Here is a 121,896-nt window from a genome sequence, read left to right as displayed (position 1 = left end):
CAAGGAATACGATCCTTCGTTGGCGAACGACGGGATGACGTTCGGCTGTCCGATGAGCACACTGAGGCCCACCTCGTTCGATGATCACCTGCACAAAGAGGTGTCTTACGAGAGGTGAGCGTATTCAAAATTGATCGTATTTTCACGCTCGTGTTAACGTTTAACGATTTCCAACATTTCCCCCCCTCGAAAGGATTTTATTTACTTCGAGCGAGTACGCTAAGAATTGGCCCGGAACGATAGACGGCGCGATCCAAGCGGGTGAAAGGACAGCTTTCGAGGTTTTACTGCGTATTAGACCGCAAGTGCTTTCCTTCCGCGATATGACCACTCTAGGGTAAATGCGAGATAAGTGACGATACAGATTAAATTGCCAGATTAAAATTCTGCCTCTCTGTTTCTTTAATTTTTTTTCCTTCTCTTTCCCTTTTTTTTTCTTTTTTTTTTCCTTTTTCTTTTTAGCGAGATGATTAACATGAAAACAATAACAAGACATCGGACTTATTCCTGGAAACTGTACACCGTACAATACCTTGGGATAATACTTCACGTTGCCATTTTCTTATCATTTTTAAGAGTAGCTTATGACTGAAATAATAATAATAATAATAATAATAATAATAATAATAATAATAATAATAATAATAATACACAAGATTAATTATTAAGTTGTAAGAGAGAGAATTTAAAATAAATTTAATAATAAAATCAAAGTTTTTCATGAATTGGCCGAAAATCGATCTCGAGAATTATTTTTTTACGAATTTATTAAAAAAAGATTCGTTTAAATTCGAAAATTTAAGTAATAAGAAATCTCGAATATGAGAAATGGAATTTTGATAAGCGCTTACTAAACAGAAACACATATGTATATGTGTTATAAATATACGTTAAATATGACCCCTAACGAGAAAACGATAATAATAATAATTCGATATATCAAACAGTTCCATGCTCTTCCTCCTTTCGTTAACATCTCGGATTCAAACTACAACGTATCGTATCCCGAATGAACAATTTATTAATTATGTATCGTGTGTAAAAACAAACTAATCTATCCTCATCTATTTAGTAATTAGGACCGTATACATACATTTACCATCGAAAATGTTTGATGACACGAGCGAGGATGAAACGGGATTGAAGACGCCAGTAGTGCTGAGGAAAGGATCGCGATGCAGTCGTGATTCAGGTAATTTGATATATCGACATTTGATTTCTTTGTTATGATTAAACGAAAAAAGAGGCCCTCATCACTTTATTATCGTTAATTGTTAAAGAAATATATATTTATACGTAACAATGTAATATAAATATATTTAATCGAATATATTTAATCTTTGTTTTTCTTTTTTTTTCTTTTCGAATATATTTAATTTTCACGAGTTCGTGGCCAATAATATACTTTATGAGTCTTTTGCTTGACATTTATTCGATACGATATAGTAACTCCATCATCTATCACGAGTTCAATAATACTCGGCCAAATCCCAGAAGAGGTGCTCCGTGTTTGGAGTCAACTACCAGAGGCGATACGTTTGGATCCTAGTTTGGCAGTTTTTCAAAGAGAATACGATCGAGTCCATCACACCGTGGGAGGAAGGTCCGTACTTCTTAACGTCTTCTCTGTAAACAGTATATGTAACGTGGAAAATTCGATGTCGCGTCATTTCGTCTCGTCTTATATTTACGATATAAAATAGGGCGATAATTTATTCTTACTATTTCGAATAATTTTTAACAGATTCACGGATGGAGCGAAGAAAGACTGCCTGGTGGTAAATATGTCTCTGGAGAAACCATTGCCGTTGAGGTAAATTTTTTTTTTCTCCCCTTTGATATTTGAAATAAATTATAAAATGTTTTAGATTGAAAAATAAGGAGAACGATGAGGATGTTAATATACAAGAGGCTCAAGAAATGAAACAGAAGCCTTTTTACCGATATGCCAAGCTGACTATATTGAGTCTCTGTTGGTTAATATTCAGCGTAAGTTTATTCCCCGATAAATTGTGATTAAATTTCCGTTATTATATCGTATTTCTTCCTTCGTTTCAGTTAATATTGGTAATCAAAAGCGAGAAGATCGAATCGTTGCATCAAATCTCTATACCCAGTGGGCAAATAAAAAGTAAATCCTTCCAATCGTTTCGATGACACACATGTAAGAATAATTCGATTGAATTGTTAAATTAATTTTTCAGGTTATAAAATGTACGGTGAAATCCCTAGGAAATATATCAGTATAATGCTGGAAGGATCGTTACTTCCTCCTGCAAAACCAATAGAATACGCAAATATATCGGATAGGTATTTAATGATATGGTTGGAATTATTGTTCAACGAGGATAACAATCAATTTTTCAACGGATACGAAGAAATCAAGGTATCAATCATTGCAATATGTTAAGAAGGGATTTCTATTTTCGATATTTATATATAAAAATTAATCCATCAATGTAGAACGTAAGCGATATATGGGTTTTACCAATACTTCCCGAAAATCTAATGGACATTTTTCCCGGACAAAGGCATCAGAAGATATTTAATTTGAGAAATATGGATAAGAAGTAGGGGCAAAAATTATTCAACCAATTTTTATATATATATATGTATATCTTTCTTCGAAAAATTATTATTTTATTTTACAGTATGTTAGAGCATGGAGAGATATCGATCAAATTGAAAACTAATCTAGAATCGAGTTTTGCTATTTCCATCAGTTATGATTTATCACCTATAGACAAAGATGATGGGATAATTTATGCTGCGTTAATTTTATTGGGATTATATGTGCTTATAATATTCGAGGTAATTTGAGTAATAATTTAAACAGTCTCTCATCTTTTTTATAATTTTAATTTCGTTATTATATAGATCGTACATAGAACTTTAGCAGCCATGCTAGCTTCGACCATGTCTATCGCTGTATTGGCAACTTTAAACGAGGTGATAAAATCTTTTTAAAAAGAAGATTCGTGAAATTTCTCTGAATATTTTTATACCATATGTATAATCATTTTCCAGAGGCCAACTATGAATGAATTAATATCTTGGATAGACGTGGACACGTTGTTATTGTTATTCTCGATGATGATACTTGTTGCCGTGATCGCCGAAACGGGTATATTCGACTGGTTGGCAGTTTACGCTTACAAGGTAATTTAATTTCTAAATAAATAATATTTATATATCGTTAAACAATAATTACACACTAAATTAATTTTATTTAATTATAAATTAAAGAAGAAAATATGTTACTGAGTAAAACTCACAATTTTTAATTTTATTATTATCAAAACAAAATATTCCCTCCAATTTTTGTTTAGATTACTGGAGGAAAGTTATGGCCGCTCGTAGGTACACTATGTTTCTTTACAACGTTAATTTCATCATTCCTAGATAACGTTACGACAGTATTGTTAATGACACCGGTGACCATCAGATTATGCGAAGTAATGGAGATAAATCCTGTGCCGATATTGACAGCGATGGTGGTTTATTCTAATATCGGGGGTGCTATGACGCCAATAGGCGATCCACCCAACGTAATTATTACATCGAATCACGATGTTATCAATAATGTAAGGGACTATACTTCGAGTATTGATTTCTACAAATATTTCATTAAGGATTAAATTAAATCAGTATTACTATAGTGAAATAAAAATGTTTAATTTAATTTAACGATATTATCGCTTGATCGTTAACATTCCTTAATCTATTATTAATATATATACATATCTTATGTGTTACATTATCATTATTGTTATTTAGGGCATCGATTTCAGTACGTTCACAATACACATGAGCATAGGTGTGATATTAGTAGTGATTGTAGTATACGCTCAACTAAGATTCGTCTTTCGAGATATGGCTGCTCTTAAATTCGCCGAGCCCCCAGATGTGCAGGTGTATAAACATATCTTTCTTTATAATCGTTTATTTCGACGAAGTTAAAAAAAAAAGAAAGAAAGAAAAAATTACTTAAATCTTTCGTTTCAGGAATTAAGGCATGAAATTGCTATTTGGCAAAGGGCCGCGGCAAGTTTGTCGAGTTATAGTAAAGATGAAAATTTAGTGAGAGAAACTTTGTTGAAAAAAGTTCAACGATTGCTCTCCCAGTTAAAAAAGAAGCTAATGACAGGCAGCGGGACACTTGAGAGGTATAAAACTACGCTTGAGGAACTTCAGGAAAAGGTAAAATATTAAATATATATTTATTATCATATCTTAATTGTACATATATATTCGATTTTTATTTTATTACAGTATCCTATCAGGGACAAATGGCTGTTGGTAAAATCCGGATTTACATTGATCTTCGTGATCACGTTATTCTTTGTGCACAGTGTGCCAAATCTGCATTTATCATTGGGCTGGACCGCTCTGTTAGGTGTCCTATTACTGTTGATTTTAGCGGATAGCGAGGATTTGGATGGTCTGATGGCGCGCGTGGAATGGAGCACTTTATTATTCTTCGCGTCTTTATTCGTTCTTATGGAGGTAGGAGGAAAACATACGTTAAATAAATAAAATCTCGATCATTATATCTCGATTAATCTCAAAGTTTTGTGATTTTTCAGGCTTTGTCGCGATTGGGTTTGATCGCTTGGATAGGAAAGCAAACGGAAAAGATAATTCTATCCGTGAACGAGGAATCACGATTGGCGGTAGCTATACTGCTATTGCTTTGGGTGTCGGCATTCGCGAGCACGTTCGTGGACAACGTGCCTCTTTCAACTATGATGATAAGGATCGTCACTACCTTGGCCCAAAATAACGAATTGAAATTGCCCCTGCAACCATTGGTGTGGGCATTAGCTTTTGGCGCCTGTATGGGAGGTAATCAAACTTGACAGACAATTCGAATGTTAACATTCGTTTGAAAAATATTTATTCATTACAATTAATGCACGCTGTACGATTCGTTGTGCAAAGGTGAGGGTTTGATAAAGGCCAATTTTAATGTGATTTATTTAGTTGAATGGATAGGAATATTTGCAGGAAATGGAACTTTGATTGGAGCTACTGCTAATGTAGTTTGCGCAGGAGTTGCGGAACAACATGGGTACAAATTCTCTTTTATTCAATTTTTCAAGTAAGTAAATTAAAATTTTAAGGAATGATCGAGGAGGGGCGAAAAATTACACAAATTTTTCGTACAAAGTATTCTTTATTCAGAAGATACATATACAAAATAATAAATTAATAATTGATACATTTTGAAATTATTCGTTCGTATTTACATTGAATGAGTTAAAGATTTTTAACAATATTTAATTAAAATTAATCTTATTGATTAAACATCGTGGCATTCGAATCGCAATTCGAATAATTGTCAAAAATTTTCCAATCGATTTTAACCTAAACCTTTATATATGTATTTCCATTTACGCGAGGTAATAATAAATCGTGTATGATTATATGAAATAACTTCTAACTAATCTAATCTATTGTATCGGATAGCTCGGTATATCGAGTGAAATTTCCAATTCAAATCGAATAATAAATCGCGAATAAATTAAGCTTATTTTCACAAGAGCTTGTCGCTAATTCATTCTTCGCGTAATAATAATTTAATTAATTCGACAAATAATTTTCAATGCGTTCGTTTCAGAGTGGGCTTTCCAATTATGCTGACAAGTGCTATGACAATAACCATGTACTTAATGATCGCTCACGTCATTTTCCATTGGAACGGATAATGTAATTATAACGACCTATGTTTAACATTCTTAAAAATAAAGTAATGATTGTTACATTTCGATGTAACGCAACGCACCGTATAGATTTACTTCGAATTAAATTGTTTTAATAATTCTGGTTATATGAATTTTTCATATAATTCCAATTCCTCTAATTGCGAGAATTTTTGCATCAATGTTAAGTTTTATTCGTGTATTTATTTTAATTGAAATGGAATCATCTTAATTGTATAAATCAAATTAAATAAATAAATTCTACATTATCGTATGATTTAATAATTAATCGTATTAGTGAATAAAATATTTTAAAACTTTTATGAGAAAATGTTTATTGATTGATTAATTCGTTACACTAAATTGAAAAATAAATTATGTAATATTTATGAATACATTTATTTCATATTTAACCATAATCTACTTATTTTTATCGACTTTTAACCATTTCAAGCGATAACATCGATCTTTTCCATAATTTTTTCCTATACGAAAATATCATATCTTTGATCTTATAATTTCCTTTAATTCAATCAATTTATAAAAGGGAAAGTGTTTCACAACCTCGCTATATAAATTAATCAGACTAATTAATACATTAATCAATACAAATGTATACATATATTATCCATCATCCATGTATGATTTATGATTCTCATTTTGATCTATTTATTTTATTGTTCTTTTATGTATATAGAAATATTAAACTCTTCCGATTTGAACGATAAAAATCTAACAAATTGCAAAAAATTACATAACGATCGATTTCCTATAAAATTAAAAATTAATTCTAAATAAATCATAATTAAATAGATTACATGTAATAAACTATCGTTCTCGTTATTCTTCAATTTTTCTTCTATATAAATATAAATAAGAAATTCATAAAAGAAGTATCATACTTTGACGCAAATAATTTAACTTATATCTTGTAAATACCAAAACGATTGATTAACATTATCAAATTGCTAATCTTTTTCGTAAGGTACTATTTTTATTTTTTTGATATATTGCTCAAGCGAGGTAAAAATATATAAAAAAAAAAAAAAAAAAAAAAAAAAAAAAAGGAAAAAAAATTACAAACAATAAAGAATTTATATACAAAAATTTTGAATTTTAGAATGTAATATGTAGAACGTAAAATACTTCATTTATGAATATCGTTCTACGTCATATAGGAAAATAAAATGATTATAAAAATGGGATGCATGTATAAAAATTAATGCATAGATGTAAATACTTAATTAATTTAAATTGAATGATTAATTAATTTAAATTTTACTCAAATAATATGGAATCTTTAGGTTTTTGTTCAAGTTCCGCAAATTCATCTATTGATTTCTTAAAATTATGTTTACTATCAAAATTAAAATATTTTACATAACCGCTAATATATCATAAATAAAACATAAATACATTATCTTAAATATGACTATATATATATATATATATATGAAATGAATTACATACATGATTATTATTTATCCTTACATAATATACTTACAATATTCTTACACTAATTAAATATGATATTTCTTACGCAATCTAACTTAAATTTAAAAGATCAAATAGATTTAATTTATAATAATTATATATATTGATAATAATGTTAAATTCATTGATTTGTTTTTTTTTTCAAACATTTTTCTTTTCAAATACAATGGACGTATAACATTTTTGTAATATATTCTTCTTTCATTTTTTATTTACTTATTATTACAGTATTACATATAAAACTGTTTGTGGCATTTTTTCAATGCTATTTCAATTATTTTACATGTGAAAATTTCATTTTTATGAATATTACTTTAAATTTAAAAAATTCATTAATTTATCCAGGAAATATAATTTTAAAACCTAAAATACATTATATATATATATATGTATGTATACATGTGTATATATTTCTATAATATTATAGAATAAAATATTGATTAATTAATTAAATATGTAATTAAAAATGGTGTTTTTGAAACAAGATTAATTTTAAATTTATTTTAATTTGTTTAAATTAACTTCATTATTTTATCATTTATAATTTTAATCAGTAAATAAAATATATGTGAAATAGAAATATTTCAAAAACACCATTTCAGTAGAATAAGTATAATATAATATAATATTATATTATAATATAATTTAACTTTAAAGAAATTTAAAATTTGTTCAAAAATATTACGATTTGTTCAGGTAATCATATTCTTAAAAAAATTTAAATTGATATATATATATCATCTAATATTAATATAAGAATCATAAAAAAAAATTATATTATACTTAATATATATTTATAATGAATTACAACTTTTTAAACGCACGCATACATATTAAGTAAAATAATTAGTCGTATAGAACGTCTAATTATTATTTTGTTGCACAAATAAAGATTTACAAAAATAATAACGTGCAACATTTACTGCTTATAGAATTAACTATACTTTTAGTTATTATTTTATAATTTTAAATTTTTTTTTCAAATATAAACTAATTATTTCTAATCATTAAAATAATTCAATATCATAATTCATCAAATGTATAATCATATGTATAATTAATTCTATTCATCTTTTGTTACAATAATGAAATTATAATGCATTCATTATTTTATAAATATATTTCAACATTATACTATATAAATCTACGACGGCCACAAATATTTCAAATTCATTATGACATATAGAAGAATGCTATACTTTTTACATTCTTAGTACTAATGATCATTTTAATTTTTTATTTAATTTTTTTTTTTTTTTTTTTTTTTTTTTTTTTTTTTTTTTTTTTTAGATTTATCTAATCTGGTATATATCACTCTAAATCACAAAAAATATTTACATGTGTAATTTAAAAAAATTAATGAATCACAGCAACAAATGGGACATATTTATTATGTATATAGTTTTGCATTTCTCTATGGATAAGTATTTTTTATATGAACAGATATTATTAAATAACATGTCATTTTAAAGTAAAATATACTGAACGAAATTAAATTTATCTGTACGATTTTTAAATTCATTATTGCATTAAATAATTAAAATATCAGAGTAATAAATATCATGATATTTAAAAAATATCAATTTATACTGGTTGAATTTGTATGAAGGCATTATATCTTTTATATAATGAAATATTTTGAATTTTCATTTTTATCGAGAAATTTAAATACTTGTGCCCTTCTACTGTATAATTTATTAATTATAATTTTTACAGTAGATATAAAAGCACTGAGCGATTATTTTGGTATGATCGATTTGGTAAATCTCGGAATGCCTGAAGCAGCATGCAAACTTCACACGAATATATTTTTGTTCAACATACATTACTTCGTCAATACGTAACGCAATCGAAAGTATATATATATATAAATTCTTATAAAATATTTATATATATATATTATGCTTAACATTTGTAACAAAATATATAACTTACCTAAATTATTGAATATTAATAAATTTTGTATGAACTACCGTTTATAACGACCTTTTATTAATTGTAATGCTTTCGCCATGAGTGGTGCTTTTGTTTTCTTCACTATATCAATCAAGCAATGAAAATAAATAATTTAATATTAATATATTAAAATATTCAAAGTTAAGCCAATATTTTATATCGTATATCAAAATACATACATGTTTTTGTGTTACGAGATATAGGTGGTGCCGGAACAGATATATTTGTAGCAGCTGTAGGTCCTCCGCCGCTGATTAATTTTTTCTTTAAATTAGATGCAGTGGTAGGTACAGAATTAGCAGTACCATATTTAGCTTGTTTTTTAAGAATATTTCTCGGAGGTTTAACAACGTTGTCTACATATGCAAGTTTAGTAGATCTTACAGGAACAGATTTATCTATTGATTGTTTTATATTAGCTGTAAGTGTTTTCAATTTTGCTTCTCTTTCATCTAAACATCGCTGTTAATGAATAAAAAGTACAAAATAATCAATATGAAATAAGATAAATAAAAAAATAATTTAAATAATGCAAATCTATTTACTTACCATATATGTCTCACGCCATGTCTCCATTTCTTCTCTTTGTTTATTTCTAAATTCACGATTACAGTGATATTGCCACAATTCATCTGTATCTTCAACTAAATAGGGATTGTAGTGTTCCAACATAAAAAGTTGATCAGCTGTTGCACGTTCCAGAACAGGTTTTATTATATCAAAAGGCACGCCACCCGTAAATTCAAGTGCTATTTACAAAAAATAAAAAATATATATATATATACATATATATAACATTTTAAAAATATAATTATATAATTTATAGATAACTTACCATCAATATTTTCTATCAATACTCTTGTACATAGCTCAAATAAAGTTGGTACACTCGTATAACCAGATTTATTTCCTGAATATACTTTTGTTCTATAAAATTAAAATTACAATTATAATTACGCATCAATACAATTATTGTCATATATATATATATATATTTTATTTACAGTATATACCTTTGATTTTTAACATAGATTACATCTGTAAGAAGTTTATCTTCTTCCTTACGCTGAACTGGATTAATATATGGCAGTGGTTTATAATTTGGACTAATTTCAGGTAATGTAGATGCTAAATCTACATTTAATGGCTCTAATTTTACATTTGATGTTAAAAGGGATGGAGTCTACAATAAAAAAAGAATGAAAATTTCTTTATTAATAATTATTTATAATAATTGTTTTTTAATTTATTTTAGTTAAAAAGTTCTTTAAATAATGTAAAATAATAAAATATAAATTACTTGTAAATTGCTACTTGTTGGTTCCATTTTCGCTGTGACTTTCTTATTATTTATAGTAGTTGCTTGTTCTGTTTTCATCACTTTAGATGTACTTGTATTTGGAGAATTATTATTACGTTTTTTTGATAAATTTTGATGTGTCATTGTACACATACCTAATGCTTCTGCAAAGCTAGCACCTATAGACAAATAAACAATATTCATAATTTTTTAAATTTAGAAAAATAATAATAAAATATAATATTATAATAATTATAATATATATATACATTATCTTATAAAAATAAAAATAATAAAATTCATTGAAATTTAATAACTAAATATAAAAATTTTAAAGATTATATTCCATAAAAAATAATTTAAAATTATAAAATATTAAAATATAATTATACTTTCTATTTTAGTTTATTTTCATTTTCATAAAAAATAAAGTAAAATATAAAATCGAATAATATATATTCATATATAGAGTATATTAAATAATTTGATAGAAGCATAATAATGTTATAAAAAATATAATTTATTCAAAATATAATTTATTCTTAATGAAGAAAAGAAAACAAATATCGCATATCTACTTTGATATAAAATACAAATACACAATTATATTTAACTAAAATAAATATAACTAACCAGAGTGGCAATCAATGCCTTCATCACCATTAATTTCTTGTTTTATTTTTATCAAATCCTTAGGTTCTTTTGATCCATGTTTCATACATTTTGAATCTTTATTGCTTTTATTTTCATGTCTATTTTTTTCTCCTTTATGATCCTTTTTTTTAGTCCTATCTTTACTTTTATCATGATGCTTATCACTAGAGGAACTACTGTGATGTTTTTCTGAAGATTCCTTAGAATGATCACTTCGTCTAGTTTCATCTTTATTATGATTTGTATGTATCTCAATTTTATGTTTATGTTTCTCATTATTATCTTTTAATTTGCTATTAGATGAGTCAGTTCGAGATTTGCTATAACTGCTTTTTGATTTTTCATGAGAATCTTTTTTTTCATATTTAATTTCACTTTTAGCTAATACATCTTTATCCTTGGGCTCTTCTTTTATTTTAATTGTATTTAATGCGATACTATTATTATGCTTTTCAATACTAGAAGATATTTGAAATTTAACTTCATCATTTTCACTATCTGAATATTTCCTTCGTTTACTTTCTTTTTTAAGAATATTTGAATCATAATTTTTTCGTTTTTTATGATTTTCTTCATTAATTCTAGATAAGCTATTACTATCCATAGATTTATTAGAGTGTTTTTCAATATTATCAGATTTATTATGGCTATGATGTTTAGCACTTTGTATTTCATCTTTTTTATAGGCACTTTTATCTTTTGAAGATTTCTTGTCACTTCTTGATTCATGTTTATGACTATGTTTAGTTTTATCATATTTTTTTTGTTTTTCTAAATCATTATTTGAATTTTTAGCAACATCATTACTTATACTTGGTTGAGATTCATTCATTTTTAATTTGGATTCGTATTTTGAATTATATTTATTATTATGTGACATATTTTGTGACATATTATGTGACATATTATGTGACATTTCAGACTTTTCTGACTTGTGTTTATAGGTATCTTTTTGATTTTCTTCACTTTTATGTCTAAAAAATCAATTATATTTATTTATCTATTATATTTATTATAATATATATATATATATATATATATATATATTTATTAAAGAGAAAAAAATATTATTATATTAATATATATATATATATATTATATTAATAATTCTGCATTAAAATAAATAGAATATAAAATAATAATTATATATAAAATGTTATCATACCTTAAAGAACTCTCTTCAGATTTTGGGGATTCACGATTATTTATATTATAGCTGTCAAGTGCATCAGGAACACATGCTTCATCTTCATATTCAACTTCACCTTCACTAGTTTCTTCACTAGCAACCATTGCTTTCCATTTTGCTACAAGTGCTTTAGCAGCATTTCCTACACCACCATCATATTTTCTTAAACCATTTACAGTACGTCCTACACCAGTATCTTGAAGATGTTGCACCGTTACTGGCAAATTAGATAGTTTTGAAATACAATAAATAACCTGTAATATTTAAAATAACATATATTAGTTAATATATTAATTATATAAATATAATGTATCAAATAATTAAAAAAAAAATATATATATATCAAAATAAAAAAGCAATAAGACTATAATACAAAAGATATAATTTTTTATTTTAAGAATAAATAATATAAAATTAAATATAAAACTAATATATAAATGTTAAAATTTATAAAAGTAAAAATAATATGCAAAAATTATATATTTTTTTAAAAGGATTGATTTTATATGAGGAAAAAAGCAAAATAAAAATACAATAGAATAGATGTTACAAAAATTTATTTTCACTTAAGAATAAATATATATATGTGTATATATACATATATACATATATACATATATATATATATATATATATATATTCATATATATGTATATATATATATATTTATTTATTTATTTTTATAATATACATGTTATATTTATATCGGATTTATAAATATTTATAGAATTTAAATATTGTCATAATTGTATTTAAATTTCATTATAAGGTTATATCCAACTATATCAATAAAACTGCATCATTGTATACGTTGCTAAAATTTTGTAGAATACTAAAATTAGTGCAACAATACATACTCTATCTTCATTGTCATCACATTTTTCAATATTTCGCTGATAATGCTTAATTTTATCCACTACAGACATTATTGTAGCTGCCAGCTGCTAACTGCTGTTTGTCCCGAATTTATGAACAGATGGACACAAATGATAGAAAAAGTTACTTTCAATAGAATATTAGTTTTATTAGCCACGCAATAAATTCCATTGACTAAATTGCATTCATAGATTCACATTTATTTAGAAAATGCTATTGCATATAATGTAAATTAAAGAGTATATATATGAAGTTCATTTTTATATAATTGAATAGGATACATAAAAGTAAATAAAATTTAATAACCCGAAAATGAAATCGTATTTTATAAATAAAAAAAGCTCGATAATAATAATAAAGAATATAAGAAACATATATAATATAAAATTAGATAGCAAAAATTTTAATTACTTCATATGTATGACATGACAATTCGCAATGCTTTAAACTTAATGAAAATATATGTATAGAATGTGGTAAGATTCGTAATATGATGTGAATCACGTCATTTACTATGGATTTTATAGATTTTTATGATATTATAGAGAAAGAAATAAATAGAATAGTTTAGAATAAAAATTATTAAATCATTTATAATAAAAAACTATTTAATTTAAAAGATATTTAATTATTATTTTTTAAAGTAAAATTTTTTTTGTTTTCATAGTTCAATATCCTTTTTCATGAAGAATATCGAGCTGTATTTATAAATGCTTCATAAATGATACAATATAAAAACAAATTGTTTTTATTTTAAGAGATAAATATGCAAATAAATAAGTATATAAGTATTCATATAAAAATATAAAATCTGTTTATAAATTATATTTTCCTAGCATAAAATCCAAAATTTAGATAGAATATTTCTGATTCTAAAGTTGTGGAAAAATTTCTCGTATCACTTCCTGTCCACATGTAAAAAATAAATTTAAATAGAAGATATATATGTACATGATATAAAGAGATAAAAAAAAAAACTGTCAAATATATATTTATGAGATATCAAAATTCCATGGAATAATCAGTAGATTTGAGAAGAATAGATAATAAAACTAATCAAAAATTGGCGCCGTATCACGAACACATGGATACGTAAAACAAATATAGACAAAGAGAAAAAATAGTGGGATAAAGACAGAGATAGAATAAAAATATTGAAATCAGCGCCATCTTCAGAGTGCCGTAAATGAAACTCATAAAGAAAGGATAAAAAATAAAAGAAGAAAGATAGAGATAAGATAAAAATTAACTGTCAACGCCATCTCTCGAGTATCTTCTGAAACACATATCTAAATATATCACGAGATGTCGCTGGATCTCAATTCTTACTCTACTTTATCCTATTTTAGAAAGATATAATGTCTAAATTCAAAAGATGGCGTTGGTGATCAATTCTCGCCTTATCTCTATCCTTCTCTTATTATTTTCTGTCCTTCCTTTACGAGTTTCATTTGCGGCACTCTAGAGATGGCGCTGATTTCAATATTTTTACTGTATCTTTGTCCTTTTCTCACTATTTTCTTTCCTTGTCTATATTTGTATTACGCTTGACGCGTAACTACACGAAGTACAAAACGTATTTGAATCGAACAAACGTCAACTTCATTTTTCTTTCAAAATTATAATCTGTATAATATTATAATCTGAATATTACATTTTTGATTTTACAATATAATATTAAAAACAATGAAATGCGTAAACTATCATTTCAGTTGCGTGTTTCACGATAATTATATTTTATATACAAATATAATCTAGTATAAATTCATTTACGTTTATAAGAATTCTATTTTTCATTTTATTCTATCTCTTATTTGTTATTTATTTATCATTATTTAGCAATCCTATTATACAAGCATTAATAACGTTGCTATCTTATTTTAAAATCGAATTAATTTAAAATTATAAGAACGTCCTAATTTCTCTAAGAGATAAAAAATAAATTGACCAATGAGATTCTGGGATATATAACAAGCATTTTTCTATTGAATTTAAATCAAAATATTGCTTTGAAAATATATCAGTTCAAGGATTTACGATAAGTTTATTAATAATATCAAAGATCATTTAAAATACGAAGATCTAGTACAAGTCATTATTCATTCATATGCTTAATCTTATCGTATCGTATTATTTCGTTAATTATAATAATTATAATATAATATCGTAAAAATATACAAACAATTTTTTTTTATTTATAATAGTAATAATTAATTTTTTATGCAATATTTTTTTCACACGTCGGGTGTGAGTATTATAAATCATGAAATTATTACATAAATTATTATCGAACATTAATTATTATTTTGAATTATTTATATATTTTTACGCATATTATAATAATTTTAATAAAAAAAAAAAAAGTACTTTATATATATATATATATATATATAAAATAAAAAAAAAATTAAATATCTCGCATTATTCAAATATTTCTATCATTCATTCTTCGAATATTTATGATTTTAATTATAATGCAATTAATGTTTTATAACTCAATTTATAATAAAATATAAAAAATTTAGAGAGAGAATTTTTCTTTTATATCATTTAATTAAAAATCTTACGAATTTAATTATAGAATTTACAACGTATATCTCTAATCACATCTTTCTAATTATGATAATAAAGATTTAAATATCGAGAACACGAAACAAGATTCACGAATTAATATTTCATCAGATGGATGGAATATTAATAATTTTCAGCAAAATAGTAAGATATGAAACAAATATTTTTTTGAATATTTAGATTTAAATATCGAGAACACGAAACAAGATTCACGAAATTAATATTTATTAATTTATCAGATGAATTGAATATTACGAATTATACGAATTTATCAGATGGATTGAATATTAATAATTTTCAGCAAAATAGTAAAATAAATAAATAAATATGAAACAAATTTTGAATAAGAACGAACGATATTCCTTTCAAGTATACAATATATATATATATATATATTTTATTTTTTTTTTTTTTTTTTACAAAAAGAAATCGCGATGCACAAGTAAATTTAAGTAATCCTTAAGTTTAATTGGTTACTTAATGTGAAGCGTGCGAAACGAGAAAGTCATAGGGTTAACCAATTTGTTGTTTCTGTTGCTTGAAAAATATCGTCCGTTTCGCAATTTTGCATTGTTTCACATTTATTTCTCATTTATCATTCCTGAATAATTTTTTATTATAGAAAATTGAATATAATGTAAAAAAAAAAAAAAAAAAAAAGAAACTTGAAAAAAATATCAAACTGCATTTTCACACGTGCAAAAAAATACGTATATAATTCAGAATTTATTATAAAAATAATTATTATTGACACACACATATATATATATATATATATATCGTTTAATCTAATAAGCTCGTGTTTATTTCCTACATTATTCTAATGATCTCAATAATTCATTTAATTTCCTGCTGACGTTATCGCGAAAAAGTATCACATCGGCGACATCGATTTTTAAGTTTCTTTTTTTTTTTTCAACGAAGGAGTTGATGATCTTAATATCGGGCACCTTTGACATATAACATTATTATTGACCAGATAATATGTCTTCGATTTAAGTTTACAATATATATATATATATATACATATTTTTTTTTCAGAATCCCAAATAACGAAATAATCACAAATATTCGATATTATTCCAATTTTACGAATAATATTGATCGAAGAATGAAGAGAAGAAAGAAAAATTTTGTAAAGCAAGTGCAACGAAATAATTACAAATATATTGTTCCAATTTTGCGAATAATATTATTGAAAAATGGAGAGAAGAAAAATTTTGATTCAATGATACTCGAACAAGAAAGAAATAAAAATAAAATATTAATTTTCAATTTTGGAATAAATAAATATTTTACTCTCTTATTAACTCTTTTCTCAATATTATTCGTAATGTATAATATAATTATTGATAATATTTCCAATGTTTGTTTGTTTTAATCTCACAATATATATATATACAATTATTACTTACTCAATATCGAATCCCCTTGATCGTCACGAACGCTCGAATCCCGTCGCGGTGAAGAACTTCTTGCAAACTTCTTCAACGCTTCGCACAATTCAAAATTCACTGACAAAACTCGTGAGTTCACGGACAGAGTTTAACTCTTGTCGAAAGTTCACTCAGAACTGACATTGAACACGGACCGACTTGTGCCTGTGCACGGAAAATTCGAAGACTAAGGGGATGGGTTTGACCAATCGCGTTAAGGGTATCGGTCGAAATGGTCAAAATTTCGGCTTGGATTCAGGTAGCCGGTGGACGATTGGTGGACCGGCAATTAAGGGAGCGACCTGCCCCCGGCGCTACCCCTATCTACCTGCCCTATTGTCCTCAGGTAAACCAGGAGTAAACAACCGTAATAAAACGATAAAGTAAACAGTAAAGCTCGGTGACTTGTCATAAAAGTATGTCAAACTTTAAGCTTGTATTATTATAATTACAATAATTCTGAAAAATTCTCTTAAATCTGGATTATTACGGGATTTGACTGGTAACAGTTAGAATATCTTTGACAAATGAGGGTAAGAAAAAAGAAGAAATAGAAACATTTCGATTGGAATTAAAGATAATAAATAAATGGACGATTTATTTTTCTTCGAAAGTGTAATTATACTTGACGGGTATTTCGATAAACAATTTGACAAATGATTCGTCGTATATTATTATTGACAGATTTTTTTCGACTTTGGTCTCTCATTGTAAACATAGTTAAATTGTCGCACTCGTTGCGCAATCTTTCCTCCTTCTTTTTTTTTTCTTTTTTTCTTTTTTTGCGTATTTTACGACAATAAACGACGAAACTTTCCGCTCCTCGTTATCCTATCCTTGTTCCACTCGCGGCTCCAATTTCACGTGGAAACAAATATACTGATCTTGCATCTCTATGAATATGTAACTGTACGTGTATGCACGGACGAGACATTGGTAAGTGAAATAAAAAAATTTCACCGGCAGTTGGATACACTGTTCTTTATACACACGTGTGTATATATATATATACCTTTCATAACCTTGTCTCGCAACTTTCTAAGGTTCTAATCTAAAAAAATGCACGGATGAAGCTTTACAGTTATTCAAACCTTAAAAAACATTCAGTTCCGTGTGATGCGAATAACTTTCCATAATTCTAAATAAGCAATAAAGAAGGATATCGAAGAAGACTGAGTATGAATATGACTATGAAAGAAATTCTAGCAATTCGAAACGTGTCTCGTGTGAATAATTATTCTCGCTAAAATAATAAATAAATATCTCCATCTCCATGGTCGGATGGAAAAAACGGAACGGAAGAACAGGCTCTCCCTTTTTCCTCTCCCAACCCCAATCAGATTTTAAAGATCGCGCCTCGTCTCATTTACCCTTCGCGTACATAAAACAGCATAAATATATATAATATAATACTCGAATCAGAATCAGGGGGAAAAAATCGAGAAAAAAACCATCGATTCGTTTGATCGATATTTAATTCGCAAAAAAATTTCACTCTCACCACACGTATCATCCATCGGATACGTGATACGTATTGGTCGGTCGTTGGTCGGGGAAAGGTTGCCTCCTCGACCTTCGAAGGGAGGAGGAGATTAGAAACGGAGGCGAGGAAAGTAAAGCGATCGGATGGAAGGAGGCGAGGCGCGGGACAAGGCAGAAGGGAGGAGGAGGAGGAGGAGGAGGATTTTCACTCAGGCGTCGGTCAAAGTATACTTAGCCACCGGAGTCGAACGAAAGAGCCGGATCATTCAATTCGCGACAAGAGGGGGCGAGAGAGGAGCGTATCCACGTACACTCCGGTGTCCCTACCACTTTCTTTGCCCACCAAGTGGGCATCGCGTTCTCGTTACCGTGGTCCACGCTGCACTACTGTTCCACTATCTCCTCATTCACTTCGCGATTCGACAGAGGGAACACGCGCTTACCTGGCCGACACGCGCTCATCCTTCTTCGGGAATCGATCGATCATCGAGTCGATCTCCTCTTTCTCCTTCCCATCTCTAATTTTTCTTTTCTTCTTATCCCTTCGTCGCAAAGAAGAAGAAGTATTGGAAGGATCTCTTCATAATTTTCTCCTTATAATTTCGCGAAAGTGATGGAACCGGGCCATTTGAGAGTTTGATCCTCCCGTTCGAATCTTTAAATATTCTCGCGAAATTCTCGAGAAAGTGCGAGGAAAAGAAAGAGAGAAAGGGAGAATACAAAAATTCTCTCTCCCTGTATACATATATATATATATCTCGTTTGAATTTTCATCTGTCTCGTCATTCGATCGATCTTCGACCGATCTTCATCTTTTCATCGAATCGTTCATTTTCGTAAAAAATAATCTCTCTCTCTCTCTCCCTCTGAACAAAAAGGAAAAAAAAAGAAAAAGAAAAGAAATCATCGGCCATAGAAGAGGAAGGATACGAGGAACGAGGGATCGATGACGGGGGTCGAGAGTTGGTGCGCGATCGTCGATCAGTGGACGAAGAAGCGGAACGGTGAGATAAATAAGGCCGCTCGCGCCTCGCTCTCTAGGCGAAAAGTAGACGAGGAGGAAATCCCTGCGGATATATCGAACGAGATCCAGGATAGAGCGGCGGATAGAGCGTGTTGAACGTTTGCCGTACAGAGAAAACCCGTCTCCGATGGTTTTTCTTCCTTCCATCCGCTCACTTCCACTGTTCCACGTTCTTACATAAAGGGGGATTTTACCGACCGACAGTTAATGAACCCGGCTGTGCGCGCGTATATAGGGAACATCCGTCGCCGAGTTTACGTAAGTAGTAAATACGAATAAATTTTTATCTTATCTTATGCGAGCTTTTTGTGTGCGTGTTCGTGAGAGAAAGAGAGAGAGAGAGAGTGGAGGGACAAGAATTCGCGCGAATCAGAGTTTTTGATCCCTTCTTGGCCCTTGCGTGCCTTCCCCTTCGATTTTTTCACCTTCCCTCGATTCGTGCGATCGAACTCCGTTTACTTTGGAGGAATTGGAGGAACGGTTTTATTTCTAACTTTTTGGCAATCTTTTGGAATTCTTGAAAATTGATTATCTCCAAAATTATTGAGATTGGAAATAAATATATAATCGTATAGAGTAACTTGTTTCGAATTTTTTAAATAAATTGATGTAATTGATTGACGATTTTTGGCTTGAATTATTCTAGTAAATTCGTACGTATGTGTATAGTAATAGAAAAAGGAACATTTAAAGATAAAATTTCTTTCTCGGATTCAAGAAACGTTTCGTTTAATTTTTGTAATGGCGATAAATAGGATTGGAATTATTTCCAATTTTTAAAATAAATGTAATTGATTGCAGTGACAATTATTGGCTTGAATTATTCTTGTAAATTCGTACGTATGTGTACAATAATAGGAAAAGGAACATTTAAAGATAAAATTTCTTTCTCGTTCAAGAAACATTTCGTTCAATTTTTGTAATGGCGATATAGAGTTCAATTTTTAAAATAAATTAATGTAATCGATTGCAGTGACGATTCTGGCTTGAATTATTCTCGTAAATTCGTATGGGATAGGTGCCATAGGGATTCCTATACCGTAGGTATACGGTAATAGGAAAAGAAGTACCGTTCGAACAAAATTTCTTTCTCGGGTTGGACAAGTTTCGTTTAATTTTTGGAATGGCAATAAAGCATTATTAGGATTAAGATCGTAAATGCTCCAACTTTTAAGTAATTTGTAAGCTTTGAAAAATTTTTGGATCAGCTTATTAATTGCACCGATTTTATTTAGAAAAATTATTTAGAAATTAATTTAATTAATTTAAGTTAGACTTAAAGAGATTATAGACTAGATTTTCTTTTACGCCAATTTTTATCGTTGGAAGATATTAGTTGATCAGAGAATGTAAATTAAAAATTTATATCATTATATTTGTAAAATTTTTGCATCAGCTTATTTCGTATTTTATCGATTTTATTTAGAAAAATTATTTAGCGATTAATTTAATTAATTTAAGTTAGACTTAAAGAGATTATAGATTAAACTTTCTTTTATCGTTGGAAGATATAAGTTGATCAGAGAATATAAATTAAAAATTACAAATATTTGTAAAATCTTCTTTTTTTCTTTTTTTTTTTTTTTTTTTGTAAATGTACGTTTCGAATTTACGTTTTTTCCCACGATGATAATCGATAAACTTTACGTAAATCCATCAACGTGAAACTTTTCTTGCCATTGTTTCACTTCACAGTCGAGTTTTGCCCCATTATTACACGGTACGTTGACTTGAACTACTGGAAACTTATTATTTAATATTTAGGACAAGTTCACTTGCCTCGCAACGTTGATCAGTCACTGTCAAAACGTTTAAATTTCATTATAAACATACAGTCATTGACATTAAGGCATTAGCCTTGACTTCCCTTTTCAAATGACTTATGTACGTGAAATATGTAAGATATGTTATATAATATTTTTTTTAAACTCATTTTCCTTCCCCCCCCCCCCTTTTCCATATTTTAAATATCGAATGTACGCGTATGGTGAAAGTATCGAGAAACTTTTGTAAAGATATAAGTAAAAAGGATTTTTTTGAAAAGAATTATTTCACTCGAATTACACTCTATTACAAATTTCTATTATAAAAGTGCAAATTTGAATGCAATAAACGTAATTACGCGGCTCGTTGTGAACAACTCGTTTCGCAAAAATATTCGCTTTCTCTTTATGAACCCAAGTTTTTTTCACTATAAATATTCCCTATAATTCGCAATAAATATATCGAGGATGTCAAAATTCTTCTAATTTGCTTATCTTCTTTTTAACACAAGTTACAAGAATTTCGGCTTTGCCAAGGCAAACTCGAGAGGCGAATCTTTGATCACTTGTTCAAATAATAGTTAATAATATTATGTGATAATATTAACACAAGAGATTTCTAAATGTTTAATGTCCAAGCGATATTTCAATAAATCAAAAAATCCTTCCCCTGTTGATTTAACATTAAAACAAGGTAAATTCGATTTTCTCTTTATTCCCTCGATCGTATCATTTCTCTTTCTTTGTCGAAACACGTGTCGAACGATTTTTCATATATATATATATATATATATATATATATATATATAATTGAAAATTGGATAATTGATTTAATTGGATAAATGAATTTAATGAATTAGAAGTTTATTTATTTAATTCCATTTAATTAACCGATTATTATTATTAATTGCGTATAAAAAAAAGAACTTTGATCTAACTGATCTGATTAATAATTAATATAATCAAAATATCAATAATTTGATAATGCTCATTAAAAGAGATAAAATTTAAATTGGATCGAAAAAAAAAATTATTTGCGATGAACACAAGTCAATACGTTAAATGTGAAGATTTTTCACGAGGAAAATTTAACTTATAAACCGAGACGATGAATCTTCGAATCTGAATCTCCCTCCCTCCCCTAGATACACTAGATAGTTTTTGTTCAAGTCTTACAAGTCATGGTCACGATATAATGGAGATCGTTTAAATAAAATTGTTTGCAATATTAAATAATCTTAAATAAAATAATTTTTTCTTAAATAAAAATAGAACTTGAGAATGGAATAAAAAGTAATCATTATTTAAATAATAATTCAATTTGATCGATAATTAAAATTCGAAGCGGGAATGTTTTTCGATCGATGATCGGGATTGAGATAAATTTGGAATTCGGTAAATTTATTATCAAAATTTCTTACAGAAAAAAGGAGAAAAAAAAAAAAAAAGAAGAAAAAAAAACAGGAATAACGAATGCGATGATTTTGCAGGTTTTGAAACGAGAGATTAGTGAACTTGAATATTTCGAATTACTACTGGCTAACGGCATGTCCACGATTCCAATAGTAGTCAATTTCGATTTTTTTCTTTTTTTGCAGTTGTGTAACGATTCTTTGCGTAATACGAAAAAAAAAAAAAAAATGGTTAGTCTTGTTTACGATATATAATAATATCTGTCTAATCATTCGATAAAACCGCGCTTTTTTTTCCTCTCTCTCTCTCTTTTTTTTTTTTTTTTTTTAATTGTCTAATAAGTTACAGATGTAAAATGCAACTTGAGTATAATAACGTTTCGATCTTGTCTTTTTTTTTTTCTCTCTTTTTTGAATAAATGTTGCAAGACTATTAGATGTATTCGTATAACATATCTCGAATAAAAATTCTAGTATCTTTGGAACGGATTTAAGGTAAAAGAATTCAGGTAAAAGGATTAAAGGATAAAAGGAAGAAGAAGAGAGAAAGGGGCGAGGGAGAGGGGAGGAGGAAATTCTTCTCGTTCTTGCGATTAAAATTGTAATATTATTATTATGGAAATATAGAAAAAAAGATGTACGTGTTGAAATTCGACGCAGGACGATGAACGAAACGTGAACAATGTTAGTATGGCACGGATGGTTATAGTGTATCTCGTTTATTCATAATAATATAAAATTATTGCGAATGCGGTTTTGTATCAAAACCACAAACTCGAGATAAATACTTCCTGTATTCATCCTTATATTCACCGCTGCTGGCATTGTCTGGAATGCTTTACCTCAAAATTTTTATCTCCTTGCTTCCTGAGATTGCTGTGCAACAGAGACATCATTTTCTATATATATACAAAACAAAAAAAAAAAAAAGAGAGAGAGAGAAAAAAAATTGTCTTCATCTCTCAATTCTCGAATCGAATTTATCACGATTCGATTCGATCGAAAAAAAAAAGAGAAAAAAAAATTTTTTTAAATTTTTCAATAAATTTTGAAATTTCTTCATCCGAATCATATTTCTCCTCAATTTCTTTCCCGATCCAATCCAATCCATTTTGCAACTTGTTCGTGATAATATTAAAATTAATTTCGCAATGTTGAATTTGTAATAAAAGGAACAGTGTTGTTAAACTTTCATTTTTGAAACCGCCGTACCGGCGTGAACACGTACGCAGATCTTTTCATAATTGAGTAGTAGAAGAATTTACTCCCGCGAAAAAGAATATCCGATTAATCACAATCTCTTAAGTACGGCAAATGGAATAATTGCCAACATAATTGCTAAATCAACTCGATTAATCATTATTTCAAGGTTCGGTAACTGTTAGAAATAATGAATATATATTGCAAATGAATATTTATCATCGTTTCTGAAATGCTCTCTCGAGATGCCTTGTTTATCAATTAATAACAATTTACAATCCCCACTATTTTAACTTAATACGAGCCATTTTCACGATATATTTTTCTTTTTTTTTCTTTTTTTTTATTTGCATCAAATTAACTGCAACATAATTTACGATTTAATCGGTAAGATAATAATCGATACGAATGAAATGGATGATCTCTGCCCTCAGACAGACAGACAGACTTTTTCTAGATATCCGAATAGGAAAACGGGTAATCCTCGGCAGAAATTGTTGGAAAAATTAAGAGATCGAGAAATAAAAAAACGAAAGCACGATGACTTGAAATTTTGGAAACGCGATTAGTAATTGCGACTTTTTTCGAAAATTTCCTTTCAAAAATATTTACGTGACACAAAATTAATTAAACAAAGAAAAAAGTGTGTGGAAAAAGGGATAAAACGAGATGAAATATCCTCGATTTTCCTCGTTTTGGAAATGTGGAAAGGTTGTGAAATCTGTTTTAAGTTCTCGGCTCGATCTGTTTTAAGTTTTAAGGTGCAACAGAACCGTAGAAAATGTGCGTCATGCTTGTTTCTATCCCTCCCCGTGGACGCAAATTGGAAAGTCTGGAATCACGGTTCTCTCCTCGTGAATAGACGGCATATGAACTTTGTTTTGAGCGGCACCTCGTTCGTCCTTGCACATATTATACAGACTTCCGCATAATTGAACGTGTACAAAATAAGATTGAGCAGTCGAGATCGATTCGTTTATGATTTATTTTTTTCGTTTATGATTTCTCTTACGAATTCTTTACGAAATTTTATTTTACATTTTAGAGAAATTGAATTTTTCAATAACCTTTTCCATGAATAATTTCAGAGAAAATATCTCATATTTTCAATATATTATCGACGTATAAAATGATATATATATATATAAATATGTGTGTATGTGTATGTTAAAAAATATAAATGTAGTCAGGGGGAAAAAAAATTAATTAATTGTACAAGCTTGAAATTCTCTTGATAAATTAAATGGAAGAAATTTACTGAATGTTAACATATTTACGAGTAATATATTAACACTTAATCTATCAAATTAATCATTTTTTATTATTTTCCTGCATTTAAACGGAAAAGTGTATATACATATATATATATGTATTATTAAAGATATATCTATTAATATATATTAATATCTTTCATACTACGATGATATATCACGATGATATAACGAAATGATAAGTTAATTTCTTAATAACTTTTACTTTTATTTACTCGTATCGCTATTATAGTAAATCTAAACAGATAATTTGAAATAGATATCTTTGAAAAAGTTATTGTCCTGTCACAGGATAGGAACTTGTTTTCCCATAAAGTTTATTATTATCTTTTATTATAATCATTTCATCTAACGCGATAATGATAATTCAAGACCAACTACGTTTCAGATTAAATCTTTCTACGCAATCCTGTTTTCCTTTTCTTTTCTTTTTCTTTTCTTTTTAACGAATTGAAAGTAAATCTCTCGAGAGTAATAAATGTATGACTTAAAATCACCCAATCTACCTATACGCACCTTACATACCGTATCTATCAAAATCATATATTGCCAAATTTCAGATACGCTCTAAATACGTGAAAAAAAAAAAAAAGAAAAAAAGAAAAATATCAGAAATCAAACGCGACCATGCATTAACCGCTTTCTCTAAACTGTCGAGCTAATATCAACTGCACTTGTGATACCTGACCTCGAATACATTCTATTCTGACTGTAAAAAAGGAAAAAAGTAGCCATCCTTAAATATTATTATTAATTTTTACCGTGGAAAAATTAAATTTCCGAAAAATTCCTTCTAGAAAACAATGTTTCTTTTCTTCTAAAGAAGGAAAGAAAATAAAGAAAGAAAAAGAAAAAAGTAGCTATCCTTAAATATTATTAATTTTTATTATTAATTTTTACCGTCGAGAAATTAAATTTCCGAAAAATTCCCTCTAGAAAACAATGTTTCTTTTCTTCTAAAGAAGGAAAGAAAATAAAGAAAGAAAAAGAAAAAAAGTAGCTATCCTTAAATATTATTAATTTTTATTATTAATTTTTACCGTTGAAAAATTAAATTTCCGAAAAATTCCCTCTAGAAAATAATGTTTCTTTTCTTCTAAAGAAGGAAAGAAAATAAAGAAAGAAAAAGAAAAAAAGTAGCTATCCTTAAATATTATTAATTTTTATTATTAATTTTTACCGTCGAGAAATTAAATTTCCGAAAAATTCCCTCTAGAAAACAATGTTTCTTTTTTCTAAAGAAGGAGAAGGAAAAAAGGAAAGTATGGTTTTTCATCATCAATCGATCAAAGAAGAAAGAAAGAAAAAAAGTAGCCCTTAAATATTATTATTAATTTTTACCGTGGAAAAATTAAATTTCGGAAAAATTCCCTCTAGAAAACAATGTTTCTTCTTTCTAAAGAAGGAAAGAAAATAAAGAAAGAAAAAGAAAAAAAGTGGTTATCCTTAAATATTATTAATTTTTATTATTAATTTTTACCCTTGAGAAATTAAATTTCCGAAAAATTCCCTCTAGAAAACAATGTTTCTTTTTTCTAAAGAAGGAAAAGGAAAAAAGCAAAGTATGGTTTTTCATCATCGATTGATCAAAGAAGAGAGAAAGAAAAAAAATGGCCATTCTTAAATATTATTATTAATTTTTAATGTAGAAAAATTAAATTTCGAAAAAATTCCGTTTAAAAACAATGTTTCTTTTTTCTAAAGAAGGAAAAGGAAAAAAGGAAAGTATGGTTTTTCATTATCAATCAAAGTATCAAAGAAGAGAAAAAGAAAAAAAATGGCCACCCTTAAATATTATTAATTTTTATTATTAATTTTTACCGTGGAAAAATTAAATTTCGGAAAAATTCTCTTTAAAAACAATGTTTCTTTTTTCTAAAGAAGGAAAGAAAATAAAGAAGGAAAAAAGGAAAGTATGGTTTTTCATCATCGATCGATCAAAGTATCAAAGAAGAGAGTAAGAATGATAGTAAAAGGCGATACAAGCTCGATTGCGATACGAGGATTGAAAATTTCGAATGCGTGTATACACGTGTATACACTCGCATACACATGTACGCAAGTGCATACAGATGTACGTATTTGAAACGGACGTGTGTGCGTACAGATTCGTGGCCATTAAACATTTCTAAAGGCCTTGTAGCAATCTAACGTAACTCTCCCTTAATTTATCGAGTTTTGCAAACTTCGCCGCAATAACATTCGCAGTGTAACGTTCGTGTTTACTAAACTTCGGTTTAGAATTGTGCCGCGGGATATTCTTGCCATCTTTTTTCTTTCTTCTTCTTCTTTTGCGAAGATACGAAAGCAATTGATTTTTGATATCACGTGTATAACATGGAAGATAATAAAAGAAGATAAAAATCGAATGGTTTTCCTTTTTTCTCTCTCTCTCTGCGATTTAATTCTTGAATCTTTGACCTACATTTGTAGAATTGTATTTTAAATATATAAATTAAAAAAAAGGGGGGAAAAAAAACGTTTAATTGGTATTTCTTGGTTTATCTTCCATTATTCTCTATGTCTTGATTATTTATCTTCTTATTAGAGGTAATTTATAAACACACCTTAATCCGCATATTACGTGTTAGATGTAAATTAAAGATTCGAGGCTTGGACAATTTCAAGAAACTCCAGATGTATCAAAGTAGATCAATAAGTGATAATTACATCACACACAAGTATCTATTTGAGCTTAATTCTTTTTCCTCTCTCTCTTTCTCTCTTTAAATTGTATCCTTATATCCAAGATAGTAAATATGTAATTGTATCGCGATTATTTGCATTGCATAAATTTTCATTTAATTGGATAAGATACAATATTGGAATTATGATGGAAGGAAAAAAAATATTATGTTAAACGGGGGAAATTATTTTGAGAAAAATGTTATCAAGAATGTTCTTGACAGATTTTGCCGTGCCATTAAATCATAATATCCTTGATGCAAATGAAATCACGACCGTTCGTTAATTATATTTCTATCTATTCATTATTAAATCTAAATTGTTCGTATAATTAATACGCATAAAGGAACAAGGTTATTTCTTTTATTCCGTGGAAATTTACGTAAAATTGCGGAAATGTTATAATTCAGTTTATAAATAATTAAGTAGTAATAATTAAGTAATATTATTTGCATATCCCATTTTTTTAAACGGTATAAATTTTTTATAATCAAAATAGATTTATCTACATTAAATCAAGATAAATAATTCAAAAATTTAAATATTTATATGATTATATGATGTAACGGTATTAAATTTATTATCTGTTTCAATATTTTTTTCAATTTTGCGCAACGATCAGATCAGATTGCGTTTAACAATTAACATTTCGATTTTGTTCGATATCCTTACATCTTATAATCGAATTATATAGAGAATGAGTTTTCCAACGAATTTTATCATTTTTATTTCTCCTCTCCTTATTTTTCTAAATTAATTAATCAAATCGAAAATTTGAAATAATTTTCACTGATGAAATTGTTCCATCACGAAATATGACTCTTTTCAAAAAGTTCAATGTACAATTTTTATGCCTTAGTGTTTTTAGATCGATAAGAATAATCTAAATAATCGAAATATTATTATTCATATATAAAAATATCTCGGAATTATTTATATTCCATTTAAATATGAATGAACAAGAATATGATTTAAAAAAAAAAAGAAACTAATTCGTTGCAATTAATTTATTTTTAAATTAAACAAAAAAAAAAAGATAAATAAATATCGATTGCCAGACAATTTTATTATTATTATATTTAAAGTTTAGAAAGATCTACGAGATATAAAATTTTGCTCGCTCAACGATTAATTAAGTTTAACGATCGATTCGAATGATTTGTCAAACATCTCGTAGCGGAGAAAATTCACGTTTCTCAAGGATGGTTCTATGGAATTATCTTGTCTCTTCGGGGATGTAACGGTACTGTTGCATGTCTGTACAATGGAATAGTTCGTCGTGCTCTTTTCGTCATGCATAACGATTCTAGTTATTTGACATTCCTCCATACCGGACAGTTTCCTTTATTTCCAAGATACTTTACAGGCACGGTAAAATGGAATAAGAATTATCGCCGACCCGAATAACTTATCCAATCCGAATTAAGTATACCTTAAGTTAACGACGATCTGTTCGTCAAAATTTTAATTTTGAATTTAGAGAAATTTTTTTACTCGATTATTGGAAGATGTATAAGATAAATCATTGCAAACCGTTGGCAATTTTTTAATTTTAATATCGATAAACTCAACGTCGTGATATTCGTTTCTATTTCGTACGATTGTTCGCTGCATTAAATTGCATAATATTACGATAAATTCATATTACGAATGCAAATGAAACTGGATAAAATTGGATAAATTAAACATGATATGCAGATGGAAAAGAAAAAATAAATATATATATATACGTGTATAAAATACAGAGAATTTGGAAATCGTTTATAAATAACAAATGCAATGCAAATTATTGAACAGGTATAATGCAAAATTGCAATAAAAAAATAAATCAAACATCAATAGGAAACCTCTTTGAAAATTCATGTATGTAGAACGGATTAACGGATCATTCCTTTTCAATTAATACTTTCTACTATTTTTTCGCACGTACGCATCAATAAAAAATAAGAAAGGAAAGAAAGAAATAATAGTCATATTCTTTAACGAAGCATGCATAACTTTTTCTTTCTTCTTTCTTTCTTTTCTTTTCTTTTCTTTTTTTTTTTTTTCGTCGATCAATTTTACGCTATTTTCCCCAAAACGTAATTTAATTTACGTAACATAATTGGACGTTATATTATAATGAGTGAAATATCCATTACTATTTACTTTCTCAACTATATATATATATATAACCATTGTATATAACACGTGAGCAAATACTAAGTATTTGCGCTAATGACCGGTGAAAGTGTAAGTGCTACCAGAGAGATTTCGTCGCGTGCTTTTTTTCTTCTTCTTTTTCTTTTTCTTTCTTTTTTTTTTTTTTCAAATCCCCGCGTTTTTAGATTTCCCGCGTTATTCGAAATTTCGTTTCTCTCGACGTTTCTCTTCTCTCTTCCGTTTCGATTCTGTTGTTATTATTACATAAGTAAACGTAAACTAATTTTCAATGTTTCGTTAAATAATTTTCTACTCTCGTTTAACATTCAAATTATAACATTGTAAATTGTAATACAAATATAACAACCGCGGTTCATTCAATCGAAATTCATCTCGATAAAATACTTACTTAAAAGAGATTGGATTATATTTCACACGCGCGTGGAGAATTTTCTTTTTTTCTTTCTTTTTTTTTTATCGTGATTTTACGGTGATTCTTATTTGAGGTTATATCCAGCAAGAATTGCTCGTTAGATAACTCTTCAACGATGACGACGACGATGATGAAGACGTATAAGGCGAATCGATGGATCGCAAAGATAATTACGCAAAATAAAGGATAGACTTTTTCACAATGAAAATTGCGTGGACGTAAGTTAACGCTCATAAATAATTGCGGTGCCGTATTGTTGTGGTTAACACTTTTAACCATCAATTACCACTTTTTTTCTAACAACTCAACTGGCGGACGGAAAATTGTTAAATATCGAAATAGCGTTGCTAATCTGTATTCTCGGATTTTATCTTTCGAATAAAATCGCGCGTTGAGAAAAATCTTTTTTTTTTCCCCCGATAAAAATAAAAATTTTTACTTCGCAATTTTATTTTATCTTATTAATTCGAATAAATACTTTGGAGAGATCGGCTAATGTTGTTTTTTTTTCTTTTTTCCTATTTCCAGATAGAGCAACGATTATCCAGCAAATAAATAATCACGCGACGTAAATGAGCGAAAACTCATCGGAGTGGAAGATCATCGAGAACGAAATCCTGATAATCGGCCTTAACCGATCGAGAAAGTTAATAATTTCCATCCCGTGGTAGAAAATAAGAGGAAACGATCGATGAGAGAAAAAAAATAGATCGAGAAAGGGGGAATCGATTTCAACTCAGCAAGAGGGGGAGAGGAGAGGAGAGGGAGGGGGGGAGAAAAAGAAGAAAAAGAAGAAAGAGAGGAAAACGATGCCGGTTCTAACCATGTTCTAGGAAACGAAAAAACATTTGTGTTGCATACTCGGGAACAATGTTCGGCCAAGTGACGTGAAAAAGATACAATACACTTTCAAATATATATACACGTCTTAGCACACATCGTGGATTAACTGTAACAAAGATTTCTAAGTGGCGATAAACAGAGCACGAATTATCCAATTATCCTTAATTGACGTGAATTTTAACAGTGAAACACACGGGAGGGGGAAGCGATTTCAGCAACATGCGTTATCTCCTCGTGTGATCTCCAACGTGATGTTCGTTATAATATTAACTCGTGTAACTCTCTGATATTGAATATACATGCGTGTTGGGAAATCTTGAAAGGAAGGAGGAAAAAAAAGAAGAAGAACGAAGAAACAAGGAAAGAAAGAAGAAGAAGAAGAAAGAAAAAAGAAAGAAGTCACGTTCACAACGTGGTTGATCACAATTGTTACGAAATTAAAAGTGGACGGACCGTTCGTAAAGGATCAGGTTGTTGTTGATTGACGGGCAAATTGTGCGAACACGATGAAATTCATAGGATCGTTGTTGGGGATCAGCTCGCCCAAGAGGATGGGCAAGGAGTACATGAAGGTGGGGAGGAACGCCCTGTTCGGCGTAAGGACGAGCCAACACGACGGCCTCTACACGGACAAGGTCCCTAGACCTTTGTCCTTCCTCGTTTCTAAGAATGGGAAACTGAAACACGGTAAGCGACGGTATTATCTCATTTTGATTTATGTTAAGTTGCACGTGCCCGTTACACGTTACAGTGACGAAATAACGCGTGTGTGCTCTACCGCGAAAGTAAATTAATTAGAATTTCAATTCCGCGAGATTAAAAAAAAAAAAAAAAGGAAGAAAAAAAAAGAAGAACGCTCAGGTAGTTTTTGTTGAAATTAATTATAGGATTGGAATAATTGGAGATTGGAAATTCCCGATTAATAACAAGAGGAATAAATTTAATTAATTACGATTTAAAGTTGATATTGAAACGCACGCGTTTCGTTTCTTTTCCCTTATTACAGTTAAAATGATATGCAATATATAATTGCGATATTTTAAAAATAGTGGAACGGAGATATCAAAGATTGCTGCACGATTCCACAATCGTGAATTATCGTTGAAATCTACTTGAAATATTTTCTTAATTTATTAGAATCGGATTTCTTATTCTGCCTTAATGTATTTCTTCACGAGAGATTTTTTTTTTGTTTCTTTTCTTTTCCAAAATCTACGCGTGCAAAATTTCCCTACTTGAAAGATGCGTAAGAAAAATAGAGAGTTTCCACTTGTTTCCACCTTGAATCAGGAAGAAATTCTTCACTTCAGAGAAACTTGAATTATCATAAGAGGTTTTCGTTTTCTCCGTTCCCCAGGAATGCGTTCACTATCTGATTTCAATTCAATTTCGATCCAACGATTCGGCTGCATAACAACACTGTTTCAATGAACTTGAAAAAGAAAAAGAGAGAGAAAGAGAGAGAAACAACTACCATTTCACTCTATAATAAAAAAAAACAATTTCTAATCCTCTAATAAATCCGGATTTCACGTATTAGATTGCACGAACTTGAAAATTAACATTTTATATAATCTAATCTAAAGAGAAAAAAGACTTGCCGCGCGTTAAAAAATCACGATATCCCCTCGAGTCGCGATTATTATTTACGATTATTATTATTATTATTAATTTCTAAAACGAAACATCCTTCGAGTTGGAGAGGAACGTTGGAAGAGGAACGTCGATGCGTGCTCGCGAGAAAAAGAAAAAAATAAAAAGAAAAAGAAAAAGAGATCGATGATAAAAAGCAATCTCTTCAAGTTCACTTGAATTTTTTTAATTTTTCATACATTCCATACGATCGGTCACGGCTATTGCGGCTAGTTTCTCCCGTTTCGATTGAAAAGTTCGAGGTGAGCGGCACCGGCCGAACAGCACGGGTTGCAAGCAACGCTTTATAAACCTGTTACCTACCTGCAAAGTGTGTTGACGATGATCAAACGTAATCAGAATGATAGTGGGGCAGGCGACCAATTCCTTTCGACGATCTCTGGCGCTATTTGGCCTACTTGCACCCGTTATACGATATCATCTCTCTCTCTCTCTCTCTGTCGCGAATATTTCTTTTCTTCCTCTGAGAAAAGGAAGAATATGGAATGCCGCCCTATTTCCTTCCTTCCTTCCTGAAAAATTATCTGGAATCTCGTTCTCTCGAACCTCTTACGAGACTCGAATCTTGTTTTCAAACTGGTGTAACTGTTTCCTAGAAGATGCGGGCCTTTCGTCGGGATCGTGTTTCCTGTTTTACCACTCGGGCAACGTGAAAGGAGCGACTCTTGTCACGAGTAGTTTCTCGCCTCATTCTGACCTTTGCGATTTGAAGTTGAATATAAGATCTTGATCTTGATGGGTCCTTGATTTCGAGGATAAGAGATGATCGATTCTTTTTTCAAACCTTTCGTATCTGCAAGGATATCTTCGATCTTTTTTTCTTTTTTTCGTTTCTCGAAGGACGAAATCATCGATTTAAATATATAATTTTCGTAAATAGAAATTGATTTTTAAAGCGTGTACATATCGAATATATTGTAACGTTTTTCTTTTATTAAAAAAAAAATGTTAATCTTATCAAGTTCTTAAATCGTTTTCCAATTTAGATCGAATAAATAATCCGCTGGTAAAACTTGTACTTCCTTCAATGATCTTGACTCACTGGTCAAGCGAAGTTTATTCGAAAGTATTCAAGGTAATTTCATTTGAGGGGAAACGATTCCGTGTTCCTTTAAGAAAGTAGTCTAGCTATCCAACGTTAAATCCTCGCTTAATTCAGCTCAATCGTTACCTGCTCGACGTTTTCTTTTTCTTCCTCTTCTTTTTTTAATACTTTGGTCTTAAAAAAAGAAACGTTCACACTCCTTTCCGTTCGAGTTGTGAAAATTGAACACACTTAAAGTAAAGTCAGAAATGCGAGAACCAACCAATATGCATACGAATATAAAAAACTTTAATAGATGTAATTAATAAGAATATTATTAATTAGACTTGCAAAATACTTTATTACAAGGCTGTGCTAACCCGTATATTGTTTAATATTCATATATCTTTTTCCTTCATAAATTTATCCACTTCTGATTCAATCTCTTGCCTGTTATATACATATATAATTATTATATTTTTAATTATTCAATATTCGTTGATAACCAATGGGTTAAACAACACATAACAATTTTGCAATGTTGCTTCTGATGATTAAATTCTCTCAAAGGTGGATATAATATAATATCCGAATAAGTCGGCCATCGATACGGTCTATATCTTTCTCGATTCGTAAAAAATAGAATTAATTAAAATTAATATACAAGGAAGCATAAGCTTCCCTTTATTAACAGAAATCACACTCACATAGTGTTACACAAAATTACAAATTTTACAGAATCGCTCCCTTTTCCGTTCAACTTAACGCCAAACATAAATAGCCATTTAAACGATTAAAAATTACTATCGAATAATAAATAAATATTTCGAGTCAGAATTTATTACAATTTATATAACGTAATTTTTCCAAATCATAAATACACTCGTCTCTCCTAAAAAAAAAAAAAAAAAAAAAACATTCGCAACAAACGCATGCAAACAACGTATGAAAATCTCTCGTGGCCGATCACGCGAAGAATGATTCCCCCGTTATTCCAAGACCGCTATATCGTGAAAAATCTCTCGAACGTTGCGGTTAAAATCGTTCCCTCTCTTTTCTTTCTTTCCGTCCCGTCGGAACGGAACGCATTGGATTAGCGACGAACGCTTTCTTAAAAATCGCGATCCATGGAATGCAGTTAAGATTGCAAAATCGAGCGTCCAAATATTTTTATATTGGAGCGGATTGCAAAACGGTGGACAGGACAAGACCGTGGCGCGGTCCACGGTGCCTGTTCATAAAGGCGGGGAGAGAGATGTAAAGCAAGAGGTGCTCGTACGCTCGCCGATTTTGAGATCACTTTCACTCTCGGCTGTTCGGAGAAACTTTGGAAGGAGGGAGGGGTCCAGTGTAACGAACAGGCATATTTTTAGTCCCGTCTTCCATATTACGTGTTTCAATGGCCATTAAGTAACTCGTGTAACTCCTGATGAGATAACACTGAGTGGCGTGTAATCGTCGACGGCCATTTGCACAGCAACGGCCTGTTAAAAAAAAAAAAAAAAATGTAGCTGCGCTACGGGATTAATTAATCGGTCGAATGTTGCCAAAGTAAAATTAGAAAATTTCTAATTTCTAATTTCATCATTAATTATCATTCGTGTATATATACAAATATATAAAATTTTAACATAAATTTAATTAAATTATTAAATTTATAAGTATTTTAAAATTTCCTACTGATTTTATTAAATAAAAGTAGTATAATAAATATATATATATAATATTGTTTTTTTTTGTTATATTTATTAATATTATAAATAAAATATATATATACGATGGTCAAATGGACGAATTTATTTCATGTAATGAGATAAAAATGGTTGATTACAACTCGATTCTTTTTTTTTTTGTAATTTCAAGTTTGATCACTTTTCCAATTCGGTCGATTCGAAGCAAAACTTTTTATTTTCGATTCGATAAGAAACGTTAACGTTTCCTTTTCCTGCGAAATCATTAACATTTTCACTTCCTTTATTCCTCGATCGTTCTCGCCCCTGTTTTTCGAAAATAAAAACCGTATCAACTGTTGACAATGGAACGGTTTTCGTCCATCCAGGGAAAATATCGAACTAATAGAATTAACATTTACTTGGTTTATTCCTATTCAAACATTAACCACTAGTTCCAATGTTTTAAAATTCAACGCGTTAAATCCATCCTCTGTTATGGTTAAGAGCATATTTCACAAGTGTATGTCGTTTAGATTTATGGCGTAGGAAATGTAAAACGATTTAGAACGGATTTAGCGTGCATAATAAAAGAAATACGAGTGAATTTACTGTGGAAGAATTCCTGTTGTTTGAGCTCAATTATTCCTACACTTTCTATGCTTGTTAGTTTCCCAATCTTTTTTTCTTCCTCTTCTTCCTCCTTTTTGCGGTAAATCAAATTAATTTTTAAATAAGAACGGTAAATGGAAGAAGATAAATATGCCTCGCCAGTCTGAGCCTTACGAAAATTTCTCTAGCTATTTAATTTGCTAATTAATTTGAGAGCGTGTGCATATGTATATTTGGAATATTTCAGTTTAAAAAAAAAATCGAGTTGCAAAATCTCCCCACTTTCTTTGCCCTTAATCCGCGAAAATAAAACAAGATAAAATGAAACAAAAAAGGAAGGAAAGAAAGAAAGAAAAGAAAAACATTTTTCCAAAGTTTCTCCATCCAAGAAAATGCATATTATAATAATAATTTCTGCGTGAATAATTTTACGATCGTGTTTCCCTCAAAAGCTATACTTGTGTATAACTGTATTTGTACTTATGATGAACAGGAAGTGACACACTACCGTATCGAGGATATTCCCCATTAAATTTATTTTTATGGAGAGTATCCTAATATCAAATATCAAAGTTGACAAGAAAATGTCAAAGTAGTCACTTTATGATTACACCCTGTGTTAATCCTCTGTATCCTTCTGTAAATTTCCGTTTCGTATGTATACCCATTTCCATGTAAACGACGAATATATTTACCTTTACACTCGTAAATTAATATTGATAATAAACAAATAAAATAATTGACGTCATTACAGGTCGAAATACCTGTAATTTCCTTGAATTGATTGGATGGAGAAAAAAAAAAAACTAATTGAGAGGAATAATATCGTGTCATTATTTCATCTCCGTTTAACGAGAATTAGAAAAAAAAAAAAAAAAAAAAAGAAAAAAGTAGCATCAGCTATTTAATTATTACGATCTCTGAACCCCATAAATTATAAATCATTCATCGTACGTTTATTTTTTTCTTCTTTTTTCGTAACGTATGACGATTTATGACGGCAATAATTGTTATAAAATGACAAAAACTGGATACGTTCGTTTAATAAATTTTTCTATATTTATTCCTTTTATTTCATCAATTCTTCGCAATATTATGGGAATAAAAGAGAGGCGAATTATCATTAAAGTTTACGATCAATAGTCTTGCATTAGCAACTCATTCTGAATAGTAATTGAACGTCTTTAACTTTCAGTAACAAGCGTTTAACTGGTGATCTCCTTTATCTGAATGAGACGTGCAACACGTAAAACAGACATAAAAAGCTCGAGCGGAAAACAAGTCAAGTTTTATCGATATCGCATATTTTATATATAATCGACGAAACGAGAGGAATCGATTCTTCTTTTTCTTTTTTTTTTTTTTTTAATGTATCAACATTTGAATTGGAAAATTGAAACGGATGAATAGGATGATAAGGATTGAACAGGATCATGGATGATAAGAAAGAGAAAAAAAGAAAAAAAAGAAAAAAAATGGCACCCATATGTAATCCGTTTTACCAATTACGTTCTAAAATCCTTTCACATAGTTTCTTAATAATTAATTGTCGCAACATTCAACATAAAATAAACTCGAGACCTTCGTCTTTGCACATGTCTTATGTATTACGGTTAAACCTTTCTTTTTTTTTTCCTTTTTTTTTTTTTTTTTCGTTTCTTTCGAAACCTTGCGCAAGCTAGAAAAGTGGTTCTAGTTCTACCGGAAGACGATTGGGATCATAGATAATAAGCAACGAGTGAAAACATATTCATTATCAAAATTAATTAAGAAAAATTTTTACGCATCTTTTGTACGCCTTTATTTTACACAGATTTCACTTAACACTTAGTTCATTTTTTATTGGGCGAATTATTAATATAATCATCTTGATTAAATTAATCTCGTAATTTAAATCTTAATTATTTATCGAATGAATAATTAATTTCAAAAGAAAAAAAAAAATTTATTTATTTTAATCATCACGCGAATAGTTAAATCGAAACGAAGTGGAAAAACAATGAATGAACGACCGTAAATTTCATACCTGAGAGATCGTTGCGCTTGTAAAATGTAGCAGCAAGAAATGGCTGTTAAAATAGTTCCCGTTCAACGATCTCCCCAAAGCACGTAACTTTTTCATCGGGCCGTGATTATATCGTCGATTAGGGATCGACATTTAAGTCATTCTGTGACTAAGTTTCTAAGAAAAAAAAAAAAAAAAGAAAAAAAAAAAACGTTACTCAACCCATGATAATTATGACCGACCATCTTTGCAAAAATATATACGATCAATAAATTAGACGAAATTTTGTTTCGCAAACGATTAATTCGACAATATGGGGGATATGTATATGTAAATTAAAAAAAAAAGAGAGAAAAAAAGAAGATTAAATAAAAAAAAAAATAAGGAGATAAACAGATGACTACGATACTTTGATCACGAACAAAGAGCAGGAGAAGAAGGTCGCAGAAGCAGCAGCAGCAGCAGCTCGATCAATAGATGTAAAATCAAATCTTCGTTCGACAAATATTACGCACAACCGATTAAGCAAGATGGATGGAGGCAGACGCGGGCAAGAAACACGTCTGTCGAGGTGCTCACAACCGTTCAATAGATTTTCATTTTCCATCTTTTCGAGGACACGTGAAGAAAGCGAACTTTAACGGAGGCGATCGACAACGGAGTTCTCGAGAAAGGAGAGATCGTAAAATTATGCAATGACTTTGGTAATTTATATTGCTCATGGTTAACGAACGTTTCACGAACCTCCTCAACAGGCAGGCTATTTTGCATTCTCTATCAACAGCGAGCAAGAGGATCAATTTACACCTGTGCCCCCTTCAATCGTTAAACGTTTTCGAGCTTGTTTATTAAAACGAGCTTTTTTCTTTTCCTCTTTCTTTTTTTTCTTTTTTTTTTTTTTTTTTTTTTTTTACGCGGAAATTAATCCGTTTCTTGGATATACTTTCGAGCGAATGATTCCCAGAATTAAAAAATTTTCAGACGGATCGAAATTGAATATTCGAAATTGTCAATAATCGACGATGTATTAATGATGTGACGATTCTGTTGAATTCGTGTTACATCATATATATCGTTTATCGAATATTATGAAGATTTTTATTAGATATATAGGGTGAGAAGGATCGAAAGAACGAAAGAAGAGAAAATTGTATCGCGTGATTAAGCAGTTTTTATTACGGGATTCTGTTACTTGTCCTTGAAATTTTTCGAAGCCGAATCCAGCATCCCAAGACGAAATCACGTAATCGTGTTTCGTGAGTGTGGAAACGTCACAGACACTTCTATATTTAGGCTAATGTTTAAAAATGTAGAATGTAATTTTTAATTATTCATAGAAATTTAACTGCATATTAAAAATGTATCTTACATATAAATGAATTTCAATTATCTCTGGATAATCATTACAAGTAACACGTTGCCTTCTTAATTCGTTTTATAATTGGTATTTTTATTAACTTATTTATTAATGACGTGTAGGATTCACAATCAATGTCAAGAGCAGTTATTTATATAAATCGATGTTGAGAAAAAAAAGAGAAAAGAAAAATAATAGGATTTTTTTTTTATAAAATTATAAACGAGCACAGTAGGCCGAGAAAATTATATTGAAAGAAATTGATTGCATGCTTTTACTATCCTACTTTTCTAATGATGCACATCAATTTTAAGCCACCAGAGGGAAATATTTTGTTTCCTAGTTCTTATTTAACCTTTCACCTTAGCCAGAAATATTACAGCTTTCCCCTTAGATAACCCAAGGTTTAACCGTGAAGCATTATTCGATATTTTATTATAAATCAGTTATTTATATAATCTTCCTATTAGAAATCAGGATGTTGTCAGTGAGAAAGAGAGAACTTCCGCTCCAAAAATATATTTATTTATATATTTAATTGTAATTGAAATAAGAATGAGAGAAATTTATATTTGTGCCGAGTAACGAACTTTGAATTATACAATTTTATTTTTGATCAGCGATAATTATCAAATTATATAAAAAAAATTAATTTTATCTTGAAAAAGAAGAAGAAGACTACGAACGAATAAATATATAGGTCAAGATGAATCAAATGTCTAGGTGGGATTTTCCCAAGGCTAAAAAAATTACCCATGAATTTAAATATATATATGTGTGTATATTTAAACGGGTGGAGGGAAAAAGTGAAGGGTAACGCGTTTCCTGAAAAACGTGACTAAAAATTTCTAAAAACTAAGATATGAATAGTCTCAAGTCCAGAATCATCAAGGTTTTTAAGTGCAACATTAACGACACGATGATCGTTTAGAAGAACTTTCGAGGAGATATGAGGCAAGCCCTTTTTTTTCGATTTTCAGTAGTAATTTCATAATAATCGGCCAAGGATTGCCAGAATAAAAGTGTTGAAAATATGAAAGCAACAGTTTTACAATAAAATACCATTGAATACCAGAAGGAATTAGCTTGATTTTATTTTTGAAGTAAGAAAAAAAAATAAATAAATGAATAAAGCAAAAAATCGGTAACACGAAATAATCGTTGAAAATACGCAATTTTTAATTGCAGCTGTAAAATTGCGAAATTATTGCTCGTAAAAAAAAAAAAGATGTGTTACTTTTTTTTTTTTCTCTCTCGAGCAATTTGTTCGCGATTTCAACATTATTTCGACGTTGTTAACGATATTTTAATGCTTTATTAAGCTTTATAAAAACCACGAGGGAACGAAATAATTATCTAATAGATCCGTGCATCCGAGATGAGACAAATGACATAATGTATCTTGTGAAAACTTGACATCTTCCTTTCATATTTCTTCGAATACACATCGCAAAACATGTCAAAATATTGATTTGTTGAAGAAAGAAAGTATATCTATATGTACAATACTTCATTATTAAATAATTATTTAATTTTCTTCACAAGTTGAAATATTATGACACAGAACCTTCAATGTATATTAATCAAATACGATTATCTCATATAGTACATAACGTTGATGGGATACTTATGATGATTCACAGAACGTTATGTCATTGAAATTTCTTGGAAGAAGGAAGTTGGCCTTATTCCTTTCAATAAGTCGAATAATTTTGGAAAATGATGGGCAGACAAGTGAAGGAGGAATAAAATTCCATGCGATTGGAATAATAATAAATATGATAAAACAAAGATTAGAAATTTATCTATTATAATATTTATCGTATCTATTTATGCTTTGTAGGTAGAGTGTCAGCAATTTTCATAGGAATTCTGACGCTCGTGATTGGCATTATTTTAAGCAGTATACCTTGGGTGGATTACATTATATTAAAGGTACGTAAAATAATTTAAAATTAGTTTTTTTTTTTTTTTTTTTAGTAAAAGATTCTCCTACGATTATTCTTATTATTTATCCTTGATTGCCAAACAGAAATTATCTCTAGAAAAATTTAAATTTTCATAAATCCAATTATGCTTATATTAATTTTTACGTGTAAATATAATATACATATTATACATATTAACATATTGAATGTATATCTATTACATAAAACTGTTTTACTGGCAGCTATTTAGCAAACCTAATTATATTCCATCGATTAAACTGGATGGAATTAACAATAATATAAGCATTTTTAGCTTATTGAATTAAATGCACGGTTTAACATTCATTAATATTTACATTGATAATAAACTCGGATTATTATTAATATGTTTTATTCATGTGACGATAATGTCAGGGCTTAGAATCTGAATCATTCGATATATTCTTCAATGATATTCAATTTTATAATAAGTTTATTTCAAATAATTATTTAATAACATATTTAATAACACTGTATATAATAAGCAATATTTTTTCATTATTACGATTTCTTTGAAAATGACTTTTCAATTATTATTATTATTATTATTTTTTCTCTTTCCTTATTCGTATAGATCAATGTATAAAATCACACTAATTCTTCATCATTAATTTCTTGTTTTACAATACAGTGAACAAAAATATCATTTATATTAATTATTATCGGTATTATTATATAAGCATCATTGATATATAAAATAAACTTGATCAATCGTCGAAACAATCTTTCTCGAATTAATCTCTAATAATATAATTGGAACGAATATATTAATTAATTAATTAATTAATTAATATATTTATTTATATATATTAATATATTAATTAATTAATTAATTAACAAAAATCGAAAGTTATTTTCACTATTTTCGGTGTTCTTTTTGATCATGAATCGAGATAAATTTTGAAATCAAGATTACTCTTCTTTTCTTTTTCGCTTAATCATCAAAATTTATTTTCGTTTTTATCGCTTCCTGTAAATGATTAACAATTATATGAGGAGGCACGTTTTCCTGTTTCAAATTATCAAACATTCTTTTTTATCCAATCGTTTTACCTGCCTTGCATTATATAAAAATAAGTTTATATTCCAAAAAAAAAAAAAAAAAAAATAAACAAAATGCAATTCTTTATTTTTCTTATATAATATTCTTCTCTTCAGCAACTTCGATTGTGGAATGGGTCCCTTTCTTTTCAATACTGGCAGAAACCAGGGGTAGTTAGATTGACCAAAGTTTACATATTTAACATGACTAACGTAGAAAACTTCTTGCAATACAACGAAAAGCCAAAATTACAAGAAATTGGCCCGTTCGTGTACAAGTGAGTATTCGTTTCGCCCAATAAAAAACAATAAATTATCGAATATTTCTTTAATTTCGTATAATAATAACACAGAGAGGATATGGAAAAAGTGAATATCGTTTTCCACAACAATGGTACCGTGAGTTATCAACACAAGAAAATATTAAACTTTGTACCAGAGTTGTCGAAGGATAAAGATCTCAAAGTAATAGTGCCAAACATTCCGCTATTGGTAAGTTTTCACGATTTTCGACGAAAAAGATTTCGTGGACAAAGATTTTTTGCACACGAAATTTGCAAAATTTGTGATTCGAATTACGTTTTTTTTTTTCTCTTTTCTTTTCTTTTCTTTCTTTCCAGACACTGTCGACGCAAAGCAAGAGTCTACCTCGATTCATCACATTAGGATTATCCATGTTTCTGAGCGGAATGAGCATGAAATCGTTCGTCCCAGTAACCGCTCAAGAACTCGTTTTCGGATACGACGATCCATTAGTCAGCATCGCCCATCGATTCTTTCCAAAAACGAGACGTCCCATGAGCCAAATGGGACTTCTTCTCGGGGTAATATACGGAAAGGATAAATAAATATATTATTGTAGCAATATACGTTAGTTTTAGAAAAATTTAAGTAAGGATAATTAAGTAAGGATAAAGGGATCAACATGATTCTTATACACAACATCGTTGACGATGAGAATTTTAATTTGCAGAGGAATGGCACGTTGGAGGAAGTGTCTACCATCTTTACGGGACACACGGATATGAGGGAGTTTGGATTAATAAATCGTTTGAATGGAATGGACCGTCTACCGTATTGGCCAAACGCGCCTTGCAATTCTATTCGCGCTTCAGAGGGTGGATATAATTAGATTAAATATTTTTTGCGATTCAAAAAAAAAAAAAAATATTATTAAAGGATATTTTTATCCGTAGGATCCTTTTTTCCACCCCGTGACAAAACTGGCGCCGACATCGTGCACATTTGGGACAAAGATCTTTGTCGAACGTTGCCTTTAAAATATCATGGCTCAACCGATAAATCAGGAATCAAGGCGGATTTGTATATACCCCCTGAATCTGTGTTTGGACGCCCGAACGAGAGCGCCCCGGAAAACGAATGTTTTTGCCGGGACGACATGTCCCTGTGTCCCTCGAACGGTTTGCAAAATATCAGTCCTTGCCAGTATAGTAAGTCCTTATTTTTTTTTTAAATAATATTACTTTTTAAAATATTACTTATCCTTCTTCCAATTTCCTTAGCCGCACCGGTTTATCTCTCCTTCCCTCACTTCTACAAAGCGGATCCTAATTTATTGGATGCGGTCGAAGGATTAAATCCAAGCCGAGAAGTGCACGAAACTTATTTTAAAATTCAACCGGTAAGCGATTTAAAATAAACAGAGATGGGGATAATTGTGGATCGTGATGGATTTGTTTGTTGCATGCAGAAAATTGGCGTGCCTTTGGAAGGGAAGATCCGGGTACAATTGAACTTAAAGATCGAACACCAGCCGTTGATCAATGTTGTGTCGAATTTTCCCGACATCGTATTTCCTATCATGTGGCTGGAGGAAGGTATCGAAGAGCTGACGCCCTCTATACGTAGATGGGTCTATTTGGCAACAACATTTAGCGACGTTGCCGCGCCTTGTACCTCGTACGGATTAATTCTAGTCGGTATAGTAATCATATTCGTCGTGTTCATAAAGGCTTACAACAACGTGGTGCTCACGCACGAAGCGATCGAGTTAGGAAAACGAACCATAAGAAGAGGTTCCACGTTGTTAATGAATGGACAGCACAAATTATTAATGACTCGAGAACAGTATGTTTTGCTCACGGATAAGGAGGATAATGACGAGAAATCAGGGATAATAGAGATCTAGTTATAATAGCATAGATTTTTTTTTTCTTTCTTCTTTTTTTTTTTTTCTCTTTCTCCTTAAATAGATGTATATTACAAAGTGTAATAATCTAAGAATCTTGTCTTGTAATGTAGGATTTGTAATCGTTTGATACTATAGACCAAAGTTTTTTTTTCTAATTACCTGAAGAAAATATCGATATATAGTATATATATATATATATCGATATCGATATAGTTTGGCAAATATTCAACGATTACCTGTATGTTTCTTTTTTTTTTTTTTTTGTTTTGTTTTCTTTGTCTACAACTGTGATTTCATCTGTTTTATTTATAACGATGTGTATAACGAAACAGATCGTGCTTGGACGAACGAAAATGTATAACGAAAGAATAAAGGAACGAAACACCTGAGAAGCAAGTGAATAAATTTATTATTTTGATTAGTATTTTATATGGGCTATTATGGGAATTTGTTGTGTAACTTGGTTCATGCACGATCAAAATTCGGTGCAATATTACAAGTATTGTATCTTAGAAGATATTAATTACCAAAACTCAGAGGAAGCATTAGTTAGAATAAGATCTTTTAATTAATTTTTATCTTTTAGGGTTTTAATATTTTAATTTCTAAAAAATAAAATTAAGAAAAGTTTGTAAAAATTTTAAACATCTATTCGTTAGTTCGAATGAAATAAAATAATGTGTGAAAAGCATATAATAATATACGTAATGCGTTACATTTTATAACTTGTGACTAATAAAATTTATATACTCATAAAATATAATTTTATAAAATTTTAAATATACTTGAAAACTACTTAAATAATGATCAAAATTTCTATAATTTTAATTGTTTCTAACGAAATGAAATTATATCTTTTATTGTATTTTTAAACTACTGTAAATTATTGTTATTGTCAATAAAATTTATCATAAATTGGTATTATACTACATATATATATATTTTGTAATTTATGATACCTGAAATATAATTACGAAGTATTTAAAATTTATAATTGAAAATTTATATATCAATTATACACACGACTCATCATACACAACTCATGTTAGTAAAATTATTTTACTATTTTTTTTTTTTTTTTTTTTTTTTTTTTTTTTTTTTTTTTTTTTTGGATAAATTTAACAAGAATCTTTTAAATAAAATTTTATTTATAGCATTGAAGAAATATGATTAACTCATTCGGACAATTATTTATCGTAACTTAAATTTAAAAAATTCGCATTATACAAAAAACATTAATAAAGTTATATATGATTGCATTCAGAATATTATTGAATGTGTAATAAATTGTAAATTAAATGATTTTTTTTTTTTTATATAAAAAAAAATTATGCTTTAAAATATGCTTGACTTGAGCAGAAGTACATATTTGGACATAGCACTATATAACAGTATCACATTTTAGATAAAGCCCAGCAATTTATAATAACGCAAAATATAATGATATATTTACATTTTTAGACAATATGTATTCGATAAATTTTACTATTTTTTTTTTCTATGCTATGAACTATACATTACAAAAAAAAAAAAATGTGAAATTTAAATTATGTTAAAGTTTCTATGAGAATATAAATAATACTAAAATCATTTAAAAATTATTGTACTAAATTAGATCAGTTTCGATAGTTAAATATCCTATTGGTGTTATTTTTAATACATTAGTTGAGAATATTAGCACGAAATAATATGAATTTTTGAAAATTAATTCTGAAACTAAAGTATAAATATTTAAAAAAAATTCAAAATAATAAAACATTATATTACAATTTATCTGATGCATGTTATAATTTATCCGATACTGTCAAATTTTTTCTAATTATTTCCTTGCGATATATCGATTTATAAATCGTGCTTCACAGCATTTATTATTTACATGCACAGATATGTTGTACACACATCCTTAATAATCTAATGAGATAAAGTTTTTCGGTAAAGATACTATATTACTTCTATTGGACATGTGGAATTTATAGCCATTCGAATGCACAGCAATTGCTCACAAACAAACTGCTAATACGTTGCTATTGCTGTTTAATAATTTTATACAAAGAACAAAGGTGTTTTGATTAAGAAATACACCTATAAATTATAGTTAGTAGAATACACTTCTTTTTTTTTTTTTTTCATTTCTGTTACGATCTTTTTTTTTTGTGTGTGATTATTCGTTACTCGTTAATTCATTTGATTTTTTATATTTAAAGTATTCAAGCCGACTTTAGCAATAATTTAAAAAAAAAAGAATTATACCTTTATCTGAGAGGGCATGTCGTTAACAGCGGAGGTATGGAAGTTAAAGAAGTAGGTTCCCTTAAATTAAGTTTATGCAATTCTTCGTCGGCTTTGTTATGCTTCAACTCTTGCTGAGTGTACAAAAATTTATTCCATTCATCAATTCTTGGATGTGCCAAATGCTATGTTAAAAAAAAAAAAACGTAAATATTCAATATTGCTCATTGTTATTCATTATTCAGTAAATATTATTAAATTAAAATAAAATAAAGATCAACGCGAGGTTGATCTTATACGTTTGATCTTACCTCGGCAACGTCGTACACCCAAATCTTTCCAGAATCATCACCGACAGTTACGTGTAAACCACTCGGTGTCCATGAAACTCTGTTAAGAGCCGGACACCCATTAATTACAATACTAGCCGTAGGTACTTCAGTATCTTGATTAAGATTCCACAAGTCTAATCGTCCTGAGTCATCTACAGCGGCGAACAGAGCCGGATGGGTAGGCGACCACGCAACATCATAAACGTAATCGCCATTATGTTCGAATGAGTATAGAGGCTTGCTTTCTTTCAGGCTCCACAGTTTGATCGTCCAATCGATGGACGACGTTAAGAACAGATGCGAGAAATCTATTCCACCTTGTACAGCGTGCGCGCTAATTCCTGTAACTGGTCCTTGATGACCTTCGTAAGTCTCCAATACGCCTGCTTTTGTACCGTGGCGACAAGCTAATAATGAAGAAACAGTCGTGATAATTTCCATAAACGTGGGCGTTTGATTAGATTTAAAAATTTATTCACCAGAATACACGGTTCCTTCCTCGCTACCCACAACGAAATTATTAACGTCGCCATGGGGGAATGCTAAACAAGTGGCCGCAATTGCTTTCGATTGTTTCGTGTGAAGATCCAACGTTTCCTGCGGTTGCGACAACATGTCCAAACTCCAGGAACACAATTTTCCATCCGTCGATATACTTATTAAATTGTGCGCGTTTTGTGCCCCAACAACGTTCAAACAGTACACGGGATGCTAGAGAAAAACGTTATTCTTAATGTTATTAACGTTATTCTTACTGTTAATTATAATAACAACATATATATACATATATTATGTAGAATAATTGTCGGATAGCTTACGGTATGTGCGCTTGCCGATAACGGAGTACGTTGAATAGGAGTTCTCTTCTGTACTCTGTTATCCCAGAGTACGATCTGTCCGGAATAAGTGCCCCCTAGGATTAAATTAGGATGAAATCTTGCGAAGGTGGTGGACATGACTGGAGATTGACAATGAAAAATGAACTCTGGCGTGGTTTTCTTGAACTTTGTGTTCCAAACCAGGCACACCCCGTCGGGATCGTTAGGAGTGTCATCGTTGTTGTTGTACGAGGCTGCGAGCAGCTCTGGAAACTGGGGCGACCAGTCCATAGAGGTCACGCACCGATTGCGGGACCATCGATCGCAGAAGAACCACCGATTCAACCATAAACGTTGATGATTCTTCTCGTCCCTGTGAAATCGAATCATGAGAACGATATTTATCTTAAATGTATATATTTATATACGTATACTCACATCCCATCCTCGCCATCCATAGTGCCGGTGTAATCGCTATAAATATTAACCGATTCCCCTAATGCTCTTTCTACAATTCTACTGGTACGATCGAGGAATCGTTGGAAATCTTCAGAGAGTATTATCATTTGTTTCTCCTCTTCGCTCAGTTCTTGTACTGTGGATTTATAACAATAATGGTAATAATAATAATGATAATTGGGGCCATTAAGGATCGATATATTTCAAACGCGGGGAAAAAAAGTTACCTTCTTTAGGTTTCTCCTTTTCCTTCTCTTGCTCCACTTGCGTAACAGCTGGCTGCACTTCCTTAACTTGTGGCAAACCGTGGGGAAGAATTCCAGGTGGAAGCTTGCTCTGGAAACCGTCCATATGCGGCAAACTGTTCTCTTCGTCTTCGGCTTGGCCATCATCAAATGTCAAAACTGTGGTGAATAAGCTGGTTCCGCCACGAATACCCTAATTTCGATATATCTATCTACCTCTGGCAAAACTGCCCTACTTTTTTTTTTTAAGATTCGAGTGCGCTACGTTCAAGAAAAAAAAGAAGATAACAGAGAGAGAGAAAGAGAGAGAGAGAGAGAGAGAGAGAAAAGGAAAAAAAGAAGATAACTATAACATCTCGTGAACACTACGTATTCTTGTCTTGTACCTCCTACGAGACATTCTATGTAAAATAATAATATTGCAAAGACCTATTGCGTAAAAGTATGCACGAAACGATAAGAAAAGAATAAAAAGAGAGCGAAAACGCGATATATGCATGCACATATCTGTGCAAATTTGTGTAAAATAATATCTTTGATTAATTGGTCGATTTAGAATATATTAGCGTAATAATATATATCGTGTAATATCGTAAATAGATAAAATAAAAACTTTTTGCCAAATGAACAAGTTTGAAAGCGTAAAATTTGAAGGGATGCAACTCTCTTTCTTACAAAAGCTTTTGTACATTGAAAAAAAAAAAAAAAAAGGAAAAGAAAAGGTAAAAAAAATTTATTAAAAAAAAAAGAAAAAAAAGAAAAAAGTAATAATAATAATAATAATAATAATAATAAGAATAATAACTGATTTTAAAGGTGAACAATCACTGGGATAAACAATTAAATAAAATCTCATGCAATGACATTTAATTACGTAAAGAAGGTGGACTGCTTGTTGGTGGATCATACAAATTAAAAAAACTTTAAATTTTCATCTGAGACCTTAGATTGATATGAAAATCATTCGAAACGAATCATCTCTCCACCCTTAATTTTAGAATAAAACGCAAATGAAATGAAAGAATGAGTCGAGGAAAGTGAAAGATTGATCGATGATTTTTTAAGTGAAGTATACGTTGCGTTATAATGTAATATATATATATATATATGTATGTATGTATGTATATATAACACATCAATTGATATAAATATTCTCGACATAAGTATCCATTAACGAATAGAGCTACATTCTTATCATTCTTATCTTATAATTTTTGGAACATCGAAGATTGCACATTAATTAAAAAATTAAGATAGAAAAATTGAGTGGAGGTATATATATTAACGCAACTTCCCAAGTCTCATGCAGCAGCTCTAGAGAATATGTAATTTATATATATAAAAAAAAAAATAAATAAATAAAATAAAATATATATATATGAAAATATACGTATAATAAAGAAAAGAAATGAATTTTAATCTAAATCTAAAGCTCTGAAAACAAAATATTCCCTATACGTGAAATGAAATGAGAATGACAATGATTTATTAATGATGTACCTCGATCATGCGTAGTAAGAGATAATGAATATTCTAAATGAAAACTGTGAGTACGTGTATAATAAAGATATGTATATATATCTACGCATGCATGAACAAGTGAAGCAAAGATTTATACAATTATACGAAACAAAACCATAAAGAGAAACTACTTAACAATGTGATGATATATCAAGCAACTTGGAGTGTAAATCGAATAGATACAAGTTCCCTCCTTTCAGTGCATAATATATAAATACAATAACTGAATAGAAGAAAAAAAAACTTGAACGAAAAGTTATTATTTGTCAAATGCAATTTTGTGAAAATGAAATATATAATAATTCTTGTAAACTGGTGATATTAATTATGGTATAGTGAACCGTCTCTAGAGAGGATTACCTACCTGTAAATTCGTCCTCCCATTCTAAACCAGGATTTAGATTGTACTCGTCTTGAAGGAGGGAAAAGAAAATGTCAATCAATCACGTGTTTCATTATGTTAGTTTGTGTTTTGTTTCTTGATTTCATGTCTCTCATAGAAAATTATTGATGTATACCAATATATGTATTCTTTCCTCCTCGATCATAAAATTATTAATTATTTCAAAAACTAGTTTGCAAAAAAAAATATATATATAATATGATTGTTAATCAAAATTCAATAAAATCACGAGATAAGATCTATTCGTTAATGTTTCACCTTCGTCATGCAAGATACATCAACAATTAGCTAGAAAGATTGAAATGAATAATATTGGATCGGAGATGGTATAATATTAATTATAAATATATCTATAAACATGCATAATATATTATGTATAATATATCCTGTATATTTATATTTCATTAATAAGATATACGCTCCAAAGGGATCGGATATATCGTAATTATATCGATTTCAAAATTTTTCATAATCAACAAAATTTTAATCAATTACATTACGATAATATTTATGCGAAATATTTTTAAGAAATTACAATCCCTTTAGACTTTTTAAATAAACTTCAGTTAAAAATCATCATGTATGTATGTATTATATTATACTTTTATTCGAATAAGCTATAATTTAACGGTAATTTAAAATTTTTAAGGGAATATTGACTTTGTAATAAATTAAACTCATTATGAAACATAACATTAAAAAGTCTGAGAAACAAGTTTTCAGAGCAACAAAAAAAAAAGAAAATGAACTTGAGGAAGAATTCGTAAAATTTAAATATTTTAACATAATAGACTGACATCTCCGACTGCTAATTTATATTAATATAAGTCCACCTTTTTTTCTTATGGATTTATTTTAAATATACGAAATAAAATTACGTAAATTGTTTTTCAAAATAAAATTGCATCATATCATAGGATATTACATAATGTACAGAGAGACATTTAATTGAAAAAAAAATATATATATAAATATGTATATATATATTAATAAAATTGTAAATATATTGTATTATTCTCACAAAATGTATTTCTATGTGAACAAATAATCTTCTAAAAAATGTTTTCGTTATATTCAATGAATTTTCTTGCTATATCATTTTCACAAAAAACGAAACCGTGCTGTTAAAAAGCAATATTTGCAAGTCGAACTTTTGCGACACTAAAAGCTCAAGCCACAGAACTTATTGCTGTGTTCTTTTCTTCTATTTTAATAAAAACTTTACTTGTACACAATATTTACCGGCTCCAACACCATAACATCCTTTCCCATGTTAGTACACTATAGTAACCCAAAAATTATGAAAATTATAACCGTGAGAACACGCCGAGAACTCTGGAAGGTGCGTTAAGTTGTGACAAGATTTGCCAATGGATATTCGCAGAATAAAATATTCTTTGTTTCAGACAATCCCAGTTTCAAACACAATATCGAATATCATTTGATTATATTATATTAATTTTTTATAAATATAAAATTCTATTAGAAATTAAATAAATATGATTTTATTATTTAACAATATTTCTTTCTTTATACTTGATCAATAAAAAAAAAAATATTATCGTTAATTATCATGGAATCATGAATAAAACGTAAATATATAAGCGTAAATAAAAATATGATTTTTTTTTATACTAGTTAGAATTTTTTAACCAAATTGTAAATGAATAGCTTAAGTATTCCAAAGGTAGTCTGTAAATTCATGAAATATATTTATTTAATAACAAATTGAGTTGTGTTTTGAGTTGAATATCGTTTAAAAGATTTATATATTTTAAGAATATTTATTGAAATATATACAAAAACATGGAACTACATTTTGCAATTTAATTTTTGTTTAGAGATAACTTTTTTTTAAATATTTTTTATATTGTGCTTTAAGTATAAATTGGTATCTAATTTTTAATAAGCATTTAGAATTACACTTCAAATTGTAGAATAAAAATTTATACAAATTTATGTGTTCATTTCTTTTCATTGATGTATCTACAGTGCATGCTTTTATAATTGTGTAAATGTTAAAATATTTCCGTTTGAGAATCGGGATGTCAGATAAATACTTGAAAAATAATAAATAAAGAAACTAAAGATAAATACACCAATAAAAAAAAGATTAACAAAAAGATAACAAGTAAAAGAGCCAAAAAGTCCAAAGCAAGATACAAGATAGCAAAGATATTTTAGATTCTGGGTGGAGAGCCATTTTTATAATCTACAATACTGATAAAATTTAATTCAAATTTAGCTTATTTTGCTATTGAACTTTTACGTGAATATTTAAGTTAAAGAGAAAGAGAGAAAAAAAGAGAGAAGAGAGTGTGCATTTTCTAGCTTACTAATTTTTAATGAAAGGTAATCCATTTCATGGTTCTCTTACCTTGCAAAATTTATATTAATGTAAAATTTAGAGATTTGCATATGAAATTTAACTATTAAATATTCGTATCGTATCCTAATAACTTTAAATCTTTATATTTCGTTTATATATTCGTATACTTTATATACTATCAATCCTAAGAGAATAAACGGAATGTATCTAAACCTAAATCTGAACCTAAAACTTGTTGAAAACCAAGAGAAATCATAACTTACCGTAATAGTCGAATGCATGAGCTGAGAAGAGGAGGGAAAAAAATTGCACTTAGTTACAATCTTTTAAGAATGCACTACACTAATAGCACCTCTCTACACTCAGACTATAAGCATTTCAAGAAAAATGATTTTATAAATAAAATATTTAAGAATAGATAAAAAAAAGAACACAATATTATTATACCATATGTTTATAATTAAAAAATTTAAGCAATATATTTTCTAGTATTTTCTTACTAATTTGTTTCAAAGCACATTTTTATATTGCATTTATACAGCTTGCTACAAATATATTTATCTTTATAAAAAATCAATTTCTCATAATCATTTGTTAATGATAAAAGAAAATTGAAATTTTAATCAATAAATTTTTATACGCTGAATGTAGTTAGGTGGATACATATTTGTAAATTTTTATATTATGCAGTGCTGTGGTTCCTATATATGTAAGAGGAAACATACATATTCAATTCTTCTTACATTATTGAAGCACAATTCAATTAATATAATTTCAATCTTTGTCATAACTTAACACCTTTTAAATTTTACACTGATTACTTAATATAAAATAATAAAATATTTATATTTATCTAATGTGACTACCAATGGATGCTTATTCATAAGCAAAATTCAATATCTCACTTACATCCCTTGTCACACTTATTTTCACCCCCCTAAGTGTCTCAGAAATAAACTTTACTATGAATTGAAAATAAAAGTTTCATTGAAAGATTAAACATAATTCATAATGCGCTACATTTTGCACACTATAATACATAAAAAATAATGGACATTACATAACATCTTTAAGTATTGTACATAACATGTCTTTAAATATTTCTTTTTGAATAATAAATAAAATACTAAACAATTGGATTGCTAACTTATTACAATAATTACTACAATTAAGACAATGCTGCTGTCTACAAATATTCATATCCAAAATATCAATAATTATTAATTTGTTTAATAAATTTGCTAGCACACATGAGTCAAGGTATACTGACTTTTTATTTAATGTTCTTTAAATTTTCCCAACAAACAGGACGCCTAATGTTAATGTATGTTGTATATATAACTTTAATAAAATGTTAGTATATTAAATTAAATGTATGTAAAGCACGTTAGAAGCTTATTTATGCAAACAAATAGATGATGTATATGGAAGTAATAGATGAAATATTACTATTATAACTGAATAATTATTATTACAATTAAATAATATGTAGTATCTTAATTTTAAAATTTTTTCTTATAATTTTTAAAAATCAAAATCTCTATCTTTATACTTTAATTTAATTTTTTTTTTATGAATTTAAAGAAATTCATATAAAAAAAATTTTTAAATTCTTATATTTCAATATCTATCTATTTCCATGTACAATGTTTGTAAATTAACTGAAGAACTGTAGAATCATAAAATTTAATCAAATCATCAATTTAATTCTTCTTTTTTTTTAATAATATTTAATAAATTACTTATAAATATAAAATATAAATAAAAATATAAATATAAAAATTAATAAAAATTAATACAAATCAAAATATTTTCAGATTTGATTCTACATTTCTCTTTTATAAATATAGATAGCCATGTATCTACCTCTATTATATACTGTTGTACAACAATAATAGGAAAGGTAATAAAAAGAAGACAGAACATACATAGGTAGTTTGGTGCAGACCCACCTTTCCTGGGACGCCACCAGTCAGTCTCAAAGTAGCCTGCGGAGTAAGAGTGAGTTGGTGTTGTTGTTGAACAGGAGGAGTAGATGGTGTATGCAGAAGAAGATGCGGACAGTCCTTATGTCCAACACCAGTTGATTTGACCATTTGTATCGCAAGACAATGGAATACGCGTATATTTAATAATGCCGCAAAATCAGTTAGGTATCGGGACACGCATGTAACACGTAACATATCCCATATTTATTGAATCTTTTTTTTTTAAATTAATAATCATTACAAATATGAATATGTTTGCTATCAATATGTATGCTAAACATATTGAATTTTATTTCATGAATAGTATATATTTGAAATATATTTCTAAAATTAATATTAAAATATAAATATTGATTATCAAAATAGTAAAGTAGGTGGTATGAAAAATGAAAATATTTCAAAAAAATTTTTAATGTTTTTTATAATTGCTTAATAATTATTTAAAAAATAAAATTAAAAATTTAATAAAATTATTGAAAATTAGAACTAACTGAAATTGCGGTTTAATAAAACGGAAAAATATTTTCTTAAAAAAGTAATTTCCACCACCAAGAGATAATATTTGTTTCCACAACCTGATTTTATATTAGGTGTTATCCATTTCTACTTAATACTTTCCCTTTATAGTACGTAAAAATTTACAAACAAAAATTATAATGTTTACTATTTAATTGTTAGAATACCCTCAGAAAAGAATTTATTACAGTTATAACAAGACTCAGTATTATTAAAACAAAATACCAATTGTAATAATATTTTTCTGTACTTGAACACAATATTTATGTATCACAATACTATTAATATTTAACAATATTAAATTTATATAAAGGAGCAAAATTATTTTGTTATTATTCTTATTAATACTGAAAAAAATATCATAAAAGAGAAGTGAATCCACTTTTTAATATGTTTAAAAACTGTTCACACAAAAAAATTTTTTATATTTAAGAACATAATTATTTTTTTCACACATTTAGGAATATCATAATTTAATAAATGTGAAAGTAAATAGATACCACCTTTAAGATAAATATTTTGTCTATTCAAAAAGTGCTGAAAACTATTGAAAACTCAATTGAAAATAAAAACTAGCACACACAATAAAAAAAAAAAAAAAAAAAGAGAGAGAAATAAAATGTCAATCACTACACATATGTAACATATTATTTATAAACATTTTTTAAGAATATGTAAGTTTCCTCATTAGTTAAAATTAATCATACAACATAATATAAATAAGAAAAACAACTCTCATTGTTAACACAATAAAATCAATATTATAAACAAGTTATATTGGTATGGCTAATTGTATAATACAATCAATAAACATATTGATTAAAATATTATAAAATATTATTAATTTTTAAAAATTAAAAACTATTAAGAATTTATTAATGACATCATTAATGGCATATATGTTTTAAAAATATATAAATTCTTATATACACCACCCACTTTATCATATTCAACTATGTTTAGGCATATGTGAAAGTGATAGCATTTTTTGAAATTCTAAAAAAGTGTTAAATTTTAATCCTCTGTATTCTTATTTAAATCACTTAACAGAAGAAATAAATATATTTACTCTTTTTTATAATTCATATAATTTGTAATAATATAATTTTCAATATTTAATAATGTGTAATAAAAAAATAAGTTATAAATTAATACAAAAATTTTAGTTAACAATAAAAATTGTTGTTATGAACTGGAAAATATAAAATATATTTTAACTTTTATTGTCTTCTTATATTTAAAATAAACCTCATTTTTTTTTCTTCATATTTTGATAAAAGAGATTTTTAAAAATATAACCAACAAGTGAAGAATCAAAATATTACATTAATCATTTAAGAAATTTATCTAATTTAATATAGGAAGATTTGAATAAATTTAATCAAAAAGTAATTGGAATGCAAAGGATTAAAGATTAATATATTCAATTAGACAAATAATATATAATAACATATACTTCATTATAAGTGTCAAATATTCTATTTTCTATATATTTTCTTATGTCAATACTGTACTTTAATTTAATTTAAATATATTATAAATATATTATACAAACACTAAAATCTTTTATATAGCTATATATATAATTTTAAATTCACACTTAAAAATAACACAAAGTGCAACAATTTAAAAATTGAATATAGTGACTCACCGTCGTGAGATGTGTGTGATGTCTGAATAGTTTGTGTTTGTTTAGTATATACCACTGGTTCTTTTGGTGGAATATTAGTATGTGCCACAGAAACAATTGTTAATTCTCTATTCTTTTTCCTAGCACTAATGCTATAAAAAAAAAATATAAATTAAAAATAAATATATATATTATAAATATATTTGTATATTATATAATAATTAAAAACTATTTAATATAATATAAATACCTCTGAGCAGAATTTATACTAGATGGTTGTAAACTAGCATCAGGAGTAGCATTAGCACTTTGTTCTGGAGTTAAGGAATTCATACTAGATAAACTGGATAATACATCTGTGCATAAAATAAAATATATATGAAATTAGATAAATTATAAAATTAAAATATAATTATTTACCTGATACTGGTGCTACACCCAAAGATGAAAGCATAGCATCCAGTTCTTTACGATGATCTTTATCTGCTCCTGCAGCACGAACTGTAGCTTCTTCAACCTGTAATATAAAAATATAAGAGATAAACAAACAATGTAAGAAAATTATAAATATAAAATTTTATTAAAAATCATATTTTTACATCTTTTTGTTCTTTTTCTCTTCTACGCCTTTCTTTTTCTTCTCTAATAGCTTGAAGCTTGGCTTTCTTCCTTTCAAGCTCTGCTTTTCTGTCAGACATCATTGTGCTACTTTCTTAATTCCTAAACAATATTCATAAACACTTTATTAACAGAAGAATTTGAAAATGTATGAAATAATTTCAATCACATTGTTGGAATCTAAAATTCTTGATAAGTTTCGTAAAAGTTATTAACGGAACTTCAACTGCGTTTAGTGCGATTATTGATTTCTGTTCTATGACGTCAGTTTCAGATCAATTTTTATTCCATAATAAGTATATATTCAAATAAAAAATTTTTTTAATTGAAAGACAACAAACGATTTGATGAATGGAAAATATTACATATAAAGAAATAACATTAATTAATATTCAAGTTAGAACGTTTAACACTGTCTTCAACGAGGAATATCCATCTGTCATATGATAATATTTACACAATGAATTATTTGAAAATATTTCGTTTTCAATGAAAAAACACACAAAACATTCACCTTCTGTCGTGTAACGTATTTTTAAGTATAAATGCTAAAAATTGTCGCAATTTCGATTTCTACATTATCTATTCGACCCGCCCGACATGCAAACCTCTTACATTGCAACAACAGCACCACAGTATCAATACCTCGTACTAACGGAATATTCGGTTCACTACTACACAATTTCTCGTATGTATACACGTAGTTTATGAATTCGGACACTAGATGGCGATAAATTACTATATGTAATATGGAATAAGAAAAAGTAATAAATACTAAAATATATAAAAATATATTTTTAAACAATTTGTCTTTAATAATGTCTTTAAAAATTCAAAATTTTAAAATTCATAAGAGAAGTGAATTTTAAATAAATTAAAATTTAAAAGTAAATTAGAGACTTTAAAAGAAATCTTATGAAATATTATTTTTTATAAAATTTTGTATAATTTTATTATTGTTTTCATACATTTTGAAGATTTTATATCATACAAATATTATTTATTTGAAAAATTTGCAGTTAAATAAATATTCGATTTTTTTTTCTTTAGGTTGGCACTTGAGATTCTTACGCACTCTTGCGACAGGAATGGAACTAAAGTATTTGAAAGTTCAATTTGAACTTGGTGTGCTATTTAGAGCAGTGATCGTATCGTCTTAATTTAATTAATTTTATATTGTAAATAAGTGTTATATAAGTGCAATATAATGTTAATTAGTGCGTGCCAGATTCCGATATCCTCAAGGAAACTAAAATCAACATAAATGATTGTAAGTACAAACTTTTTCTTTCGTTGAATCTATATTTTAAAAGACGCCGTGAACAAGCATTGAAACTTTTATAAATGATTTTCGAAATCATGTTTCAATTTATTGCTATACTATCATTATTATCATTAATAATTTATCGTGCATGCATAAATATTACTCATAAGCAAAAAGTAAATAATATACATATGATATCCTTCTTTGGTAGAAAATTTTAATTATACGTATATATATATATATACATACTCATACGTATGTAGAATAAATGTATGTGTAGATACTTACAAATAGGAACTGCGCAGGCGCATGGCGCGAATAAAATATAGTCAAATACAAAAACTAGATTACATTGCTATATCATATCAGTTATATTGGTACAAATTCGATATTACTGGAAGTTATTATCGCAATATATTTAACAATCGCATGTTAATACCCTTTCGTAAACGCGTGAAAGTTCAAAAGTTGTTTCGATAAAAAAGTTTCATAATGCACTTCACGTTAAAAAGCAATTGTTATTTCATGGAAATGGCATTGTATCAGGAAGAAAGAGAAATGGAAGAGAGGGTGAAGGGAGGGAGGGAGGGAGGGGGGTGATCGTAGAGAATTAGTCGGGCAACATTAAGACACACGATCAAAAGAAGTTTTCTAAATTCAGCCATGAAATTAGCTTGACACTAATTTCACAAGGAAGCAAGGCTAAGAAGCGAGGAAAAAGATTGGCCAAGGGGAGGGTATACCTCGCGTGATGCTTCATACCTACTTCGCGTGTCGAAGTCTGATTTGCTTTGTTGAATCAAGTGTATACTCCTATATATATATATATATGCACACATATATATCACGAACAAAAGCGAACTAGATAGTGCATTTTCTCTTCTTTTATATCTCGTTATACCTATTCCGATTTCGTTATTTTCGTTAACAATTAAGATTTCCGATAAAACGGTTTGAAATAGTTGCTCCTCTACGGTAGTGGATATATTTTAAAATCAATATTTCATAACTACGATTGTTATTATAAGTATTGTTATAACATTACTCATTCATTTATTCGTTCATTAATAATCGAACGAGTTAAATTTTCGTTTAAATAAAATACAATTGTAATTCCAATTTATCCATCTTGAGTTTAGTATACTACAGCTTATGAGTTCAATCATGCTGATTAATGCTTTCGATACATAATTGAAGCGAGCGTTGTTTGTACAACACAAATAAAGATTTATCGATACAACGCCCACACGTGCAAATGAAATTTGAATACGCCAGAATCTGATTATAAGCATTATCTACATATTTCAACTAAAAGTCAAATCTATTGAATAACCATTCGTCATATTTCCGATATATTTGATCGAATTAAATATTTTTCCATGTCTTCGAGGCAAAATAAATAAAACTCCGATGAAAATCTGATTATCAAAATCAGAAATTATCACCGTATTCCATATTTCTCCTGATATATATATACACATTCCAAATCGAGAAATTAATTACTTACTCTAAATTTTCCCGCTCCATTCCATCTGTATTAGTTTCAAATTCGCCGATTTGTCGGATCCGTAGTGTTATGAATACGCGTTGTTGGGGCCAAATCCATTACGTGTCCCGCAGGAATCGAAATATCCCGTTAATATTTCGCCGGGCGGACAGTAAATGGTAGATAGCCCGAATCCCGATTCCCAGGAAAAGGAAACTAGAATTTACATGGATTTCCTTTCGGCGTTACGTCGCAATTTCTGTCCATCGTGTCGGGAACTGGCGTAGCCCACGTCCGTTTCCCACGTTACCCTATGTATGTTTGCCAGATAAGTGGAAAGCCAGCGACTCGCTAGGTCTCAAACTTTTGCTGGATTTACGGAATCTCAAATTCGTGGTAAAGCGTAAGCGGATCTCTCACCTCTTTGGTCAAACGAGTAAAGGTCAGCCTTGTCCGATCCTCGCGTGGATAAGGGTGGGAGGAAGGAGGGGGGTATGTGTCGGGGCTATAGGAAGACCATGGATCGGGGAGGGGGGAGGATGGAGTTTGATGGCCCCGAGAGAAAGTACGGATGTACGGAGGGATGAAAGAGGATGGAAGTAGCCTCGCGTTCGCCACAGGGTGAACTGATGAACCGCCTGGTGTCGTCGCTGTTACACCGCTTGGCCAGCTGGAAAGCAAAGTTACGACAACGTATGGTATCTCGTTTCATCTTGCTTATTTCATTATCTTGTTCTCGTTTGTACGCCCTCGCGCTTTTAACCGAGGAGCCTTTCACGAAGAGCCTTGTTAACGCGTTGCCGTGCTGCGACAAACGACAGAATCATAATGAATTTCGTCCTTAAAAAAAACTTCATCATTCCCGATTTGCGATTTGTCTTAACGATTTTAAGTTCAATCAATCGTTTCAACCGAAAAAATTAATCTGTTTTCCAACGGATTTTACGACGGACGATACGTGTTTATAAGAGTTTATACGTGTTCAAATTAAATTTTTTAAACACAATCGAAGCTTGAAAAATCTTCTCTCTTCTCAAATTATATCGCGTAATTGCGATTGGCCGTGACGAAACGAGCGGGATTGAACGACGCAGGAAAAACGAGACACGGAGAGGAAAAGTTTCACGAACGGTTAATTCGTCAATCAAACGAAATGCTCGTACGCTCGACGCAGTTTACCTTAAAGGTTTGGTAAAATCAATACTCTCGGTAAGTTTCCTAATACGAAAAGCCCGTTAACGCGATATTATCGGCCCCCTTTGAATACTAATTTCCACGGTATGCTGCTACGCCAGATAGGTGAGATTTTTTTTTTTTTTTTCACGACGTTTTATCGGCTCGCCGCGATAATACGATGCACTTTTTTTCTTCTTCTTCTTCTTTTTTTTCTTCTTTTTCTTTTTTTTTCTTCTTCTTTTCGCTTCGTATCAAAGATTAATGAAAGCGTACGAAGGAGAAGCATAACGAATTTTTGATTAATAGCGGGGGACATCAAATTGAAACACTCGGTTAACAATGAGAATGTAGGATCTGGTAAAATGCGTACATCGTGTCATTTATGTAGTAAAAACGATCGATTGTCGAAACTACGATATGTAAGACGTGATAATGAATTATAGATTTTCTTTCTTTTTTCTTTTCATTTTCATTTTCGGTTAAATTCTTACATCGTTTATATTTGGATAATGATATTTTTAATATTTCGAGAGTGAAACGCGTTTTGTTTGCACTCTTGATGATATTACGCGAGATGGTAATTACGTTTTCCTAGGGGTAGATTTTACTTAGGGGAAGGAAAATTATATTTTATACTCTGGGATACTTGTGTTAAACATTTGTAAATGTTCATCGGCGAAAATTAAGTTAATTGAATATTGTCTCGTAATATATTCAAAGGCAGAGTGAGTTCACTTAATTGATGCATATTTTTTTACATTAAACGCAATAATAATTCCATTTAATATTCATGAAAAAAAATCTACATTAACTCGAGGATACGTTTCTCGGGAAATAAAATTCTCTGATATCGTACATCAATTGGAACTTTATCGCTCTATTGGAAATTAGTCCTCGTGCGTTAGGGCATCGGTTTCATAATTTATTAATAGTTAGAAAGTACTTTTGCAAATTGGAAAACTCAATCTATTAACTCCATATCCGTCCATGCTACCTGTTTTAACCTGTAGATTTTAAGGGGGGAGCAGAGCCTGCCATTCGTTTCTCAGATCTTGTATGCTTGGGAAAATGTCTCCGATGTCTCGCCATCCCTCGCAGACTTTCTTTGCGATTCCTTGGAAGTGCGACAAAATTACCTTGCCCTTTGCGCCGGCTGTTAATTAAATTTTTTCATCGTTCTTTTCTCTCTTGCTCTGCCAGGCCGCCGCCATTAACGTCGAAGCCAATAAAATTTCTTTGCATTCGACTCGTATCACCCGTTATATATATCGATCATCGAATTTGTTATACACACTGTTCTCGCTGTTCTAATAATTCTATCTCTCAAAAATATTTATTAAACTTGTGCAAAAAAAAAAAAAAGAAAAAAGAGATTGAAGTCGCTGTTCTAATAATTCTATCTCTCAAAAATATTTTTTAAACTTGTGCAAAAAAAAAAAAAGAGGTTGAAGTCGAAGTCTCTTTGATTTTCGCGTCTTTATTATATTCGCTTACATTCGAATTACAACAATGAAAGAAAGTGATTCACGATGAAAAGTAAAGATATAAAGAGAAGGCGCGCAACAACGATATATCGCGTGAATAGAATCGTTTCCAAGTTTACGTAATCTTTTGTACGATGATAATGTCGAGCACGTGCCGTAATCTCTTATTTGACGCATAGCACGTGTGCAACGGCTGCTGGATAAATTGTATTATCTGAAAATTTCTTTCAAAGAATTGCTTCCGGTGATCGTGGCCACGTGCTTTCAAATTGCTCACAAATCACAACGATTTCATCGCCTCCCCGATGAAATAAAATTACACGGCCAATCGAGCCGAGTGAAAAATCTGCAACAAATTCACGAATTTTCCCTTCCTTCCTTCCTTCCTTCTTACTTCGAATTTTTCAAAAAAAAAGAAAAATTAAAAATACTTCTCAGATATTTGAAAAATTTATCCAAAAATTGCGTATCGAAGTTTCGAATTTGCCCTTCCTTCTTACTTCGAATTTTTTGAAAAAAAAAAAGAAAGATGAAAAATACCTCTCAGATATTTGAAAAATTTATCCAAAAATTGTCGCGTATTGAATTTGCCCTTCCTTCCTTCGAATTTTCCAAAAAAAAAAAAAAGAAAGATGAAAAATATTTCTCAGATATTTGAAAAATTTATCCAAAAATTATCGCGTATCGAATTTGTCTTTTCTTCCTTCCTTCTTACTTCAAATTTTTCAAAAAAGAAAGAAAAATGAAAAATACCTCTCAGATATTTGAAAAATTTATCCAAAAATTGTCGCGCGTCGAAGTTTCGAATTTGCCCTTCCTTCCTTCCTTCTTACTTCGAATTTTTCAAAAAAAAAAGAAAAGAATTTATCCAAAAATTGTCGCGCGTCGAAGTTTCGAATTTGCCCTTCCTTTCTTCCTTCTTACTTCGAATTTTCCAAAAAAAAAAAAAGAAAGATGAAAAATACCTCTCAGATATTTGAAAAATTTATCCAAAAATTGTCGAAGTTGTAATTATTACTCGGGGAAATGGTCGAAACAAAATTTATCCTCCGATCTAAATTTAAAGATAACTTTGGTGGAAAATAAACGACGAGGAGAGGGGGATTAATCGGATACAATGAATTTCCGCATGAACTGTATGAATTGCAAACTTTCCCCGAGCGGATAGACTCGATATCGCTCTCCCATCCGATCTCCTCCTCCTCCTCCCAGAACCTCCCTCACTCTTCCCAGAAGATTTTCTTAACTCCTTTCTAAGCCTTCGTACACACTCGATGAGGAGCCATCTTACTTTCCCTCTTCCTCGGTCGAAACTACTACTACTACTACCACTGCTACGGCTCACTTAGGTATAAGGATAGTCGACGCTTATACGCTGTGTACGCGTCGCATCCATTCACGTATCCTTCTCCCGTGTGAACTCTTATCCTCCCCCCCTCCACGCCGCGCGTAATCGCACGAGCACGTGCTTCGCAGCGAGACGCGCCGGCCGTAAACGACTAGTTCCACGGTCCTAGCTCCGTGGGACTAGGTTTGCATCCACTGGTCGTTATTATTGACACGGGAATACAGCGAATGCAGGGAGGTTGACGAATGGGGATTGGGCACGGCCCGGTCACGTGTCTCGAAGCGACGCGTATGCTTTTATCAATTGATTCTCTTCGTTTCTGTTCTTTGCGTTACGTTATGTACGACATTGCAATTTTGACTTGACAAGGGGGGAAGAGAAAAGAAGGAAGAAAGTTTGTTACGAAAATGATTTTCGATGGGATGCGAATATATGTATGTTTGAGAGAGAAAGAGAGAAGTAAAGAGGATGCTACGTTTTAAAGAGAGACGGCGTATACGGATCGATACGGTAATCGTTTTTGAATTTTTGCAGCATTGAATACGTTGATTGAAATTGATTTGATCGTATAACAATGGAGATGGTAAAATAAACTGAAAAAGAAATTGAAAGTCGAAGAGTCGATTGAAATCAAGAATTAGAATTGTCTAGAAACAGGGTGTGAGAATTCAACTACGAGGGAAAATTTCGTCCCGATAATAGGAAGTTTTTTTTTTTTTTTTTTAATTATTAAAACGTTAATGTTAAATATAAATTTTTTATATTTATAACACATAATCCGCGTAATACGAATGAACTTTCTTTAATTTTCTTGGGTGATTTGTTTACAAAGGGTTTATTTATTCAATGCGATATTTTCCCTTTGACGGGCCTGCGTCTTTTCTATCTTGCAACTATTTGTTTACACGATCCGAGTATATAAATAATGTCGCGCAAGCCTTGAAAATGATCATCGAACGTGAGGAAAAATGGTAAAAAGGAATCTGTGAACCGCGGATACAACGCAAACAACGGATACCGTAAAAGTGACCGGTCACCCCACTATCTCAGCATAAAAATTCAACTAGCTATCTCTCGAAACATCGAAACAAACTGCAAGTCCAATGCTGGGGGTGGTTGTAATCAAGTCTAGATGGTTCGTACTGATTGACAATTTTCCATGGCCTCTTCACCCTCCAATACCCTTTTTCTACCATAGCCAACCCTCACACTATCCATCACTTCAATACCCCTCTTTTGAAATCACGTTTCGTTTCTGTTGCATGTAAAGCCGCGTTCATACCGATCATTACGATCAACCGTACGATACACTATATATCGTTGTACACACGTACGTATTAATCAGGATTGTACACAAGTTCGTTCGTATCGTTCGATATATATTAATCGAATAAACGAAACTAGCTCGGAGGAAATAGTTAAACGAATTACTTTACTGGTAAAAATGAATGGAATATTTTAAAAAGCCGATACGGTAAATGAAAAGCAATAAATAAATTGATCGTACGAGATCCTCCGATCTCTCCAACTGTATAATATATATTTTTATATTTTTTGTTTCGTGAATGAAATAAATACCTGAAAATAATCGAATCGATATATCGTTTGTTATAAAAAATTTATAGGACGAGATATCTTCACTTTCGAGAATTTTTATTTATAATTTTTCTTTTTTCTTTTTTTTTTTTTTTTAAATTTAATTATTTCTAACGAAATTATCAGTAGAGATACTTTCGCGCAAAGTGGGGCAGGGGTTATTTTCGATACAAGAGAAGTATCAGTCGGGAACAATCGGTATAAAATGTTGTAAGTAGAAGAATATTTATAAGATGGCTAATATTGATTGCGTTTGAGCTCCTTTATAACGAATTTATCGAAAATGAAAATGTAAAGGCAGAACGACAGGGTCTGGAAGCGGCTTAATGGAGTCAAGTGGCGGACGGAGAAAGGACGAATAAAAAAGAAAAAGACGAGCTATGTCATCTGAAAATTGGAATATTCGTTTGCTCGATGGCAACCTCGCTTACTATTCGTTTAGAGATTGGTGTACAATTGAACGTTCCATATTTCGAAGAGAAGATTAAATATGACGAAATTAATTAACGATAGCGTATATTTTTATCATACCGACGTTAAATCGATCGGTTTTCTTCGATGATATAAAAAAATAAATTGAATCAAAAAAAAAAAAAGAGATCAATCGTCATTAAGTTAAAATTTAATTAAATCTTTCTTCGTTAAATATTTGATCGAACCCTTTTAACCCTTTTATTCGTCGTGTGAAACTTCGATTTTGGAAAAGAAAAATGATGAAATTTTATTCAACCTTATAAAACAAAAATATTTCCACGTGTTCTCCGCCATTGACAGAACTTGAGAATCGACGAGTGTAAATACGACGTGTTTTTACAGCCCTTCGAAGTTCGCCACCCTTAGACACAAGTGAGCTCTTGAACAATAATAGAGTGGAACAATGGCCCTCTCGGATTAAGATGTAAATTAGTTCATAAGTCACAACATTATGCGATTGTCAGCTGCCACGAAATACCTATTGTTATGCCAATAAACTTCAAAGATTCGGGCGTTAAGTCACAGGCCGGGACGGCTCTCGACTTTTATCGACATTTCTCAACTCGTTGCTGGACTCGTGGTGGGGATGTTTAATTTACTACAATAATCGCGCGGCTATGTATGCTCGTTGTAAGTTGTTATTGAATTACCTCGGCCGTGAAGCAACCTTATTACTCTCATAAACTTAATAGCCTAAACGAAAGAATTTCGTTTTTTATCATACGCGTCGCGGCGTATTACCCTCGAGTTATTAAACGTTCTTAAAAATGTTATTTTTTCTAAATAACTCTTTTCACTGTTTTCGTTGCGCCAAGGAAAAGAATCAGAATTGTTTCCAAATTCATTTGTGTATTAATTTTTTAACGAATAATTTTCTTTTACATTCGTCATTTTTACATTCACGTTTCGATTGCTGAAAACTTCCGGCAAATTATTCCGTATTCGTTAAGGAGATATTATTTAAACATGCATATATATACTGGGATTCACCAGTTTAATTCATGGAGATAAACCTTAACCTTCGCTATTTTTCTTTTCTCTTTCGGGTCAAGGTGGAAACGAGAGTTCAGTGTTATTATTTCTGTCTCTATAGATCGACAACTACTATATCATTTAGAACGTATTACGAAAGGAATTAGCATAAAGATGATATTTGTATAGAAAGGAAGAAAAATGGAGAGAAAAATACTTTTCTATAAATAAAAATAAACGCATTCTTGACTCGAGTCGTAGCAATTCGATGCTGAGTTTTTGAAAGTATTTTTTCAAAAAATTCACGGTATATGAAAAGATAATAAATAATCGGGGTGGGGGAGAGGGAGAAAAAAAAACATTCTCGTAGACGATACATTCGCTTTTCATTACGTAGATAGTTTTTCTTGGTAAAAAAAATATAACAAAGAGTGGAAAAAAGATTACGATATTTTATTCATGATCAAATGTCTGCCACTATATCTCCGATATGTATTGAATTTTTTTTGCCGTGTTGATATCAAATGTCAGTGTGCCGATGCCAAAGGCCACTATGACGATATCTTTGACACACAATGAAACAGTAACGTACTCGTATCTACAACTTTTCGACTATCTTTTATTTTTCGTAAATAAACATTAATTGAAATCATATGTTCGTAATAATTTCGTGTACATTTTATTTCCGCTCTCTGATGAGAAATTTTAATTTTTTTTTTTTTACACACATTCTCTAATTTAAATTCAATTTTTGTTTCGATAAATTTCATTTTATTTTATTATGGCAAAATATATATTATACGCAATGATAAAATAGGAAGAGTAATTTTTTATCGTCGAATTTATTCTGTCAATAGTTGAAGTTATTTAAAAAAATTTTTTTGAATACGAAATAAAGTTTCGATAAACATGATGAAAATTAATCTATGACACGGCACTGCAATACGCTAAATACAACATCGTATATATTCATCGGTTAGTTTCAGTTTGCACTGGTAACGTCTGCGAGCTTGTTCATTGATTTTGTAACTTCGTTTTTCCGTAGTTTCCTGTTTTTTTCTCTCTCTCTCTCTCTCTCTCTCTCGTTTGCCCTCGTCTCGCGCCATGCAGTCGTCGTGGTCGTCGTGTAAAGTAATTATAATACGTAGGTTTACGTATCAAATTTCACATACGAATTTCATGCTACGCAAACAACAGTAACAAGTCCGTAACATACGTAATACAACAAACAATTAACATTCCAATTAACAGTTAACGCTACTATCGTTCAAGCTTTTTACTTTCCCTTTCAAAGTCTCGTTTTTGAAATAAATAAGCTGAAAATATAGAGACACGGGGAAATTAATACTCGCTCGGTTATAAATCGGTCATTTACAAAATTACCCTTCGCTTTCGAAGCAGTAGAAACGTATGAAATTGCATGGAATTCACTCGAAAACATGGTAATTCAGTATTTATAGTTGCCAGTACGGTGGAAACGTACACGCCTCCCAAAGACGTTCCTCGTTGCGATTGCGATCATTGCGACGACGTGGTAAAGGTAAAGGTTGACGGATCCGAAGGAGATAGAAACGTATCGGCGTTGAACAAAGAAGATAGCGATGGCGACGGCGATCGAGTTATTTGCGCTCGAAATCGCGAATTCAATGATCGTACCTTTCCAAGCGTTTGTCATATGTTGTGTTACAATCGCTGTTTGATACTACGAATTTCGACTGTCACGGTGAATGACACGATCAAACATGTCGCGAGAGCGTTTAGAAACAGTAAGTAATAACTACGAATCGTTGAGTAATGATTCAATCGAAACGTTTCACCTGTTCGTGTTTTCAGATTATTACAAGCTACGGGATGGAGAGTGTTGAAGAGGTTTTTTGCTTTCTTCTGTAAATTAGTCGTCGTGGCTTCGTCTTGTTTGCTGTGAACGGGGGTACGACGAGGTTAGTAAATTCATTTGCAATTTGGTACGTCGATATATATATATACGAGATATTATTATTATTGAAGATTATAGACATGTATGCTTCACGTGATTAATTTGAACGCGAATATTTTATAAATGGAAAATAAATATGTTTGCATAGAAATATGTATTATTTGTATTACGAAAGATTATAGAAATTTCACACGTTAGGCAGTAATAATAAATAATTGAGATCAATAGAAATACATATGTGGAATTAAATAATATTTTCTATGGATATTCGTATACAATAGTGTGTTGATGTATATCATGTCAATTTTGTACAATGTAAATTAAAAATTATTAACAAATGTATTGAGAAGACAAATTTCAATATATATATTATATTCCATCAATCAGAAAAATATCCTTGAAATTTTGTATCCTTGGATTTGGAAAAGGAAAATACTTTTGATTTCTCATTTTTGAAAATATTAGATGAATACAATAAAAATATTATTGTATTCATCTAATATTAGAGATACTGTGATCAAGAAAGCAATTTGAGGTTGAGACTCTTTCATTGCATTTTGTGGTTGAATTGATTTCTGTGAATATCTTTAACGTGAGTGTTTGAATGAATAATTTTCATAGCAATTTCTATAGATTATTTAAATTTCTTGAAGATTATCTTATAACGTCATAAAAAGTCATAGGGAGTATGTCTTTGTTAAAAATTAATATTTATAAATGTTATTAAATTATTTTGTAATGCACGTTTGAAATATTCATTGATGAAGTTTATTATGCAGGTTATAATTATATTATTAATAGTTAATGCAACTTATTATTACGTACTAATTAATTTATTTTAATTTTATTTATGCTTTAACGTTCATTTAATAAATTATGTTGCAAGAATCGCTTATATTATATTACATAATATAAAACAATCATAAGAATAAAAATTTTATATTGCGTTTTAATTATATTTATTATTATTATTTATTAAAAGAATATTAGTAGAACTTATTAATATTAAGGGAAATATTAAATTTTATTTTGTATTTGTCATTAAATAATTGGATTTTGAAATTAAAATGGGAATTGTAGATGGTCAGGTTCGTAAAACGTAGTTAGTTCCTAAAGTCGCCGTTACGTAGCGCTATCTATACTCAGTTTCTCGCTGCTAGAATTATACGCTGTGGGCTTAAGTAAGTCAAAGAAGCAGAGGAAAGCATACTTACCTGGCGTAGAGGTTACCGTGATCATGAAGGCGGTTCCTCCAGGGTGAGGCTCTTCCATTGCACTACGGTTGAGCTGACCTCTGCGAATATCCCTAATGTGGATATCTCGGACGTACAATTTTTGGTAGTCGGGACTGCGTTCGCGCTATCCCGGATAATTCATAATCAAAAGGAAATTGTTATACGTCCAATTTAATAATTACTTTTTAAATTTACTTCAGTGTGTTAGGAATTTGTTGTTCGAGTAATATTTCAAGAAAGTACTTTTTCATTTATTTCCTTTCCACACAATTTTTTTTTTTATTTGTACTTATCCATTTCATTCACTATTTTCCTATTCCTTTTAGAATTTAACGTATTTTTTTCTCTCTACTATAAAAAGCCATTTTTATAAAAAAATTTTGTTTATTATTTCAAGTTCTGTGTATCGTATAAACTGTGTATATTAAATGTAAAAAATTATCTGGATCTACTTCAACTTTGATATTTGATATCAAATATTTCATTTATGATTTTTAGCATTGTATATTTCATGTTTCGTAATCATTATCTCATTCAAAGTGCTTATCAAAGTAATAATATTCTGTAATTACTACACCATTATATGTATGAAGTGATTAAATATTACCTTTGTGTCTCGTTTTCGTGTGCAATGTCTAAGCACGTACATACGCCTAATAATGATTCCGTATTCAAATGAACAGTCTCAATGTTAATTCACGTATTTGTGCCGGCGATAATAGTCAACCAAATTACATACAGTAGACTACAACTTCCAAGAAATTCAAATTATAACTTACAATATTACATGCGATCGGAACAAATAATTAATTGTAATAATTTTTAATGTTTTTAATTGCACGATTTTCCAACTTTTTTAAAATAGATTTTTACTAAAGAAATTATTTTACCTTAGATTTAAAATAAGAGTTAGATTTAAATTAAGAGTTAATAGTAAGACAGAGATAGGGTTAAAATTCGATCGATTGTCGTTAGTTCCAAAAATTCCCGTTATGTAGTGCTAGATGCACACGTTTTCTCGCAGTTACAATTGTATTGCAGGGGCTTAAGTCACTCGAAGCACCGGATAAAAGCATACTTACCTGGCGTAGAGGTTACCGTGATCATCAAGGCGGTTCCTCCAGGGTGAGGCTCTCCCATTGCACTACGGTTGGGCTGACCTCTGCGAATACCCCTAATGTGGGTATCTCGGACGTACAATTTTTGTTAGTCGGGACTGCGTTCGCGCTCTCCCGGTCAAATATATCATTTAAAGATAAATCATTATCACTCGTAAGAATTCTTTATCAATTCTCGTTAAAATAGTAGCAATTAACGTGATAGGTAAAGTAATAATATCAGAAGTTGGAATGTTGAAAGAGTTTTTAATATAATTCACATCTCATACCCTATCATCTTTTATACGTCGTTTATAATTCGAGTCGTAATTGCAATATCTGATCATTGGTCTTATAATTAAGCTGCAATGTTGCAACCGGTGACAAGCATATTTAGACTTGTCATCTTTTTTAGTAGGATAATTAGAAGGGAGGTACGAAATGTTACAAAATTACAGTGTTAAAGCACAGGTGGCAGTCTCTAGTTAAACGATATAGGAAGCACATGGCCCGTTTAAGCATCCGTGTGAGGGGCTGTCGGACGTTTCCGTATGTCGGCCGCTCGAAACGTGTTGGAAGTTAACAGGCCAGCTGGCCTGGCTTAGTGGTAGTTGATGCAAGTACTGTCTGGATAGTGGAAGGAAAGGAATTAAACAGACGCGGAGTCCTCGCAAATTGAGTTGAACGGGCCTGGAATTTAAACATTCAAATTAACCTATTTAGCAAGTCAAAGGAGTTAATGTGTGCTCGTTGATTTTGCATGCGCTCAGATTCTAATATTCAATCGATATTGCATTTTTTTTCCCTCGTCATGGATTCACTTTCTCCTTTCATTCAAAACCGTAGAATCTCGATGCAAGATCGTTCTTCCCCTCCATATTTGCGATACGATTTTCGTGCTGTATATATATAGTAAAATAAATATAATACTGTTTTCACGGAATAGTGTTGTCGAAAGTTTGAATGTTTGCGTAGTTTGAATTAGAATTTCAATCGAAATTTGAATTATATTTGAATTTAATTTGAATCGGCACGTGAAATTTTTTTTTTTTTTTTGATCGATTTAAGAACACGTCGAGAACATGCACCGTTAGTCTTATGTTTCTACCCTCGTCCAGGATATATCTTCAGATTCGTGCAGAAAAATTGTTTCAAATGGCTAACCTTTTAATCGCTGCTGAAATTAATTTCGGGAGTTATCGGTTAATTAGTCAGAAAAATTGCACTTGGAAGCCACCATTTCTTCATCCTTACAGAGCATTTCGATATATTCCAAAAGAATAATTCGAGAAAAAGCACAGAGTCAATAATACTTTAAGAAAAAATTTTAATTAAACATCTATCGACGTATTATTTTACCAAAAAAAAAATCGAATCAAAATAATAATTTGTCAAAGTATCGTTTCTAAAATGTTTTTTTTTAAAGTGTTCCACGATTATTAATCGAATAAACTGTATATTATCTATGATTTATCTACAATTCCGATTAATATTAAACAGGGGCTAATTAAATGCGAAGTACAATTGATCGAATCGATCGAAACGATCGTTTGCATCTGATAATATTTACACCGAATTAACATTGGTACGATGGTTACATACGTTTTATGCATCGTGTCTGCAACCGGCGTACACCGTCACGGTTATATAACGTATATATCCGTGCCCATAGTATACTTATAAATATGTAAATAACTTCAAAGGGGGATGTCACCGATCGCTTCATACGGGGGTACGCCAATAAAACTGTGTAGAACGGGATCCAATAAAATCCGTACTTTTGAATTACACGGATGTCTGCTCCGTTCGGCCGGGCTCGAGTACTAGTTACAAAATTTCCATAGTTGATCGGTGCCTTTGAGAAATCAAGAAAGGAAGACGGCCGTGCGCCGCTCGAAGGAACGAAAAAGGTAAAAAAGCATCGGGCGGAACGTATCGCGGAATATACGGGCGTATATTATGTATTTGCATACAGTGTCTGCTACACTTCTCCTTCGTACGAGTGTAAACAGGGCGGTGTTTCGGCTTATTTTCGACTTTTATTCGTAGTTTAATTCTTAACGGCGCCTCTCATTTCTAACATTAACGTTAATAAATCCTTATCGCTGATAGAAACGTAAGTAAGCTTTCTTTCTCGACAAAATTTTTCTTCATTTTCATCCTCGAATAATCTTACTTGGTATTGTCCGTGGCATTGTATAGGTTTGGTGGTATTATCGAGCCGGATCTTTGAAATACCTTCGATTGATAAATGGAATGCGTGGCGCGCGGTCTATCGTACATATTTACAGCATTTCTTCAATAGCATTTCCTTCTTCTAAAACGTGGATATAATGGAACGGGAGTACAATATACACCTATTATCCATCCTATAATTCCTGCAATTTGTCTTTTTATTTATTTTTTTTATTTATTTTTTTTTATAAACAAGTATCAACACGAGAATAATCCAATTAATGACCTCTCGTATACTATACAGAGCGTGTACATTCTTGAAAACGCATCCCTGATCGTTTTGATTAAAAAATATCGAGTAACCATCGATCGAATCGAATCTCGACGAGCGAAACAAGTGCAAGCGAATTACCACTGGTTATTTTTCAAACGCGAATGCAACTAATCACACACCGCTCGTCGAAATAATATTTCTCCGGCTTGTGCCACGCCATCGACACGTGGATTATAACGAGGATCGTGAAAATGTACAGGTAAAAAAAAAAAAGGAAAAAAAGGAAAAAAATGAAAAAAGGAAAGAAAAAAAAAAACAGTGACCCGTTTTCGAGGCCTCGAAGCTGGCAACACAACTCGTGGCTGGCTCCGCCACGACCGAAAACCAGGAACCAGTGTGTGAAAAGGTAGCCGTGTTTCCACTCGTGTTTCGAGGGTTACGAAATTGTAATTCCGTGGGTTTCAAGTGGTCGTTTCGCACGGCGATCGTTATCGATTCGATTATTCGACGGCTGTTTTCACCCGCGTTATCGGCACGAGGCACGAGCCGCGAAACTCGGCAGCGCGAAACGCGAAAAACAAGTTAAACCGGCCTCACGTAACCGGGAGTGACATCTCTGTCTCGAAGCAATTTTCAATCGAGCACGAGGAGTCGAGGAATCGAAATTCGAGTTCCGTACGAGAGACTGTCAATTTTCTCAATTACCGTTATAATTTCCCGCATAGCGAAACGATAGCACGCTCTATGATTTTCAACAGGCTCCAATTATAAAGCTGTGTATCGAGAAAACATATAGTTGTAATATGATCACAAAAACAAATTTACAATTAAATTCGTAACAGAAAAATTTGGATATATATCAATTCATTTCAACTTCGTTGCAACGCTATTCGTAAAGAATAAAATTCGAGAGAATTTTCTCTCTTGAAATAACACGCTCTATGATTTTCAATATCTTTGAAACTCTAATTATAAAGCTATGTATCAAGAAAACATATAGTTATAATATGATCACAAAAACAAATTTACAATCAAATTCGTAACAGAAAAATTTGGACATATCGCGTCAATTATTATTCTTATTCTTTTCTCAATATTCTTTTTTTTTTATTCTTTTCTCATATTCTTCAATATTTCTTTCGTTTAATTCATTTCTTTTCAACTTCGTTGCAATACTATTCGTAAAGAATACAATTCGAGAGAGTTTTCTCTTGAAATAACACGCTCTATGATTTTCAATACCTTCGAAACCTCTAACTATAAACCTGTGTACATCAGGAAAAATAATAATGATCAGAAAAACAAATTTACAATAAAATTAAGAAAACAAAAAAATTAGGATATATCAATTATTAATCTTATCCTTTTCTCGCAACATTTCTTTCGTCTTTAATTCGCTTCTTTTCAACTTGGTTGCAACGCTACTACGTAAAGAATACGATTCGAGGCCGACTCGCGAGAGTTTTCCCCGTCGAAATGGGTTCCCAGCCAAATTATAGTTGGCTGGCTTCGCTCGTTCTTACCCGCGCCGCTTACTACACGTCACATTTTCGCCTCTCCCTCTCGTGGCTGCGAAAGGGGTGAGCCGCCATTTGTCTGGCTTGTCCGCCGACTAACTAAGAGAAACTCCGCGGCGGAATCGTTTCTGACTGATGCCCAATGATCACTCAACCGTTTTTCCCCACCATTGTTTCATTGATAACACCTCCACTGTCGTCACCGGGTTTACCCTCCGCCCATTATGGGAGGATTGCTCGAGACGGATCGCTCGAGACGCGTGATTTCGTTCGCGATACACGAGAATAGCAAGAGGAGGGAAACAAGGGGGAGGAGAAATTTTTTAAATCTCTCTCCATTCCTTTTTTTTTTTTTTTTTTTATCATTCGAACGTACACACGCATCCAATATTATTAAATATGGCGCGTGTCGAATGTGGAACGATATTTCCATACGAAATATTTATTTTGAAATTTCAATAGTTACGGGGATAATAGCGCGTGTAAGCTTGATCCGGATATAGCGGACAATTTTACTCGGAAAGTATGTGCTCGCATCGAAGTCTCTATAAATAACGATTAAAAAAGAGAAAAAAAAAACAGGCATTCCGTAAAATTTTTATACATTTTTATACGACGATTTTTCTGTTTTCTTTTTTTTTTCAATAGAGGAATAATGGCGCGTATAAATTCAAAGAAGGTTAAACACTGAAGCTGTTTTCCTCTTTTTTTTTTTTTTTTTCCCTCTAACTCCTCCCGTTTATCCGAATGAAATTTCTATAAATAACATCGGGACATCGAGTTTTAGAGCATTTTCTTTCTTTTTTTTTTTTCACCCGATATTCTTTTGAATTGAAAATCCTTTGAATTTCTTACTCGAATTTCCAGCTCATGGCGCTCATAGTGGTGACAAAATTGGGATCTAGGTTACTTTTTTATCAATATGCTCAAATTCACGAAAGATTTAGAAATACAATTTAGAATTTAAACGGACCTACGTCGATCCTTATCCTTCTCTATATATATATCGTAAATAATCATAAAAGAAATATGCTATAATTTAGAAAATTACTCATACACTCAATTGCAATTTAATAACAATAACAATAACGATAATAATACACTTCAAAATGTTAATCACACGTATATATATATATATAGAGTCATCAAGTCATTATTATTTCATTCTGCTTGCCTCTTTTCTCCATTATACAATCAGAGGCAATAAAGACGCAACGATCCGAACGAATCACGATTGCCAATTGCCATGATAAGTTCCAAGGGTAATAACGTTCGTATTCCATGAACTCCCGAATAACTCGAATATCCTTTTGGAAAGGTAGCACTGATTGACATAGCGGCTCGTGGCACGATAGTTAAACCGTGGAGAAGGATATACACATACAAAAGTGGCCGTATTAAGAAGTTGGATATTGCGTGCGTTTCCACCGACTCTCCTTAGCTACGTGATCCACCGATCATAATTGTGGAAAGAAGAAACTTTTTCGATGGAAAAAATACCTACACTTCGAGCCTCCCCGCTTTTGGCCACACTTTTCTTCGCGCGTGGCTGCGATTGAACCGGTAGAAAGAAAGGAAATGATTTCACGATACATCCCCTTTACGACGTAATAAATCATCGAGGCAGTTGAGTCATGAAAGTTTGATCTCGTGACGCGTTTAACGCAGCGTAATTCAATCTTGCGGATTTTCCACCGATACCGTCCTATCGTAATTTATCATTAATTCCAAGGAATTGATTAATCTTTCATTCCCTTTGTGTCCAAACAGTTTTTCCAATTAAACGAAATCGAACGATCCCTCGAGCGAGAAATTAGGCTTTTGTTTAGTAGGCTTCCAGTTTTATTTCCATGTTTGCAGTACTTGGAAAGTTGCAGGATGAAACAATACTCGATCGTTTTATATATATATATATATATATATATATATATATATATATATATATATACATTTAGTTTCCAGATTAAAATGTATTAGTCTTGTACGATCTTAAGTCTACTTAATGCTACTTTGTTACAAGGGGAGTTTGATCGTAGTTTTAGATGCTCCTGTTTAGCATCTATCTGTTTGAATAATAAATGTGTACATAGATATTCCAAGCGCGTGAACATTTTCAAAAGGAAACAAATTGGATTATTAAAAAAATTGACCCAAAATTTCATATATGATTAATATTTACAGGGATTGGTAAATAAATTGTTGATTATTTGTAGGAATTCGTTGGAATTAAAAAAGTTTATAAATTTTTTCGTTGAAAATAAATTATCCTTTTTTTCAATGTAAGTAATTTTTGTTGTTAAAATTAATTCGTCGTTGCACGATTAATCACATTTTCCCCTGTCATCGATTTGTTGATCTTTCGAAAAGTACATACATCCCCACGTGATTAACACGTTTCACCAGCATACCCCTACAATTTTTGCTCCGCTAATTTCCAATCTTTCCCCTTCCTTTAAAAACGGAAAGTGGGATAAAACACGTGAGGCGCAATGGTATTGAAATCATTAGCTCGGTTGTAGTTTCGTGAGTCCTTCTACACACACACACACACACACACACACACACACACACACACACACATATATATATATATATATATATAGTGGTTCAGGGTGGCACGCAATAACCTTTGAACGATTTCTATCGCGTGGCGCTATCGTTCGGTTCCTTTATCAAGAATTTCGATCGTTCCTAATCGACCAATTATTTCGCGGCACTCCAATTTTCCGCGATAAACCTTCGCGGTGCCGTTCAAGTCGGCCGCTTTTTTGCGTCAGTGTACGTCCAAGAATATACGACGAGAAACTCATCGTTCGTTCGATAAATTTAATAAACGAACGAAGAAGAGTGAAAGTTTCAATCGATGAAATTTCAGTTAACCCGCGAATTCGCGTATCTCGAACAAAGCAAAACGGCCGATTTCATTATTCATCGTTCGTTTCATTATTTTCACGTTTTATCCATATCTGTAACGCGCGCATTTTCCACGATAAATAGTAAACGCAGTTTAGGATCGCATGTCAAGCGAGAATCTTCTTCCGTGCCCACTCGCGCCGAAGTTAAATTCTCACCTAACTTGGTTGAAGCTAATCACCGGCAAACCGGGGGACGTGCGTGGTTAACCACAATTGCACGCGACGTGTGACAATTGACAACAATCTCTTCATTGATATGTGTGCATATTCAAGAGGAAGAGTGGTGTAGCGCGCCGCTCGAAACGGGAAAATAGATGCATTTCGCGTTAATTTATCGGATCGTTGCATCTGTTCGCTATAATTTTTCCCCCCCTCCCCCTTTTTTCCCGTATGTAGAACGCTCGTTGGAATTTCCTATTGAACTGTTTCAAGGATCATATCGCACCCCTTTCTTTTTTTTAAACGAAGCTAGGATCGATCGAATAGTAAGCTCGATGAATTTTTTTCTTAATAATAAGGATAAAAGTAAAAGTTCACGATTCTTGATTAAATTATAGATTCGAGTATGACGAGGAGGTAATAAAGATGCTCCCCTTCTACAGAAAGGCGGAGGAATCGGAAACTGCGTGGTCGGATATAATCCGTGTATAGAACTCCCTTTGATCATAACGTTGCAACGTCAAAGGGGGACGCGTCGTCGTGGGCGAAGATTAGCAGCTCGTACTTTCCGTCACAATTATTTCGACGAGGGTCGCCGTTTCCTTAATTCGAATTAAGCCTCGCGTATAAATTCAGGTTACCGGGTCTTTTGTGTCGCCTCTCCTTTTTCAACCCCAATTTCACGTACGATATCGTTTCAATGGCGATTGGATATATATTATTGTTTTATACCAGAGAAAGGGGGGAGAAAGAATCTCAAGAAGAATAATAATTGTGTAACAAAGTGGGTTAACGATGATCGATTTTTAATTTGTACTTTTTAATAATACGATTTTAATTGGTACGCTCGATTGCTCGCCGAGCCTTACCTCCTAATTGAAATCTCGATCGAAAATTATTATATTTTAGAACCCGATTCCTGTGTGTACCGAATTAATTTAAAATCGTTCGATGGATTAGGTTAATTGTTTCCATAGTCAAAAGTATAAGGGGGAAGGATATTGAATTGCGAACATGTGTGTGTGTGTAATTTTATTAATTTTATTATATAATTCCCGTGCACGGATGCCAAATGCGTCGTTGTATCGGGGAATAATCCGGGAGTAAAGGTTTGCGATGCATACGTGGTTAGGTTTCCAGCGGTGAATGGGCTCGTTGCCAGGATTCTCTCTATCAATGTTGTTGGATCCGTCAAAGAGGGATAAAATGTTAAGTAATGAGGTCAAGCAACATGTACTTTCTATTTAATTGCCACGCTGTAATATCAAATTTTCATATTACACCCAGGTCCATGAAACTTTTAGAAAATTTTTCAAACTTGGGATCTGTTTGAAAATTGGTTGGGATCCGTTTGAAAAATCATCCATGTTACGCGAACGCAAAAACGTGGAATTCGAATAAGTTTTCTTAGAATTGGAAAGGAAATATTTGGATGAAATATTTTATTGGATGAAATAATTTTAATTTCTTTTATTGTAACGCAATTTGAATGTAATTTTATTAGTGCTCGATACACTTTGATCAATTTTTCGAATGAAATATTACGTTTTATATGCACGGATACGTTTACAAGCAACTTTTGTAGCAAAAATGTGACACAGTTAAGTTAACGGGCAAATGATGCGATATTTATTAAATTTCGAAATTAAATTGTTTTACCGAATGAAAAGGCCGGTGAAAGAAAGAGAGTCTGAAAACTGGAAATCGTTATTTAATATTTCTAAATAGATTTTTCAATATCTATAGCGAACTTGCTTCCTTTCCGTGAATTTTAAATCGATTAAAATTTCAATCGAATTAATTATATAATTTTTAAAACTTTAAGAAGATAATTTAATTTCTTGATTCGATGGATCATTTTTGTGGCTAGAATATTTTTATTTAATTAATATTACTTGATCAATTTAATAACTTGGTGAAACGTAATGCAAAGTTTAAATATGTTATCCAACTATATTCACGTATATCTTATTATTACGTGTGTTGATTGTTGCTAATAATTTGATTAATGTTATTGCGTTTTAAACTTAATTTCGCGTGGATTATTTATAATTTCAACAACAAGACAGTGCAATTCTTCAAATAAAAAGGGAAAAAAATATTTATTGGAGTATATAATAATATCTTGTGAATCTATCTCAGAAATGAATCTTACGAAACATTTCATGTATCGTTTATTATGTTTTATTTTACTTTCAACTTGTTTAAAGTATTACGAACCAGACAATCGAATCGTGCAAGTTATTTCAGTCTTTCTCTATAATTGGATTCACGGCAATGATTGGAAAATTATTTAACGTATTCAAAGGATCTAATTGCGGATACAATTTTTGGATTAGCATTATATTCCAATGAGAAAGTCTGAAATAGTTATTCGGTTACGTAGAAATTTAATTTCTTTTGCAATCTCAATCATCGTTAAATTACATCGATAAAACTTTCACATTTATCAATCTTTTTATAGCTCAATTTTACAGATATCAAATAAATTACACTAAGTAATAAGTTTTTATCAAACGCAACGTATTATCAATTTATTGTATAATGCGATAACAATGCATTCTATTGCGTATACAATCGCGTGTAAATGAAGACAGTTATATAGAAATTTTAATTTTAATCAGCTTTTGCTTATAACCCATAGCCATTCCAAATAATATGTATTATTATTTGCCGCTCATTATTACTATCATCAAAATACTATAATAATGATGCACTAATCCGATAACATTTTAATTACTGTCCATATTTAAAGCGTAACAACAATAATAATGATTCTTTGTTACAAGTAGTACAAGAGAGAGAGAGGAATAGATTCATCAAATATTATAATCAAAACATTTTACTATTTCAAAAATATTACGAATATTTAAAAAGAAACATATAAACTTTTACGATTAATAATTTGCACAAATTAAATTTCTAAATTTCGTATTTTATTTTATTTTCTCCGAGAAAAAACGAAAATTCCATCCGTAATAATTCGCAGGAACGAAATTTTGTCTTTAAACATTTCAAAAGATTTCGAAAAAGAATGGCATTAAAATTACCGCATCTTCGTTCGCTCTCTGAATCCTCGGTCCAATACGGTGAAACGGGCGTAAAGCGATTAAAAGGCGTGATTTGCAAAAAAGGCGACGTGTAAACAAAAGGACGAGGGCCGATTGACAGCGGTTTCTTGGGCTCGGGAAAAGGAGGAATCGCGCGGAGTGGGGACGAGCGTTGGGGCTCGAGCGCCGGTCGAGGAGTGGGGGATCCTCGTGCGCTTACGATATACGGAGCACGAACTCGGAAGTTCAGTCAGTACGCGACAAGCGGCGCGTTCGTTCGCGCGTGTTGTATTGTCTCGCGCGAGTGTATCATGTGTGAGAAACGTGGTATGTGCACGGGTAAACGACAGGTGCCTCTTCTGGTAGTGACTACGTTGTTGGTTGGCGTGCGGCCGGAATTAGTCGGTGAGTACAAGTTGATATATCGCGATAAAAAAGGGTGTCGGTGTAAATATTTGAACGGAGCAAACGGATCTTTGCAGATATTTTAATTTTTTCCGATTTGTACGAAGACAAAGAACGAAATGCACGGAGTGTCGCGGATTTGAGTCGAGAATTGATTAATTGCGCTCGAAATCTCGTGTAATCTCGCCGTTTAATGAACCGTTTAACGATTCGTTGAAAACGATCGCGATAAATGTCCGACTTGCGCTTGTTTTTATCCCCGATTTTTGCTTTTTCCCCCCCCCCCCTTTTTTTAAACAGCGTATTACTTTTTTAATTGCAAGTTCGATACGTTTCGCGTTACATTTACGGCCGTATTGGCGGTCTTTTTTTAAACAACGACGACAGAGGGATAATTTTTCGATTTTTTTCGTGAAAACTTTGCAACAATTTAACGCGGATCCAAAGATATAAAAAGAATACGTAACTAATTCTACAATTTTTCTAGTTTAGATTGTTGTATTCCGTGGAAAGTAGAAAATATATACGCGATTCTTCTTCGATTCTCGTATCCTTTATTCAGATTTCTAGATACTTTGAAAACATTTCGCATTTACGATTCGCAGCGCAAATACATTTGTTTGCATTTCTTTTCTCGCAACTTTATTTACCACGGACGGTATATTGCGCGTCTAATCAACGTTTAATGGATTAATATCGTTTATAGTTTTCTCCGACCGTTCGTTTCAAAACAAAATAAACATTATCCGGAAATCCGAGTTCCGAGAACAGAAATTGCTTGGCAAATAGGCGGGATAAAAGGGGAGGGCAAAAAAATCCTTCCATAAATTCGTTTCTCCGCGTATGCGTCTCTCTCTCTCTCTCTCTTGCTCCAATGTAAAAATTATATACTCCAATTTTTTTCCCCCCTCGCGATAGAGAACGCGAGACAGAATGCGCGCGCGTTTCGATCTTGATGATGCCACGTATTTCTCAATTATCTACAAAATTGAATCTCAATCTGGCAATCTTGCTTCGTACGTTCGCCAGATACGAATTCCGACTAATTCGACATTTCAATATCGCAGTTTTATTTTAACAAGAGATACATATATATTATTTTCGATATTATTTTAAACTCGTAAGAAAAGCAAATAGAAAAGCGAGAAGTGTTGTAACACGTTCGTAACGCGTACGAAAAAAAGAGAAGAAAAGAAACGAGGCAATAAGAAGGATCGCGGTGATTTTTATTTTATCGATCGTGAACGATCCTCCTTCCTTTCCTTCCTTTCGACGAGATGACTGCGAAACTCGGGTATAAAACTTGGATTCGTTGGAAATTTTATACACGGTTCGCGACGTCCATCGTTCCGGATCCTCCCCCTGTACAATACATTGGAAAGTTTGACGGATACGTTTGCGTATACAGGTAAAGTCGCGATTTCGCAAATATTGTGCCGCGTCACGTAGATACTCGGTTCGGTTACATCGGATAAAATACGAAACCACGTGGCGGTATAATGTGGAAATATCGAGCGGGTCAATTTGTACGTGTCGCGTTTCCGTTTTCTACGAAACCACCACCGCGAGAAATTTGTAAAAATTATCGGAAAGAGTGAAAGATCATTCCCCCAGAACTCCTCCACGTGCGCGTTTATCCTTTCCGTCCTTCGAAAATGACGCTCTTGGAGTCTGAATCATCTCGTTTATTTCTTAAAGAGTTTAAAAAAAGACTCTATTCTCGCCATACTTTTCTCCCCAATGATTCTGTATTATTTGATTCTGATATGATTCTGTATTATATTTCCAATGTTAATAAAACTCGTTGCCAATGTTAATTGTTAAGCAGTTTTCAATCAAGAATTTTCAAGATTATTTTAACGAAAAATTTCAACGAAAAGAATCGGAAATGGTAATTTTAAAATTTTTGATAAAGCAGTGGTTGAAGATTGAAAAAAAGAGAAAAAGAATGGAGAGAGAGAGAGAGAGAAGGAAAGAATTCGGAAATGAATTTTCGCGATTTAGCGGCGATGGTAACGCGGATTTGTTTCGTATGATTGAAAATTACTTGATGCGAATGGACTCGAAGCGAGGTCGGGAAACCAATTTGTTTGTTCAGGATCAGTGTTTGATCGGACACACATTTATTACGCGGACGAGACACATGGCCTTTTATAATTACCGGCTGGATTAATTACTATCTATGGTTAAGCGTCGGTGGTTACATGGTCATCTCGAATAGAATTTCTCTAAAAGATTCTTCTTTGGAATTAATTTCGAAAAGTGTGAAATACTTTACGACTCTCATTTATTTATTTATTTATTTATTTTCTTTTTCGAACAATAGATAACAACGAATTTTAATGAACATTCTATTTTTTTTTTTTTTTTATTTTCTAATTCCTATGATGTGAACGGAAAAGGAATTTGAATTTTAAATATATTTAAATAATATATGTATATATATATAGATACACGCGTGAATAGAATAGAATAACGGGATACGAAGGATTTCGTTTATTTTCAAATATTAAAAAAAAAAAATTATGTCGCTCACTGTTAAAATAAAGCATCAAAAATATCTGTTGAAAGATGGTAAGGGGAAAGATAAATTAGAATTTTAATCAGGTATTAACCACGTTCTCTGGATTAAATAATATTTCTTGTAATTTAAAAATATACATACGCGTGCCATAATTTAAGTTTGTTTGTCAGGGGAAGGAAAATCGATGATTCGACGCTGAATAAAAATCCATACCGTGATATTGGAATGAGAAGATTTTTAAGATAAATTAGAAAGATAAATTAGAATTTTAATATTAACCATGTTCTTTGGATTAAATAATATTTCTCGTAATTTAAAAATATACATAAATATATAATTCAAAAATATACATAAATATACACGTGCCACAACTTAAGTTTGTTTGTCAGGGGAGGGAAAATCGCTGAATAAAAATCCATACCGTGAATCATGGATACATTGGAATAAGAAAATTTTTAAAATAAATTAGAATTTTAATCAGATATTAACCACGTTCTCTGGATTAAATAATATTTCTTATAATTTAAAAATATACAACTTAAGTTTGTTTGTCAAGGGAGGGAAAATCGATGATTCGAAAATTGCTGAATAAAAATCCATACCGTGAATCGTGGATACATTGGAATAGGAAGATTTTTAAGATAAATTAGAATTTTAATCAGATATTAACCACGTTCTCTGGATTAAATAATATTTCTTATAATTTAAAAATATACAACTTAAGTTTGTTTGTCAAGGGAGGGAAAATCGATGATTCGAAAATTGCTGAATAAAAATCCATACCGTGAATCGTGGATACATTGGAATAGGAAGATTTTTAAGATAAATTAGAATTTTAATCAGATATTAACCACGTTCTCTGGATTAAATAATATTTCTCGTAATTTAAAAATATACATAAATATACGCGTGCCACAACTTAAGATTGTTTGTCAGGGGAGGGAAAATCGCTGAATAAAAATCCATACCGTGAATCGTGAACGATACATTGGGATAAGAATATTTTTAAGATAAATTAGGAAGATAAATTAGAATTTTAATATTAACCATGTTCTCTGGATTAAATAATATTTCTTAATTTAAAAATATTTCGTAATTTAAAAATATACATACGCCAACTTAAGTTTGTTTGTCAGGGGAGGGAAAATAGATGATCCATACCGTGAATCGTGGACGATACATTGGAATAAGAAGATTTTTAAGATAAATTAGAATTTTAATTAAATATTAACCACGTTCTTTGGATTAAATAATATTTCTTATAATTTAAAAATATACAACTTAAGTTTGTTTGTCAGGGGAGGGAAAATCGCTGAATAAAAATCCATACCGTGAATCGTGGATACATTGGAATAGGAAGATTTTTAAAGTCGGTACATACTTTTAAAGACGCACGCTAAAAGACACGTTTTAAAAAGCGCTTACCATTTATTGCAGCGATCGTGTATGGAATCTATATATCCGCACGAGAGGTAAAAAGAATGTAATATCGCAAGAAACGATGCATAAAGTGGGATGTAGCAATTTTTTACTTTCAATCGTACAGAAGGTTGCAGATTATTGTACGCGAACATTCTAAATTTTCGGATAAAATGTAATACAGGAGGGGGGGAAGGGATGGATGGAGGTTGATAAAAGTTTAATTTGTAAATATATATTTTGTAAGGGGAGGAGAATTTTTTAATTAGACGTTCTTTTTTTTTTCTTTCTTTTTTTTCTATTAGCGCGATTACGCGGGGCAAAAGCAACGAACATTAAGCGTTCTCGCGATAATTCGCGAATATTATATCGGGAGGGGGGGAAAAAAAAAAATTACAAATTTCCATGTAATGTAAATTTACGCACTCGCAATCGCACTCGTTTCTCTCTCTTTTTTTTTTCGTTTATTTTTTTTTCGTCATTGTATTTTCCGCTTTTCAATCATCTCGTCTCCGCTTCTAATGTAAATGTATCAACACGCCAACATTCGTTCGATCACTTTCAATCATTACATTCGTGTAAATCAAATATTTTAATATTTCAACAACAATATTTATTCCGAATAACATTATTTTGAAATGGAATTATATAGGATGATAAAATATGCGTAATTTCACGAATTCAATACAACGTATCGGGGAGAAAATGGCGCGTCGAAAATGATATCGAAGAAAAAAAAATTTTTTTGAATTATATCCCTGTAAATTTTCCATCCGTTCTTTTTTTCTTTTTTTTTTTTTCCCCCATCGTTTATTTATCGCTCGAAATTCGTGGAATAACTCGTCGCATAATTCGCGAACAAACGAATTAGAATTATAAAGGCTGCATGTGGGCGGAGAAGCGCAAAGCAAATTCGGCCAAAAGTCGAAAAGTGATGATAAACATCGTTTGTTCAAATGTTTGGACAATCGTGTAATCTTGTTTACGATCTCGCTTCACTCTTTGTAAGTTTTAATTATATAGAAATCGACGCGCCCCGTTATCAAATCCAGCATCGAATCCAGCGTCGGATATTTCGCACACACAGATTTACTTTTCGTATCGGTTTCAACTCGGTTACCTGAATTTCCACGAGAAAAAGGAAAGTTGCCGCGAACAATATGCCGATATTTCAAACATTTTTGCCGCACGTTTTATCGACCTCTTCATAAAATTCGATGTATCAATTAAATTCTACATACGGATAAATTTTTTTTCAGATGTAATACATTTCCAAAAAAAGAGAGAGAAAAAAAAGAATTAAACAACGGGTCGAATAATAATAAACGTTTCGAATAGAAGGCGATGGAACGAAAAAGGAACGAAGGGAAAAAAGAAAAAGGAGAATAATCACTCGATAAACGACTTTTCCCCCGTTATTTTTCAAGTTCCCCTTTTTTCATCATCAAGTTCTATCCAATTTTCTACCGAGTTCCGTTACCAAGAAAAGAAACGTTAAAAATCGGGAAAGAAGTTCAATTAATTATCCCGCTGTCCAAATATACCTTCTCGATCTAACCTGGCTCAATTAAAAGTCCATTCGGTTAAAAGTGTTGGAAGTGAGCGGGCGTTTTTTTAGCTATTTCGAGTCGGGCCGAATGGCTCGGTCGAATTAAACCGGGCCGGATAGGTCAAGAAGCAAGGGTTCCGGTTAATAACTGCCACCTCGCGATGACGGTATAATTTCATCGAAGGTCAATAGACAGATGGTAGGAGAGGGGGGAGGGCGGGCCGCAAGTATCATCGAGATCCTTTGCCCATAAAATTGATCAAATTCTGAGATACGGTGTACCGGCAAACGCTTTGAATCCAATAAAGAGGATTAAGTGTACTGAGCTGTAAACACGGTGTGATTGAATTCTAGGGGGGGCGACGAGGAGGAAACGTTCCTTCCTCTCTCCCTCCCGCCCCCATTTTTTCCCCTCTCCCTCGCACTCTCGCCTTCTTGTCGCCCTCGTCTGTTCGCTCTTTCTTCCACTCTCTCTTTCTCTCTCTCTCATTCATCCTTTCGCTCCACTCCTTCGATCCTCTCCTCGATTTTGTTATCTCCCTCGCGGTGTCCAACGTTTCTTTTGATATAAATATGAGTTGAAAACGGCGTGACACAGCGTCGCAGTTTTTTTTTGTTCCAGTTTCATTAACCGTGGAGGGAATAATAATACGGTAGTGACATTAACCTCCTTTCGAAATCGAGATAAAAAGATCTTGGGTTTGGATTTTCTCGGCCATAATTCGTAAACGATTGGGTAATTTCGTATCGATTCTGAAAGAGAAGAAGAAGAAGAAGTTTTTTTTTCATAAGGATTGTATTATCGATTCGAATAGATAAACGGGACTCCTCGATTATTTTTATTTGCTTTTGGAAAAATTTTGTTTTTCGAAATTGCTTTACACTCACGCGCACTTTCTTCTCGCGAGCCTCTCGGCCGAGAATATTCAATCCGCCGTGTAAAAATGTCACGTGTTACAAATTCATCTCGTTTGTACCGGGGGAGAGGAAATACGTAAATAAATAAAAAATGGACGCGCTCTAGGAAAGGGGATCGGCGCGAAAGGGAATTGAGATCGCGTAGAGGGAATATTCCATCGGATAGATTTTATTATCTTTGTTGTTTAAAAACGTGTTAGGATATTTATGGATATTTACGAGAAAAAAAAGAAAAAAGGAAGAATATATTAATTATAATCCTACGTAATTGGTTGGATAATGAAGTCTGGTAATTGTGGGTTTTTGCCCGCGATAACCGAATAAATTATTAAACGGTAGCTCAATCTCTATGTTAATTATTTTATCCCCGTGTTAATCATTCGATTACTTTGCTACTGCAAAACCTGTCAATTTCCCTTCGCAAAAATATCCTCACGAAGAGGATTGATCGGTGCAACGATAATGAGATCAAAATTAACGGATTAATTTATCAAATATTTTCCTCGTTAAAAAGTGTTCCTCTTCTTCTTCTTTTTCTCTTTTCCCCCCGCCACGTTTTCATCGTTTCAACGAAAACAAATTCTCTTTCCTTTCGATCATCGAACGACGAATTCTCGGTGAAAAGAACTCTTTCGTTGTCTTCTTTCCTCTTTTTAATCCCTCGAATCGATTCATCGAAAAAAATTCGTCGTTTCATCGCGGAGACGTTTTAAACGCGGCGGATTCTCTGTACAAAGGTTTATACAGCTTATCGGAAAGCGAGCTTCTACACACACACACAAGTTAAATGGGTTTGGATCGAGTTCTGTCGACGGGGAAACACGTTAAATTCGACGGTATTGTTTCGCTCGGGATGGGAGAAGTGATTTAAAAGAAAGTTGAGCTTGTAGGAAACGATTTATCAAGATTTTCCGGGGGATCGGCATTCCTCGCACGATCTCCTCGATCGACCTGGGGAACTGCGGCCAATACAGTCGCCTTCCAGTGCAAGGGAAATGCGCTTCAAGTTTATCCATCACCACCGGCCATCACGAGGATTCCCCAATTATTCACTTCTCTCCTTTTCTTCTTCTTTATGCGCCATATTCGTTCCACGAATTTCGAAAGAAATTTTCGAAAAGTCTTCTCTCTCTCTCTCTCTCTTTCTCTGTTCGTTGCTTTCACGTTTCGAGCGAAATCCCTGCGATTAATAAGCGGAGGGAGAGGGGGGTACATTTACTTGTACGCGAATTGTTAGCGCACTTGGACTCGGCTGGCCTGATTGCAATTTCGCGAGGATAATACGGAGCTATGGCCCCGTAAGATTTGAATATCCGCAAGTTCGCAGTAACCGGCAGTGATATCGATCCCGGGGTTAAGACCCGTTGTGTTGCACGCGATCGAATTCTGTAACGCGATTCGCTGTCAAACCTTCTCTCTCTCCCTCTCTCTCTTTCTCTTCTATCAATTCGTGCCCGTTATAATTCATTCAAATTGTAAATTAACGTGAAAGCTAAACATATTGGAGTATATATATATGTATATTAGTTTAGGGGATGTTTCTTCGATTGGAGACAGTTTTCTTCCAAGTTTCCAATTTTCATCAACCGTTGATTAATCGTTTATTAGGATGATTATGCGATGGATAATGCATCCATTTTCTCCCAAAGGGATAATTTCCCTTTCCTTTGCTTCGAGTCGATTGGATATTGGATATCCAAATGGATTCCAAGGCGGGTAATTCAAAAATGATTAGATAAAATTTCATCGTTTCTTCGATTGGAGACAGTTTTCTTCCAAGTTTCCAATTTTCATCAAGCGTTGATTAATCGTTTATTACGATGATTATGCGATGGATAATGCATCCATTTTCTCCCAAAGGGATAATTTCCCTTTTCTTTGCTTCGAGTCGATTGGATATTGGGTATCCAAATGGATTCCAAGGCGGGTAATTCAAAAATGATTAGATAAACTTTCATTGTTTCTTCGATTGGAGACAGTTTTCTTCCAAGTTTCCAATTTTCATCAACCGTTGATTAATCGTTTGCTACGATGATTATGCGATGGATAATGCATCATGGGGTTCAATTTCATTTTGTTTCGAGTCGATTGAATATCCAAATGGATTCCAAGGCGGGTAATTCAAAAATGATTAGATAAAATTTCATTGTTTCTTAATCGTTTATTATGATGATTATGCGATGGATAATGCATCATGGGGTTCAATTTCATTTTGTTTCGAGTCGATTGAATATCCAAATGGATTCCAAAGCGGGTAATTCAAAAATGATTAGATAAAATTTCATTGTAACCAATGATATTTCGTTTCGGATGATGCTAGGCTTCGTGCTTCCCCAGAAACTGTATGTAAATAAAACTCTGGTGAAATAAATGTTAATTTAATAGTAAATATTCGAATTACTTTCCAAGAATTCCTCATCCAAGAGGGCAGTGGTGAATGAAACGAGTATGGAGAGGAGATCTCTCTCTCTCTTTTCTTTTCGTTTTTTCATTAAAATTTTTCGACACGTTATTTCCTTTTCCCTTTTTTAGCGTCCCTTTTTTTCTCCCCCCTTCCCTCTCCCATTATGCGCATCGCGTTTCCTTCCGGTCCGCTGTATAATTTCTACCAAGATGAGTGACCTGAAAATCAATGCCTAGTGACTTTATGCAGAACAGAGGTCTATTCGCTTCGTTTACCTCTTAAAATCTGGAGGGGAAAAAAAAAAAAGGAAAAATAAATAAATAAAACATCTCGATCGGTGCTGGAAAACTTTCCTCCAAGAGAAAAGTGTTTATTTCTATTCTTCCACATGATTTTCTTTATACGTACGTTTAATAAATATTTATTATATATCATTTTATATTTATTATATATTAATTATCTCTTATAGAAATAATTCGAGTTTAAGCGAAAACTCAAGATTCTCGTCTTGTCAGAAATTATAAGAATGAGGGAACGTTCGATTGGGAAAAAAAAATTATTTCAACCCTCCTCGTAACCGTATATCCGGCCGCTGTCAATATGGTTCAGGTATGTCGCGTAAGAAAGACGTCGTCTCGCTGAAATTTCAGACGATTTTAATAGGTTTAAAACCATGGCATCTGTCCACCGTACGATATCCACGCACGCTTTCACATATTTTCCCGATCGATTGGATCGTTCATCGTTCATCGGCTTTAATCGCGAAATTATTCTACCCCGAAGGGGATGGAAAAAAGTTACATCGATTCGTTAAAACACGGAAGGTTCACGGTGTTTCTTTTTTTTTTAACGATTTAACGAAGTTGAAATTATTTCACCAACTTCAACTTCAATTCTCGCGGTGAAGTGTGCAAGTGGAGGGGAGGAAAGGGACGGTTGAAACGCGTGCCTATATTAAAATTAAACAAGATGTCGCGCGTTATAATTTACCTGTGTTTCAGAGAGGATTTATAGTTTTATTCACGCGCGTTTAAAATGTAGAGAAAAGATGTTAAAACCCACGTGATGATCCCACAGGTAGGGGTAGCGCTACGTGATACGAAGCGAGAAGGGTTGAATTTTCCTTTTTTTCTCGGGGAGAGAGACGGATTTAAATGAAAATTACACCTCGGTTACGAGTACAAATAGATCGAGTTGGAGATCTTTATTTCCATCCAGAAAGAAGAAAAAAAGAAATAGATAGATTAAGAGTCGAAGAGAGAAGACGAAAAAGCGATGGAAACGATGAAAAACGATATTTGCCCGTATCCGGAATATAGAATATCGGCCGGGAAAAATAGTTTTAATGGATAGGACCGCGAAACGCGGGGCAATAAACGACGAGATATAAATCACAAGTGGGTTGACGGCCGACAGAGAAAGAGAGAGAGAGAGAGAGAGAGAGAGTGTATTCAAGTTTGAATACAACTCGTCAAAGTAGAAATTCCAGCTTACAGGTTTTGCTTTTATTCGAAACATTTAACTTTTACCAAATATCGGATCGGCATTTACGCGTATTCGAGTAAGAGATATTCCATTAATTAAATTCTTCGCGTTGTTCTTCAATTTTCATTTTCTTTTTCCTCCTTCTCCTCCTTTTTTACCCTCCCCTCCCCCCCTCTTCTTCTCGGTAACCGACCGAATATTCGAAATATTTTAAACTTGCTCCTCTCCCCCTCTCTCTCTCTCTCGTTTGCTCGATGAAATTTTGACACGAGCGAATTGTACGTTTGCTCGTCGAGGCTGCTTTTCAAACTCCATTTTCATTTTCAGGAGGGAAATTAAAAAAAACGATACGAAACTCGGGGCGGGAAGACAAAAGCGAATTGAAACAAAACACGCATTGCATTATAATTAATGACGTTTAGGGGAGGAGATGTCATTGTTGACTCTTCGAAAGCAAATTCGATAAATGATGCGATGGAAAGGGAGAATCGAATTAATCATTTCTTATCGGCTTGCGTTGTGTGGATGTGTCGCTTGCCACCACGTTTATCGCGTTCTTTATCCTTTTTTCTTTCCATCGGATCGAGTTAATTGCGTATCTCGCCGGAAACGGAACCGCGCTTCCCCCCGTATCGTCGATACTTTATTCGCGCGGCTGGCTGCTCATTAGAATTTTCGCGTATTTACACGAGGCTGTAAATTATCATAATCGCGCGAAATCGCGAATCCTTCCGCGCCGCTTGCTCCGTGCTTTGATTTTATTCGCCGAAAAATATCGGCGGAATATTTAACGAGCACACGTTGAAGAAAAGGGAAAAATGGAAAAATCATTCTCTTCGTTTATTCTCTATTTCTCTTCCTTTTCTAATTGACGATTATAATCGTGGAGACGTTCTTCGATGGAGGGTAGTAGAGAAAAAAGGTGGAAAAGAGTCGATGAATGATAGGGGATAAAGGAGGGATTATCGACATTCCGCTTTATATCCGAGATGGGATAATTTGCCGGATAATGACACAGTGTGGGAAGGGGAGAGGGAGAGGGAGAATGGAAGAAACAAGGTGTAATTGACGGAAAGCGGAGGCAAGTGAGGACGAGCCCAGTGATTTCAACGTAATAATTGATATCCGCGTGAAACACGTGGATATCCTTGGATATATACGATGTCCCGAAATTAACGCAAGATTTGCCGCCATTTTTGCGTTAAGTTGTTAGCAATCCTGAAAAAAGAACAGTTTGAGAGTTTAGGGTTGATGCAACAACGTGTCTTCATTATTGAACAATATTTTAAAAATAATGAAAGTTTAGCCTAAGGGATGAAACACATTTTCACCTCGACGGCTTCGTTAATCATCAAAATTGCCGTTTGGAGTTCGGAGAAACCACGTGTGATTAGCACCCACAACGTGTCACTGTTTGGTGCGGATTTTGGGTAGAAGGCGTCATCGGATCATACTTTTTTGAGAACGAGGCTGGTCAAGCAGCGACTGTTAATGCTGCTCGATATCGCGACGGTTCTTTCTGCCGAAATTGGATGATATCGATGTGGCCAGTATGTGGTTTCAACAAGAAGGTGCCATACAATGAAACGATTCAATTACCGCACGAGACATTTCCTGGTCGCGTACTCTCTCGTTTCGGTGATCAGAATTGGCCTCCTAGATCGATTTAACGCCATTAGATTTCTTCTTATGGAATTATTCGAAGTGAAAGGTCTAAGTCAACGGTTCCACAACCACACGCGCATTACGAGAGGAAATTAAACGCTGCATCGATGAAATTCACCCACAATTACGCGGAAAGGTGATGAAAAATTTGGACGAAAGGGTGCGTATGTGCCCGATGTGTTATTTTATAAATAACCCTATTCTATGTACTTTATCATTCGCTTAAAAAATAAATATCTAAAAATTCTCTTTTATATTTAATTATATAATAAATCTTACGTTAATTTTGGGACACCCTTTAAAATATGCGGTTGTTGAAGCCGCAACTTGGTGCATCCCGCAAACTGTATGTAACTGTATGGGATTCGATTGAAGGAAAGGGGAGAAGGAAAAAGAAGAAAGAGAAAAAGATGAAGGACAGATAAAGGTGTGAAATTTTATTGTGACATGCGCGGCTAAACAGACAACGGATGACGGACAATTTGTTTGGATCGGTGGACGAGAGAAACGTTTGGCGCCAAATCTTTCCTCGTATATGATAGAATCATCGAGACATGAAATCGAAGCGGATCTACGATGAATTTGATACGGTTTGAATTTTTCTTTCGAAACGAAAGAGTTGCAGATTATATTTTATGGTAAATTCTTAAATTCCAGGTTATACGTGCAGTAATTCTTTGGCTTCTCTCATTTTCGCGATTAAATTTTGTTAACTTTAACCTTCTTGCTGCGTTTGAGAAACGATTTTACGGGGAAAATTGGAACGAAGGTTCGTCGATAAATGTATTTGATCATTCGTATAATAATTATAAATTATTATTATTTTTTTATAAAAATTATTTTGTTTCCAGAATTGCGAATCACTTTCAATTTTAAATCGAATAAAATGGTAAATAATACTTATATTTATAACACGTTGTGCAGCTTGAAAAGTTTCCTGTAGCATAAACATATTTTAGGAAAAAATACAAACTGTTAAATCTTTGTTAGATCGAAAATCGAAAATAGTTTAGCACCGCGTGTTTGCTTGGTTAGGGCAAAGCTGACTTGTCAAAAGTAATATTTTTCATGAAATTTTCCACGAAGAAGTTTCTCAGGAAGGGAGGCTCTAAACGATGCGGTGCGGCGAGAGAGATTGGTGGTAGAGCTGAAGAAAAAAAAAAAAAAAAGAAGAGAAGAAAAAAAGTATCCGAGATGAAAAACTTACGCTGGATAAAGTGATATTCTATGCGCGATAAAACAAGATGAGCATAAATTTGTCGGTGAATTTGCATGAGGAGGCCGGGTCCAGCCTCGGCTGGAGCAACGTCTTAACGATAAATTTTTATGAACTTTTCAGAAAAATTTTGATTTACTTTGGGGATCCGGTTCACAATTCATAATTGAACGGGGAGAAAGAAATATTTTCAAAAGCTTCTCTATCAGTTTATCATCCAAGTTTTATTTCGTCAAATCTTTCGCACTATCGCGATCTATTTATCGGTCAATCGAAATTTTTACTTTTTCGCGGTTTTAAGGGATGGAGAAATTGCTCGATCGGTAAACGTATCTTTCTCGTGATGATTATTTCGTCGAACAATCGTTTGGCAATGAAATTTTCCTCTTTGAATATTCAAATAAAAAAAAAAAAAAAAAGAACAGTAATTAAATCCGCTTTGTTACATAATTTCCGCGAAATTAATATTTACGCAACGTGGCGGGAGTTGCGAAAAGGAATGGAAAATTTTGCCCGCGAAATAATTGACAAAAATGCCCGCGAAGTCGGGAAAACGTAGCTGCTCGCATTCGGAGTTTAGAAAATCACTTTTCGGCGACAATCCCGAATTTCTACGAGTTATAACTTGCACGGCTATTGTTTCACTTTTCTCTTACAAAGTTTCCACGCACTCTGCTTAGCAACTTTGGTAAGAACGGGCTAAGATAATCTCGTTGAACGCGTATTGGTGCACTCATTATTATAATCTTGCCCCGAGTGAAATTTGTTCGTCGTTAAAAATTTCATAACTGCTATCTCGGACGGAGAAACGAAAGAAAAAAAACCCTTGTACAAAAACCCTGAATAGAATAATAAAATTAAGCGTCAAAAGTGCAAACGAGTTGAAAAAAGGAACCCTTCCGTTATTTAATATCCGCAATTTTTCTCTACGAAGAGAAGATTAAAAAAAGAAGAAAAGAAATACTCGATCGAAACGATTGACAAAATTGCAAAATCGCGTAAAATCTTTTGTATTAACTCGATGATTGAACGTTAGAACAAATCCACAACTCGATAGCATTACCGTTTCGCCATTAACGAACTTTTGCAGTTTCTGCTTTCAAGCCGTTCCGACAGCGAAGGAGGTGCATAGAGGTAGAAGTTGCGGGGGCGAGCTAAGGGAGGCAATCGTGCCAAACCGCATCTGCTAATACAAAGCAGCGGCGCATCGACTAAGCGATTCCGCTAATCTATACTGTCCGCTCCGATAACACGTGGTTGGAAGGTGGAGCAATCGCGTTAACCACCGCCTCTAATCATTTTCCTCGGAGCGATAATTTTTTTCAGCTTTAAAAAGATTAGCAACCGGGCTGTGGAACGTCTTCAAAGTCCCTAGGGATTATTCCGTGGGGATTATGCCAGCTCGTGTCGCCATCTGACGGAATTATTTTTCTTTTCACACCATTCTCTTCCCGTTCGACTTCGATAGATTTATCAAGCGTGAAATTTTTTTTCTATATATATATATATATATATGTATTTGTGGAATAGGACAGGAAGAATAAAGTTACGATAAAGTTAAATATCCAATTAAAATTATAGAGCGAATCATCGATCGAAATTAATTGGTCGCATCAATTATACGAGATTCGATATCGTTCCAAATCCGAGAAAAATCAATTTCCCGCAATTTGTCCCGCCTAACGAGGATTAATTGGAAAGAGATTTCTATGTAAAATTCAAAAAAAAAAAAAAGGGAGGGAATTTAATCGAAGAGAAATATTTCCAGGATAATAATTACGATTAATAGCAGTTGCAAACAATATCAATGCTCCCCTTTTGGCAGCACGAGGAAACGGGGAACGCTTTTGATTAGTTTGCAACAAAGTCGTGTCTCTCTGTCGACAATAAACAAGGAACGGTTAATGAAGAAGCTGTTTTGAAAATTGGTACGCAGCGTCGGTGCGCCCGTTATACGCGACAGTATAAATACTTAAGTTTGAAGCCGAGACGTTGCTTGCTGTAAAACTGGAGGCTCGAGAGAAAGAGAGAGAGAGACTTTCGTCCCGTGAATCCTTCATATCTCGCGATAAATATAATCTTGTATCATTTATTGTGGTTTGCAAAGCCTGCCGGGTGAAAGTGGCTTGATTATGTTTGCTCTCCTACCAAAATGAGATGCAGCCTTTCAAAGGGCGAACGCTTCCTTCTAGTTTTATTACTGCCTTTCTTTGCCACTCCCGCTCTTAAACGATACTCTCTCTCTTTCTCGCTCTCTCTCGCTCGCGAATCAGAGAGATTGCGGCTCATCTGTCTGTGCAACGACGGTTTCGTCTCCAATGAAAACTCGGTGGGACGATAGGCACTTCTTCGATGATACGAAGGCCAATTTCTTCCTCCTCTTAGTTTTTATTTATATAAAGTGGGAAAGGATATTCAAGCTTTTCTCAAACGTCGAAAGTGAAATCGAAGGTAATTTTCTTTTCTTTTTATCGCTGGTATCTTTTTTTAAACAAAATTCTGCTCAAAAATTGAGATCTGAAACCGCGGAGACAAGTAGTACACTAGTTTCTTATCCAGGTTGGAGAAATATCGATTGACCGGCCGGATTTGGATCAATGAACAATTTCGAAAATTGATTAATGAAATTGAAATAATGAGACAGGGAAGGAAATTCAGAAACTTCATGGTATCATCGTATCTCCATGAAAGTTTCATTAAAATTGTACGAATATGTATATGATATATAGAGATTGCCTTAAATATCTCGTTTTACCAATTATTGTCGTTAAACTTTCGAGGAATTCGGATGGAAAACCTCTCCTTTCCTAGAGAAGACCCTTTCTCCTCTTCATCCGTTTATCATCATCACGGTTAAATATTATTACTCGAGGATCCGTAAAAAAACGAGAAAAGGAAGAATTGCGACTCGTCCACGTATAATTCACACGTTCGCGTGTTGCACGCGCGTCCGTTTCCACGAATTTATCCCCCCGTGGAAATTGCATTATCTCATCGTGGGCCGCGTCTTCTCTTTCCCTTTCCCGATCCGAGCCAATTCTCGCGAGATATCGAAGAGAAGGAAGCGTCGTGAATTTAATTCAAGATCGCAAGATTTATTTATCCGCCCGCTCCTCGGTTAAACGCAGTTGCGAGACGATTGCCGGTGGTGACCACGCGAATTTGCATATGGCGGAAAGTTGTGTGAAAACTCTTCGTGGCCTCGCCACTCGTCCCCTTCGAGTAGATGAAATGTGTATACAGAGTGGTGTATCTGTTGAATCCGTGCACGAGAAGGTCAGAAAAGATTGTCACCAGCTTGTCCATCTTTATCAGCTGGATATATCGCGGGGCTGGACGATTGGATCCAGTTTTTACTGGAACGAATCCTCTTGGGATAAACAAAATGTTTCGATCCTCAAAGTTTTCTTCTCCATTCTTGTTTCGAGAGAGAGATAGAAAGATGGAGAGAGACACAGAGAGAGAGAGAGAGAGAGAGAGAGAGAATGGAAAAAGAGATCGGTTTGACTTTCGCTTCGTTTATTAAATCAATCCATACGTATTCAAGTTATTGTCGAAGGGGAAAGGCTCGCTCCTTCTTCTCTCCTATTCCCTGTTCGTTATCCCCGCCGACGATCACGGATGATTCAGTCCGGTATTTTAGATTTGAAATAGCCCCCGGGGATATCCTGGATGGATTTTCTTCCGGCTATCTTCTCCGTCAGATTCAATTTCAACGATCGAGAAGTTCCCCAATACTTGCGCCAAGTATTTCGTTCTGCTTTTTCTCCGCTCTGTTTCTTCTTCTTCTTCTTCTTCTTCTTCTTCTCCCTCGGTTTGTCTTAATCAGTAGTAATGACGTTCAGGAGTCGTGTTTTTAAAGTTCGAGAGAAATTCGTGGTCAGGGACATTGTCAAGTTCCGCCGGAATTTATTCTTCTCTCTCTCTCTCTTTCTTTGCTAAAATGAGCGCGCATCGAAAGGAGTAGTTGAAAAAAAAAGAAAAATTCTTTGAAAATAAAACTTCTCGAGTGTATTAACTTTCTTTTTTTCCCCTCTTCCTCTTTTTTTTTCTCGTTTAGTCTTTCATTTCTCTCTTTCTCTCACGTTCTCCTCGAGTTATTAGATTATGTTTCCTTTTATTGACCAAGATGGATGGAAAAAGAAAGAAAAAAAAGGAGAAAAAAAAGCACGCTTGAAAGTTGAAGAGGTTTCAAAGGAGGTCGATATTGAAAGGTTGAATGGATGGTTTACAACCGAAGTTTATTTAACTCGATGTTTTATTCAATTTGCAAAATACGCGTTGAATATGTATATGTGGATGGGAAGAGAGGATGGGAAGGAAGAAGAGAGGAGGAGGAGAGGACAAGGGTGAACACAATAAGTACTCGAAACCACGAAAATGTTAGAGTAGTCTTTCATTCAATTTTGCTCGTTTGCTTTGTCCAATCTCGATTGGACTGCACGGATTCGCTTCCATCAGCGATATTATTTCCCCAGATCTTCCCCCCCCCCCCTCCTCCTCCCCACACAGGTCTTTCATTCCTGGAAAATACCGTGACTCGGTGTGTTTTAGATATTGTTCACCGAAACCGGAATAGAAATTATTGAATACCATCGATTGTTGGTGATACTCGAGCCCACTCTTCTGGGCATCAATGTCAAGCTAACAGACGGTAAGTAATCAAAATCAATGAGAGTGGTGGAGTGGTGGTTGTGGTGGTGGTGGTGGTGGTGGTGGCTCGGCTGCCATTTTTGAAGTTTTCTATTCGAGTCGCATCGATAAGAATATTCCGTGGAAAGATTTATATCGGACGGGCCTCGAATTTTTACAATTACGTTAAAAGCATATGTTACGATGAATTGCCTCTGAATTATAAAACAATCGTTATCGATTTTCTTGATTTTCTTCGTGACACGTTTTTCGCGCAGACACTTTTCCCATTCCATTATTTCCGTTTTATTTCAGTTTTGTTTAGGAACAATCGATCCGTGTTAGATTATCATTTTATTTGATTCGTCTAAAATCTTTTTGAAAATTACTTTTGGAATAAACTTATTCCACCTTTCCAATTTTCCTCAGGTTTTCGGATCAGAGACCGAATTGAATTGTTGAACGAGCTAGGCAAATAAAATTTGAAGAAGATTCCATATATTCAACTTTCGAATAAAGAAAGAAAGAAATAATAATAAAATTACGAATAAAAACTTGACAATTTTCGCGACGTTTCCCGACATAACCTGTATGCAAATCGAATAATACCGGACTTATTTACTATACAACCTACTTGCACACCCGCCACAGTATAGATTATTTAAAAACACGCAACGAAATTAATCGCGCCGCTATTAACCTTTTGTCCCATTAAAACGTATTAAAACGAGTGTATAATAAAATCACGCGCGAGTGCGTGTCGTGCATCTTGGGCTTGAAACGAATCGGTTTCATAACCTCGAAAATTTCCTCCTCGCGGGGTAAGGAAGAGCCATTAACCTGGAAATTTTTAACCACCGTGTAAACCGTGCTGGCTTAAAAAGTCCTTGCCAGAGGTATCATAATTCCAAGGAGGCACGGATGAAAAAAGGGAATATAAATAAAGAAGGAGGGAGAAACGAAAAGGTGGAAGGAAAAGTAACTAGTTTGCTAGGGAAAAAAGAAGAAGAGAGAGAAAGAGAGAGAGAGAGAAAAAGTAGCCGCGACGTGAGAACGTCAGATTTGCGGGTTTTAAAGCTCGGACGATGTTCACCTGGTTGAAAGCTATTGTCCTCTCTCGCGGATTTTTCTCGCGGGGAGGGGGAGAAAAATCTTTTCACTCGTCACTCTCAGCTCTCCGCAATCGAATTTAATTAGTATATCGTAATATATATATATATATTAATACGCGAAATTGGAAAAACACGTCGACATCGAAATTTAATCTCTGTGGTAAATATTAATGGTGTGTACGAGTTGTATCCGCGGGACAATTTTGACAAATGGCGCGCGAATCGTAATTTTTCTCTTCCACGAGGAGGATAAAGACGAAAGGAAACGGTATGAAAAACGATATGGAATTCGATTCAAATTTATTGTTAATTCAGAATTATTTGAATTATTCATTTTGGAAGTACGTTTTCCTCGTTAGTCGATGGATTTCTTTTTTTTATCACTGTCATTATTATATCGGATAAATGGTATTCGAGTAGTTTTTTTTTTTTTTTTAGAAATATTTCATCGATTCTTGTTACAAAAGAAACGAGATTGGTATGAAAGATTCAATTCGGGGGGGGAAAAAAAAAGCGAACTTTTCAACATATTTGGTTATTTTATCGTTGAATCGATTTTTATTCGACGTGAAAATTAAAAAGATTACTTTTTCAATAAATAAAAGCCCGGTGAATGGAATATTCGAATAAAAGTATTTAACCAAACCGATATTATTTATCGGATACGAGAATATGATTTATTCAAAGTGTGTTTCAATCACCTTGAGAGAGCCGAGAGATAAAAGTGATTAATTTTTCAAAACTTCTCTTCAAAAATTTATATGAAAAATCCATCATGAAACAAATGATATCTACTCTCTATAAACGAGGAACGACGATTAACTCTTCGATAATAATGATAATAATATTCGATCATGGCTTACGACGTTTGCTTTAAATACGGCCGAAATTTCCGCAGAGCAAATTATTAAAGGTTGAACCGGAAAATCCGATGCAAAAAGCTAACATCAATTTTCAATCCTTATCTCGTGTCCGATCGCGATGGCGGCGATGGAGGGAGGGATTGATTTCCAATCGGATCTGGACTGTTTACACAATTATGGTATAATTGTTATCCACAGTTTTATTTGATTTGCGCGAGGGAAGCGAAGATGAATCGATAAATCATTCCACCGCCACCATCACTTTTGCCCGGCGTGCACGGCGTGCCCAATCCTCTCATTCCCCCCCCTCTCCTTTCATCCCCCGATATCGCTTTGGCGGAGGCGGAGGCTGGTAATTCGGAAAATAATTTCACCATGTGTGTTCCGGCAACACGATAATTGACATTTGAACCGTCGTTTATATGACAAGAATACATTATGAAAAGATGGAATGAAAATAAACGTCCCGTTTCCTCGCCCCGATAATATTTAAAATGTGCGGCCGCGCGCGTTCTCCGAATTTACCGTTTTCAATCAACGCGGCGGCGTTGGTTACGCTCGATTCAAAAATTTCTGCGAAACAAAAAAAAAGAAGAACGCGCGCATATGTGTGTATATATACATATATATATATATATATATATATATATATATATATATATATATATATATGTATCGGTTGATTTGCTTGAATGGCATTGGCGTTGAATTGTGAATGGGGAGGGGAGATTGGTTTTTAGTCATTTTTTCAATTTTTCAACGTCAGTAGGTTAATTCTTTTCAGGTGAAGGGCCCGATTCTGTAAAAAATATTCTCGTTAATAGGTTTGGTATTTGTTAAAAAAAAAAAAAAATCCTTTTTCCTACCAATTTTTTTTTTTTCTTTTTCACTTCTCCCCTCTCTTTTTTTTGTTCCCTATTAAAGTAAAATATTGCGGTTCAATGGAGATAGTTTGATGGATTTGAAATAGTTTTTTTCCTTTTTTTTTTTTTGTAATGCGCGTGGAATGTTTTTCGACGAGAATTAGAACGAGTTTAATTATTTAAACACGTGGATGATACATTTGGAAGTTGCGAGGCGATAATTTGGACGGATTTTATCAAATATATTTAGGATACTTTTTGATAGAAATTGGAACGAGTAATATCGTTGTAATTGCATTATGTAAATGTAAGAATACATTGGGCTGCGAAAGAATTTTCCGGCTCGAGTTAAGAGTCCAATTTATGATTATTTGCTCCCCCTTTAATATTCGTGAGTGGAGTAATTCGTGTAATTAAATCAGCAAAAGTACAAAAGATTAAGTGGACAGTTTCTGTCTGAAATTTAATTTAATTTGTGTTTGAATTAATTATCTAAAGTGTGTTGCATTATTAAATAAAGTACATCGGTGAAATAACTTTATATATCGTTTAAAAGGATTAATTTTTTAATTTCCTTTCCTTTTCTTTTTTCTTCTCCTTTTTTCTCCTCGGAAAGAATATTTTGAAGAGAAATAATGTAGAAATCGTAACGAATTAATCGAGGGAGAAAAGTAGAAAAATTTTGAGAGCGTTTGTTGGTCGAACAAACTTTGCCTTAAAAAAAAAATATACGTTCTTTTCAACTTGGATTGAATAATTTTCGACAAATAAGTTTCGCGCGAATTTTAAACGTCGTCGCGCGAATAATTGTTGAGAATTGTTTTTGCAATTTCGTTCGAAGGAAACGGAAGCCTCGTCAAGTTGTCAAACTAGATATTCATACAGAAGAGGATAAGGAAAGAAGAGAGCAAGTGTCCCTTTGTATATCTTTGTAATGCGTTTTTGATATATTTTATAAAAAATTACGTCACTTTGCTACGTCACAGATTGTAAAGGTATTATCGCGGAAAGAGAGAGAAAGAGTTTTATCCTGGAAATGTTCGTCAATATTTTTTATCTTTAACGAAGGCTCGATTATCGATACAATCGTCAATCGTCTGATATTCAATTTGTAAGGAGAATAAATTACAAAGGTGGTAGAGGGGACGTGTTCAAACGTTGGTAATCATGAAATATTATTAACATATTTCAACGTCGTTACAATAAAATCGGTATAATAATTTTAAAATGTTATCGAAACTTGTTCGTGAAAATTCAGATGAATTAATAGATGATGGAATAACCTTTTTTTTCTTTTTTTCCCCCTTTTTTCTTTTCCAATTTACACTTATTATGTAGGGATCTTTGAGAATGTCGTGAATCTATCGTTCAGAAATGAGGGAGAGATGGTGTGCAGGTTGAAAAGTAGGGAAAAGATGAATGGAAATACGTAACAAGATGTAATTGAATGAATATATTTGCGTGTGGAATTACACAAACCGTATATATTCATTTGCATATCTGCGGTCACGTCCTGCAACATTTCCATTTGTATTTCAAACTTCTCTTTATCAGGCGAATCTAGATAACTAATGCCTAGCTGACTAATTACGAGACGAAAAACACCAGATTTCGATGTGTCTTCAATATCATCGATCATTAACGCGCGATCATTATTAAGCACACCTTTATATTCGTTCAATGAGACAATCCGAATAAACGACCAGACTTTCCACTTTTTAAAAAGATATTTTCGTCTGATAAAAGGAATTATCAAATTGTCGTATTAAAAGTATTAACCGCGACAAATATATTTTTTTCTCGTCCACGATTGAAAAAAAAAGAACTGGAAAAAAATAATTCTCTAAATAAATTTTAAACTTTTTACCCTCCCTTTTTTTTTTTTTTTAGAGATAAAGAGATCAGAGATAGAGAAATTCCGCTCAAAAAAGATCCTCCCTGAAAGTTTCTAATTTCTTGCTCGATAGAAAAAAATATTCGAACAATAACAATAAAGAAGAAAAAGACGAAAACTCGAGTACAATTTTCCACCGTGCACATTATCCCCATACGATCTCGTCCATTCGATGGTCCTTTTTTTTTTTTTTTTTTTTTTTTAAGACGAACCTCGTCCGAACGAGTATGCATTTTCATTCAACGAGCGATATCGTTTTCGTCCTCCTCCTCCTCCCCCTCCCCCTCCCTCGCCGGAACAAAAAAGGGTCGGCGCGCGTGGAAAAATGGAGTTTAATTTTTGGAGAATCGGCCGCTAATTTCCAGCGGATCGACGTGGCTCGATTTAAGCGCAACCATGGCCGAAACCACGGCCCTTCGAAACCTCCCCTTGCCCCCTCCTCCCACCTTTGCATTTGCCGAATTCTCGCGTGGCATAAGGCCGTAATGTCGACTTTGGAAAAGTAATGTGTACCCTGTGTACATTGCGCTATGCATACACCGACTGCATTCTCGCGCTGTTCCACTTCTTGCTCCCTTCCTTCGCCTCCTCCTCCTCCTCCTCCAAGCCACGTACACTATGTCAACCGATGCACACCGATACCCCACCGTTTCCCCTCGCTCGCAACCGTTACCGTGCATCGAAATATTGAACTGGTATTTCGGTAACCGGCTGTTACGAGAAAGAGAGAGAGAGAGAGATTTCTGTTCCTGCTTCGTTCTCTCTCTTTAGGGAAGATTACCGTTACGTTTATTCGATTTTATCCCGAGTTTTATCTCGATATTTCAGGGGGCGATGTTTCCTTTTTCGAGTTGGACGTAGCATGTTTTTGATACATCTTGACGAGACGTGCGTTTTCAAATTTTTCTATCCTTTGTTATTCCCTTCAATGAGAGAAGAAGATTTTTTGTCTAATTTTCTGTCTCTTTTCTATCTCGAAATAATTTAACAACGGTGGTCGAGATAAACGAATGACTTATCCGATTATTAATCAAGTAATTAATTATCTTCGATGTTCAAGCGTTGTGTCGATTCGATAATTCGATCGGGGGGTTAATAATAACAAATTCTTTTTTAACGAACGGAGAGGGGGATGCGTGTAGAGCGCGCAATTGTGACTCGAAGACGGGCACCGCACGCGCGTGCTGCTCGTTAAACGGCTTTTAATGCATCCTTAAACCGGGTTCGCACGTGCGTGGCCGCAATTAGCGCGGAATACGCGGCTGCCACGTGGTGCTGCCCACCCTGAATCGACCAGAAGACGTGTCACGGTCGAAGATATATGGATATTACGTATCGATAATAAAATTGTCGAGTTGAATAAAATTTCTCCTCCTCTTTCCCTTTCGTCATCGAGTGGAAAAATTATCCGGCAATATATTGGTTTGTTTCGATGACAGATAAGGAAAGAGAGAAAGAGGAGGATATATATATGGGATTTCGTGAGGAATTTTTTAGCAGAAATTTAACCGCACGTATGAACGATGTACGTACATCTGTCAAACTTAATTCTCTATTAAATAGAGCAAGCGAAGTTTTCGATGGTGAAACGGCACGGTTTCGATGAACCGTGAAATTCGCCAGGACTGGCGATCGTCGGTGCATGAAATTTGTCATCGAGACTTTTCCATACGTTTCCAACGATATTCAGCCATATTGTGCGCCGTATAAGGGAGGAAATTCGAATATAACCGTGTACGCCGTTACTTCCGTTACTTACCATTTATTCGAGGGAATCGCGTATGATTCGTGCTTGTTTTTCGAATATACACGACACGGTATTTCCTTCTTGTCGAGAAGAGAAAGAAATATTTATATGCGTTATATTTTTTCTTTTTTAAAGAAAAAGCAGAGATCGATATCTCTGGATGGAGAAGATACTCTAGACTATTAGCAGAGGTGCAAAGAAGAAAAGGAGGAGGAAGAAGAGGAAGAAAAACTCGTTACATCCTATTCGAATTTCCATGTAATAAAAAAAAAGTGTATACTGCGAAATTTCCCCATCCTCGTCCTTTCTTGCGAATACATAGAATCAGGATTGAAAGTCTGCGAGGAAAGGAAAAACAAATTAAAAAGAAATTAAACTTTAACGATCTTTATTTTCTTCTATAGAAATTCCGCGGAACTGACAGAATTAATTTCATAAAGCGGAGGATGACAGAAAAAAAAAGGAGAGAAAGAGAGAGAAAGAAAGGAGGGAGAAAAATGAAGAGAGAGAGAAAGAGAGAGAGGGGGGGAAATTTTTCGTTTAATTCGGACGCATGAATGGGGAGGGGAGGGGATAGGTTGTGACCTATTATGGCGAGTCGGCTGACATAATTGAAAAGAAAATATAGGGAGGTGTGGAGGAGGGAGAGTTGTTTAAATTTTTAAATTTTCCATAAAGGAGAAAAAAACGCTCGTCGCCGGCGTCCTCGTCGGGGAAGCTTGTTAGTCGGTACATAAAGGCGAACGTCTTTTTCACGTGTTTATTGCACAACGGTGGAAAAAAAGAGGGGTGGGGGGGGGAGTAAGGGAATAAGCAGTGTCATAGCAGCCAGAAAATTGTAACAAGGAGAGGGGAAAGAAAGCTGGAAGGAGAAGGAAACCGTGGGACGGGGTCTGATTGTAATAGACTTCTTCTCCTTTCGTTTCCTTTTTCTTTTTTTTTCTTTCTTTCCTTCTTCCTTTTTTTTACTTCTTTTTATTTCTCTCCCTTCTTCTCCTTCTTCCTCCTTTTAGCAGAGTGGAAGCGTTAAATTGTTTCTCGTTTTCTTCTCCTCCTCCTCCTCCCCTTCTTTCTTTTTTCTCTCTTTTTTACTTTTTTCGCTCGTTAAGTGCTTTTAATTCCATTGTATCCCAACAAAACGCGTCACGTTAATCGAGTCGACCATCAGAAGGATAAACGAACTAATTTCTAGAATACGGAGGCATACGTACAAAAATAGTCGTCTCGAAACTGGGGAGGGAGAGAAATTGGATCGCTTTTAAGAGTTCTTTCGTTCTTCGTCGTCCAGTTCAAATTATCGTATTCGTTCCCGTTATTACGTTCCGGAAAATTCTTCGAAGATCGACGCGACGGTGTTTTTCCTCGCAGTTGGGCGGAGGAGAATTTTCGATCGACTCGATTTTTCATATTTTTTCGCTAGCGCAACGATATATCGAGATTGCGGATACTTTTTCCCTCCTCCTCCTTCTTCTTCCTCTTCTTCTTCTTCGTTTCGTTCTCGCAAAGGAGAAAGAGGGAAAGAGAGGGAAGGAAAGAAATGTAAATTTTCGCGAGCAATTATAAACGTTGGAATGTGAACGGTGTATTTGGCCGGGCAGCGTACGAAATAGTTTTATAATTAAAGGATGTTTCTTGGAGTTAATTAAACGTGGAAGATGGCCGGTCGCCGTTTCATCAGGTTACGAGGAGGGGGATGCAGGTCCTCCACCAAGGGTGGAAAAAGAAAGGAAAGAGAAAGAAAAAGAATTATTCTCCGGGTTTAATTGTGTACGTTACACGTGTTCCTTCCATTTAGATAGACACTTTGCCCGCCCCTCCCTTCGCGTAACAATAAAATTCTTTTAGTATAATTTCGCGTGCTTTGAGAGTTTTTCCCGGGAAAATGCGAGTAACCGTACACCCCTCCCTCCTCGTTCAACCAACGCCACCACTGATACGACCGCCCAGCGAAAAAATCATTTTGCTTAATTTAACTTGCCGGCATCTTGCAACCAAGTGGTTTTAATTAACGATCGTGTTTCTCTTTTTCCCCTTATATTTCGACAATGTTCCATGAATAAATGAAATCTAGAATCATTATATCCATCTTACGTTCCACGCTTATTAGCATAGGATTTTTTTATTAAACCCGTTGCTTTACTTAGATCGAAATGTCTCTTTTATCTCTTTTCTCACGTATCGTATCGAATAAGGATTTCTCGAGCCTATCTCGATTGTCACCGACGAAAAACAATCATTATATCCATTTTATGTTCCATTATTACCTTATGTTCCATGCTTATTAGCATAAGATTTTTTATTAAACCAATTTTGCTTCAGATAGATCGAAACGTTGTTGTCTCTGCCTTTCTCACGTATCGAATAAGGATTTCTCGAGCCTATCTCGATTGTCACCGACGAAAAACAATCATTATATCCATTTTATGTTCCATTATTATCTTATGTTCCATGTTTATTGGCATAGGATTTTTTATTAAGCCAATTTTGCTTCAGATAGATCGAAACGTTGTTGTCTCTGTCTTTCTCACGTATCGAATAAGGATTTCTCGAGCCTATCTCGATTATCACCGACGAAAAACAATCATTATATCCATCTTATGTTCCATGCTTATTAATATAGGATTTTTTATTAAACCCGTTGCTTCAGATAGATCGAAACGTTGTTGTCTCTGCTTTTCTCACGTATCGAATAAGGATTTCTCGACCCTATCTCGATTGTCACCGATGAAAAACAATCATATCCATCTTATGTTCCATTATTATCTTATGTTTCATGCTTATTAGCATAGGATTTTTTATTAAACGTTGTTTCAGATAGATGAAAACATCGTCGTCTCTGCTTTTCTCACGTATGTATCGTATCGAATAAGGATTTCTCGAGCCTATCTCGATTGTCAAAACGATCATTATATCCATCTTATATTCCATTCTTATTAGCATACGATTTTTTATTAAACCCGTTGCTTCAGATAGATCGAAACGTTGTTGTCTTTCTCACGTATCGAATAAGGATTTCTCGAGCCTATCTCGATTGTCACCGACGAAAAACGATCATTATATCCATCTTATGTTCCACGCTTATTAGCATAGGATTTTTATTAAACCCGTTGCTTCAGATAGATCGAAACATCGTCGTCTCTGCCTTTCTCACGTATGTATCGTATCGAATAAGGATTTCTCGAGCCTATCTCAATTCGAAACAATGACGAGCAACCACGAGAAAACGATTCGAATGAACCTCGCCCCGATTATACGCGACTGATCGATCGACTTCAAATATCAATCGAATATTTATATAAAAACCGTGCCTGGTTCGCGCTTTGTGACTCGCGTGAACGTGACGCGGCGGATCATTAGCTGGAAGCGAAACTCGAACAGGTAGAAAAGCGAGAGGGAGGGGTAGAGTTTTGCAATCCTCTTGGAAAACTCGAGTTGCGCCGCGTCGCATAATTTGGACAATTTGCGCGGAGGAGAAATGCGTGGAAAATCCGCGCCCCTTTTCGACCGCGTTATCGATCGATCCCCAGATTCAGTTTTCTACGTAAACAATACGAGAAAGAGAGACAGAGACAAAGATAGAGAAAGAGGGAAGAAAAGCGTTACAAAGAACGCTTAGAGATCGTATGATTTCCCTTTTGCACGGGCGAGGAGGGTGAGGGAGAAAGGGGGGAGAGAGAGAGAGAGAGAGAGATATAGGTGGAAAACCGTTGTGAAAGAAAATAACACGGTGATAATTAACATAGTTCCCTCTGTGAGAAGGCTCGTGAGGAGATCACTTCGAAATGTACAAGGCGGGTGTATTAAATATTGCAAAAGCGATGATTCTTTTGTGATAACATTGGCGGTGACACGCTCATTCTCTGTCTGACGCCACAGAGTTCCTTCTTCAGTGTCCTTCCTTTCTCTAATCTTTCTCGCCCCTGTGAAAAGTCGCTTGCACACACACGTGTACACGCGTATACACACACACAGGATTGTATCCCCTATTGTTTCGGCTATTTCAACGATTTGCTGATGTATGAGCTACACCGTGAGATTGGACGTGAGTGTATATTTCTCTCCCCTCTCTTTCTTCCTCTCTTTCTCCTTTTCAAATTAAATTTCAAAACTTCTTCCACTTTTTTCCCCAGCGTTTTGATCGTCGAACCCTTTTCCCTTTCTCTCTCAATCATTTCGAAGTCGATTTCACTCGTGGAGGCGATCTCGAATCGATCGAAATGAATTCTCGATTAGCCGGATTCAAATCACGCGGTTTACCGAGTTTCCTCGAGTTTTATCGTTCATTCGTGCTCGTAATGTTGGAGCACGCTGCAACTGGAAAATGTCGGTGTCGCGTTTTTGCGTTTCCGTTCATTGGGAAGGGAGGGGGCGTCTTTGTCCTCCTCCCTCCCCTCGGAGTTTCGCGTGCTTAGCGTGCCGAGTTATCGTTTTTTTTTAATTGTGATGATAGATGGGGACGAATTTTTTTCTCTTGCACCGTTTCTACTCAAGAGTCGAAAAAATAATCGTACATACGCGAATATATCGGATGGAAACTTTAATTTTCGATATTTAGACGATACTTCTTCATCGGGGAAAAGTCTCGCTTCAAGGTAAATAATTGCATCTTTGCTCTTTTCTTTGAGTAAGTAATTTTACATATTTCAGAATCGTGGATGGATAACAGACGTGGTCGAATTTTTTTACATATAGGAAAAATATATTGGATGGAAATTTTTATTTCAACATTAGGCGATATTCCTTCAAAGAGGAAGAACGTTACTTTAAAAAATGTATCTTTGTTTTCCTTTGAGTAAGTAATTTTATATAATTTAGAATCGTGGATGGATAACAAATGTGGTTGAATTTTTTTACATATAGGAAAAGTATATTGGATGGAAACTTTAATTTCGACATTGATACTTCTTCAAAGGGGAAGAACGTTACTTTAAAAAATGTATCTTTGTTTTTCTTTGAGTAAGTAATTTTATATATTTTAGAATCGTGGATGGATAATAAACGTGGTCGAATTTTTTTACATATAGGAAAAATATATTGGATGGAAATTTTTATTTCGACATTAGGCGATACTCCTTCAAAGGGGAAGAACGTTACTTTAAAAAATGTATCTTTATTTTCCTTTGAGTAAGCAATTTTATATATTTCAGAATCGTGGATGGATAACAAATATGGTTGAATTTTTTTACATATAGGAAAAGTATATTGGATGGAAATTTTTATTTCGACATTAGGTGATACTTCTTCATAGAGGAAGAACGTTATTTTAAGGTAAAAATGATATCTTTATTTTCCCTTGAGTAAGTAATTTTATATATTTCAGAATTATGGATGGATAATTACGATGATAGGCGAGGACCTTTTTCTTACACTTCATACATATAGGAAAAGTATATTTAAAACTTTAACTTCGATTATGATTACATTAGGCAATATTCCTTTATAGGTAAAAAATTATATCTTTGCTTTTCCTTGAGTAAGTAATTTTATATATTTCAGAATGATAGGCGAGGACGAATTTTCTTACACTTTATACATATAGGAAAAGTGTATTGAAATTTTAACTTTGATTACGATTACATTATATTGTTTTCTTACACATATAGGAAAAGTATATTGAATGGAAACTTTATTTCGATTACGATTATATTATATTAGATACTTCATAAGGAGAAACGTTACTTTAAGGTTAAAAATTATATCTTTGTTTTCCCTTGAGTAAGTAATTTTATATATTTCAGAATGGTAGGCAAGATCGAATTTTCTTACTTCATATATATAGAAAAAGTATATTGAATGGAAACTTTAATTTCGATTACGATTATATTATATTAAATACTTCTTCATAGGGAAAAACGTTACTTTAAGATAAAAAATGATATAAATAATTTTATATATTTTAGAATCGTGGATAGATAATTGCAATGATAAACGAGGTCGAATTTCTTTCATATTTCATAGATATAGAAAAAGTGTATTTGAAACTTTAACTTCAATTACAATTACATTAGATATTCCTTTATAGCTAAAAAATTATATCTTTGCTTTCCATTAACGAAAAATGTGATTATGTATATTTCGAAATCGACGTAGATGAAACATTACTGGAATCCGTCCAAAGTTAGACTCTTGGCCAGAAGAATCTTTTAACGATGAAAAACATTGAAAATATTCGGATACAATAATAATCGTTCAAAATCATCGTTCGACACACAAACAAGTTTTTCATCTATCAACCAGTTGTCGCTAATTAACGATGAGCAGTATCGAGGAAGATCGGTCGATTGATAATTAGCGATAATTGTAAATGCAGGTTTGTTACTTTAACCGAGGCGATGGTTGAGCCATCTCCAGAGAGCTTTGTACCGCCGCTTCCGGTACGATTCGGTTCCACCAACTTCTGTAATAACAGGTCGACAAGTTGCCTAACGTAATTCGGTTATACATAGCTGTGTAAACATAGCGAAGAACTTGGAGACTTAATGTGCGAGCCGCGAAAGCCGCTAAGCTCGTTACGAGTCCATCATTGTCCCCACCCTCCTCTTTTTCCCCTCCTCCTCTTACCCCGTCGTATTCGTCATCGAGTTTACGTCGAATGAATGCGATTTTCCACGTGTACCGCGAGTACCGCTTTGCCACTGTTGTTAACTCTCCCAGTTAACTAAATTCCCTAATTAAAACGAAAAGGACTGCTCTCTCTCTGTCTCTCTCGCTCGCTCGCTCTAATTAATATTAATTTCTTGTCCAAAGAAATCGTGAACAGGGTGTAACGTAATAATTTCGAGAAACGAAGGTATTGGAAAGATTTTTTTTAATCCTTCGCTCACTCTCAGTCAACCATTTGGATTCGAGCAACGATGATATTTATTTGTTATTGTATTGTATTTTTTTTTAGAATATTGATTCGTGAATGGATTTCTTATATTCTTTACGTGTAATGTATAAGAATAATATGTATCGTCGAATAGCTAGATTTTTTATGGAATGGAAATAAGAGAATGGAGATAATAGGAATATTATTTTCAAAGTTATTGAGTTTTGTAAGGAAGAAATGTGATTATTGAACGACGAAGTTGCTTCTATTAAAGGAATTATTGAAGATAGAGATGAGGTAAGAGATGTATAAAATAAAAATAATAGACAGAAGTAAGAAGGATGAAAGACACGCGATACCTGTTCTGACAAACCGAGGATGCATCTTTATCTTAACATTTGAACAAATTTTCTTCTTTATACGCAAAGATGCACAAGATATTAAAATACATACGCGAAATCGTTTTGAGTAAGAAATTCATCAAATATATGGAAAATACACGAATCGTTGATGAAAAGCGCAAAGGTTTAAGATAAAAGGAAGAAAAAAAGGAAACGTTCAAATTTCGATGAATTACAAGGAAAGTTCGTCTCGTAACTAATAACGGAGAATATCGTAATATCGAACGAATTCTACTTCTCCGAGGGCTGCGAGTCGGTTGCAGCGGCAGGTGCGGCCAACTGCACTCTGTCCGTGCAGAAGCTGCCAAAATTGTCGAGACCGCAAGGGGCTGGCTTCCGTTTCGCGTTTGTTCCCCTACGTACACTCGCGATGTCCCTCGCCATGCGCGCCACCCAAGGAAACCTTAGGGTGTCGCTTCCATACCTTGACGAGCTTCCAACCGCAACTTTCTCGATCCCCGCTCATCCGATTGCATCTCTCCTTCGCGATTCACCAATCCATGCGAATCGGTTGCGAGTAAATCTCGCTTCACTCGTATCTCGATCTATCTTTTTCATTATACATTCCCTCGAATTTTCGATTAATGTATTTTTTTTCACGTTGTTAAACTCGTTATGGATTGTTATTAAATTTGTTGTAAAGCAATTTTCCATCGTTGAGATACTCGAAGATTTAACATATTCGTAATTTATCGAAATTTGATTTAAGTGAAGTTTCTTTTTTTTATCTTAATACGTCTTAAATACGCTTTGGATTGTTTTTTAATTTTATTATAACACATCTTTCACCGTTAATTAATGATCGAGATACTCGAAGATTTAATATATAAATTCATCGAAATTTGAACATTTTTTTTTTTATGTTAAATACGCTCTAGATTGTTATTAAATTTGGCAAATTATATTTTTCACTATTGATTAATCATCGAGATACTCGAAGACTTAACATATTCGTAATTCATCGAAATTATTTTGAATTAAGTGAAGTTTCTTTTTTTTATCTTAAATAAGCTCTGGATTGTTTTTTAATTTTGTTATAAAACATATTTTCCATCATTGATTAATCGTTGAGATACTCGAAGATTTAACATATTCGTAATTCATCGAAATTTGAATGTTTCTTTTTTTTTTTATCTTAAATATGCTCTAGATTGTTTTTTAATTTTATTATAAAACATTTTCCATCGTTGATTAATCATCGAGATACTCGAAGATTTAACATAATCGTAATTCATAGAAATTTGAACGTTTCTTTTTTTTTTATCTTAAATATGTTCTGGATTGTTTTTAATTTTGACAAATTATATCTTTCACTATTGATTAATCATCGAGATTTTCGTACCCTTTTGGACGCTCGAAGATTTAATATATGCCAAAGATATTTCGATCGCGTTTCGCGATATTCAGTTTAATAATACACGTATATCGGATCTATATTAAAGTAAGTAGTGTAACCATTTGGTTTGTCGGACAGGATAGCCTTCTCCCTTAAAAATGTATATTTGACCTCGGACACGCGATGCATTAATTACACAGGGTTTAAAAATTCGTAAAATTTTGAGAAAATTCCCCCTCCCCCTCCCCTCCCCAAAAAAGAAACGAAAGATATGGAAAGATCAATCCGAACGATAAATTTCCTCGAAAGAGAGAAATCGAAATCGTGTAAGAAAATCGAGAATTATCATTTTCCATCGCGAAGTTGGACCGAATCTCGTCCATGAAACATCCTCGAGGATGTTCCATCGATCAGGGATCTCGATTAGCCTGGTGGAAACCTCGAGGAAAGGTGTTGTAACCTCGGGTTCTCTCGCCAGGTCCAGTCCAGTAGAGGGGGTTGCTCGTTTAAAGCAAAGGTCCTTCGTAAAAATAACGATTGCACACGTAGTCGTAGGGGTCATTAAAGAACTCACGGGTGCAATACGAAGATCGTGCAGCGAGGCGAAACGTCGCGTTTCGTTTTAACGTTCGCCGCTCGGGGCGAACCACGTCCATCCATCCGCACGGCGTTTTCGATTTTAAACGCTTCTTCCTTAGCAAGCTTATCCTCTCTTAAGTCTTAACCTCTCTTCTTCCTTCCTTCCTTCTCTTATCCCTCCGTAAAGTTTTTCTTTTCTTTTCCTTTTTTCTTTTCGAACTCGATATTCTCCCACACGGAGAAATAATTTATCAAAATTAAGAAAGAAAGAGAGAGGAAGAGAATAGGATAGATTCGTTTGATACGATGTGTGTACAAATATACGTAAACAGCCGGTTTTCTTCCGGTTGGAAAGTTATTATGCAGTTGAATAACTCTGTTCTCGCGATCTTACGAAGCAGGGAGGAGAGGGGAGGGAGTCAAGGCTCCATTAAAACCTCTTCTATGCGCAACTTAGCTCCGACTTATACACAGACACGCGAGCACCAGTACACCAGCTAAAACTTTAGAATCACTTGTCTAGTTGTACGAACATCGAATCTTCCGCTAATTTTCTCCACCTATTCGGTGGAGTTAATGTCCCTACCGAATTCCAACACCGATCTACTTGAGATAGATTTTCAATATTTATAATTAAAGTATTTCTTACTAGATTAAATTTTCATTTTTCTCTCTCGTTTCTTCCTTTTTTTTTCTTTTTCTCAAAAACTTATTTTCATCTCCACTGTTACTTATAACACTTTTCTTCTCGTCATTCGAAAAATTCTTCTTCCCATTTTCACACACACACATATATGTATATACACACATACACGAAAGTCTCATTTTCTCAAAAATTAATACTTTCTCCTCGTCCTTTCTGAAAATGCTCCCCTCGTAATCTCGCCCTCGTAAAAATTCCTACCCACCCCCTCCTCTTCCTTCGTCCTTTCTGAAAATTGCCGCATCTCTTCTTCCCCCCTCCCCTTCCCTCTCAACGGTCGGGGAAACGCCGCTCTTACCGGGTCAACAATGCACAAGCGTCGTAATTAAGGAAGGTAAGGATCGGACGGGGAGGGTTTTCACAATTACGTCACCGTCCGCGGCATCTTTTGGCGTTCGCCATCTGCCTACCGGCTACAGAGGAGCATTGCCAGCTCCAATAAAGTAGCCTTATCTCTCGGCCAGCTGTAATCCAAATGGGAGCGGAGATTTTGAATTTCATTGGGCAAAATGGCGGCTGGAAGAGGGGGGGAGAAGGAAGCGGCGCGCTCACCTCGGCAATGGTCCAGCTCTCGGGACCCCCGGTTACCACCAGGTGTAAGAGATGATTTTATAGGTTATGAAAGAGGGGAAAGGGAGGAGATACGTCATGAGATTAGGGGAATCATTTGGTGGTAATTTTGTATTCGAAAAATATCGGATTTTTCGTTACGAGTTTCGTTATTTACCTCGACGGCAGGTATCTGAGATATATTCTTTAGATAAAACTGAAGCTCTGGTGTTAGAATTAAAGAAGAAATTAGTGGATGAGATTTGGTAAGAGCGATAAAAGTAAGTGATGGACTCGAAGCGTTGTTCGTTCATTGATTTGTATAAACGGGCCGTGATTTACTTATTGAAACATTGATAAAGTAGTTAACTAAAACCGGGATAACCCGGATTATCTTTCGCAGAACGTGACCCACTGCTTTTACTTATATACCTATCCACCCACGTCGTAGCTTGTGTTTCAAGTTCACCGTACTTCTGGGAAGAAGCTTTTGAACCACTTGCTTTACCATATAACCGTGATATATTATAGTACCTGTTACCCGCGTAATCTCTTCCATATAACGATATCCCTTGTATCTCACTGTATATAATACGTTTCTTATTCCTCTCTTGATACATATACATATATATATACATACAAAACCTATTCTTTCAAACGATTTATACCTTTCTTAAAATGGAGGACGTATAAATTTCCAGATTCGAAATTTCCTTTTCGTAAGAAATGAAGCCAATCGCTCTCATTTCATCCCTCCTTTGATTAAAAAAATTGCACAAAGTTAAATGTGCATTGGGAAAAAAGAAAAAGAGGAACAATTTCGTGATTGGGGAATTCGTAGAAAAAGAGAAGAGAAAAGGGGGGACAGTTCGCCTTCAAAGTAATTGCCGACATTGTGCGACAAGATGAAGAAAAAAATGGGGCACGTCCAGCAGGGGGATGTGTTGCAGGTGATTGGTCGCACGTCAATTTAAAAACATCCCCGATTGTCGATAATTCATCGACGAGGGGCGATATGGGCGAAAGAGGAAAGGCGGAAAACAGAGAGCGCGGTCGGGCAAATCTCGATCGAGCAATTAACGAAGGGCTGACGGGGATGATACGTGCACGGTTAAGAATGCTCGTCCGGTTGTTGTTGCCCCCGTTTCTGTTCGGATAATGCGATATCGACGAAACGTCGATAAATCGGGGAAGGAAGAGAGAGAGAGAGAGACAACTAACGAGCAACAGTTATTCCTTCCATACGGTTTCCGGTAAGATTCTATGCTTTCGTTTTCAGAGAACGAATATCGGATAATAATATCGAGTGCTCATTCATTATGACCTTCCATTCGAATTGAACACTCGATGGATGTGTATAATCCGTGATAAATAGGGAAGTCGAATCGATTTATGTTCTTTTTGGAGCAAGATCCACTTACTCTTCGATCGCAAAACTAACGCGATTAACCTTTCAATTCGCGAGATACAAAATTTATACATGTTTCTCGAAGAGTTGTTCGAAATTTCCAGGAAATCGACACTCGTCTTCTTCCTCGTTCAATCGGAATACGATAGAAAATTCTAATCTTTTTAAAAATTTTTTTCTTTCCTAGAATTTTAGAAAAGTTAGTCGAAATTTCGAAATCTTGCTCTTCCTGGTTCGATCGAAATACAATTCAAAATTTTAATCTTCTCAAAAATTTTCCTCTTTCTTTGAACTCTCGAAAAGTTATTCGAAATTTTCAGAAAATCAAAAGTCGCCCTGGTTCAATCGGAATACATTATAAAATTCTAATTTTTTTAAAAATTTTCCTCTTTTCGAAACTCTCGAAGAGTTGTTCGAAATTTCGAGGAAATCTCACTCGTCTCCTTGGTTCGATCGGAATACAATACAAAATTTTAATCTTCTTAAAAATTTTTCCCTTTCCTAGAACTTTCTAAAAGTTATTCGAAATTTCGTGGAAATCAACACTCGCCTTTTCTCTCGTTCAATCGAAATACTATACAAAATTCTAATTTTCTTAAAAATTTTCCTCTTTTCTAGATTCTCGAAAAATTGTTCGAATTTCCAGGAAATCAACAATCGCCTTCTTTCTGGTTCAATCGAAATACAATACAAAATTCTAATCTTCTTAAAAATTTTTCCCTTTCTTAGAATTTTCGAAAAATTGTTCGAAGAAATCAATACTCGTTCTTTTCTCTCGTTCAATACTATAAAAAATTTTAATTTTAAGAGTATTTTTATCATTGTAATTAATACAAAACACAAAATTCTTTTCAAAATTTTTCTCTTTTCTATATTCTCGAAGAGTTCGAAGTATTCGAATTTTTCATGAAATCTCACTCTTCCTCTTTCAATCGAAATACTACACAAAATTCTAATTTTAAGAATATTTCCATCATTGTAATTAATACAAAATACAAAATTCTAATCTTCTCAAAATTTTCCTTTTTTCTATATTCTCTATATTCTTTTTGCTATATTCTCGAAGAATTATTCGTTTTTTTCATGAAATCTCACTCTTCTTCTTTCAATACGAAATATTGCATAAAATTCTAATTTCTAAGAATTTTAATTTTCATCATTATAATTAATAAATCCGCTCAATACAAAATACAAAATTTTAATCTTCTCAGAAATTTTCCCCTTTCCCACACTCTGGAACATTTATTCGAAATTTCCAGGAAATCAACATCCCCGCCTTCCCCCTCCCTCCCTGCGCAGTTATTCGAAATTTCGAGGAAATCAAGGGTAGCTCGCTTAAGATCAAGATATTACAAATTCATTAACCCTCGCCTCGCGTAATTAACCCGTTCAATCGGAATACAATACATACAAAACTCTAATCTTTCCACGGCTCGGCTTCCTGAAACATTAATTCGCCCGCATAATTAAACGGCATCTCACCCCTTCTCCTTCCCCGATCTTACATAATTAAACAATCCCCAACAACAAGCATTTCGTTCCACCGAACCCGTTTACAACGAAAACTGTACTGTCGAAAAGTAACTCCTCCTCCTCCTCCTCCTCCTCTTCTTCCTCCTACTCCTCCTCTTCCTCCTCCTCCTCCTCCTCCTCCTCTTCCTCCTCCTCCTCCTCTTCCTCCTCCTCCTCTTCCTCCTCCTCCTCTTCCTCCTCCTCCTCCTCCTCTTCCTCCTCCTCCTCCTCCTCTTCCTCCTTCTCCTCCTCCTCTTCCTCCTCCTCCTTCTCTTCCTCCTCCTCCTCCTCTTCTTCCTCCTCCTCCTCTTCCTCCTCCTCCTCCTCCTCTTCCTCCTTCTCCTTCTCTCTTCCTTCTCCTCTTCTTCTTCCTCCTCCTCTTCTCCTCCTCCTCCTCCTCTTCCTCCTTCTCCTCCTCTCTTCCTCCTCCTCTTCTTCTTCCTCCTCCTCTTCCTCCTCCTCCTTCTCTTCCTCCTCCTCCTCCTCCTCTTCCTCCTCCTCCTCCTCCTCTTCCTCCTTCTCCTCCTCTCTTCCTCCTCCTCTTCTTCCTCCTTCTCCTCCTCTCTTCCTTCTCCTCTTCTTCTTCCTCCTCCTCTTCCTCCTCCTCCTTCTCTTCCTCCTCCTCCTCCTCCCTTCTTCTCGCCCAATAACAATCTCTCGGTTTACGTTTATAACGGTATCGGTTAACCGGCCGGGTTTCCAGCCGAGTTTGGTATTCGTCCGTAATGCATTTCCCTTGCACAATCTGGTCGGGGAGGCGGAATAGCGTGCAAGCCAAGGTGGTACCTATAAACTAGCCGGCCGGGCCTATATACCCCTGCTAGGCCGGCCAAGGCGTCCGCGTTATAATATATTGCGATGGGGGGTCGCAGCTAGGCAGAAGGAAGGTGAAGGAGGAAGGAGGTGGTGGGATGGGAGAGAGAAGAGGATGGGGAGGAGGAGGAGGAGGAGGTGGGGGCGGAAGAGGGCGGTTTCGTCGCCTGAAGGGGGCCGCGGTGTGGCACACGCTGTTGCAGATAACATCTCATTGTCAGGGAACGTCGCGTGAATATATTATCAACACGGGTGTATAGCATCGGCCGTGTATCCTTCTTGCCGTGCCCGATTTTACGTGCCTCCGCCAACCTCCGCCCCGGGAACAGGAACCCGATAAACGGACACGAAGGGAAAGGTCGCGCGGAGAGACAGAGAGAGAGAGGGAGGGAGAGAGAGAGTGTAGAGTTGTTTTAACGTCCGCTCCTCCATTCGAAAGATGAATTTCGTTTCGTTTGGGGCGAATTTTGGCCGTTCTCGTGTGCGGAGTGGAAAAGTTGAGGGTTTATTTTTGGAATGTCGACGAGTTTTTGGAAGAAAATAATTTTTCGTGTGGATTTTGGAATTCCTTCCCTTTCGTTATAATAATTTAATTTTCTTCGATACGAAGTTGGGCAAGGAATAAGCGTAATTAAGTACTTTATGATATATGAAAAGAGAGAGAGAGTAGAGTTGTTTTAAAATCCGCTCCTCCGTTCGAAAGATGAATTTCGTTTCGTTTGGGGCGAATTTTGCCCATTCTCATGTACGGAGTTGAGAAGTTAGGGATTTATTTTTGGAAGAAGATGATTTTTCGCAATTGGAATGCATGATCCACATATGAGGACTATAATAATTTAATTTTCTATTTCTTTGATACGAAGTTGGACAAGGAACAGGTGTGATTAAGTACTCTATGATATATAAAGAGAGAGAAAAGGTAGAGTTG

General features: G+C 32.8%; 6 protein-coding genes and 2 non-coding genes across 43 annotated transcripts in view; 6 read left to right on the top strand and 2 right to left on the bottom strand.

The window, feature by feature from the left end:
• The first annotated feature begins 952 nt into the window (after window positions 1-952).
• On the top strand, window positions 953-5,800 carry LOC551871 (P protein). The gene is made up of 18 exons (XM_026445847.1): window positions 953-995; window positions 1,073-1,192; window positions 1,447-1,603; window positions 1,745-1,813; window positions 1,869-1,989; window positions 2,059-2,131; window positions 2,205-2,386; window positions 2,464-2,570; window positions 2,652-2,811; window positions 2,878-2,949; window positions 3,028-3,159; window positions 3,330-3,584; window positions 3,778-3,912; window positions 4,006-4,200; window positions 4,273-4,506; window positions 4,587-4,845; window positions 5,008-5,101; window positions 5,621-5,800. The coding sequence occupies exons 2-18, from the start codon at window positions 1,108-1,110 to the stop codon at window positions 5,706-5,708; spliced, it is 2,418 nt and encodes an 805-aa protein (XP_026301632.1). The 5' UTR covers window positions 953-995; window positions 1,073-1,107; the 3' UTR covers window positions 5,709-5,800.
• Window positions 5,801-7,540: 1,740 nt separating this feature from the next.
• LOC413407 (transcription elongation factor B polypeptide 3) lies at window positions 7,541-13,440 on the bottom strand. Of its 2 annotated transcripts, XM_016917137.2 has the most exons (10): window positions 13,153-13,440; window positions 12,272-12,549; window positions 11,086-12,080; window positions 10,453-10,631; window positions 10,166-10,335; window positions 9,988-10,079; window positions 9,702-9,901; window positions 9,332-9,614; window positions 9,132-9,233; window positions 7,541-7,559 (listed from the first exon to the last, which is right to left on the bottom strand). In XM_016917137.2, the coding sequence occupies exons 1-9, from the start codon at window positions 13,219-13,221 to the stop codon at window positions 9,166-9,168; spliced, it is 2,334 nt and encodes a 777-aa protein (XP_016772626.1). In that variant the 5' UTR covers window positions 13,222-13,440; the 3' UTR covers window positions 7,541-7,559; window positions 9,132-9,165. The 2 variants fall into 2 exon arrangements, with proteins under 2 accessions (XP_016772626.1, XP_396851.4); XM_396851.7 differs by lacking the exon at window positions 7,541-7,559 and having other exon boundaries at window positions 8,441-9,233; window positions 13,153-13,439.
• A 5,499-nt stretch (window positions 13,441-18,939) lies between these two features.
• LOC413408 (scavenger receptor class B member 1) lies at window positions 18,940-45,519 on the top strand. The gene is made up of 10 exons (XM_396852.6): window positions 18,940-19,942; window positions 31,119-32,120; window positions 41,598-41,689; window positions 42,880-43,040; window positions 43,116-43,254; window positions 43,383-43,586; window positions 43,736-43,880; window positions 43,959-44,213; window positions 44,286-44,404; window positions 44,474-45,519. The coding sequence occupies exons 2-10, from the start codon at window positions 31,940-31,942 to the stop codon at window positions 44,909-44,911; spliced, it is 1,734 nt and encodes a 577-aa protein (XP_396852.2). The 5' UTR covers window positions 18,940-19,942; window positions 31,119-31,939; the 3' UTR covers window positions 44,912-45,519.
• Window positions 35,157-58,681, bottom strand: LOC413409 (cytoplasmic dynein 1 intermediate chain). Of its 35 annotated transcripts, none has more exons than XM_006563163.3 (15): window positions 58,517-58,681; window positions 57,984-58,104; window positions 57,805-57,901; window positions 57,635-57,740; window positions 57,406-57,536; window positions 55,179-55,316; window positions 53,514-53,534; window positions 50,883-50,930; window positions 48,980-49,156; window positions 48,732-48,888; window positions 48,294-48,666; window positions 47,955-48,186; window positions 47,455-47,882; window positions 47,165-47,328; window positions 35,157-35,594 (listed from the first exon to the last, which is right to left on the bottom strand). In XM_006563163.3, the coding sequence occupies exons 2-14, from the start codon at window positions 58,083-58,085 to the stop codon at window positions 47,167-47,169; spliced, it is 2,172 nt and encodes a 723-aa protein (XP_006563226.1). In that variant the 5' UTR covers window positions 58,086-58,104; window positions 58,517-58,681; the 3' UTR covers window positions 35,157-35,594; window positions 47,165-47,166. The 35 variants fall into 35 exon arrangements, with proteins under 35 accessions (XP_006563226.1, XP_016772566.1, XP_006563228.1 ...); XM_016917077.2 differs by lacking the exon at window positions 35,157-35,594 and adding an exon at window positions 38,132-38,574; XM_006563165.3 differs by lacking the exon at window positions 35,157-35,594 and having other exon boundaries at window positions 46,195-47,328; window positions 48,980-49,132.
• Window positions 58,682-68,774: 10,093 nt separating this feature from the next.
• Window positions 68,775-70,080, top strand: LOC100578618. Its single transcript, XM_006563192.3, has 3 exons — window positions 68,775-68,946; window positions 69,254-69,568; window positions 69,636-70,080. The coding sequence occupies exons 1-3, from the start codon at window positions 68,907-68,909 to the stop codon at window positions 69,665-69,667; spliced, it is 387 nt and encodes a 128-aa protein (XP_006563255.2). The 5' UTR covers window positions 68,775-68,906; the 3' UTR covers window positions 69,668-70,080.
• An 864-nt stretch (window positions 70,081-70,944) lies between these two features.
• On the top strand, window positions 70,945-71,106 carry LOC113219330. Its single transcript, XR_003306352.1, has one exon. It is a non-coding gene; the product is annotated as a U1 spliceosomal RNA (small nuclear RNA).
• A 941-nt stretch (window positions 71,107-72,047) lies between these two features.
• LOC113219331 lies at window positions 72,048-72,209 on the top strand. The gene has a single exon (XR_003306353.1). It is a non-coding gene; the product is annotated as a U1 spliceosomal RNA (small nuclear RNA).
• A 10,185-nt stretch (window positions 72,210-82,394) lies between these two features.
• LOC410655 (lachesin) overlaps window positions 82,395-121,896 on the top strand; it is a 214,929-nt gene continuing 175,427 nt past the window's right edge. Inside the window, exon 1 of the mRNA XM_026445719.1 lies at window positions 82,395-82,565. Within this exon, the coding sequence (XP_026301504.1) occupies window positions 82,472-82,565 (94 nt within the window). The 5' untranslated portion in view covers window positions 82,395-82,471. The remainder of the gene's footprint in view (window positions 82,566-121,896) is intronic.

Source organism: Apis mellifera, linkage group LG16 (genome assembly GCF_003254395.2).
Source record: "Apis mellifera strain DH4 linkage group LG16, Amel_HAv3.1, whole genome shotgun sequence".
Classification (NCBI taxonomy): domain Eukaryota; kingdom Metazoa; phylum Arthropoda; class Insecta; order Hymenoptera; family Apidae; genus Apis; species Apis mellifera.
The sequence above is the reverse complement of the archived record's forward strand: the minus strand, read 5'-3'. Positions and strand labels throughout refer to the sequence as shown.

What these genes read in the sequence shown, in the direction of transcription:
- LOC413408 (XM_396852.6), top strand. Translation starts at nt 31,940, where the DNA reads ATGAAATTCATAGGATCGTTGTTGGGGATCAGCTCGCCCAAGAGGATG. An exon ending in TGCCAAACATTCCGCTATTG is followed by an intron (nt 43,255 to 43,382) that starts GTAAGTTTTCAC and finishes CTTTCTTTCCAG; the next exon opens with ACACTGTCGACGCAAAGCAA. An exon ending in TTCTATTCGCGCTTCAGAGG is followed by an intron (nt 43,881 to 43,958) that starts GTGGATATAATT and finishes TTTTATCCGTAG; the next exon opens with GATCCTTTTTTCCACCCCGT.
- LOC413409 (XM_006563163.3), bottom strand. Translation starts at nt 58,085, where the DNA reads ATGATGTCTGACAGAAAAGCAGAGCTTGAAAGGAAGAAAGCCAAGCTT. An exon ending in GAGAAAAAGAACAAAAAGAT is followed by an intron (nt 57,902 to 57,983) that starts GTAAAAATATGA and finishes TTTATATTACAG; the next exon opens with GTTGAAGAAGCTACAGTTCG. An exon ending in GGAAGGAACCGTGTATTCTG is followed by an intron (nt 47,883 to 47,954) that starts GTGAATAAATTT and finishes CTTCATTATTAG; the next exon opens with CTTGTCGCCACGGTACAAAA.
- LOC100578618 (XM_006563192.3), top strand. Translation starts at nt 68,907, where the DNA reads ATGCAGTCGTCGTGGTCGTCGTGTAAAGTAATTATAATAC. An exon ending in GTGTAAAGTAATTATAATAC is followed by an intron (nt 68,947 to 69,253) that starts GTAGGTTTACGT and finishes ATGGTAATTCAG; the next exon opens with TATTTATAGTTGCCAGTACG. An exon ending in CGCGAGAGCGTTTAGAAACA is followed by an intron (nt 69,569 to 69,635) that starts GTAAGTAATAAC and finishes TCGTGTTTTCAG; the next exon opens with ATTATTACAAGCTACGGGAT.
- LOC551871 (XM_026445847.1), top strand. Translation starts at nt 1,108, where the DNA reads ATGTTTGATGACACGAGCGAGGATGAAACGGGATTGAAGACGCCAGTA. An exon ending in ACGGATACGAAGAAATCAAG is followed by an intron (nt 2,387 to 2,463) that starts GTATCAATCATT and finishes CCATCAATGTAG; the next exon opens with AACGTAAGCGATATATGGGT. An exon ending in TTTTGGCGCCTGTATGGGAG is followed by an intron (nt 4,846 to 5,007) that starts GTAATCAAACTT and finishes GAATATTTGCAG; the next exon opens with GAAATGGAACTTTGATTGGA.
- LOC413407 (XM_016917137.2), bottom strand. Translation starts at nt 13,221, where the DNA reads ATGTCTGTAGTGGATAAAATTAAGCATTATCAGCGAAATATTGAAAAA. An exon ending in ATCTATGTTAAAAATCAAAG is followed by an intron (nt 10,080 to 10,165) that starts GTATATACTGTA and finishes TTAATTTTATAG; the next exon opens with AACAAAAGTATATTCAGGAA. An exon ending in ATTGATAGAAAATATTGATG is followed by an intron (nt 9,902 to 9,987) that starts GTAAGTTATCTA and finishes TTTTGTAAATAG; the next exon opens with CACTTGAATTTACGGGTGGC.